This window comes from Nothoprocta perdicaria, unplaced genomic scaffold (genome assembly GCF_003342845.1).
Source record: "Nothoprocta perdicaria isolate Ctin4 unplaced genomic scaffold, notPer1 scaffold_491, whole genome shotgun sequence".
Taxonomy (NCBI): Eukaryota; Metazoa; Chordata; class Aves; order Tinamiformes; family Tinamidae; genus Nothoprocta; species Nothoprocta perdicaria.
The window spans coordinates 27,480-160,864 of record NW_020455745.1 but is presented as its reverse complement, the minus strand read 5'-3'; the positions used below and the strand labels follow the sequence as shown (position 1 = coordinate 160,864).

Genomic DNA, 133,385 nt, shown 5'->3' with positions numbered 1-133,385 from the left:
ACGGAGACGGCTCGCGCAAAGGCCAGGGTCAGTATTTCCCTCTTCATGGCAGCCGCGGGTGGAAGGCGTCAGGAAAGGAGGAGAGCCGAGGTTGCCGGTGTCTCCGGGCTCTGCCGTCTGCACCGTGTGGTAGGGCCATACCTATCTATATATGCAAGAGCAGCAGAGAGCTGTGTTACAAGGCAGTGGGTGGAGTCGAGGAATTAGCCAGTCCTCCCAAATTATCATGTGAAACTGGAAAAGTTTCCATCTGAAAATAACTTTGGAGCCTCTTGGTGAGCCAGTGACTCAGATCTTGGTGGCATTTCTGCCTCTTGGCAAACAGAGAGCCCCTATAGGGGTGGCCCCGGGGTCGTTAGATAACGCCTGTTGCACAACGTGCTGGGCTCGCTGCTCGGCCATCCCCTCTCGCAGCCGCGCACGGAGCGCCCAGGGTTTCGTTGGAAGGGCCAAGGACACCTCGGGATGGCCCTGGGCGCCCGAGCGAGCGGCTCCCTGAGGGACCCCAGCGCTTCGGGGTGATGCTCGGCGTGGGAAGGAGGGCTGAGCTGCCGCCCGCTTTGCCACTCTCCCGCTCCGCTGCTCCCCAGGAAGCCTCCGGCGAGGGGACACCCTTCCCCAGACATTTCAGGGTCTCTTTTTTCCTGCTTTTAGCTTTTTAGAGAACAGGAGTCGGTGGTTTTGCTCGTGGGAAAGGCAGCAGAATGCTGTGGGAATGCGGGCCGGGATTGCATGTCCCCCACCCAGAGGACAGCCATCTGCAAGTCTGTGGTTGAGGGGGGGGAGTTTCTTCTTAAATTATTATTATTTTTATGGTTATGATTGTTTTTAATGGCTTGGGGTGCTGCACTGTTCCCCGTGCCGGACTCCGACCTCTCCCAAGTGCTCCAACGGCTCCGGACTCTTCTGCCAAAGTGGTTGCCCCCTGTGAGTGAAGGGTGCCAGAGAACTGTAAAAATGGTTGAAATCCCTCTTTAAGCTTAAATTCATTGCTGCCTTCTGCTGGGTAGCCTCACACCTGCACCTCCCATGGGTCAGAGCTGATAAAAATGAGGAGGGAGCAAAATGGGGGGAATTTCTTGCTCCGGTGCCCCAAAACCTCCAACCTTTTCCTTCCAGCTGCACCCCACGCCCTGAGAGTTCAGGACCCAGAGCCTCTAGGACAGACGGTGTCTGCAGCTCCGATCCCAGCATTTGCAGCCTCCTGGCTGGGCTCTTTTGGGGGGGAACGCGGAGTTAAAACCTGAGCTCTGTTATCCTAGAAACACCTGGTCCGTTGGCGTGTTTTGGTGAAAGTTTTGCAATCTGGTTTTTCAAGATACTCTGGCCAGATTCCAGCTGGGATAATTACCTGCCACTTCCCTTCAGCCCTGCCTGTGGTTTCAGCTGGAGAAAAGGCTCCTTATTCCCTTGCTCCAAATGCTTCCCTAGACTTCGCTCTCTGGACCTTCCTGCCCCTTGGAGCTCCTGCGCCCGTTGGGAGCATCCGTGCGGGATGCAGGGGTGGATAACACACTCATTGCACCCTCTGGGAAAAAACTCTCCAGCTGGAGCTGGGGAAAATCCTCCAGCTGAAGCCAAAAGAGGCCTGGAGAACTGCCAGGGAGCAGCAAGTTGTTGCTCCGATGACAACCAAAGCCGTTTTCCCATGGCCGTTTCCTGGGTTTTCCTCTTGGAGGGTGTGCCCGTTTGGCCTCTCTGATGTCTAATAGGGTTGTGCTGGCCTCCGGGGAGGGCAATAGAAGGGCCCTCTGCCTCTCCCCGGCCGCGTGGCGACGGAAGGACTTGTGCGTGTGGCAAGTCCCAGGGGACGGGACGCTCATGAGGGTCTGGTGCAGCGACACGGTGGAGCCCTGTAAGGCTCATCGTGCGCCTCCCTCCTCACCCGCGACGCGCCCGGGCTTGGCCTCTTCTGTCGTAGGTGTGGGTGCTATTAAAGCACAGACGTGCGCCGGGCCCCACCGGCCCCTGCGCCGGGTTCACTGTCCCTGTCCTTGTCCTGGGGGAGCTCCGCGACACAGCTCCGTGCCGGAGAGCGCATGGGAATGGGGGTCGCTTCCTTACCCCTCCCCGGGGTCTGCAGCATCCCAGCGCACGGCGATGCCACTGCCGGTATTAATAGCCACCGGAGGCAACTCCTTGCCCTGGCATCTGGGATTAGCTGGATTAGGCGGCTGGAGAAAGTTGGAGTTGGTTTGTTTTTTAAGAGGAAGGGTGTTTTGTGCTGGCTCGGTGTTGGGAGTTTGCTGCACTGCGTTCAGGAGGGGGGAAAATCACCGTATTCCCACCAAATTCCCAGTTCCCACCAAATTCCCAATTCAAGGAATTCCCAATTAAAAGCAGAGCAGAATATGGCAAATTTGGCCACCCCGCAGGTGCACCGTTGCTCGGCATTCATACCCTGGCTCTGGCTTTTGTCGCTGCCTTTTTGGGGCTCCCTCAATAGAAAAAGCTCGAGCTGATGGCTGCAGCTGTGAGCAGCCTTGATGACAGGAGAAATGCTGAGGATTAGTGTGAAACCGCACAGCTTCTTTCCAGTGAAACTCAGCGGGCAGGTCATAGGGCTTGGCAGAGAGACTTCCAAGGATTTCATTCTTTTCAAGGCTTATTCTGCTGGTGGCATCTGCATCTTCTGCAGCCCCGGAGCAGGAGGCTCTTGTTCCCCTTCCATAACATGAGCCCTTTGGAGCAAAAAGTCCAAGAAACGATGACCACCGGCCAGGGGAGCTTTCACTGCAGGACATTTTAGCTCCCTCTCTGCCCTTTTGGTTCACAAAAAGTGTCCCCAAGCTGCAACCCAGCCCTCAGTGCCACCAATCTGGTCAAAGTGACCTCGTAACCCGCGAGCCTGTAAACAGCCGCGATGCTATTTAAATGCTGAGTAACATCCATGCTTAATAACAGCTTTGCTCTGCTCTTGGCGTGAACATCGCTTGACGACCTCGAAGGCTTAAAAGGAGATGACCACGGATGCTTTGGGGCTGGCCTGCAATGGGAATGCTGGCCTTCCTTATAAGTCATTTGCATCACAATCATCATTAAGTTGCCACACAAGGATATTAAGGCATATCAGGGAAAGCAGAAGCCCAGATGTGTGCAAGGTCACGCAGCATGAAAGCTGGACTGGAAACACAGGCGGATTTGCAGGTGATTTGCACGACTTGCTTTGCAACACGCTGGTTGCATCTGCACTCATAGAGCTAAATTGAACTTCCATGAGCCAGCAGCCGTTGACCATCAGCCCTGAGATGCAGGCAGCAAAGGTGTTTGGCTAACGCATGGTGCAACCAATATTGCAGATATTGGCTGTGGAGGGTCGTGGAGAGTCAGGACGTGTTATCAGCTCGGCTCTGGGGCAACTCTGGTTGTTGCCGGTGGCGCTCTCTCATTTGAGCTGCGTGGTGCAAACCTGGAATGACCGGCTTGGCCTCCTGACGGTGCAACTTTTGGAGCTGCCGTTGGAGTGGATGACCCATCTCCACTGAGAGGCTGCATTTGTGGACTTTGTGGGTTTTTGCAATCCCAAGGCTAGCCTAGTGAGACTATGGGGTGTCCATGCTGGTGTATAGAGGTCAGAGTCTGAAGGCTGGGTCAGAAATAAGAGGATCGAGTTGTCCTGAAGTTGTTCCCTGTTGGGAATGGGGTTTATTTTATGGTCACTGTTTGGAAAATGCAAAGAAGCCAACGAGTGCGGGGTGTGTGGAAGATGCAACCAAGCCAAGGAGCACCGGAGCAGCTGCACTCAAAGCTGGCCCATGCTGCCCATGGTGGGCATGCTGCCCATGGTGGCCCATGGTGGCCAGGGCATGCTGGCAGTCCCCAAAGTACTTTGCAAGCTACACAACGGGCTTGCAAACCTCTTACATGATGTAAATGCATTATTGGTTTTATTTGATGTGCAGCCACTGATTCGGGACATGGAAGTGATTTGAAGCACTTTATTTCAGAGCATGCAGTAAATTGGCAGACATTGAAACTCATTTTCTAGGACTTTGCTCAGTTATATTAATCTTAAACATTGTCAGGGTAAATAATAAATTAAATGCTTAGATTAGAAGGGGAAGAGACAGGTAATTTAAGTGAACCTTAAGAAAGGGAAGAATAAGATTCAGTCATACAGTGTTTTCTATAGCAGCTTCTTGACAGGACAAATTACAGGTAAATTTCTTTGGATTTTCCTGACATATATGGGTTAACCATCAATGAAAATTGCTATTCTTTGACAGCAGCCTTCAGGGGGTATTTGCATTCATTGGCTAGAAGAGCAGCATGAATCTTGAGATCAGAGAGAATAAATCCAAAGCAGGATCCTGACAGAGTTTCCCTCCTTCTTCCACAGGGAGACATTAAGGATGGTGAACGAATGACAACCGGAGGAGATCCCATGCCCTAGACCTCACCTGGCAAAGTGAAGCGAAGACCATGAAAACATCTTGTATGGGTCAGAACAAATGTTTGTTTCCTCCTGTTTTCTGTCCAAAGAGGCAGAAGAAATTATTAGTTCAGTGTAAGAGGATGGTGCAAGCAGTGTGCCATGGACAAAGGAGAGGAACAGAAGAAGCGATGGTGATTCATGCTGAAACACTGAGAAGGAAGAAAACTATCAGTAATGTTCTATATCATTTGGAATTGAGTCCAGTTTTGTGAGTATTTCCATTGACAACCTTAGCAGCAATTGGCTCGACATGGTGATGATACCTCGTGATACTAAAACACTGAGGAATATCACCAGTAGAAAGAAGAACTGGGATATTGAGCAGGAAACGCGTGACTCTTGATGGGATGAAGTGAGAATGGATGAAATTAAATGCTCAAAAGTGCAAAAGCGAGTCCCAAAGTTTCAACTTCTTTGGCTACTTTGGGAAGTGCAGCCAGGGCTTTACAAAGCAGGAGAAAGCAGTTCCAATTGGTGTGAAAGTGGCCTGGGCTGTAGGAAGCAGGAGAAGGGAAAAGAGTCTCACGTTGCTGTAGGAGCCCTTGAGAAGATCACATCTGAAACGCTTTGTGCAGAAGAGTAGAGGAAAAAAAGGAAAAAAAGCAGGGGAGGAGAAGAGACAGCGAAGCTGAGGAACAGCAAGGGTGCAAGGACCAAGGAGCCAGAAGTGGTCATGGGCTGGAAATTAGGACGAGTCTCATCCTCACAGCAGACGGGTTTTGGGAGAGCTCCCCAATGGGATCATGGGACTCAAAGACCCATGCCCAATGCCGTGTCCTCAAGGAAGCCTCCAGACATGCAAAGGATGTCCATGTCCTCTGGGAAGGGCCCTTCGGACTGTCAGCAAGGCTTGCAGTTTGTGAGATCCCTGTGGCACGGAGCAAGCTCTCCGTGTGTTTGCCAACATCCAGGCGGTGAGCAGGGATGGGAGCCAGGTAGGTGAAGTTCAAGAGCAATGAGGCATCGGGTGGCAACATCCACACCCACAGAAGGGCTGTCATAATAATTCTGCATGGGGCCTCTTGGCTCTTCTTGGAGGGCAACCAACTCAGGTGTACACAAGGGGAACCTAGACCTTCTCCGGCATCCCCCTCGGAAGGGTCTGCGGGGAGTGGAGCTCCACGGACTGCCTCCGTCGGACCTCTCGCTCCTCCCAGTCCTCCTCCGGCTCGAAGCCTTTGAAGATGGCCAGCCTCTCCGAGAAGGTTTTGGCTTGTGGGAAGAGGATGTAGTTGTAGATCACGGAGGCTGCTCCAGCTCCCACCAAGGGGCCCACCCAGAAGACCTGGAGAAAGAGAAGCATCAAGGGAGTGAGGACTGGCCTGTTTGGAGGATGGAGGGCCTCTGAACAGCATTTGGGGGGGGACTTATGTAAAGACTTTCCTGCACTGGGTGCATTTGCAGCAAAATACGGATGCTGGCCCTGCTCTCCTCGGCCATCACTGTGGACTTGACCTCCTCTCCATAGCTGTCATGCCTGAATATGTCTAACCAACATCTTTGGTCTCTTCCTCCTGCGTTTTGAGTCAGGGCTATACGATTTTCGTTAATGACAGGTGTGTCCTCCTACCCCTTTATGCATTGTCATAGTGGTGAGGAGCCCATCAGCTCAGGCCCGACACCTCTGAGAACGTTCTCCAGCTCTGATAGCTCCGACAGCTCCTACTCTGAACATGCTCCCTGCCATGGAAATGTCCAGGAGCGTCCCCAAAGAAGCTTGTGGAAAATATGAGCCCAGATCCAATAGGAAGCAGGAAAGCTTCCCAGTACTGAAGAGGAGCTCAACTCTCCATTGGTTTTCCGTCTTTTGCTAGATAATGGTCAACAAATGGCACGCCCTCTCCATTTCGCAATTCTCCCTGCCTTGATAAGCCCATTAAGAAGCCAGTGGCTCCACCTCTAACTGCTAATCTACGCTCTCCTCCATCACTGAAATGCCGGGAATCCAGCGTTCGAGGAATATAAATAACCCGGGCGGGGGCTCAGCTCCCCAAAGGGGCACCCAGACCTGCAGTTGCAGGAGGCGCAACCTGAAGTCTTACCCAGTGATCGCTGAAGTCTCCAACTATCACGGCAGGGGCGAAAGACCTGGCGGGGTTCATGGAGCAGCCAGTGTAACGGATCTGCGGAGACAGGACCCGCTTGCTGTTAGTGCGAGGCTCTTGCCTCGTTTTAAAGCGTTCCCTGCGCTGATGTTTTTCCCATGGTTTCTGCCATTCCAGGAAGATGGACGCCAGCAGCTTCCAGCACCCAAGTCAATGCACCCAAATTGATGCCCCCTCTATTGGTGCATCTTCTCCGTGGGCACATGAGCACTGGGCAAGGTGCAGCGGCCACAGGCAAAGGCCTCCCAGCACCTTGGGCTGAGCGAGGTGTCCTACATGGTGACAGGGACAGCTGGGACGACCTCCTCCAGTGCCGCTTTTGGGAGCAAACTGATGCTCCTCACCACTATGGTCAACACCCATGGACATATGGACTTGCGGATTGTTGAGGACAGAAGACGCGATGTAAAAATATACTGTTCTAAGGCATGTACTGAGAAGTTGGTGGGAACAGGAGCTGCTTTGATCCTCCTAATACATCTCTTCCCTGGGAAAAAACCTTGGGAAGGATTTTCCTGGCCATCTATCCCAGATATTGGTGCATAATGACCACCATTGCAAGTGCCTCCTTGTGTACACATCCACCCGGGGATAGAACGGAGCTGATCCCTGGGTTCCTGCCTCAGGAGCTCCCAAAGGGACTCAAGGAGGGGGCAAGCCCAAGCTGAGCTCAGGCTCATAGCTCCTTTCCGGCTTTTCACCCCATCTACACACCCCGAGGAGATGCCCCACAGCGACGGAGAGGCCGATGGAGAGGGCAGGAGAGCCCAGGTTGTCCTCCCGGCGCTCGTCGGTGGATGCGAAGATGCACAGGACCAGCTGGAGGGTGAGGAAGAGCTCGACGGTCACAGCCTGCCCCGTTGTGGTCTCGTTGTGCAGCTGGATGGGAAGGAAAGTCAAACCACGGCAAGGATGACCCAGCTGGAGATGTTAGCAGGGGACACAGCTCAGGAGGAGCCCAAAGGGATGTAGGAAATAAGGGAGATTTCGAGCAGCCAGCTAAGGATGAGGATATTTTTCCCAGGGAAAAGGGAAAGGAGGGCAACAGTTAACTTTTTATTAACGTGCCAGGAAAAGCTTTTGTGATGTTTCTCTGGATATTTCACATTTTCTCCCCAACCCTTTTTTCCCCTCTCAGAGACTATTTTTTAAAGCCTTTCAGAGAAAAAAAAAGAGAGAAAAAAGGTTTACATACTGTATGTAAAAAAATATTTTTTTACATACTGTATGTAGAAAAATGTTTACATACTGTTTTTTTCCCTCCTCTTCCTTGGTTTAAGCTGTAAAACAACCGGACTGGGCGCTTTCGAAGTCTCCCCTCCAACTCCTCCTTGTTTTTTCGTTGAGTTTCGTCAACCCCAGCTATTATCACTCTAAATAGCCTTGTTCTCCCAATTAATCCGCAATTCCTTTTCAGCCTTGCTAATCTCCTTGGCAGCAGTGCCAGGTCCTGGCCGTGGTCCATGGAGAGGGATTGTGCCACTTTCTAAACTGCTCCCTCTCTGCCTTGCTTGCCGTTGGGTCCGTCCTGACATGGACCTGGCCTGGTCTCAAACCCCCCCCCGAGTGTTGGCTTTCACCAGATACACCACCCAAGCAATAAAAGGGATCCTTGATGACCACAACACGTTTCTCCACATCCCTCAGCCTTGCCTAGCTCCCTACCCAGTCTTTCCTACTCCTCACCAGCCTGTCCTCAGGCTGAGGTCTTACCTTGTTAATGGCCAAGCCTTCTCGGGCATCCGGTGGGGTGATCTCATGCAGGATGGCAGCTCCAGCAACAGCCCCCAGGAGCTGGGCCACAATGTAGAAGACAGCGCGGAGGAAGGAGACGTGAGAGCCTATGAGACAAGCCACCGTCACCGCTGGGTTGATGTGGGCTCCGCTGACGTGCCCCAGTGCTTGGACCAGCGTGCCGATGGCCAAGCCAAAAGCCAGGGCAATCTGAAGGATGCTCGGGGAAGCCGAGGGCCAGTTCAGCGCGGAGCCCAGGCCAAAGAGGACGAAGATCAAGGTGGCCAGAAATTCTGCAAAGACAGCCCGGGTGAAGGCTACCGAACGGAGTTCCCACATCTTGGAGAAGCTGTTGGTGGCGGTTGCGAGGACTGGCTCTTCTTGTTGTGTCTTCAGGCAATTGCTACCGTGGCTGCTGTGTCCCGAGAGGATAGCATGGGATGGCATATATATGTGGATGCAGAATGCCAAAGGAGCTCCTGCTGATGGAGGTGGGATCATGGTCCCAGGAAACCTGATGCTTTCCTTCTGTTGTGTTCCAGATGAGGGAACTTCAGACCCTGCCCCCTCCATTAAACCGGGGAATGCAGCGTTTGCCACCCTTGGGGTTGTAAATCAGCCTTGAGCAACGTCACGAATCCCTGTTCCTTTTCTGCAGAGCTTTCTTAACAGGAGTCCTGCTCTCAGAGTCACTTTTTGCTCTGCTTTTCTCCAGCTCCTCTCCCCTGCTTCAAGGAGAGGAGAGGAAGCAGGTCCAGAACATAACTGTGTCTGGCCTAGGCCAGTGACTAAGTTTTGATGCTTTTGACTCAGTCTTGAACATTAATAAACCCTGAAAAAAATGAAATCTTTATTTCTTGGCTTTTTGTTGGAACGAAAGTGCAACATACTTTGTGGTCTCACTCCGTTCATTGGTGACCAGTCTCAATCATCTCACCAAGGCTGTTTTTGTGAATGAGACAAGGCCTGCAGAGAGCATGAGCAAGGCTGGCGTAAGGAGGTGTGGAAAAGGAGGGTTTGGGCCACGATCAAGTAACCAGGAAAAACTGGATGCAGAAGAGTCTCATGCAGGCACAAAGCTCCAAAGGATTTAGTAGAGCTGAACTCCTCCGAGTGCCAGAGATGCACTGCCTAGGCACACATTTCCTACCCAGAGGAACGGGAACGAGCCCCCAAAAATGACTAGCAGGAGAAAAATGTGAGTGAGAACCAAGGATGTGCGCAACTGGAGGACCGGCTGTGCCGTAACCATGGCCAACTTGGCACTCGGAAACGTCGTCTTCCTTCTTGGCATTCATCCCCAAGAGAAGAATGAGTCTTCCTTCTCTGGAGCATGGTTCTTCCACATCAAATCTTTTACCCATCACACCACAAGTTCTTTTTTTTCCCCTCTATGGCTTTACAGAGGGCATATTTCTTCCTCCACCGGTGGTGTCCGTCTTTTTCTTACGTCCCTTTTGTCCCTTCCTTTAGCAGACTCCATCGCCCTCCTAAGTGTGGAGGAACATTCCCCCAGGGGAACGCTGGAAATGAAAAGCTCCTTTGCCTTTGGAGGCTCACGGAGCATCGGAACTGGGAGTCCATTTTTTGGCTCTGACAAAGGCGTCCACTGTGTGATAAACCAAATATTTTTGCCCTCCAAAGGGACGGTGCCAGCCCCACCGGGCTGATATTAAAGATTGACCTCAGTATTGTATGTGAGGTTCCTTCCTCTGCAGAAGGTGCACGGCAAGACTTGGCCCATCTCAAAAAGCTGCTTATAGGGCCAAGCTCTTTACAAGAGAGGAATTATGGAGAGAGGAAGAAGAACACGTGGCTGAAGGCTTGGAAGACTTGGAGCCAACTTTTTTCCTCCGTATTTCGCAGCCAGCTTGGGCCCGTCATGGCATCATTCCCATCTGTCAGATCTCACAAAACAGGTCAAATATATTTGAGGTCCTGATCAGCCGCAGATATATGGACACATGGACTGTCTTCTGCCTGCTTGGTGCAGGTTTGAGCTCAGCTTTAATCGAGAGTCATTTCAGCAGCTACTAATGCGGCTGTTAATAGTGTTTAGAATGACAGATAACAAAGATAGGCAATTAACTAGAATTGATACCCTTTTTGATTAATACTCAGGACAAGCGAGTTGAGATGTCTCATTGCTTAATGCAGGCTAATTAAAGGGAAAGAGGAGCAAGCAGGATTAGCTCTAAGCTATTCAGAAATGTAACCTATGGTCCCCATGTCCACTCAGTCAGGCATAGGTTCCTGCAGCCTCCCCTGGGATCAAGGGTGTCCTCGGAAGGGTGATGCGCCGGTCCTCCTCCCAATGGCAGAAAACGGCCCGGTAATGCATTTTAGAGGAATATTTTGCAAGCAAGAGAGCTCTGCTTGCACAACAACTTACTTCTCTAGTGGCCTAGATGTCTCCGATATCTCTGCTTGCCTGGCTTTGAGGAAAGTATAAACATCTTTAAGGTATCTCCATTCCATCTAAAATACCTCCGAGCCACAGAGAATAAAAGATTTATTGCACAAATAACCACGGGAGTTTTCCTGCTTGAATTCACTCCTTCCGAAGCAGGAGGTGCGTGTGTGTTCCAGACCTCCAGCTCCGTTTTTTGCTCCTTTCTGCTGGTAGTGTGTGACTAAGAAGGAGGAACAGATGCGTGGGCTTCGCATGGTAGCAAGCACTGGCTTTATTAGACACTGGAGAATCCGCAGGAAGATCAACTCTTGTATAAGTCACATATTGGTTCTGGTGGGCACCTCTGGTGCTGGCAAAGCCTTGCAGAGCAGACTGAGACCATTTTAAGCTACAGGCTGCTGTGTTTGGTTCAGGCTATTTTCCTTCTCCGGGCTTCCCTGCAGATTTATGGGGATGTTTCTGATGGACACAAAGAGACTTCCCGGTGCTGCCTGTGACAGACAGAGCAGAGGACATTGTCCGTAGTCCCCAAGGAGAGATGACCACCAGGGAGAGGAATAGCCTCCCATTCATACTGAATCAAAAGGACATTCAGCCAGAGGAGCAAAATGGAAAAAAAAAAAAAATCAGCACCTTTTCCGGCATTTCAGGCCAAATCCTAAATCCTTATCCATGCAAAACTTGTGCTGGCTCTCGCCGTGTTTATTGTTCTTGTTTTAACTGAAGTAGGATTAATGCAGCCCTGATTTCCTTCACTGACTTCAATGAATTGAGCTTGAGCGCTGGCCAGGAGCTGGGCCCGGTATTAGGAGGAGGCTTTGGATTTATTTATCTTTTTTTATCACAACTCAAGGACCTGCAAGCTCAGTCCTGACTGTTTGCTCTGGGTCTTAGGGTGGGAGGAAAGCTCTCGCCCTGCTGGAGCTGGGATCAGTGCACATTTCTGGTGGCTTTGCAAAACACTGCCAGGCATGAAGGCCAGCTTGCTTTCCACACCAGCATGGCCCAATCTTTAACGCTTTCCTCTTGCGATTTGCAGAGGTTTTTCTTTTTTTAATATTTGCTAACATCGAGAGTGAGAAGGCCTTGAAATGGAGAGACAGAGAAACCAAGGTTTCCATCTCCGCAAGAAGACAAAATAGGACCAAACCCAACTGCCCCCAAGGTCAGAGAAAGGCTGAATGAAGGCATGACCTGCCTTTAAACATGTCTTAAGGTGTGAAGGAAGGAGAGCATTTTCCCTTGGTAGAGCTGTGAAGTTCAAGGTTAGTGCATGGCCTATTTTCTATAGACACCTATAGGAAAATATTTCATGCTTTCCACCTTGAATCTGTGAAATGGCCCCAAACGGAGACCGGGATATGTACAGAGGCAGCAGATTTTCAGGGGAGACCACTTGGCCTCGCCACATCTTGCAAGCGGTTTGTGCTCGTTCCTACTTAGCCAGGCGTGAATATTACGTTAGTTAAAATCCGTCAGGTGGCAACTTCATCCCCAGGGGACAGAAGTGCCCGGGAGACCTCAGCTTTACCCCTTCCTGGATACCCCGTTTGTGTCTGCAGAATAAATCACATCTGAGGAGCTAAGCTCCAGCAGGCCTAGGTCAGGGATGTGCCTTTGACATCAGTAACCGGCAACATCAGGAATTTGGGGTTTTTTACAATTTATCCTAGTCACCTCACTGTGAATCAGAAGTAACCGAGCTTTGGACCTGTGCAAAGAGGGAAAATGGAAAGCAAGGGGAGCCCGGGCAGAGCCTCAACTCAGCACCAGGACGTGGCTGTCCCTCTGCAGGACACAGTGCAAGCTAATACTGGGATGTCACTGCACCTAGTGGTAGATACTCTCCTTTCTAACGTAGGACTGAGGTTCTAGGACAAAACTAGAGGCACTTGGCAAGAGAGGAGCTCCAAGCCTGGCTCTTGAGGCAGTTTCAGTGCTGGAAATTTGGGGTCTGAAAACACAGTGAGGTTGTCAAAACACCCCTGCATCTCCTCTCTCTGCTGGTCGCCTGGGTCACAGGTGCTGTTGGGTCATTGCAGGGCTCTGGTTCTTCAGCACTGGTGGCTCAGAAGCATCTCAAAAATTCACGTGCTCCAGACTGCATTATATAAAGTTCCTTTGTAATAGCAGAAACCGAAGAGTGGAAGAAAGGTGTCACTGTAAGTGTCACCCAAACCTGTTGGGTTCCCCCACTCCCAGCAGGGCCACCTTCGCGTGCTTGTGCAATTGCTTTCGTTTAATAGCATCTGATGCCCACGGTGGTGGCAAGAACATGCTCTTCTGGCAGCGATGAGTGAAATGCGCTCCTGAGAGGCTGAACAATTTAATCTCAGGGAGTGCCTCATCTTTCTATTTATCTATTTGCCTGGCCGCTGTGTGCACGTGTGTTGTTGTTGCCCTCTCTGACGTGGTTTGTGGCGAACACGGATTTGGTTTCCGTTTGTTTTTTCACCTCACCACCGCGACCTGTTTCCTGCAATTCAATCAAATCACACGCTGTGGCCCCGGAGGCAATTACAGAAAATAGGGCAAAGTTTCCCAAAGCACCCCAAAATCCCCAAGCGTGCCATGGGGGCAAACACCTGCGAGCAACCAAGGGGCTGCAGCAGTCACCACTTCCCCAGGTGACTCACAGCTGCTGCCTACCCAAGGCTTGCAGCCCTCTCTAATTAAGAATGCCCCTCAGATCACTTTAATTAACCCATTTTAGTAGCTGGCAAGGTCTCTGTGGTCGGGGTGATGGCTCAGCTGGGCATCGTTTGGGAGATCTCCTTCCAGGTAATGGAGAAGGGTGATATAAAGGTGTGATGGAGGGGGTGGCTTTTCTTAGGAGCTACAGCCTGAGCTGGAGGGTGAATGTTGCTGCAGAAACATGGGTAGAACATCCGCTCCTGAGCAGCTCTGGTCGTATAAGCTTCCTAAACGGAGCGTCTCTTTGCTCTTCAGAACTAGATTGGGAAGCGAGGGGGTTCTTGTGGCTCGAGGGATCTGCGCAAGAGGATGGAGGTAGGAGGGGGCTGCCCCATGGCTTGGTCCAAGCAAGAGCAGGTCTGATCCTCTGCCTGGGGTGCTGCTGGGTGGGGTGGTCCCATCCCGGGGGGGCCTTTAAGAACGAAGCATCTGCCGTCTCTTATCCTTTCAACCCTCTTCATGCTCCCCTTGATGTTTGCAGCTCGCCTTTCGGTCGCTCATGCCATGACCAAGCTTGGCAGCGTTGACAGCCTGTAGATAATGTAGTAACCTGAGAGCTTAGGGTGAATTCCTGGGGCTTTCTTGGCTTATTTCTTGTGTTTTAAGTCCATGCTGGAACATTCCTTGATTGTCAGGGTTCCTTCTCCTGGGGGGTGCAGAGGGCTCCTGGGTGTGCCATTACCCATGTTGATGTGGCAGATCCCTTAATTATCCCATCAGGATTCCTTTACATTGTTTTTTTTTGTGTGATTGAGTGTTGGGCAAAGTTGTCTTAATCCCCGTGAAATCCTTTGTGGATTTGGCAGGGTGTGACTTGAGCAGATGTATTTTCTAATGTGTTACAGGTACGTGTGCGGGGAACCGGCTGCCTCGCGTGTCCCGGTGCTCCCTGCACCAACTCTTGGGGACAGATTCACCTGGCTTTTCCAGGGACCTAGCTGGGGGCACCCCTAGGAAAACAGGCCTCCCCTTTCTTATCAGGGTGTCATTCAATTTGTCCCCAAGGCCTGGGGCTGCTCATCCCTCTCCGAGCTGAAAGGGGGACCAGAAGCAAGGGCCCAGGTGAGCTGAGCAGAGCCCCGGCCTCTTGGCTTGAGCTTCACTTTGGACCTGCCTAGTCCTACATCTCAGCTCGAGGAGCCCGTGGTTAACAGGCATCTAAGTGATTCTGAATAATGCTGACAGGTTTTTGCAGTCCTTGTGGTAATCTGCTCCTTCCAAGTGACTAGCTCCAGCCTGGCTCGTGGGTGCCAGCTGCTTGGCCGCATTCTTTCATTTTCAGATCATGCTTTGGTCTTAACCCTTCCATGCCCCCCTCCCTTGCAGGTGTCGCAAGGGCTGATACTTTTGCAGCTCCCTCTCCTTGCAGGAAGCTCCTTCTTCGTTGCCTTCCTCCTTGCATGACAAGCAATAGGTGGAAGGGGCTGGGGAAGGAGGAGAAGGGAGACAGCAGGGGATGCTCTCAGGGCCATGAGCATCTTTGGGGTGCATAGGTGGTCAGGCTTGCACCTGCACAGTTTGCAGTGCTGACAGTTTGCAATAGTTACTCTCTGGCTGGGCTCCTTGGCTTTGCCTTGGCCTTTGGAGGTGCTGCTGATACCCGGCAGCGAGCGGGAGCAGCCCCTTGCTGCCTGTTTGCACTGAGGGCTTGCTGGGCAGGTGGTGTCCGTCTCGTGCTTGGACTTCCTGCATGTGTTCTGCTGCCAACGTAAGGTGCTGAAACGTGTCCTGGGACAAAGTTGTCCTCTCCTGCTGTCCCTGATGCCACAGGAAGCATGACTGTGGGTTTTATTCCCTTTGGGGGCAAAACCACATTCATTTGGAGTGTGTGCCGTGGGCTTGAAGCTGCTTCCCCTCCAGCTCTCCCTGGATGATGCCCAGGCTGCTGTGTTGAACTTGCCTTTGTGCGAGCCCTCCTGGTGCCCCAGGGCTGGTGGGATTAAGCCCCCAGGTCTCTGTTTCCCTCTGTGCAATGCTGGGAAGGGCTGGGGATGCTTTGGGTTAAGCTCAGCTCCCGCATCGCCCCGGGCTCTCCGTGGGGCAGCACGGACACTGCGGGAGAGCATCCCTCGCCCCGCTCCCGCTCGCAGCCCCCTGCCCGCACCCGCGACATCCCCTGTTGCAGCGCCCGGCCTCGCTGCCCGCCGGCCTCCGTTGGGGCGGCCGCCTTCCCGGCGTCCCCCCGTGCAGTGGTACGGTCCTGCCTCCAGCGCCCCGCGCGCCCTGGACCTTGCTAGAAGGGGAAGGCAGCGGCGCAGGCGGCCGCCTCCAGCCCCAGCGCCGCGGCCTCGGGGACCCGGGCTCCATCCCCGCGGCGGCGAGGCAGCATGACCCAGGGCAAGGTAGGACGGAGGCCGGGGCTGGGCCTCTCCTTACGTAAGGGCACAATTGCGGGGAAAGCAGCGGGGGTAAGGGAGGGTGGATGGGGGGCATCCCTGTGGAATGGGGCTGGGGTGCTCGTGCCCTGGTGGGTGCTTGGGGGCTGCTGTGCTGGGTTGGGGGTGGCAGGGGAAAGGGGGGGACAGCTGTGGTATTGCAGGGTTGGGGGGGGATTTATTTTGGCTGTTTTGATGTTGGAGCTGTGGCTGTTTATTGCCTCCATCCTGGGCTTGGATATGCCCTGGTCACCTTCTTTCCCCATGCAAAGAGCTCCGGATTTGGGAGATTCTCCCATTTGGGAGCCCGGAGCGGGTTTTTGCATCCTCTGCTGGCACCATGTGCTGTTGCCATAACGACAGTGCCCGGATGCAGCGGCCGTCCAGCATCCCCGCAGGTGACACCCCTCCCCGCGGCTCCTGGGGTGCACCCCGTGATACTGGACAGCCTCCCATTCTGACAGGGGGCAGAGGACCCCAGTCTCTTCTCCCCAGAGGTCAGATTGCTGGAAGGCGATTTGGATCATGCTTCCAAGGAGAAGCAAGTCCTCTGGTCTGAAAGTGGCTCCTTGCTGGAATTTTATAGGCCAAAGGCTTCAGCAAGCTTGTGCATTTGTATGTCCATCTAGGAAAACACCTCTAGCTGCAGGGATAATTTGGGGAGTGGAAGGATTTAAGTTTCCGTGTCCTACATGTTCAAATTGCAGCTGGTAAGTGTGACGCGGAGCCCTGGTGCCCTGCCAGGCTCCTGCTGCAGGGCAGTTTCTGAACCCTTTTTCCCACCTCTTTTCGCTTCCCTTCCCGCAGCTCTCCGTGAACGCGAAGCCCCCCAGCGCAGAGGGGCAGGGGGAGAAGAAGGATGCGGCGGCCGCGCCGCCCGCCCCTCCGACCTACGAGGAGGCGACGGCCGGAGAGGGGATGAAGGCGGGTGCCTACCCGCCGCCGCCGTCCGTGCCGCTCCATCCCAGCTGGGCATACGTGGACCCCAGTGAGTCCCTGCAGCGGGAACGGGGGCTGCCGCTCTGCGGGGGAGTGTGGTGTGGGCTGGCTCATGCAGGACATCAGCCTAGAGCTGTAAAACATATATATATTTGTGTGTGCGCACGCACCAACTCCTCCAACAGCTGCAGCAGCTTTTCCAGCTTCAGCTTTCCAGATATAGGACTTGATCCCCAGCGCTCTGCCCCTTTCCTGCAGCCACTTGGTTGCTTCGCAATATTGGGAAGGGGATCCCAGCCGGATCTGCCAAATCCGGCCCTGATGCAAAGCGTTTTGTGGTCACTAACATGCCTCCTCTCTCCCGCTGGCCCTGTTCTTGCAGCGAAGCTGCTGCAGCAGCAGAAATCAGTGCAGTGGCATCGGTGTCACACAAACGGCTTTTCTCCCCTGGGTGCCACGTGCAGTCCCCACCCGGGGCCGTGGCGGGTGCACAAAGGTCCTGCTGTGCCCTGGCATGGGGGCAAGCACCCTGGAGCGGCCAGCCCGGCTCCGGGATGCGGCAGCCGATGGGGACAAGCGGGCAGCAGCCGCGGCGCTGGAGCTGCTGCTCCCTCGCTCTGCAGGCAGGACGGCAGCAGCTGCGCGCAGGTTGAGGATTGAGGAAGGGGGGGAATGGAGCACGTTATCCCCTGGGATGTTCTGCATGAGCTGGTGGCTTTGCAGGCTTCTCTTGCTTGCCTTTAGGGGCCAGAAACAGAGGGGTTAAATAACCTCTCTGCTTGCCCTAATTACCACCTGGATCCCTTCCTAATCTCCCTGAATTAGGAGTGAAGCCCAGGGGGGTGCCGGGGTTTCTGGTGTCTCAGGGGCTTGTGGTGCATCATCTCCTGCCTGCTGCCCTAACGAGCCCGGCAGGATTTCGGCTGCTCGGCCGTGCTCCGAGTGTCTCTGCGTCCAGCCCTGCTGCTGCCTCCATCTGTCCCTGTCCCGTGATGCCGGGAGAAGCTGGAGGGAAGGGACATGCATTTCTGGCTGGAGATGCAGCGGCAGGACGGCCTGTGCCCTGCCCTCGCAGCAACCCGTGGGCACAGAAAGAGCCGGCTGTGGGTGGGAGGCCACAGGGATGCTTGCCTGGGGGGAGGAAAACCTGCTTGGTTCCTCGGAGGCATTTAGGGACCTAATTTGGCATTTAGGTGCCTTGATTGCTTTGACGCAGGAGGCGCTGGGCTGTCCCCGAGCTGCGGGTGCGCTTGGTGACGGGATCGCCCAGCAACGCGGTGGGGAAGCGGCGTGGGGTTTGTCCCTGTGGAAGGGGACGCAGGAGACTCCTTAGGCATGAGAAGAGCACGTGGGGTTTATCTCCTGACAGGCTTCTCAGGCAGATGAGGCTTCTGCAATAATAAAAACGGTGAAATGGAGGTGGTTTTGGAGCAGAGCCTTGAGCTTGGCCCTGGTGCCTGAGCCTGCAGCCTGAGCCTGGTGCCTGAGCTTGCAGCCTGTCCTCTGGGTCTGAGGGTCTTGCTCCATCTGCCTGATGGATGTGAGTGTCACCAGGCCTCCATCCCTGTGTTGGAACTGGTTAAAACCCCTTGGGAAAGCAGGGATGGGAGCCCCAGCAGGCAGGGACACGGCTGCATGGCTGGTGCAATTGCACAAGCCTTGTTTCTATAGGGAAACCCATCTGGGGAGGTTTGGATGCAGGAAGTGATTCCTGCAAGAGGAACAAGTCTCGTGGGGAGACTAACGTGCAGTGATAACTGGGGGTTATCATTGGGGGTTTCCTTTGACCTGGGGCTCCTGTTGGTCTCATTCCTGCAAGGCAAGTGGGGAGGCGGCAGCTCTCTAGGTGTCATTAAGGCCTTGGGAGAGAGGAGCTGCCCCCAGTGTCCCAATCAAGCAGTGTTCTGCAGGGGTGTTTCCCACCTCCATCCATCCTCGGAGATGCTCCTAATAAAGTGCAGGAGCGGGAGGGAAGCGAAGTGCATCTCTGTGCCCACGGAGGGTGCATCTCCCCAGATCTGGTGGTACAATAGGAAAGATGTTGAAATCTGGATGTCCTGACGTGGGGTTTCTCCCTGCGTGGGGGCTCGAGGGGAGCCCCCCTAACCTGCCTGTGTCCCGCTTCAGGCAGCAGCCCCAGCTACGGCAGCGGCGGCTACCCGGGCGACACGGAGATGCTCACGACCTTCAGCTGGGACGACAGGAACGTGCGCAGGGTCTTCATCAGGAAGGTACAGCGTGAAGGGCCCCTCAGCCCTGCCCTCCAAAGGTCCCGGCTCCAGGGGGGTATTTAACCCCCTAATGGAACAGATGGAGCTTGGCTGGGCCTTGGAGCAGATCCATCACACGGTCTCTCTTCCAGGTTTATGCCATCCTGATGGTCCAGCTCTTGGTCACTGTGGTTATTGTCGCTTTCTTCACCTTCTGGTAGGTTTTCCCTCCAGCAGTAATACAGATTCTTCTTTGTGTCCTGTATGTGACCTGCTCCTACGTATCTCTTAGGGGAGTTGTCTGTTACTCAGATATCTAAAAATCTTTCTCATGTGATTTAATAGAAGTAGAGGACCCTGAGGTCATTCAGCCCATCAGGTGGCCCAGGTACCATTGCTGCCTGTCCCAGCTGGTGCCTTGTCCCTTCTGGGAGCTTGGTTCTGAGCTCCTGTTTTGTAGCTGGGCACCTTCTCCAGCATGTGACAAGTCTCACATGTGAGAGGTAGCACCAGTACTTTTCCCTTGGGAGGTATCGAGGCCATCGGCTCCCTTGCTTAGGGATGAGGTTACCTCTGCTCGTGGCGATGGACACCCTGGGCTCCGGCCGCCGCTCGGGTGACCGAGCGCTTGGGCCCTGTGCAGATCAAATGGCAGCTTGAATAAATAAATGATCTGCTATCAGCTTGAGGAGCTCAGCTCCTTAATCACCTGGAGAAGGCAGCGGCTGTTCCGCTGAGCGAGGCTGACCGTGTAATCGATAACAGCAGGGCCGTCCTTCCTGCGTGGCAGGTCTCATTTCTTCCCAGGCAGTCGCTCTGCTGGGCAAACTCTGCTGTGGTGGCAGAGTGGGGTGGCCCTGACACCCTGAAAAACCCATTCCTGGTTTTAATTTCGCAGTGATTTGTGAAGTGATGGACATGTGTTCACCCAACGCTCCCCTTCTCTGTGTTGCAGTGAGCCGGTCAAGGGGTACATCCAGATGAATCCTGCCTGGTACTGGGCTTCCTAGTGAGTATCGGTGTCCTCTCCTCCAGCTCCGCACATGCCAAATGCCTCTGGATGAGTCTGGAGCGGCATGGGGCTTTTTTCCAAGCTTGTCTATGTCTTGCATGTGAGGAGTCATTCTTGCATGTATGGGTGCTGGTGAAAAAGCCATCTCCATCCAGAGATGGAAACGGGTCTGAGGGACAGGAGCTGGATATGTGAATGCTTCTGGCTGGGTGGCTTGCCACTCTGAAAAAAATATTTGCCCTGGTAAATATGTGAGTGTTGTTTACAGAATGCAGCAAAATCAGGGAAACACTTCAGAAATGCAGGGGAGGGAGCAGAGAGGATGCTTGGGATACTTTTAAGGCTTAAACTGGGGGCTGTTCCCTTGCAATCAAGGAAGCTGCCTGGGTTTGCACCTCATGCCTTGATAAACACCAGACACGTGTAGAAGGGAGCAGGCAGGGTTAAGAGGAGGAGAGGAGTTTGGAGGTATTAGGGTGTTTCTTACCCCTGTCTGGGTGCAGCTGTTTGGGCTGGCTCGTCACTGCGGAGCTGCTTTTGGTGCCCAGGACCTGGGATCCTGTCCATTAGACACGGTTGGACCAAGAGGTCAGCGAGGGGGTAGCAGAGGCTGGGCCTCTGCGTTGAGATATTTGTAGTCGTGCTGCTCCTCGGATGCCGCCTGAGTTAGTGCTGCTAATTAAGCAGGCAGAGCGCACGACGCAACCGACTGTGAACGAGGCTCTGTGAATCGGGCTTTAATTAGTTCACACCCAAAGCATGAGATGTGTCCAGGCCTGGAGATGAGACACCGGCTTATATAACTTGAAAGAAAAACAGAGCCAAGATAGCGCTGCAAACCCGGCCCCAATGTGGTTTGGGGTGACCTCAAAGGAAGGTAATGTGGTCTTCTCCTTGGCCAGCTCGCAGGTTGGAGATGGAACATTTCCTCACGGGCTCTGTGGAAGATGGGAGCAAGCTCTGCTCAGGTCTTTGCTTTCAGCTCTGGGCTCCTGTCTTGCAGCCTACCAGCTAGTTTATCATGTGCTTCTCTTCATATCTTCAATAGGAGAAAAAACATATTTCAGGATGGTTGGGAGCAGAATCTGGACTTAGTTTTTGAGCCTCTGTTCTCTCGGCTCCTGGCAGCGGTGGCTCCGTTCCCTCCGTGCTGCTCTTCCACCTATTCAGCCGTGTCCGCTCTAGCTTTCCTGGTTTCCCCGTGGGAGAGCAATGCTCGGGGTTATCTCCGGCGGGTTTATCGCGGCCCGTGGGGTTTGCCGTCACATTCGCTTGTTAGACCCGAGGTGAGCGGCTATCGCGCCGCCATCGGCGGCCTTGGAGCCGCTTTCTCCCCCAGGCGCTGGGTGAAAGCAGGGAGGCAGGTTCCTGCTGTGCTGGAACCCATGGGTGCCGTAGAGAGACGTGAGGGTTGGGGCAGAGGGAGGCGATTCCTCAAGTTGCTGCATTTTTGCTTTGCTGGAGGGTAAAGCCATGCAAGATAAATAACTTCTCCTTGACCCGTGTGGCGCAACAGCGTTAGGCTTGGGGCTGTGGCTCTCTGGAGGATCCCTGAGCTCTTCCTTGGGGACGGGAGCAGGTGGATGTGCTTCTCCTTCACCTACACGCATGGCTGGGGTTTTCCTCCCTAATCTGCCCTTTCCCTCTCTTCCTTGCAGCGCTGTTTTCTTTGTGACCTACTTGATCCTGGCGTGCTGCTCTGGACCCAGGTAAAATGTTCTGTTCCAAGCAACCTGAGGAAATGGAAGATGAATGCTGTGGGCATTGCCAACTGCGCTGCTACGCAGCTCCAAATGTTCATTGCTGGCTCCTGTGGAAGGTCTTCTCTGGTCGCCTTGCTGGGGTATCAGGGAGGTTCTTGGCCCGTTATCCCAGCAGCAGCCTGAATGCTCCCTCGTTCCCTGCGGAACGACCATCTGCTTGTACCACCCCTGCCATACAGACTATAATTATATGATCCATGTTCTGCAGGGCTGCTAGGCAGCGTCGGCCCTCGTGTCGCAGGGCTGACCGGCCTCTGTTTCTTCACTTGCAGGAGATACTTCCCATGGAATCTCATCTTGCTGAGCATCTTTGTAAGTGGCACATCTGGACAGTGTCTGCCCTGCCCCTCCGCCCAGCGGGGGTTTTGCAGTAGCCCCAGGCAGGAGAAGCTCTTGCCTGGCCCCACGTCCTGCAGAAAGCAGGAATTTCAGCCTGTAATTGCCCTGTACTTGAGCCAAAGAGCTATAATGGAGCTAGAAAGCGATAAGCAGGGGAGAAGGGGGCCTCTGTCTAAAACCAGTGCCTGTGGAGGCTGGGGAGAGGTTAGGAGGCCGGGCATGGAGAAGCAGGGACTGGGCTGGGACAGCTCTTGGGTTGTGGTCTGCTCTTGTTTTAACCTGTGCTGTGGACGTCATTCAGTTGAGTACCTGAAAATTGCCCCCCTCATGCGTTGGTTTAAGAGGTTTCACTGCCCTTATGGTTATCCCTGTTTCTCTGATGGAAATGCTTCTCTGCTGCCCTGGGACACGAATGCAGGAGTAAAGTAGTTCTTTTTCCCTCCCAGACCCTCTCCATGGCTTATCTCACTGGGATGCTCTCCAGGTAGGTTGAGCACGTGGTCCCTGGAGCTCTTCCTCTGAAAAACAATTTCCCATTTGTGAAATATTGGGGTTGCTAGATCCTTTTGGAGCTGTTCCAGCAGCCCTGTGAAGCCTGACCTTCCCTCGGTCTCCCTTTGCATGCTCTCTGCTCTCCAGGGGCTATGGTGGCACCTCCAGCAGCAGCTTTTTTTTTTTGTAGTCTCTGGTTTTTGCATCCTTTTGCCTGTGTTTTCCCTGCTGCCATCTGCTCACAAGATCAGCCCTGACTCACGTGGGGCTCTGATGATGAAGCAGATGAGCCAGTGGGTGTTGATGGACGCATGCTGGGGACAAAGAAAGTGGTGGCTTCAGCAACCGAGGGAAAATACTAGTGATATCCGTAGTGAAACCAAAGGGAAGGGACCTGAGCTTTCTTCAGTCCAAGCCTGCTGCTGTAACCCACCAAAGTCAGCAGCAAAAGCCGCTGAAAACTGTAAGCTCAGTCTACAGCCTCTGCATGTTTAAACCCCTCCATCCTTTGCAGCTTTCAAGCCCCCGTGTTATGAGCACGTTGATAGTGCAACAGCTTTCTGATTCCTCATTGTGCTGCTGTGGTAGCTGTCATTTTATTTTTATTGCCTCCTCCTCTCCATCTGCCCGTGGACGTGGATTTTGATGGTAAATTCCCATCTTAGCTGCTCGTGGCTTCCTGGGAGCCGTACACGTGCCCTGCTGCTTACCCTCTGCTATTTAAAGCAGGAGGAAAACCCTTCTAATCCTTCTATAGATTAAGTCTTCCCTTTGGACATAAGTAGGAATGCTGGTGAGGTCAGGGTGACTTCTGCCCCCTGACTCCTACCTTTCTTACATGTCTGCACGGAGCTTCTGCCCTTCTTTAATCGCTCCTGTCCCCATGGGGGTGGTTAGAAACGTGGCTTTGCTGTTAATATTGCAGCTATTACAATACCAAGTCAGTCCTCCTGTGCCTGGGCATCACGGCCCTGGTGTGTCTCTCTGTCACCATCTTCAGCTTCCAGACCAAGGTGAGTGTGTGTTGGCTATTCCCATTGGGAAAGGCACCTTCCATGGGCAGGAGATAGGCTCAGAGAGTGCTGGAACCAAGCAGGGATAGAGCAAGGCTCTGGGATGGGAGCAACGTGAGGGTGCTGTGCTATAAAGTGAAGGTTATAGGGAAGTTGAGAGGTGCTGGGTAAATAATGGGGTAAAAATGGGATCCCAAGATGCTAACATGTGGGGTGAGCCGGGTTTTGGAGGACCAGGTTGGGTACAGAAGGATCCTGAAAAATGGTAATACAAAATCTGTTGGCATGAATATGAACAGCGGGCTTTGGGATTTGAGGGCAGTGGGTGCTGGGCAATAACGTGAGTGTTGGGGTGCGTTTGCTCCACGGTGACTGCTGGGCTGCTGCCCTTGGGGTCCGGTGGGCACCAGACGGCACCGCTGGTGCCCTGCTGGCCAGTCCTGCCCCTGGGCTCTGCCCTCGTAACACGGTGCCCTTTGCCTCCACAGTTTGACTTCACCTCCTACCAGGGTGTCCTCTTTGTGATGCTCATGGTGCTCTTCTTTGGTGGCATCATCTTGGCCGTGATACTGCCCTACCAATACGTGAGTAACACCCTGCATGCCTCCTTCCTTGCCAAGTGCCACCAGTGCTGGGCCAAGGGCGGGAGCCAACCGTCAGCACCAAGCAGGCCACCTTCAAGGGCTGGCCCAACACGGGTGTCCCTGTCCCCCTGGTTGCTGCCAGGCCCATTTCCAAAGGAGCAGCCTGTGACCACAGCTGGTAGAAGGTCTGTGGCCGTGTGGAGAGGCTCTGGTCTCCATCTCAGAGCTTTCCATTAGGCAAGTCATCATCCAAGCAAGAACCTGACAGACTGTGAAAGATCTCGATCAAAGAGGAGAAGGATGGGGCTGCACAACCTCTGTTCGTCTCCCCAAAGGCCTTCTCGCACCTGGCTTTGCTCGCAGCAGCCTCCAAATACCCTCCAAACTCCCCTGCATCTCATCTGGACTGTCTGGGGACCCAAGTTGAGGGCCCCATCTGCAGGAGATGCTCCCCTGTTGCTAGCCCTGGGGTTGGGGCAGATGATTGAACACAAAGGCTCGTGTTTCCCGAACCAGGAGCTGGGCTTTTGGCTGCCTCCATTCAAGGCCAACTTTTGCGTGCACCTCGTGTGAGGGTGAACCAGCTTGTGTTGCCAAGCCGCTGCCATAAAGCGGTTGCGACAGCTTCTGATATCTTAATGCACAGCGAGATAAGCGTAGCTCGAGGCCGTGTCAATTTGGCTCGTCTACCTGGGGAGGCGGGCTGAGATTTGGGCTGGGTGATCTCCAAAGGTCCCTTCCAGCCTTGGGATTCTGGGATCCCTGGGCTGCATCTGCAGTCCGTGGGGACCCCTTCTCCTGCTCTGCTCTGCTACTGCAGTGTGGTGGGCTTTGTGGGACACCGCTGTGTCCCTGGGAGCGGGGTTGGAGCTCGGTCTCGATTCCAGCACTGTGACTGCAGTAGATCCTGGAGTTGTTTCCCTTGGAAGCATCTTCTGCTTCCTCCAGAGGCATCAATCTTGTCTGGGTGAACTAATGCCTTCCAGGATTGCTGCAAAACACGGCTGCAACAGGATAGAGCTAAGTGGTTCCCAAAGACACCCCGGCCTTGTCGGGGAAAGCTCTTTTGAAACCCATGTTTCTGACCTGGAAGCTCATGAGTTGACCAAAGACTAAAATGAGAGGGGAAAATGAGGCACGGTGCCCGATCTTTGCCATGGAAAGACCAATAATAAACCAGGATGGAGCTGGAAGCTGTGCGAGTCCAGGGCTCTTAAAGCACTTTCCCTCCTCCATACCAGCCCTGCCAAGTCCTAATTAACTGGTGTTCTCCCAGCCACTGACTGGTGTATTTGCTGCTTTAGGTCCCCTGGCTCCATGTGATCTATGCCCTGCTGGGTGCCATCATCTTCACCATGGTAAGTGATGGGGAAGGGGTGGGAGAAACGGGTGAATAAACACGGAGTAAAAGCTTTTTGCCCTGGAGGGTGCCCGGGGAGGAAGGAGTCAGGTGTGGGATTGCAGAGAGCTCCACGTCCTCCGCTGGCTCACGAAGAGCAATTAGTGCCGTGATGTCAGCGTGGTCCGAAGGAGGTGCTGGTGTACGTGACGGTGTTGGAGCAGAGCGTGGGGCGATTGGCAAACCGGGGCGCAACAGTGAGCGGGAGAAAGCGGGAACGTGGCAAAAGGCTTCTCAGGAGTCGGGGCAAAGCCGAGACCAAGGCTTGGCTCAGCCACAGGAGCAGGACTGCAGGGTTCGGGCATGACGGGAGGCTGCAGTGGAGAGCAAAGCAGAGTCAGGGCTGGGTAGGTGCAGGGTATGAGTTTCATTAGGGGTGACTTAGAGAGAGACTCTCTGGAGGCTGGGGTTTGGGGCAGAGGGTCTCCAGGGAGCTGAATCACGGGCAGGAGCCCCCTGAAGGCCCCTGGAGCCCCTAGCCAAAATGAGGAGCTGGATTCCTTCGACTGCTGCCAGCCTCTTCCCGGAGCACGTCCCGGCAGTGCCGGGCTTGCTGCCTGGGCGTGGGAGTTGTTGGGAAGATGCTTGGCGTTACCTCGAGCTGGGGGTCAGGAGGAGGGCTGCCTTGGGCAGCAAGGCGGTGCCCATTGGGCATGCTGTGAATAACAGCAGTTGAGCAATTTCATTTAATAGCTAATAAAGTCATTTCAAGAGAGCTCGGATACTTCTTCTCTGATTCACGGCTAAAGACTGCTCTGTAAAACATAAGTGGGCTAAACATCTTATAATTACCCCATAAACTTCCATCAGAACCTCAGCTGGTGCAGTTGGCAGTGCCGGGCGGTCAGCTCAGCTCGGATCTGTCTGTGCAGATCAGTGGTTATTTGTGATCGGAGGCGGCAGAGCTGCCAGCTGATCCCAGGGCATGGCAGAGAAGCTCTGCCAGCTCTTGGGGAGCTTGATGCCAAGCTTTGTGCCACGGTGCCGCTCCTGGGCTAGGTTAATGCAGGAGATGGAGCGTGCGCGGCACGGAGGTGTGGGGTTTGTGCCACCAACCTGTCTCGCCGCCCACGTCTCCTTCCGTGAGCCGTGTCCCCTTGCAGACAGGCTGGGCAGGGGGTTCCTGCCCCAGCAGCAGAGCTGTGGGGGCTTCACGGGTGAAACTGTGCTCGGATGGGATTACAGCTCAGGCAGGCGTTAGCTCTGCTCGGGTCTGCTAGCAGCTCTGCACAGCCTTGCCCGGGGCTGGGGGATGTTCTGCACCTCGCCAGGTGCCAGGTCCGTGCTTGCAGCTCGCGGGACACGCGCTAGCTTGAGGCCAGCTGCAGGTATCCTGCAAGGCCGGGCTGTCCGGATGATGAAACCGGAGTGCAGTAAGAGGAAGGAGTAATTTCTTGGCCCATTTGTTGCTCTGGTGATGCTGAAATGTCTCATTGGAGCAGGACGCTCTGTAACCTGGTGGGGTCTTTCTGAACTGGAGGAAGTACAAGGGTAATAAGTCATCAGGACTGGCTGTGGAGGAACAAGAACTGCTCCGGGGCTGAGCTGCAGGATGTGTCCGGGACGGAGGAAGCCATGGGGAGCCTTGGGAACGTGCATGAAGGAAGCGGGCATGGAGGAACAGTTAGGTTCAGGGCTGGACTATCAAGAGTGAAGGGGAAAGTCATAACTCACCATCAAAGTGGTGTTCTAAGCTTTCTAAGCAGCAGTCATGGCCCATAAAAGTGGTTGTCTTTTCATTGTGGGTTCTCTAAAGCAGCTGGGATAACTCCCGTTAAGCGCTCCCAAAGCGGTGCGTGGCTGTGTCACCGAGGCTCCCTCCTCTCTTCCTGCAGTTCCTGGCATTCGATACCCAGATGCTGATGGGGAATCGCCGGTACTCGCTGAGCCCGGAGGAGTACATCTTCGGAGCCCTCAATATCTACCTGGACATAATCTACATCTTCTCCTTCTTCCTGCAGTTCTTTGGCTCCAGCCAGGAGTGAATGCAGCAAGGCAATGTCTTCTCTTGGCTGGCAAGGCGCATGCTTAAAGGTTAAAAGGAAAAAGATGAAAAGAGGGGGAGAAAAATAAAACCCTACCCTTCCTGGCCCACTAGCAAGCTCCATTCCATCAGCTGGGCAAAGCCCCTGGGTTCCTTATGCAGCTTGTATATATGCTGTTAAATGTCTGTGACCCAGAAAGCAAAGCAGGGCTTAAGTGTTGTGTCTCCTGCTCCTTCTGCTGCTGAGATCAAGCCAGATCGGGGACTGGGAGGCATCAGGCCAAGGTCTTTCCCCAAAGGCTGCCAAAGTTTCCCGTCTGCGTCCTGCACGTTGCGGGATGCTCAAGGGCTGTGATCAGCTCTGCAAAGGGAAAATCATACTCGAAAAAATGAAAGACAGGGAGTTGTGCTAAGATTCTGGCAGGAAAATGAGTAGAATAAAAGGAAAAGGCGAGGGAAATTCTCACATCTCCCCTTTTTCTCTACCTGTGCTCCTTCCATGGGGATTATGGCTCTGTGGTATGCTCCCGATAGGGTCTGCTTTGGGAAAGGCTGAGCACAGGATCCCATAGTCTGGATGTCCTTCTAGCAAGCAGTCCTCTGGGCACAGAGGAACCTGTTGTTCAGGACATGCAGCTTCTTTGAGGACATCCATAATGCGGGAAGACTTGGTCTCTGTGACAAAAAAGGATGAGATTCTGTGACCCATTGTAAGGATCTTGATGCCTTCGTGCCAGTGTGTTGATGCCTGGACACGAATGGCCCCAAGTGGTTCCTGTGCAGAGGCTAAGGCCAAGGTGAATGCCCGTTGCTTGGAAAAGTGGGCACTTCTGCATCTCCTCTTTCGCTCTGGCTGTCTTCCAGCTCTGCTCTCTCAAACAGGGATGTCAGTGAGGGCACGGGATGCCTCGGAGTGTGCAGGTAACTTTCCATCTTCCCTTGCTCGCATTCCCCTGTTTGGGGATCATCTGGCTAATTTCTAACTGTAAAGCTCCAGGGGGAGATAAGGGGCCTTTTGCTCGTATTTAGAAAGCGATCCTTCCCGCTGATAGAAAGCCGTATCTTCCATCTCCTTGGGAATGCCAGGGTAAGTGCGTCAGTGCGCTGCCTCGAGCAGTGCCGGCGCGCTAGCGGGCGGCTCTGCCAAAAGGCTCCATGCTGCACATTCCTCCTCTGCTGCTGCCCTGGCTTTTACCCCTCACATGTCGTATCCTCCTGGCGCACGTGCCCCGAGATGGGCAGAGGAAGAGGAAAGTTACTGTGCAGGGAGGGAAAAAGCTCTTGCTAGCGAAGCTCCCACCTGGGCGTCCGCCTTTGAGTGGCTGCAGTGACAGCAGCGAAGGAACTGCTCCAAAAAAAACCCTTTCTGGGATAGAGGAGACTAGTTAGGTAATGGCAACGTGAGTCCATGACCCACTGCCTTGAATGTTGAGGAGCCAGGCCTGGGAGAGGGCAGAGCATGGGAGAAGCCTCCAAAGCTCACGAAATGGGAGTGCAGAAAGGGCAATTCCTGGCTCAGGTCCTGCTCTTGTCGCAGCCTTACGGGTGCTCCTGAAAGGGCTTAGAGGGGAGGCCCAGCCTCTGCTCCGGCAAGCTGCGGTGTTGCTCTGAGCTGAAGTCCTGTAGGTGTTCCTGCTTTCCAGCTTTGGAGAGGGGGAATGTGGCTGGAGTTAGTACAATTCTCAACCTCGCAAAGTCCAAACAATTGTCCCCTGGAAGACGCTGCAGCTCTGCAGCTGCCCCTTCTCTGCACGGGGCCTGGGCAGGAGAAGCCTGGTCTGCAGCCCTTGCTCTGTTGCCTGACGTGCAGTGGCTTTGCTGCCGCCTGAGCTCCTGTCACCCTCCCGGCTTTCCGCTCCCGTGTAGGAAATGTCTGCATGGCACCTGCAGCGCTTTCTCTGGGCCACCGACGTGGAGATGTCTTGCTGTCCTCCTGTGTCCCCTAGCAGAACCACGGGGCTCCCTTCCTGCATGTCTCCTGGGTCCTCTTCTGCACTGACTCCCTTACCCTTCGCCATCACCCACCCAAGCCAGTGAGTAGTATGGAAACAGATGGAAATCCCTGGAAAAATGCAGATTTTGGGCAAGTTCTTCCTGGGTTCTCCGACCCACTGGGCTGTTTCTCTTGCTCTGTGCAGATGTCCTTTATTGGAGGTCTGCATCACCCAGCCCCTGGCTCTGTATCCCCCTGCCTTTTGTCCGGCTGGTCCTGTGATTTCATTGTAAATAGGATTTTGTATTTTCTCTGAACATTGCTAATAAAGCGTTGCAAAACTGTTCCGCTTCGGTGCGTGCTTACCAAGGGGCGACCCCTGGAAGGTCTGGTTGCACCGCTAACATCTCGCTCCTTCTAAAATGGGAAGAACAGACAAGGCTACAGGACGACCGCCCTGTCCAGCTGTTTACAACTAAGTAGCTTATTCTCCATGAAGCAAAAAGGAAAAAAAAAAAAAAAAAGTTGGGTCCAAATATTTGAGAATGGAGGGTTAAGGGGTTCCCTGGGGTGAAACCTCCCTGTTTTCTTAGACTCAGGTTTAAAAGTAAGGGGGATGCACAACCCTTCTCAAAGGGATGTTCCCCACTGCCTGCAGAGAGGAACCTGAGGCGTGAAGCTTTCCTAATTAATTTGACCTAAATTAATGCCTACTTTGGGAGGAGGCGATTTGCCTATCTATACCCATCAGCAATGGAGGGATAATTAGTCCAGGCTGCTAGCTCTCTTAGACCGAAATCTCAGCTGCAGCATCTTGTTGCAGCAGTTGTCTGCACCTTGGATGGAGCCTGAAAAAACGGGTGCGAGTTGTGGCTATTTCCAAAGCTTTGCTTCCCGCAAGGGGATGCAGAAATAAGCTCCGTGGATGGGGGAGACTTGGGATCCTGGGGTTTGGAGCAGTTCGGCGGCGCCGGAGCCTCCTGCGCTGCTGTTTTCTCGCTGCATCTTTATCTTTGTCATCGCGGCCGCCTTTGGTGCGGTGAGGAAACGCTCTGCTGGGGCTGATTGGGCCTGCGCTGCGGGATGGCGCTTGCGCAAGGACGGCCGCGGCGGGGAGGTGCCCCTCGGCATTTGCATGAGAGCTGTAATTAGTCGCTCCCGGCGGCTGATCCTGTAATTATCCTAAGGAGAATCAATAAAAAGCCAATCGTTTGGGCAAATGTCAACACTCGGCTCTTGAGGAACTGGGCATAAACGTATGGGGCTTCAGGGGAGCTGTGATGTCCGGGGACCCCTGCGAGGGGTGCAGGGAGAGAGAATGGGGGATTTAGAAGGGATTAAGGGATGTTGGAAAGGGAAAGGCTGGGATGTTTCCCTGTCTGCTGCAAATAGGGATTTGGGGGCCCTAAATGCAGCCAACGGGATGCAGGTGAGAGCTCGGGGACCCTCCTGATTTCTGCTTTGGTAAAATCAAGACATCTGGGGCTTTTTCAGCCCAGTGCAGGTGTTGGGCCCAGGCCTCGGCCTGGCGTTCCCGGCATCCTGGCGCCCTCTGCTTTCGGCACCGGGATAAGGAGAAAAAAAACAGGGAAACGAAGCGTCACGGTGACAAACGCGACTCCCGGCTTCCCTCTAGCGACGTCCTCCCCACATCGCCCCTTCTCCCTCAGCAGGGCCCCGAAAACTAAAGGAAAAGACCCAAAGCGGCCTAGTCTGGGCCTGCACCCCCCGGGGGGGGGGTGTCACCATGGCAACGTGGGGCAAAGGTCACGCCCGGCCTGGCTGCTCTGCTCCTGCGCAGCACCGCCCCCCAGAAGGGCGATTTTTTTAAAGCGAATTCTCGAATAATTCGTGTTTTTAAGGCTTTGCCACAAGCGGGCTCGGGGTGTCGTGGTGAGGGGGCTGGTGCTGTCCCTTATCGCCATCCCGCTCCTTGTCGCTGTCCCCCTCGTGTGTCCAAGCATTAAAAATCCCCCCCCCGGAACGTTTTCCCCCCCGGAACGCGCCTGCTCGCTCCCTTTTCCCGCCCGGCGCGCGCGGCAGGAGGAGGCTAAAATGGCGGCGCCCATGCGTGACGGCGTTCCCGCCTTGGCGCCCGGCGCTGCCCCCTACGGCAACTTCCCCCATTACTCCCGGTTCCACCCGCCCGAGGGCCGCGTCCGCCTCCTGCCGCCGGGGCTCCTGCGGCGCCTCTTCCCCGCCGCCGCCCGCCCGCTCCTGGGGCTCGACGTGGGCTGCAACTCGGGGGTAAGAGGCCGCCGGGGGTTGGGGGTCTATGGGGCGGCCTGGGGTGGCTGGGGAGGCAGTGTTGGGTCTCTGGGGCAGGCTGGGGTTACTGGAGATGAAGGACCAGGGGTTTTGGGGCGTGTGGGGCAGGCTGGGGGGCAGTGCTGGCTCTGTGGGGCAGGCTGGGGTGGCTGGAAGGGGTGGGGAGGGGGATACTGGGGCTGTGGGGCAGGTTGGGGTGACTGGAGGTGAAGGGCCAGGGGCATTGGGGGCTGTGGGGCAGCCTGGGTGGGGCTGGAGAGGCAGCATTGGGTCTGGGGGGCAGGTTGGGGTGGCTGGGGGGGACAGTGCTGGATCTGTGGGGCAGGTTGGGGTGGCTGGAAGGGGTAGAGTGTGGAATACTGGGGCTGTGGGGGAGCTTGGTGACTGGGGAGACTGGACCAGGGGTGTTAGGGGCTGTGGGGCAGAGTGGGGTGAGCAGAGAGGCAGTAGAGGCTGGGGTGGCTGGGGAGGCAGGACTGGGAGTGTTGGGTGCACTGGGAGTCCTGGGGAGCGGTCACAGCTTGGAGTGCCGCTCAGGAACAGGCAGCCTGGGAAGGCTGCGGCAGCCCCGGCCTGGGACAGGGCCCTTCCCGTGCCCTTGGGCACGTTGTGGGGCGGTGGGGGCAGCACCCCTCTTTCCTGGGGAGCTCCCTGTGCCCGTGTCCCCTACGGGGGGTGGCAGGGATGCGACTGAGGTGCCCGGAGAGGCTGCCCCGTTCTGCGCCTGGCAGCTCCTCTGTGTCCCCCTCCCTGCTGAGGCCTGGGGTGTCCCGAGCAGGGAGACACGAGTGGGACAGTGCTGGAACTGGAGCCTAAGCTCTTAGGTGCTTTGTCCTGTCACCCATCAGACATGGCTTAAATCCAAACTGCTGGTCCTGTTTTTGAAAAGATGCTATTAAGGCTGGTGAATCGGATGGGATTTCCAGTTTGAAAGACTTCATTCGTTCTTTATTTTGTATTTTCCTGTGGTTTTTTTTCCCCCCGGTGTGTAGCTTTGCTGTGTTGTAATTCTGGAGCACCTGCTTGTTTGTGGTGTGTATTGGTGTCATGCAAGCATGTTTAAATGTGTTTCACATAAAGACTTCACCGATATGTTAAGCTAGAAATGCAATGAGGATGAAATTAGTTTGCATTAACATTAATTGCCCCCACCAGGGCTGGGGGTGGTGTTGCTTCTGTGGCCTCTCTCCTTCCTATCCCTTCATCCCCCCTGCCAGGTGGCTCGGAACTCTACCCAGGGTATTGTCTGAAGGACAATTCTAGGTCTTGTTTCAGCCAAACTCGTAGAACTGGTCAGGTTTAAAAAAAAAAAAAAAAAAAAAGTTTTCAGTTCATTTGAAGCGCAGGAACTTTTGCCACTAGAGGACCCTATTGTGCCACTAAATGCTTTTAAGACTATTATGGGCTCGAGAGTCACGCAGCTCACTTTCCTCAATGTCATTCAGATTTTCATCACGTCCCTTGTAGCAGAAAGTTAATAACCTTTCCGCTCCGTGGAGGCTCTACAGGAGGAAATTCAAAGCAAGCTGTATCGAAAGCAGCTGAAAAGGAAGGTTTTAAACGCCAAGAAGGTGCAGGCCCCGTGAATCCCTGTTGTTCTGCCTCTCTGCAGGAGCTAAGCGTGGCTTTGTACAGGCGCCTGCTCGGCCTGCCGGAGGACGGAGGCAGCCGGGACGAGCCTGACGCGGGGCAGGACCTGAACCTGCTGTGCTGCGACATCGACGCGGCGCTGGTCGAGCGGGCTCGGCAGTGCAGCCCCTTCCCTGCCTCCATCTCCTTTGCCCAGCTGGACATCATGGACCGCGGTGCCAGGGAGCCCTTCCTGCGCTCCCACCTGCGCCGCTTCGGCCGCGCCGCCTTCGACATCGGCTTTTGCATGTCCGTGACCATGTGGATCCACCTGAACCACGGCGACAGCGGCCTCGTGGCCTTCCTGGCCTTCCTGGCCTCTCTGTGCAAGTACCTGCTGGTGGAACCGCAGCCCTGGAAGTGCTACCGGGCGGCCGCGCGGCGCCTCCGCAAGCTGGGCAGGAACGACTTCGACCACTTCCGCTGCCTCGCCATCAACGGGGACATGGCGGCGAGGATCACGGAGATCTTGACCAGGGATTGTGCCATGGACTTGGTGTGCTGCTTCGGCAGCACCAGCTGGGACAGGAGCCTCTTGCTCTTTAAAGCAAAGGGATCCGATCCCGAGGGCAGGGAGCCCTCGGAGCAGCGCGGTGATGGACGGGAACGGCCTCTCGCGCTCGTGACTTCCTAGGAAAGAAGGTGTGTGCTGGTTACGGAGTCACGTCTGGGAGTTGCTACATGCCCGCCGGCATCCCATCGTCACCTCCCGAGGGAATTGGGGAGGGCAGAAAGTCAACTCTGCCTTCTTTTTTCGCTTGGTTTTCCTCTATCTGCAAAATGCAGTGACATCCCTGCCTTGTGGTTTTGTGTGGAGTGTCTTTTTTTATGGACGAATGTGTATTCATTTAAGTCTATTTAAAAACGATCTCCTGTAACAGTATCCTTGAAATAAAAGTAATTTATTTTTTACCTTAAATATTTTGGTTTTAATCTTCTTATTCAAGTTGCTTTCAAAACCTGGAAGTTTTTGAGTCTCAGGACTCAGTCTCAGGAAACAGTTTATCATTTCTGTTGTATTCACTAGCTCTAATGAGACTTTGGTAAGCTTAAAGCTTAAATTTTGCTCGGTTCTGGTTATTCAGTGTCTTTTCCCCTCTTTAGACTTTACTGAAAAAGTAGGCTTTACTAAAAATCTACTTTATTGAAAACTACAGACTTTACTAAAAAAAAAAAAAAAGATGGAAAATTTGGCATCAAGCAAAACCCTTAATTTCATTTTACTTGCTCTAATGGTTTTAATTCATGTATAGCTTGCGTTGCTGTTAGCTTTGAGTCATCCCTGTACGATATTATCTAAACAGATGAAAAACTTTGAGTAAATAGTGGCACCTGGAGTGGGATAACGGGCGACTCCTCTGCATTTGCAGGTCCTGCTGCTTCCTCGAGGTGGAGTGGGAGGAATTGCACCCTCGCAGGGAGGGAGGCCCTGTCCTCCAGGAGGAGCTCGTGGCCTGCAGCTCTGCTGCTCAGGTGAGTCTCTGCAGAGGCGCTTTCATTCCCGGCCTCCCTGGCTGCTCCGCGGGGATAGTTGCAATGAAAGCTCTTCATTTTCCTTCCTAACGAGTTCATCTCAAAGCCCAGGGTGCAAATGCCCGGCGGGATGCTGCTGTGTGCGGAGCTGCTGCTGTTTTGCACGTGCACACCAGGACACGCGCTCCTGTCTTTGGCAGGACTGTGTAGGGTTGCAGAAGGGCTCTGAGGCTCTCCAGCTAAATGCACCTTCCACAGGGTCTGGCTACTTCCATGGAAAAACGTTCATAACCCTTCCTTGAGTGGAAGGATTTTCCCTGGGAGCTCCTCTGCCTCCCCAACTGCAGAGAAATGTGTTTTCCCCAGTGCCGGTGGTGGATTCTGTTACTTCAATGTCTCTGCTCATCTTTATTACGTGGGAGGGAAAGGAAAGCAGGTTTGTCCCACACTTTTCTAGTGGGCTCACCCAAGTCCCTGCTCTCGTTATTTATCACTTTGCCAATTAAGCATTGAGCATCCTCTGCAATCTATGGATGAAGCCCAGTGCCTCGCGGGGCGTTGGCTCGCCCTGTGCCATGGCTCAGCCTCCCTTTGCCTTCTGCTCAGCTGTTATTTCCTCTGTTGTGCGGCTGGTGGCACTGGAGGATCGTGCAACCTGCAGCCCCGGCCCTAGGGAGAGTTTTGTTGCGCTGTGTCAATATTTGTTGCGATTTAATTTGACCTTTAAAATATGTGAAGAATGAAACTGGGCTGCGGGAGGGCTCCCTTTGAAGGGAGAATGGGCTTTCCTGCATTTCACCAGGGGGTTTACACACTTATCTGTGAGAACTTTTATGTGGAGCTCTCAGAAAGGCCGACAAGCCAAAGACTTGCACGCAGACTCTCTCTGCACCCATCCGCAGTGACTTTCCCCTTCACCAGAGCCCCTGTCTCTCAATTCTTGTGCCCTGGGTGCTTTTCTTCCCTTCTCCCTGTGTATGGTGGTCATGTGCAGACCTGCAAACCAGCTACGTATATAACAGCATGAAGTTTTCTAACTTCTGTCAAGGCTGTGCTATTAAGCTGCTCGTAGCAGTATGTCCCACCAGCCCTGCTTGGCTTTGGCACAAGGGTGTCTTTGTTCCTTTTTCTGCTTCTCTTCCCTTGCATGTAGGCACAAATGCAACTCAAAGTGATGTCGGTGCAAATCCCTGTGCTGTCGCTGGGGCATCAGGTTGCTCTGAGTGGCCTCAGACTTCAGCAGACAGACAGGACAAAAATCTCCCTCTTTCTCTTTCTTTTCAGCTTGTTGCCTCCGCTCTCCAGGAGGTTATGAGGACATGAGAGGTGGGAGGCCAGTTTCATGACGTAGCAGTAGGAAAACCCCATGGATCTGAACTGCAGTGCTTATGTAAGGCTCAGAAGCATTTATTTTTCTTTAATGCCCTTTCTCTGCTTTGCAATGTACTTTAAAATATGTTCAAGGGCTTCCTGAAGGCAGGAGGGAAGGGAAGTAAAGGTGAGAGTCAGAACAAGCGCTTCTGCTCCCTGTTGCTCAGCGCTGTTTTCAGTTCGGATGGTTCTTGTCCCCCATGCGAGTGGGGGAAAGGAGATATCGCTTGGCTGAGGTCCAGCTTCGCTTGGGCCTGTGCGTGGTGGTTAGGAGAGCACACCAGCTCTTATCTTGAAAGCTCCGGCCCCACGTTAAATTCAACCTTTGCCCAAACCCCACCTGGCTGAACTCGGCAGGCAGATGCCAAACGAGGTGTCCTGTCGTGCAGGGACTGTCCAGCTGCCTCCCCACTCCCCATGCGGGAGCCCTGTGAGGTTCCCAGGCTCTGCTTCTCGCCGGGCTCCGTCAGACCTTGTCTTGGTCTTTCCATCTGTGAAAGGAGCTCGATAGCCACCCGCCGCTGTGGTGATTTGTGATGTGGAATATTGGCTGGGTGTCTGCACAGCACTTCAGAGAGTGGAAAGTACTGACAAGCTGGGCTGTATCATCAGCTGTGAGCTCCACCATTGTTCCTAGTAATCATCTGCAGCCACTTCAGATACTAATTAGGTCCCATACCTTCAAAGTGCTCTGACTAATTAAGTTTCGTGCTGCTGCTGTGGAGCCAGTCACATTTAATTACCCCCTTTACTAAGATGGAAAAATCTGGGCAGTAGTAGTAAAACATCTCATCCTGAGTAAGCCAGCATCAAAGCTGGGGCTGGGACCTCTCAGGCTCCACTTTCTGGTGGAGTTGTTTGGTCTGCAGCTCCTCATGGCTTTTTTGGGATGTGACGCTTAGGTGAAGCAGCTTTTGTCGCGTTTTAAGCCTTGCTTGTGCTAAGGGGCAGGTTGCCTCTTAGGCTCTTGCAGCGGGTGGGCTCGAGGGACGCACTGAGAAGGGAAAGGGAGCTCCAAAGCCAGAGCAAATGGCTGTTCAAGCAGCCGTGTCTGCTGCCTGCCTCCCTTCTTACAGGTGCCCTGACCACCCTGCAGAGGTTAATCCAGCATTGCCAGCTGGGGACAGAGCCCGGTTCAGTCTTGCTTTCTCGGGAATGTGTCATTGAGCCAGCAGCGAAGGAGACCAGCTCAGAAACGGAGTTGGGAGCAACGAATGTGCTCTGAGGAGCAGCTTCCTCGAGCTTGTCACTACAGGCTTGTGTGGCAGAAGCAGCAGATCTGTGGATTTCCTTTGCTCAGCTGAGGGCAGGTTCCTTCTTGTTCTTCCTGGCGCTTTCCTGGTGAGCTGAAGGAGAAGCGAGATGTGCCAACCCATGGCTGTAGAGCCATTGTCTGCACCTAGCAGGGAGAAACGTGAGAAAAGAGCCACAAACTGAACACATACGATGCGTTCTGGCCCACTACCAGGTGGAAACTGGTTTCATTGCAAAGTTTAGAGGTCATTGGCTCGTGGGGTGAGCTGGTGGCACAAGGAAATGGCTTCTCCTTGGTGGGGTTGAAGGAGGTTGGTAGGGAGAGGAGCTGCAAAACCAAGATGTGAGGCTGAGCTTTGCTCTGGTCTTGTGCTGCAGGCTGGTTCTGTTTGGCTTTGTATACGAGGAATGCCTGGCCGGGGAGGTCGGGATGAAGAATAGGTGCTTGCTTCTGTGTGCTCTTGGTTCTGAAAATGGCTGTGACTTAGCCGTGTTCACATAGGCTAGGCTGCAAGTTCAGTGCTTAGGCTAGAGGGGACTCTGGGCATCTCCAGGGTCCAGGTGTGGTCTCTGTGGACCTGGTGGGGAGGCTTTTAGGTAGCATGTGGGAAGCTTGTCCTGCCTCTGCACTCGCCCCTGGGCGTCAGGGTTTCGTTCCAGGCACCTCGGGTTCTCCTTAGGTTCCCTTGGGTTCATGTGGGCAGGGGATTGGGTTTCCCACAGGCCTTCCCACATCTCCCTTGCACTGTTAAGGGAAGAAACCCTGACATGAATGAAGCCTTATATCAGCTCAGCCTTGACTTCCTTGGACTGAATTCAGTGAGAAGGTCCTTGTTACGTTTGAGCTAGGTCACCCACACAGTTTGGAGCCCAAAGGGGTCTGGAGATCGAAGAAGGAAAGTTGGGGTCATGCCTTGGGTCAGCGCTACGTGCAAGTATAACCCTCTAATGAGAATTAGAGGTGTTCAGGCCTTAAAGCAGGAGGAGAGGAGCGGCTGCCCTTTCCCTTTGCCTTCTGATCCAAGAGCTGGGTTCTGGGACAGGAATGCGCATCCCTTTCCTTCCCTTGCTGCCCAAGCAGCAGAACTTCTTGGGAGTCTTTCCCCTGCAGGGGCTGGCACGGAGCGCTCCCTGCTCCTGGAATGGGTCATTCCTTTCCTTGCGCTCCCCCGGGAGCGACAGGGATTTAGCTGGAGCTGAGGCTGGGGTCCCCTCTGGGCTCCCCTGCCCCCTGGGCTCAGGGCAGCGGCTCGGGAGGCTGCGGAGCTGCAGCACAGGGGCGAGCGTGCCGCAACAGGCCTGCCCTGCGAGAGGGAACAGGCTGCAGGGTGACACATCAAAGGAGACGGGCAGCGCTGCGGCGTTCCCGGCAGCATCACAAGGAAGCGTAAGCAGGGCAGCTCCTCCCGGCTGGCCCTCCGCGCCGCTCGCCTCGCTCTCTGGCTCCCTTTAATCTCGGTTCCCTCCTAGAAGAGCGTTTGGGGCATGGGAGGCGGTGGTGGGAAAGGTCCACCTGTGACACTGCTCGTTTGGGGGTGAGCAAAGGGGTTGACGTGTCCTAACACAGGCAAAACCCTTCGTTTTTCAGACCCCACCTTTGATGGGTGCTTGGAGGTGCCCGGGGAAGCTGGGCACGAGCTGCCACGTTGGGGGCCTGGTGGGGGACACCAGCGTCCCCCTGCAGCCCCGGTGAGAACCCCGCTCCGCGAGGCGGTCGCTGCCCCCGGGTGTCACCAGGGCTGATGGTCACAGCGTGCGCCGGCTGCGAAGGAGCAGGGCAGGATCTGAGAGTCTCAACTTCTCCTTACACGAGTGTTGCTTGTGGTTTCCCTCGAAACATCAACGGTCGTTATTTGGGGCAAACACCTGAGAACAGCAGTACTTGCTGCTTGTCCTAGACCCCTTCCAAGGTCTTCCCTTCTCTTCTCTTTGCAGGGCAGCCCTGGCACTCATCCTGTGGCCCCTGAGTGCTGTGCTGTTGAGGCTGGAAGCGGCGAGGCCAGCGGCTCCATCCCACCTCACCTTAAATAGCATCAGCACAGAAGGAATTTCAGGGATTCCCAGCCTGGGCTGTGTAAGACCATTTCCCTGAGCTGTGGCTTTCAAACTGGTAAGTGCTGCGGAGGCAGAAGAGGCTCCCGCCGGGCCTTTCTCCCCGCCACAAGTTTCCCAGGTGACGGGGTAGTGTCCCAAACACGGCGCCTTGCCCGCGGCGGGTGGAGAGCTGCCCTGCTGCTCCATGTTCTTTCTTGATATGCATTTCTAGCTAGTGCTGTCACCAGCAAACCCGCACTGCAGCTTGCCAAGGCGGCAGGTCCTGGCTGGTAGATGTTCTCAGCTCTCAATGTCAGTCTTTTTTTTCTTTAATTCTTTTTTTCCCTTCCCTACAGACCAGCTCCATCTGGTTTCTGTGAAGTGCTGACTCGGGGCGTTGTGTGGAGTGTGACTCAGAAGGGGAGAGGTTGGAGCTGGGGGGGAAAAGGGGAGCAGCGAAGTCTTTAAAAGAGCTGCAAGCCACGGTGGGCAGTGCTGGTGGAGGAGGCCTGGTTCCCTTCCAGGTTCAAAAGGAAATGTAGGAAGGAGTCGTTGTGAACTGCCGTAACTGCGAGGCAGAAGAAGGCTTTATAGAAGTGTTAAGTACTAATAAAGCTGCTAGTAAAGCTGTTAATGTGTTTGTGCAGGTGTGCACAGAGAGACAGGGAGAACACTTCTACTGGGAGGTATGTGCAGGGGGCCCTGTGTTCCCTCCGGGAGTAGGTTGGTGACGGTCACTGTTGTCGTCAACAGAGCAACACACTGTGCAGAACCCAGTTCTCCCCAACTTGCTCGCTGCTCTCGGGTGCAGGTGGGTCCCTTGGGGCTGTGAGCTGCTGCAGTTCACGTCATTGAAAGGCCATCTGAAAGCCTGAAGCTCTTAAAGAGCAGAGATGCTCAGCTTTGGGCCACCAAATCTCTTGGAAGTCATGGAGAGCATCCTGGCCTCATCCGCTCCCTGTAATGTGGCCCTTGCTTAACAGAAATACACTAATTTGGTTGCTACCTACCAATTACAGTACCAAATACAACTAATCCCAGCTTGGTTGCTGATAAGATGGGAGAATGGCCCCTTCTTCCTGTGGTGTAGGAGCCCCTCTGCATATGTCCCGGCCGTGGGACGGGCACCCGTGCTGAGGTGCCACGATGGCAAAGCAGGGAGCTGGCAGAAGGCAGGTCGGGCTGGCAAGGGGAAGGGGCAGCTCGTGCACACGCAGTGGTGGCCGAGCTCCGTGCTGCGCGAAAGCAGCCCTGCCTGTCCCTCGCCTCGGCGGAGAAGCCGCTTGCCGGGCGATTTGCTGACACGGAGGCGTTGGAGCCTGTGGGATTTGCCCTGCGCGTGGAATGGGGAGGTCTGCGGGTGCCACCCGCCCCGGTGCGAGCGGGTCCCTCCCTGGGACGCCCGAGACCAGAGCTCGGCAGCTGCACAAAGGGCCGCGCCAGGCGGGGCGGCCGCTGCCCCACGCGGTGCTGACGGCGGCCTCCGGCCTCCCCGCTCTCCTTTCCCACCGGGTGGAAAGAGGAGGCCCTGTCCCCTGTGTCCCCCAGCCCAAGGGGCCCGTCCAGATCCTGCAAGGGGTCTTCTACCTTTGGTGAATCCATTTGCACTCTCCTAGGTGCTCTTGGCCTTTTTGTCCTTCCTGGTCATGTCTCGTAGGATGTAATTTGGCTCTGCCACTTGCTAGTGCAGTCCTGTGAGTTCAGGAATGCTCCCATGGGTGTCGGAGCTGAAGGAAGGGCACTCCTGAGCTCTCTGATACCTTCAGCAGGTGCTGTGTCCATGCAGTGCTCGGGCTCCAGAGCTTTGGTGGGTTTGGAGCTCGTTTGGAGAGACTGGGCCAGTGCATTGCAGGAGCAAAGGCTCCTTTTGAAATGCAGATCCCCATCTAAGGCTCGATTTGAATCTCGGCCCAGACTAAACAAATGCGACTCTGCAAGGCTCCTTAGATGATAAATACTGAGAATGGGCAAGTCTTAACCCTGTGGATTAGCCCTGGCAATTCTGTTTTTGCTGTAAAAGGCAGAAAGATCTTCATTTCTTTACAGCGTAGGATCTGGCCCTGGAACCAAGCTGCGGAGGAAGCCTTGGTTGGAGGTGGTCTTGCTAAGCCATGCAGACAGGTTGTGGCTTTCAGCACTTCTTCAGCAAAGGCCTCTGTGTGCAAGAGAGTATTTGCACATCTTACCAGGTGCAGGTGTAGCCTCAGCTCCTACATTTGTGAGCCCTTAGTCCTGTGGATATATCTAGGCGGTATTTGCTCTCTGCAATGTGTTTTTTAAACTCTACAGTGCTGAAGAGACAAGACCCCTGTGGGGGCTGCATCTTCCCTTCCAGTTTTCTTTGCAATCCCTGGCTCTGTGGTGGGAACTGGTGGTTCTGCAGCAGCTCTGCGTGGCTTTCGGGAGCAGTTTGGGGCTCTCTGCATTTCCCTTGGTGCTATTGAGAAATGGGCACATGCTGTGAAGAGCGTTAAAAGGTGAGCGCAGAGGGAGCCGGGTGGGAGCTGTAAATGATCCAAGGCTCTCTGTCAAAACATCCCCACCCCATTCCTTGCGTAGTTGGGATGGTTTGCACAAAGCCCAGGCTTCTCAATAAACTGCAGGGAAATGGGTACAAAAGTAGCTCTAAAAGCGGCCCCATCCATCTCCGTGAAGCCCCCAGGGACTCTAGTCCTGCTGTCCCACTGGAGTTGAGGCGCAGTGGAGCTTTCCTGATTCCTCTTGAGCTTAAGCTAGCCAGATCACCCTGGTTTTCGGGGAAGGCACAAATGCCACTGCCTCTCGCTGCAGGGTAAATTAGGAGTAAAGTGACAATGTGGTTCTGAGAACAGGCAGCCTGGAGTTGCTCTTAATTCACTGTCGCTGCTGCTTGTAGATAGCAACAGCCCAAGTACGTGGCAGGCTGCTCCTGCTGACTGTCTTGCTCTTTGCAGTGCTGTTGTCCTGCTAGTGCTCTCAGGTGCGAACCTGGAGCTAATCTGGATCAGAGCTCGTGGGACAGCAGAGTTTTCAAGGGCTCAAAGGGGCCATGGCTCTTCCTGCGCCCCACTGCATCTCCGTGCCTCGTGCAGCTGGAAGATGTGGATGGAGAAGGACAGCTGGGCTGCCCTGGGGTGTTTTACTTGCGTGAATGAGGACTGGGGGCCTCCCAGCTGGGGTGACACTGTGGTTGGAACCGATATTTTTGGTTATTTCTGGTTGTCGGCCAGGCTCTTTCCCCAAGCAGAGGGCTGAGGCTTTGCTGAGATCGAGGACAGGTTTATATAGTCACCATAGGGCCCCGAGTTGCTTCTTGCTCTGCTTAACGCCACATCAAGAACCGAGAAGCTTGCAGGGTGCTGGACATTCCTGGGCTTCTCTATTGAGTTTCAGCCTGCAAGCCACTGAATCCCGCTCTGGTCCAGCGGGGCTCTCCCAGGGCCTTGCAAAACCAGGGGCTTTTTCCAGGATGCTCTTGGCATTGCTGCCCTACATAAGGCGCGTTGCATAATCCGCAAGGCGCGCTCCAGAAACGCGCGTGGGCGAATCCCCGGGGAGAGCAGGCTTGGGCGCTCACGTTGGGACCTGCCCTGTGGGTGTTTGTTGCTGTATGAGCCGCCTGGCCCGAAAGCTGCCAACGTTGCACAGATGTGTGGGGTCTTTCCTGACAGCGTCGGGGTGAACAGAGGTGTTGGGGTCCCTTCCAGCTTGGCGCTTTTAAACACGGCTTGGAGAAAGCGCAGGCGTGCGCAAGCTGGAGGGGAATGCGTTGGTCAAAGCAAAGAGCTTCTGTGATGCCAGCTTGTCGCTGGGTACATGTTGAGGCCCTGGGAGAGCTGGAAAAAAAAAAAGGGGGATATTTTGTGTTCTGCTGTTCGCTAAAGTCCAAACCTTTTCCTTTGTGTGTTGGCCGGGGGGCTCCAAGGGGTGCTGGGTTGCTGGCCTTGGGAGCCCTTGCTGCCGAGGGAAGGTCTTGCTCTTGCGGCAGTGTCACCAGTGTGGGGCACGTTTGTCACCAAGGGTGTTTGGGGCACCCTTGGGGGCAGCATCAGCACAACGGGGGCATGTGGGCACCAGGGAGCTGGGAAACGTGCGGCCAGGTTGGGTGGTGCTGGAGAACAGGCCCCTTTCCCTGCTGGGGCAGCCCAGACCCCCGGGCAGCAGGCGCCCCTTGCTCGAGCAAGGCTGGAGGGCGGCCAAGCCCCTGGGGCAGGGAGGGCTCTGCCCCTCGCCACCTGCCCGACCCCCTCCCCAGCCCTCCGCTCGCCTCCTGCTCCTCAGCCCCCCAGCAAGACGGGCCGGGAATCCTCCCCTTCCTTCCCACCACCATCCCGTCCCCGCTCCCCTCCTGGCACCCTACTATATATGTATTTTTATTTTTTTTTTCTTGCAAAGCCTCGCATTGAATGAAGGGTGTGTCGGAAACCTCGCCAGCAGGCGCAGGCCCCGGCAGGAGCGGCTGAGCGCGTTCCCGTTCCATGATGAATCCCTGGCGCGGTGCCGCGGGGCCGCCGCCAGCCAATCCGCGGCGCCGCGAGCTGCTGAGCTCGGGGCTTTTGCCGCTCACCCCGAGTCGCTGCTGTGCCCAGGTGGACGGTTTTAATCTGTTCTCAGCAGCTGCCATGTGTCCGCGCTCGTGTGGCGCGCCGCGCGCTCCGCGTTCCCACGGTTCGAGCGTTCCCAGCCTGCTGTGCCGGCAGGGGTGGAGAGCTGGAGCGGCCGCCTCGGCCGTGACTCAGCCCAGCCAAATCGCAAGCCCGGCTGTTTCTGCTGCCCCTGCCCTGCGGGCGCTGCCCCGGCTCGCCCAGGCCCCCCGTGCATCTCGCCCCCGTGTGCTGCATGGGGTCTGGAGGCTGCCGCTGTCCCTGGGCCTTGCAGAGGCTGCTTGTGCTGTGAAGGAGCAGGGCTGGGTGCCCTGGGCCCCGACCGGCTGCTTTTTAATGGGGGTTCCGGGTCCCTTCCATCTCCTTGGACGTGCCATGAGCTCTGAGGGTCCTCACTGAGGATGCTCTGTATTAGTGCTTAAGTAAAAGTACACGTAAAGCTAGCAGAGCAGGTGCTGGAGCTGAGCCTTCAGCTTGGGCGATGCAGCAGAGAACAAGCTTGCCCTGGCCCCAGGTAGGAGCTCTGGTTCCAGATGCTTGCTGGGGTCTAGGGGATGAGTCTCTGGTAGCCAGAGCTCAGCTCAGGCTGTGTGGCACTTGGGGCAGCTCCTGGTGGAGACGGACCCTGGTCTGGACTGTAAGTGTCTTGGTCTTGATCACTAGTGAGTTGACATGAGCATCTTTCTCCTCCTCCTCCTTTGAGGTGGGCACCCACTCTCACCCATGTCTTTGGCATCCTGGGCAGCTGGGCTCCCACCCTATGAGGAACGAAGTCCCAGCGACATTCCTGCAAGGAACAAAGCAGTCCCCATGCTGGGGCATTTCCAGCTCGGAGCTCCCGCTCCAGGCGGCCGGCGCTGGTTCCTCCCAAGTCCCCGGGCTCCATGGCACGCTGGCACTCGGCGGCAGCGCTGTCGAGGGGCTCTGCACCCCAGGGACTGCCCAAGGTGGCTCGGGGGCTCTCATTCCATCCTGGCCCTTGGCCATATCCATGGAAAGCGGGTTACCATAGACTGGGGAGGACCAAGCCACAGTCTGGCCTCATCCTTGGTTCCTCCCTGGACTGAGGCCGGGTGCTGAGCCAGGACTGAGGCCACTGGCTCTGTCTCGCCCTGGTTTTGGGGGCGTAAGGAGTCCTGTGGGGACGGCGTGATGCAGGGACACCCTTCCTGGCTCCCGGAGCCCAAGCCAGGCTGGGCTGAACCGCCAAGCCGAACCGCTGAGGAAGCTCCCTTAGCTTAACGGAGGTGGAAACGGAGCGACAGGGGCGGCTGCGGGACGAGGCCAAGGTTTATTGCATGGCCGGGATGGGGAAAGGCTGGAAAGAGCGGAAGGGAAGGCAGGGGCTGGCGAGAGGAAAGCCTGTGTGTTCGCAGCCGCCGCTGCCCAGCCTTGCGGCAGCTGCCCCGCACTTTGCTCAGCCCCGGGGGTATCCAGAGGATCGCATGGAGAAGCAGGGAGCCCCGGGGCTGCTGCCCCTTGCGCTGCTGCGGGGTCCCCCCGGTTCCCCTGGGCTCGCGCTGAGCCAGCGTCGCCTCGCTGGCGCGGAGCCGGCCGCACCTGGCCGGGGAGGCCGGGCTGGGCTCCTGCGCCCGCATTCCTGCCCGGATTGGCCCCGAGAGAGAAACCTGCCCTTATACGGGCAAAAAAAGCCGGCGCCGACGCTTCCTCCTCCCTCTGATGGATGTGTGTGAGAGGTGTGCATGGGCTGATGGGGTCGGGCGTGTTTTCCTCCACCCTTCCCTGCTTCTCCCCTCCCTTGTGCCGGTGCCCGGAGGCATTTGCAGCGTTGGCTCCAACACGGCTGAGCCCTGGGGCTTGTTTCCCCCTTGGAAAACGGGGCTGGCTTTGTGGGTGCCGAGCGCCACGGAGGTGGGCGGCGAAGGAGGCCTGTGATCCCGGCTGGAAACCTGCCGGTGCCTGGGAAAACGGTGACAGCCGCTGACGCGGAGCCTCCCTCCTCTTGCTCTGCGTGTCCTGGAGTGCTTAGATAGGAAAACTGAGTTCAAACACCCCCCGACCCAGCTTGATCTGGCCTTAGGGGATTACATGGTTAGCAGGGGAAACCGAGGCATGATTTGTGTCTGAGATCGTGTAGCAGAGGGCTTTGGCCTGCTCTGGAGAGCATGAATTCAGCTTGGCCTGTGTTTCCCTGGGCCAGACCAAGTTATTTCTGGGAGCCAAGCTCTTTGGGTGCCCTGGGCAGGACTGGGATTTAGGCTGCCTGCGTTGGGACCAGACCCTAGGCCATGTTAGGCGGGACCTTTCCTCTGCTCAGGCCACCGAGGGTCCTTGGACTGGTTGATGTTGGCCGGAACTTTTGGTGTTCAGTTAGCCACCAAAGCCTCTGCCAAATGCCAGGGAAGGGATGGTCACTGCTTCATTGTGGTGGCATCTGCCCGAGCCAGATGTTTCTGGCTGTTGGAATCCTGCTGAGATTGGATTTGCCTTCCCATGCGGGTGCCCGGCCTGATTTGAGGTGTGTTTGTGCATGAAGGAGAGCTGGGGCTGCGTGAAGAGCATCGGGGCCGGCCAGGCGGGAGCCCTTGGCCGGCGGGGAGGCTGCTTTGGGATGGGGCAAACCTCGGCAGCTCCGTTTTCCTTCCATGCTCCCTCGTGCAGCACCCCCGGAGGAGCCTTTGGCTGCACTTTGGTGGGAGTAGCTTTTCTCCTGGCCTTGCTGCGAGGAAGAGGTGGGTTCGCAGGTCTGCAGAGCACCCAGGCACCCAAGCAGCGTCTTTGGGCGCCTCTGCATGGCGTGGTGTGCCCAGGAGAGGGAGCCTGGAGCCCGCGCTTGGGTGCTGGGCACCTGGGCAGGCGGCGCCGCCAACGCTGCGGCGCTGGGATGTGGTCTGGGCCACGCTCCCTGCTCGGAAAGCAGGAGCGGAGCCCGGCCGGTCCCTCTGTGCTCCGGCACGTCTCCTGGACCGGGGCCCGGCGGCTGTTGTGCACACCTGGATATTTTCCCTGCTGATCTTCCCTCATTTTTGCCATCTGCCCCGTCTAGATCAGCTCTGCCCCTTGCTTTCAGCGCCGCGCGCTTATCTGTCCCTGGGTTTTGCCCTTGGGCCTCGTCTCGCAGCTCCCGGACATCTGATGTCTCCTTTCCCCGCGCCGGGACAGATGAATCTCCGATCTCTGGCTCCAGCTGGGATTTGAGATCGTCTTTGGGAAGTCGCTGGCAATGGTACAGCATTACCCGGAGACAGCCGTGCTTCGGGTTGCACAGCCTGCCCGATAACGTGGAGAAACCTGCCCTTCTCCCCACCAAAATCCCGTTGGTGGCAGCTCTCCTTGCTGGCCTCCTGGCTCAGCATCCCTGCCCTCCTAGGCCTGTCCCCTGTCCCCCTGAGGGGGCTGCTGACACCATGAGAGGACCTGATGTTTCTGCGATAAGGAGGAGAAATGCAGAACTTCCACAGTGAATTTTTGCAGCTGAGTTTAGGACCAGCTGTTTGATCGGCGTGAAAGGACAGGGATTAGCCCTAAGGAAGTGACTGGTGAACTCGGTGCTTGCACGGTAGGATCATGGAGCAGGGGGTGACTGGCACCCAGGCAGGGCTGCCCAAGCCAGGGACCTATCCTGGGCCATGAGCAGGAATTTCTGCTGTGCTGAATTCCCAGCTAGGCTGTGAACCCTGTCCTTGTGCTCAGCCCGACTGGGCCTTCAGGGTGCCCGAGGCCTCCCTTCCCATCCAGGTTTCAGGCTGGCAGCCGTTCGCTCTGCGTCTCCCTCCTCTTCCTCGCGGTGCCTCAGCCCTGCCCTGCCTTGCTCGAGCACCAGGAACCCCGCGGGTTCCTCCACCTCCTCATTTCGGGAGCCCGAAAGCCCACTCTGCACAGGGGTAAGGGGGAAGCTTTGCTCTGCATCAAGCCAAGCAGAGGCTCTTCTCTCTTTCTGAAAAGAAATTTTGCCTTCATTCAGCCCCTGGGGGATGGATGGAGTCCTCAGCTGAGGCCTGTTAGCAGCTGGGGAGAGAGCATCTGTTTCAGGTAGATACTGGTAAGAAATCAGAAGAAAAGCAACTGTACTCAGCTCTCTGTGCATCTCAATGCTTTATTATAGTGGCCATAACACTGGAGAGCAGGTTACGGAGACAGTACGGCAGCTGACTGTTTTACAGAAACGTGGAAACGCTGCGACGCGCTCAAGAGCCCGGCCCCGGCTCCTCATCCACGCGCACGGGAAGCCCAGCGGGTTCATGTGGCCAAGGCCGAGCTCGGAGCCCGGCCCCTCGCGCCGTTGGAGCGGCCTTGCGTCGGCCGAGCTCCTCCACGAAGGTAAGAGCTGCTCTGCAAGCTCAATAAATACACAGACGAGTCCTGCCCGTTGCGGTGAAGTGGGAGCCGGGGAATGTCCCAGGTCACGCTGGACGTAGCACCACTGCTGGCAGAGTGTGGAGTGCCCGTAAGGGAGGTGGGTGCTCTCTGCTAGAGAGAGCTGCTTTATAAAGAGGTAAGTTTAAACAGCTTCTAGCTCGGGAGGGAGTGAGGGACCACCCCGAGGGCACAGGAGAATTAGCTGAAAACTGTGGAGTCCCGACGGATTCCCCGGGAGAGCCAGAGCGTTTGCCAGCAGACATGCAAATAGAGATGTCACCAATGCGCCTGGCCCGGGTCGTTTGCCTGCATCCCTGCATCAGCTCAGCTTGGCGAGCTCTGCCTGCCTTTGAAAGCCACCTCTCGCGGGCACCCCAGCGTTGAGCCAGCACACAGCAAGGGTTTGTAATACTGCTAAAATGCCTGGGCTTCACGTTGCCATGTTAAAAGCTCATGTAGTCCCACTTTCCCCTCTTGCCAAGCTTTTTATAGGTAGATCTCAAAGGTTAGGAGTGCAAATTCTGTGTGGAAACAGACCCAGAGTGGAAGCAGGAGTTAGTGCGAGTGCCGAGCGGGAAAGGCTCTAAAACCCTGGCTTGGTTTCTGCTCGTAACAGACATTAACTGGGACGCTGCAAAGACAGACTTAAAAAGACAGAGACTCTTGTCCTTGGTCCCTCAAATGGCTTGAGTTTGGGAGAAAGGGCTTTGGCCTCGTTTGGCTGGGGATGCCACCGTGGGCTGTGCTTGCGCCGCGGGGCTCTGCCCTTCCTAGGAGCAGTCTGCGGCGGGCAGGGAGTTGCGCTTAGGCCGGGCTCCGCTGGCGAAGCCCCCAGCTTGGGGCCCCGCCGAGCTGCTGCTGGGGCTTCGGGGGGCCTGCAGCCTCGCGCCGCCTGCCCTCGTGCTCCCCTCGCTGCTGCCCCTTTCTCTTGCAAACGCCGTGGAGCTCCTCAAAGCGCCGGAGGAGGCTGGAGATGGAGGGAGAGAAGTGAGCGGCTTAGAGGCACAAGAAACGCTTCCTTTGCGTTGTGCTCCAGCGAGCTGTATGAGTAAAAGCACTTACAGTACTTGGGGCTGGAGAGGATGGCGCTGATGACGGTGGGTATCGGTGACTCCATGCTGTGGAGACAAGGACAAGATACGAAGGTGCCTGTTATTCTTTGAAGGTCGCCAAGTTGATGCAGGGCCAGAGAGGAGGACGAGCTTGGTCCTCGTGAGCTGGGTTATGCGGGTAGAGTTGCATGGCCAAGGGGTGAAGGGTAACTCAGGACCATGGGGGTAAAGCACGCTAGGGAAGTGCTGGTACCCCTCAATTTGGGAAAGCAAGGGAAATGTCAGAATAAGAGGCTGCACTGAGCTGTGTGGGAAGTGCTGGGCTTCGCTCCTCCTTTGAAGCCCTCTACACAAGGCTCCAAGCTTGGGATGTCTCCGTTTTTCCTGGTCTTTACACCTCCCTTCTTCCCCTGTCCAGGTGTGAGGAAGCCCAGCTCACCTGCTCTCCTCGCCTTCCATCAGCTTCCTATAAGTGAGGATCTCCACATCCAGGGCCAGCTTGATGTTCATCAGTTCCTGGTAGTCTTTTACCAGGTGAGCCATATTCTCCTTGCTCTTCTGTAGGGCTTCTTCTAGCCTCACCAGCTTGGCTTTGGCATCCTTGAGGGCCGTCTCGCCGTGCTCCCCTGCCTCCTTGATGTTCTCCTCCAAGTACAGGCACTGTTGTTGCAATGGGAAAAAGAAATAGCGGAGGTGTTAGGTGTGTTGTAGTTTACTGGTCCTGAGTGCTACAGACTTGTCACCCACCCCAGGGACCTACCTGGCTCTTCTGGGACACGATGCAGGACCGCAGCTTCTGGATCTGTATGTTCATGTCTGCAATTTCCCGTCGGCTGTCAAGGAGGTGGCTCCCATAGGTGGCTGCCTGGGTGTTTCCTTCATTCAGCTGCAGGAGAGAGGGACGAGTGGATTATCTGCTCCTCCTCTGCTCTGGCAAAAGAATCTGTGAGCATTTCCACCGCCCTTGGGGGGAAGAACACCTCACTGGGGAAACAAAATAGTTAGGTGTGTTGAAGGATTTAGGGCTCCCAAATCGTCTCCTGGCTGTGGCTGTGCCACGTGCAGCGCACGCAGTCAGTTTTATCACGTTCCTTCCTGCTCTGTTTGGAGGATGCACTAGTAGAAAGTCACTTATGTCTTTGGTCAGCTGTGTTGTCACTGGCAAATGTCATTGCGCTTCTCTACTGACCATGCAGAGAGCCTAGAGCAATGAAACTCCTCACTTAAGCATCTTTAATTTAAGCATCCCACTCTTTAAGGAGTTGGGCTTGGGCTGGCTCCCTGTCCCTCCCTCTATTCCCTGTCCCTCCGCATCTTGCTGCTCCTTGTAGTTTCTAGGCGAATCTTCGCATCTTCTTTCCCTGCCTCTTCCCAGTATCAGTCAGATAAGGAGGCAAATACCTTCCTCCTGGTGAGTGCTTCAGCCTCCTCCCAGCTCCGGAGAGCAAGGGCTTCATACTGGGCCCTTACTTCTTCCACAATTTTGCTGAGGTCCAGTTTGCATGTGTTGTCGATTCCCAGGACAACAGAAACATCTTTAATTTCTGTCAGCAGCTCCTCAAGTTCCTGCAGAGCAAAGAGAATAGCTTGAAGAGAGCAAATATTAAACAAAGCTACAAGCCAGGAGGGAGCCCTTGCAGATCTGCTGGGCTTAGCCAAGCCAAAGCCACTTGCTGCAGTGCAGAGAGCCCATGAGACCTGCAGGACTAAGGCTGGGGGCTTCTTCTGATTCACCCCAACATCCTGCGAGCAAAACCACCCCCCAAACTTCCCTCATTTGCCTCTCCAGTGGATCTATGTGTCTATAAGATAACGACTTGTAAATCAACAGGTTCCAGCAGGCTGGTGACTAGTGCTAGAGCAAGCTGCAGGGAGGAGAGAGCAGAGAGATGGATGGTGGTTTCTTGGCATGAAGGATGGAGGAAAAAATGCATCCTGTTCCAAAGGGGACGTGGAGCAAATCATTTCAAGCAGAACATGTTCTGGTAGGGAGGGGACCTGTCCAAAGTGAGGTGGCTTTAAAATGGATTTAAAATAGAGGGGATTCGGGGTGAGACCCTGCCTTAAACCATTAATCTAACTAGAAGTCCAGTTGCATGATCTGATCCATGCACGAGGGGAGGATTCTGATCTCATTTTGGTCTAAACTGTGAACAAACCCATCTTTTTAGTGGAACTTTACTCAAAAAAGGCCATCTCTTGTATGATAGCGTGTGTGTGTGTGTCTAGAGGCAAGTCTACCCACTACATCTGTAGTACATCTCTACCTGCTCGTAGATGGTTTTCTTCAAGTCCATCAGGTCTTGCAGCCCGTGTAGCTTTACCTCCAGCTCAGTTCTGTGCAACGAGCTCACGTCTAAATCCTGCAGGAGATGGCAAGTGTTTTAATAAACAGTTTGAATTTACAGCCAGAGGTCTTTCCCCCTCAGCAGCCTCTCCTCCTGCCTGTATATTGATGGGAGCTTGTGCAATTTTTCTCCCGTGCTGCAAGGAGGGAGGTTCCTTTGCAGACATTTCTCCTCCACTGTTTGTTTTTTTGGAGCCTGCTTCGGTGGAAGTCTCCAGCAAGCCAGGGTGGAGAAGGAAGCAAGCAGGGCTGGTCTGTCCCCACTCATCTTTTGTTCACCGCAGAGAACGGCGGTTATTGAGAACTCGGTGCGGTCCACGCAAGTCACCAGAGCTGCCCTTCCTGGTTGATGAGTGTGTCGCGGGGGGGAAACATGCAATTAGCTATAATGATCGTTTGCAGAGAACATTTCCTCTGTTTAATAATACCTTGCATTCCTACACCTCGGCTATTTTTTTGATGCAAAAGCAGTGCACAAAGCCGCCCCTTTCGGCTGCCATTCAAATGCAGCTGCATCTGGGGCGGCTGCGGTCGCTGGTTAAACAGGGTGGGGTGGCGAGGCAGGAAGCAAAGGCAAACACGGTTATCAATTTCCAGCCTTTCCCAACCTGTGAGATCATCCTGCAGGTGACAAAGGTGGTGTGCAGGAAAGGTGGGGCCGCGGAGGGTCCTGGGCGTCTCGGACCTCCTTGAGTTGAGTCTCTTTGGTGCAGTTGGGGAGTGGTTGGACACAGGCACCATCCAACCGCAGGCACTTCTCCCTAACCAGAAGTGCTCTGGACTTACTTGTGCTTCTCCTATTGAAATGGGTCCCGTTTCCAGGCCTGCACTGACCTTCTCAAGGCCTCATTACCCCACAAAACTCCTCATTACCCCACCAAACCTCAGCGGTGCGAGGGCACTTATGGTCCTTGCTAGCCCTGGACCATCTTGGTTGCTCCAACCGCTGCTTCAGCCGCTCTGTGTCTGCAGAGCTGGCAGTGGTTCTGCGGGTGTCCCTGTGCACGACTCCTGTTGTCACTAACCTTCTTGAGCTCCGTGAAGGTGTATTCCATGCCGCTGCAGAGGCGGATTTCATCCTCATATCTAGGGAGAATGGGGGAAAAACAGCAAGAGGAAGTCCCGGAGATGTTACCCATGGGGGATGCTTGGGGCTGTTTGGCCAGGGAACACTGGCACATTGGCTTTTTGCTTTTACTGCAATGTGCCACCTCCTTGGTGGCTCTGACCCTGGATTTACTCTCCCCTAGGCAGCAGAAATGTCTCTTGAATATAGGCACCTGAGCAAGCGTGAGGAGAAGTCACCGCACACCGAGTGCTTGGCAGGAGCGCCATGCACGCGCTTTCAAGAAGCCCAGCATAAGCAGGAGGTAACTTTACTATTAATTTTAATTTAATTTGAGGGCTCGGCAACCTCATTTACCCTGTGTTTGCCACCGAAAGACAAAGCAGGCCCTGAGAAGTGGGGTGTGGCCGCGGTTCTCTGTGAAACCCAGCTGCATGCCCTAAACTTTGCCAGGCTTTCAACCCAATCCCTCCTGTTTCTTTCAGGTCTCGTCAGTGTTTAATTTCCAGAGCCTGCGAGCAGTTTTGAGGGAGAAAGCTTTGGCTTGGGTGATTTGTTGAAGGGACACAAGAGAGCGAAGTGGAAATGGATCCCCCAGAGCAGAAGGTAACAGAAAACAGTGGGATGAGGTGGGATGCAGAGGGCTAAATATCCAGGAGAGGAACCACCCCTGCGAGTATTTAAAAACAGGCTTGATAAGGCAGGACCAGGTTGACAAAGGTTTTGTCCGGGGACAAACAATGTGTCTTGAAGGAGCACACATGGGAGAGGAGCTTAGGGAATACCCAGCCCTTGCTGGCTCTTGAGGCAGGTATGTGGCTAGCCCTGCTGTCCCCGAAAGCAGGAACGTGGCCTGGATGCCACCAGGTCTGGTGGCTTCTGGTGTCTGACCAGCAATGGTCCTGCAGCACCGGCTCCCACCGAGACCACAACAGCTCCCATTCCCCGTCAAGGTCCCATTTTTTACTGCTTTTCCCTAATTCCTCAGGCTTGTCTTGACCTAATGCGCTCACAGCATCTCCTCGCTGTGTGTGAAGCCTTTCCGTGCTGCTTATGAGCATCACGCTGGTGAGGGTAAGGCTGAGGGTAAGGCTGAGCCCCTTGGGAAGGAGGCAGAAGCTAAATGCCTGTCCTGGGCACTGCAGGAAGGCAATCGCAAGGTCCCCTGTGGATTCCCGGACTGTTAAAGTCTCTTCTCGCCTGCTCTCCTAAGGCCAGATGGAGCTGATGCGGTTTTCCCTGGCTCGTCTTTTTGCTCTTTAGTTGGACTATAAGCCCTGCTGCCAACCAGCCGCTGTGCAGTGCGCTTAATTACAGCCTGTCGCTCCTTCCCTTCATCCCCTTTGCGCCTCAGCCCCGTGCCGGGGTGTCCCGGCCTGCCGGGGTGTCCCGGCCTGCCGGAGCACCTCCGTGCGTCGCGAGGCGCTGACCTAACCCGGCGCGTGGAGCCACCAGCCCTGCCGCCTGCGAGGGAGCCGGCCGAGCCAGCCCGACACGCTCGCCGCACGGCTCCTGGCGCCCGGCATGACTCACTGGGCTGGAGCATTCCACAGGCACATTACGGCACTATCTGCTCCCAGATAATCCCCAGGCACTCGTGCGTTTAGGCCTCCGTCCATCCCACCTTGCTCGGGGCTCTTAAGGCGTCTGGTAGCCCTGGGCCTCTTCCAGAGAGAAGCAAACTGGTGTTCAGAGGCAAACCGAATCTCGGGCAGGCTACGTTCTGTTCTAGATGGGCCTCCAGTCTAACTTAAGGTGCAAGCGTAGAGGTGGGCTGGGTCTCAGCCTGGTGGCCCGGGCTTACGTCAGCCTTGTTCTTGTGAAGTAACCAAGTGGGGTGAGGAGGAGCTGACACCACACTGCAGAGGGTGGTGGTTAAGGGTTGTTGACTACCCAAGCTTCAGGTGAAAAGATTTGACTATTGCAATCATTGGGTCTCGTATGGCCCTCAAAAGGCTAGAGATGCTGTTTCTTTTTTGTTTGTTTTTTTCCTGCAGCATCCTATCAATCCTGTCCCAGGATACATGCAAAAGCCCCGTGCGTCCCATTCAAATGGACCTTTGCATGTGCAAATCACAGGACTGGGGAACTCAAGTGAGCACTTGTGCAGACGTGCCCTTCTGGGCATTCCTCCTGGCGCTGGCCTGGGTCAGGGCTGAGCTTTGAGCTCGGGTTCCTGAAGCAGCAGCTTGTGAGACCCTGCACCAGTCCCCACCCCAAGCCCTGTGTGCTCCATGTGTCGCATCTTGAGAGAGCGACTCCATCTCCGTTCCACCCCCCTACACCCCTCCCCAGAATTCCCTTGGGAAAAGAGGTCCTCAGAGGAACAGGAAGTGTACAAAACCTGGGCGTGGGTTTAGGCAGACCCTTGGCTTGGCCTGGGTTGCACTGCTGCCCGGAGAAGGTGCAGCAGAAGCCACGGTTCCCTGCCTGTGAATCGCTGGGAGCAGCACAGTGGCTTGTCACCAGCCCAAGCACGCGCACCCACGCTGGCTTTGGGTGTCAGCAGCAGCCCAGTGACAGGGTGGGTGTTGCTGGATTGCTGCTGAAGTCACCCCAGCAGGGTTTGTACCTCCTGGATGGGAGAAAATGCAAGGAGAAGATGCCACAAATGGAAGAAGAGAGGATGGTCTAGGGGCAGAGTACTTTGTGGCGGCTCTTTTCCTGTGGCTTTGTGTCCTGTCCGTGTCTAACGGAGCAGGAGCTCTTGTCAAGGCTGCGAATCATAAGCTGCTGCTCATTGTGGATTCTCTGCTGTCTAATAAGGTGCTAGCACATGTAGTCTTGCCCTGTATATGTGTATTTGGGTAGGGGTGTCTCACAGCTCATCCTGGAGTTCTGAGGGTTTTAGCAGCCTCAGATGTCTATCCTGTTGACCAAGTGCACAGAACTGTCCAGGAGTTTCAAGTGTTAGGGAGATGCCCAGCTGACTCGTATAAGCATCTCTGTCCTTAAGAAACCTGCTCTTTAGGGCAGGGAGGGGATGGCACCTTCCCCTCAGTGGTCTTGATCCAAGCTTAGGGTCTTTACATGTCAGCAGAGCAATATTTAAAGTATCGTTTACCATGATCCTGAGTTTTGGGCTGCAAATATCAACATCCAAATCAAGTGTAGATGGAGAGACACCCACCTCCCATCTTGAATTTGGGGACTGCTGTGTGGTTGCATACAAGTGATTCATTCCTGGGAGGAACCAAAAGTTGTGTCCTTAGTGTAAGATCAAGAAGTGATGCCTCTTGTGCCACCAGCTCACCCTGTGAGCTTGGCTGTGTCAATGAATGGCTGGGTCTCTGTTAATCCCCCATCAAGTGGAGTTATTGGTCCCTCCCCTAACTTGCAGACATGCAGAGTAGCCTCTTTAATCAATGCCTGCAAAGAGCTCTGAGATCCTAAGCTAAGCTCGCTAGAGAAGGGCACCGTTGTTGTTTGTGCATCACGTCGTACATCAGGAACAGGTTTGGGAATTGCTGCAGGGGTGTCTGCATTGCTCCCTGCGTGGGTCTTTCCTACACATCAACATGGAAGGCGCGGGAGGGAGATCTTGTGTAGGCAGATGGGTGTAACTGGAAGGGAAAGTCTCTAATTGTGGATTCATCAGTGTGGTATGCTAATGACACCAATAATAAGAGAAGCATTGTGCTATTGAATGAGCCGGGACATCTCTGAATGCGCTTATCAGAAGATCTCCAGGCTATTGGCAAAAGCAGTGATAAGCACCAGGCAGCCAATCCTGCCTTCAGGTCTCAGCTGCCTGAAAACATCCTCTCAAACTGAGAGTTTCCTCCAGAAACTTCAGTTTTCTGGATTGTAGTTTGACGTTTTTGCCAAAGCAGAAGATTTTGCATGAAACTCTGTGAGGTGGGGAGAGAAGGAAATGTTTGTTTAAAACATTTTTGGGTTTGGTAGCAAGGTCTGGTTTGTGAGAGCGGTGGGGAGAACAAGTAATCCTTTGTTTTAGTGGCTGTCATTCCTAATAATATTCCCCAGAGCTGCTCTTCTCCCCCAGGCATGTCTCAGATACTCGGTGCTCTCTGGCATTTCTCATCCCACGTGTTTCTCCTCATCTCCCCCCTTACATAGCCAGCTCTGCTAGGACTTACTTGCTTCGGAAGTTATCCATGGTATCCAGCACCTTTGTCAGCTCCAGCTCTAGGTTTTCCCGCTCGTAGCTGAGGGCCTTCATCTCCTGATTCATTTTGCTCATGTACTGGTCGTAGATGGCCTTGATGTCTGACTCAGAGTGGGAATTGTCTTGATCTTTCAGGAAGTTCCACCTTGTTGTCAGGATCTTGTTCTGCTGCTCCAAGCTCTGGACCTGCAGAGGAGGTTTTGGAGATGTTAGTACCAGTGTCAGCCAGAACCAAAGCTGACCACCCCGCACAGTGCGAGAGGCTCTCGCCTGGAGACCTTGCTGCCCGGGTAACACTCTTCATCTTCTAAGCTCTTGCCTAATTTCAATTAATTAATTGCTGTCTCTCTGCCACTGCATTGAACAAAGACAAATTCCTTCAGTCTGCAGATACAAGGGGTGAGACATCTGCAGATAAAAGTGGTGAGAGATGGCATCTTTGCCCAAGAGGAGGTCATCTGAACAGAGGGGAATGGGATACAGAGAGCAGCAGCGTGGTCAGACACTCACAGTTAGTCATTAGCAAAAGAGGTTTGCGTGATAGGATCTCATGTCTTGCTGTTAGAGACCTCATGCTGGCTTTCTTCCCAACATCTTACTGTGTGGCCATTGACCCTAAGTCAGCAACCCAGCCGGATGACTGGCTCCTGTGTCCTGGCTTGGAGACACTGCTACACTCTGCACCTGCATAAGGCTCAGAACTAGAGTGTGATGCTGCAGAAACTCCAAACTTTCCAGATCCCAAGCCCACCACTGAACTCTAATCTTACACTTTTGATTCTTGATCAGGCTCCATCTTTAGCACGAATTCCTTCTTACAAAGTCTCTTAACCTCAGCTTTGTGGCAGAGGAGCCACCCTAATCTAGCCTTGTTTCCTGGAAAACCATTCCTGAATACAAATGAAACAGCTAAAGTCTGGTCCTGAAGTTAGGCTTCAGAATGGAGGCTCCATCATTGTCCAGGTGGCAGACAGGGATGAGCCATATCTAGATCAAATGGAAAGGGAATACTAGCAGGTCTGGAAGAGCCTGCTGGAGATACATCAGCAGCAAACCATTAGGTTGATTGTGGTCAATTATCTGAGGAATTAGCTGCCTGGACTTGAGGCCTTCTGAATTCCTGATTAAAAAGACAAGTTCTCTGTGACCAAGAAGTGTCATTACTCTCCTGTGGCCTGAGGCAGATGGCTGAAGTTGGCCACTTGACCAAGGTATCACTTGGATTTGCAACCTTCACAGCTAAAGGCAGCAGCTTCCATCTTTAAACTCCAGACTAGTGAGCTGAAGTGTATCTCTGTCCGTCTGGCCCTGCAGTGCATGCTTATCAGCCGATTCCAGGGTTGGCTTTATCCGAAAACCTGTAGGGTCTGTCACTTCTTCCATCTCCATTTGCACGGAACAGAGCAGTGCTTGTGGTCTCGCTCGCGTGCAGGGCAGCAATTTATTGTGCTGCTCTGTGCTCATGTCCCCTGTCCCTGTCCTAACAGCCAAGGCACCAGGCCTGCAGCACACACCACCAAACCTACCCTTGTAGGACTTTCCAAACCAGGCCTTCTCCGACCTCATCCTGCCAAGTTCTTGCTTGGAGAAGGCCAGGCACAGAGGCTGCTGTGCTCTTCCACCCGGGATGAGCCCTTGGCACAGCCACATAGGTGCAGTTGGCACCCGACTGTTCACCCTGGCTAGATGCTATGAGTGATGGTTGCCCCCCACCCTTCTTCCCAGTGAATTCAGGTTCTCTTAAAGCTTGAATTAAACCAACAAAAACCCAAAGCCGTAGTAGCTTGGCACGGGCAGCCGGTATTGTGGATGCAGTGAAGCAATCCTGAGAGATTACCATCTGTTTACAGAGCACCAGGGCTTTGCAGCGACCTGCCTCAGCTAGATGAATTGTTTTGCTTTGAGAAAACCTCCTGCCTTCTCAGGGATCTGAAGAGATGAAAGCGACACTTTCTTGGCTGCGTTTTGCAGCCCCACAGAATAAAAAGCACCAAGGAGGGAGACACGGGTACGCGGGGTCTCCCTTGTCCCCCGCAGCTGTCACCTTCCACATCCCCCGAGCAGCTTCACTGCTCGTGGTGGTTCCACCAGCCCTGTGTCCCCTGTGGATCTACCCAAGGCCTCGTGTGCCCAGCTCCCCTGCTCAGGTGGGATGATGTCCCCATGTGGCATCACTGTCACCCACCCAAGGGACCTGCTGCGTGAAGCACTGGCTACTGTTGACCACAGATGTGGCCCATCATCACCTAATGCTGATAGTAGCCCTTGTTCAAGCAGATAGCACTGAAGGAGCAACTAATTGGTTAATTGGCCTAATACTTAGAGCCTGGCAATAATTAGCTTAGGAAGGCCTTGCAGAGGCTCCTGAGGGCCTACTTGCCATCCCCTTTCCCCCCACCACCATCCTCATTGCCCACCACGGTCCTCATCTTACCTTCCCAATGAGGGACACGAACTGGTTGTTGAGCAGCTTGATGTCCTCCTTCTCCTGCTCTCTCATGGCTTGGAAGTCAGGGTCGATATCCAGGTGCACAGGGAGCAGGAGCCTCCCATCAATGGAGAAGGAGGGGTAAGAAGAGCGTCGGTATCCGCCGGCTCCGGAGAGGCCCAGGGAGTCGTAGGCGCCGCTCAGCATCGCCGTGGGGCTGCCGCAGCCGCGGCGCTCCGGGGACGTGCCGGCTGCTCTTCCTCGGCTCATCCTCCCCGCCACCTCCCAGGAGCAGAGGGATCCGCCGCTGAACGCTCTGCAAGGGTTAGTCATGCTCAGCCAGGGGAGGAGAAGGGAGGGAAGGAGAGGAGGGCGAAGAAGAGATGAACTTCTCTTGCTGCTGCCTCCAAGGGAAGGAGAGCAGTGGCACGGCGGGGAGTTTGGTCGGCTTAATTCCCGGCTCCTCGGCTCGTGGGTTGGCTAATGAATTGCAAGCACCTGTTCTCCTATGTTCATTAAACGGAGGAGGGTGGAACCGTTGATGTAATCCAGATCAACCTGTTGGCTTTTTGTTTTTTTTTCTCCTTTCCTCCTCTCTCTGTACCCTCCTTTCTGCAGGAGCTTGTTTGTGCGGTGAGGGCACAGGCACTCGCAGCAAAAACAAATCACTCCCAGGTAATTCGCTGGGCCTCGAGCAGCTGCTTTCCGTAGCCTTAAATGGTGAAGAAAACAGCCGACGGAGCCGGCATCCTCTGACACGCTTGGGGAGGAAGGTCTGAGCGCGGCTACGGCAGGAGCACTTGGCTCATGGAGCTTGGATTCAGTCCCTAGCCCTGCCTTAGGGTTTCAGATAAAGGCTGAAGGAAGGATCTGTATTTTTCTCCTTTTCTTTTCTTTTCTTTTCTTTTCTTTTCTTTTCTTTTCTTTTCTTTTCTTTTCTTTTCTTTTCTTTTCTTTTCTTTTCGAGAGTATTTGACTGAGGAAAAAATCATAAAGCTTGACTTTGCCACAGGTAGGAGTTGGGAAAATATCTCCAGCTAATCGTAACTAGTGGATCTCCTGGCCTTCCTCAGCCCATGAAGGGCCATCATGCAGAGCTGTGTTGCACTGAATGTCTTAGGGCCTGTGGATGCGTCAGTCCAGTTTGAGAAGATCTGGTGGTGGCTGATTCCAGAGGCTCTTGGGTTGCTGAAGTTGTGAGTTGGCAGCAAGAGAGATCTTCAAAACCTCTCCACATCAGACCAGATCTCTGCAGTGTCTGTGCCTGTCCTTGACCTCTCGTTCCCAAAAACCCTTTACAACCTGGTGTTGGAGACACCAAAACCCACTGTCTTTTAATGAATTCTAGGTTGCTAGGTTGGCACACCCTTAAATACCTATTTGGACCTAGCCATAAATCAGTGTTGGGCACAGCTCCTTTGAAAGCCTTTCCCAGCTTTCACTCAGTTTCTCAGCAAGGATTTGGGACAGAAAAGCACTGATTTTTGGCCTCCTTTTGTCTGTTTGTGTTGCAAAAAGGGGTAGTATTCTGCAATCCAAATCTGGAATTTGTTTTGCAGGAAACCTGCTGTTTGGTGGTCTGGTTCAGCCCCACGTTGGAAAGCAAAATGGGTATTTTCCAGCCAGCAGACGTCAAGCAGAATGTGGTCTGGCATAGACCTGCTCCAGTATGAAGCCCTTTTGAGGGAGCTGTGTTTTCTGTCCCAAGGAGGACACAGAGCTGTTCCCTTCCAGTAGAGTCGCCCTTTCTTTGAGGTGAAGCCTCAATATTTTGTCAAGAGCAGCTTGCTTTTGTCTGACATCTGAATATCAAGTCTCTCACTCACCAGCTCCTGGTCAGGACTCCTCGGTTTAATCTGGCCTGTTTAGCTTAAGGATTAAAGCACAATTTATGGCTGGGAGATGACAAAGCTCATGGCTCTGGTGAGGTGAGATTATCTGTCTCATCGTGGGCTGCTTGTTTGTGGCTTTGTGGTTGCAGGCACATCTCCGTTCCTGATAGCATCGGGTCATGGGGTCACCTGGCAGCTTTTGTGCTTCATCTGGTACTGAGGGCACCAAGGAAAGATCCCTCCGAGGGAAGGAGATAGAGGTGAAATTAGGCCGGTTCAGTTTAATAGCAGCTTGACTGGGAGGCTGGGAGCCGTGTTCCTTATGGAGCCAGACTGGATCCAAGAGCAATTCCGTCTTGCAAGATCCTAGGATGCATCGCTGGCAGTGGGTGCATCTGCAACCACATCGGTGCGAGCATCCCTCCCTGTTCCTCTTTCCTCTGGCAAAGCGTGGATGTTTTTAAGAAGACTGTTTGCAAGTGGTGGTGTCCGCTGGCAAGTGAGGATGGGTGGGAAGAACTTGCGGAGAGAGGATGAAGCCGCTTTCTAGCGGCTCCTTTCCAGGCAGGGGACACTGCTGCTGGTGGTGCTGGCTCCTGGGGACTCTCATTTCAGTGCAACCAGGGCGTTGCTGCATGGCACCGATCACCAAGACGGGCTCTCTGCTCCTGGAGCCGCACCTGGCGATGCGGGAGCCGTGATTCCCTGCCGCTTTTCCCAGGATGGAGCAGGGAAGCCGTGGCCAGAGCCTGGCTGTGGGTTTTGCTGTTGTGTCTGCACCATGGGAGAGGCAGCGCTGAGTCAGGCTGCTGCTTCCCTTCCTGCTGCTGCTCTCCATACTCCTCCTCAGCCAGATATTTGGTTCCGTTTGGAACGGGCTGGCCTCCAAAATCTGGCTTTGAGATTTGGTGCCAGGCTTGGCTGCCCGGCCAAGCCAGATGAGTGGAAGGGAAATGCACAGAGAAGTCAAAGGTGGCAATGAGATGGGGCAGGCTTTGGGGGACACGACGGAGGGTTTCAGCCCTCTCCATCGCCTGCTGCATCCTGCTGCGCCCTGTGTCTGTGCAGCCAGGTGTGCCTCGTCTCCTGATCTGCTCGGATAAAGGAGACCCTGCCCAAAGTCCAGGGACTTTTATCCTGGCCCTCTGGAAGATGATCTTACCAGCTCAGTATGCTCTCCCAGAAGAGAACAGTTTATTTGTCCGAGTTCCCTAATTGCTGTTTATTAAACATGGGTGATGCACGAAGCCCAAACAACAAATGGGCAGCTGGCCCCGAGGAATCGGAGCGATGCAGCTTAGGCAAGCCGGAGCCAGAGCCCAGAGCCGAGGAATTGGAATGATGCAGCTTAGGCAAGCCGGAGCCGGGGCCCAGGGCTGCGGCGCTAACGAGCAGGGCTCGTTTGAGCCTCTCCGGGCACGCGAGGAGCGGCTGGAGGGCGAGTGCAGCGTGACGCATCGCAGGGGAACGGCCGATGCTGCGGCCGCATGGGCAGGAGGCCGGGCGGCTCCGGGGTCCCGCTTGCGCAGAGCCAGGCTGAGCTCGCGAGGCTCCTCTCGAGTTGGAAAAGGGAAGAGGGGCCCCGCTGGCTTGTGTTTAATGCAGCTCGTCACCCTCGTGCTGTGACAGCAGGGATGCTGCCAGGCTCCGTGATGTGCTGGGGGAGACGGGTGGGTTTTCTGGGACTGTGATGAGGGGCTCCACTTTGGAGAGGCCTTGGTCCGCGTGGAGGCTCCTCAGCTCTGCCTGGCTCTGGCTGCAGCCAGAATCATTTGTTCTGCCCCAAAACAAGCATCACTCGCAAGGAATGCACCGGAGGCTCTGGGAGGCAGGCTGGGACCTGCCCGCTTCTGCCTCGCGCTCGCGGAGGTTTCCAGCCTATCCGTGAGCTCACGTTGCTTCCAGGAAACCTCAGGTATTGAGCAAAACAGTGACGCGGTGCTGCAGCCTCGCGGGGCTGGATGCCTCCCCAGCAGCCACATCCCGTCACCTCCCCAATGCAAGGGGCTGCTTGGGTTTGAAAAGCCACTTTTGGTTGCTCGAAGGCTGTCCCGGAGCCTGCAAACTGCTCCACAGCCCATCCATCTCCCTTGTCCCCATGGCAGCCCCATTTCCCAGCCAGGCGCCCACCCCCTGCTCCATTCGGTGCCCTGCTACAGAGGAACCTTTTAGCACCTTTTTGCAGCTCTTTGGAGCCGTGCTGGGAATTTGAGGGCTCCAAATTGCCTTTGCAAGGATCCCTCAGGCTCCCAGGGGTTAAGAGGCGTCTCCTTCCTCGCTGCCAGCGAGGACGCGGGCTGCACAGGTTTGCTGCTGCACATTTCTCAATGTGGACTCGAGCCTGTGACTTCACCCCGTGCAGCGCCCGCCGCCCCGATTGCAATCTGCCCCGCGCTCTCGGGCCGCTTCTAATTGGGCTTTTTGTTTCCGTGCTGCGTCACCTGCCCGAGGTTTGTGGCGCCCGTGCCGCGGCGTCGCTTCCGCGGGCGCTGCGAGCCCGGCCTCCCGGGGAGGCCGCCTGGATATTTGGGAGGCCTCGTGGCTCTTCCACAAGGGGTAGATTCTCTTGCGGGGAGGGAAAACAACCCAAAGCACCGAGACTTGGGGCAGGTTTTTGTGTTGCTTGCACGCCAATGTGCGTTGTAAAAGATGCAGCCTGGCCCTTTGGAGGTGCCAGGCACGACACACCTGCCTGCTGGGTCACTGCATGTGCTGGGATCAGCCCTAATCCCGGGAGCAGGCAAGTCCTTAATCCACGCTTAATCTGCCGCCCGGGTTGATTCATCCAGATTTCGAGTCCCCAGGTCAAACCCGGTGCTCCTGATTCATGCCAGCTGCATGCCCAGCAAAGTGGCAAGCTGGGAATCGGGCTCTGACTCGAAGGGTCTCCGCTTCCAGTGGGCGCGGGAGCATCATCGGCATCATGGAGCCCCGCGCCAAACCCCCCAACACCCACGTTTTCCCTTCTCTTTTCCCCCCTGCAGCCCGAGCTCTTCCACGTTGTCCTTGTTCAAGAAGGAAACCTGCCCCAGGGAGGAGCCGGAGCCCTGCGAGGACTCAGTCGTGTCACAGGCAGCGTGAGTAGGAGCAAGTTCATTATAGTAATTATTATTGTCATCGCTGAATGTATTGATTGTGGCGGGGTCTGCCCCAGCCCAACCACTCCCTTAACTTCCATCAGCACCCCGGGGTTGTCTCCCCAGCAGGTCCAAGGCTGCAATCCTGCCCTTTGCCCTTGCATAAAACCTGGCGCCAGTTGTTGGGCTGGGAAAGGAGCAGAGGAAATGGGGGTTGCACCTTGCTTCCAGCTTCGGGAACGTCTGGGTTAAAAGCTGGATGCTGCATTCAAGCAGGCAGTGTTGGGGTGTGCACCCGGTAGGATAAGAGACCTGTTTGCACTGACAGCAGGCACCTGGAAATGCCAGAGCCCAAATCAAGGGAACTGCTCTCTGCTCATTCCTCTGTTCCCAGGTTTGCAAGAAAATCGTGTGTCTCTGGGAGCTGTCTTGCCCCCCCGGGAACAGAGATTGTCATCTGAGTTTGGTTATCAGAGCCATAAGGAAACAGTCGTAATAAATTAATCATCTACTTTCTGCCTCCCGCTCGTCCCCTGGCTGTGATGTGCTGGGGGGAGCTCGTAGCTCTTCCCAGTTTATCCTGTTTGAATAATCGCTGCTTCTCGGCCTTTCCCGAGTTGTTTGGATGTTCAGAGGTTGAGCTGTTTAGAGCAGACCCCTGGGACCACCAGGGCTTTTGGAACATACCCCCTTTGGATTTGTTAAATTCCTGGAATTCCACATGGGGACGGGCTTGCTGGGGATCTCTCCGTGCTTATCTGCGAGTCGCTGTCTCTGGAAACCACATCCCTCGCTGCTCCAAAGCCTGGTCCACAGGAGATAGGCACTTAATGCTGGAGATTTTGCGGACAAAAGGCCTAAAAATTCGGGCGAATATTTGCAGCACCCACTGGGCAACACGTAGCTTTGTGTTTAGGGAGTGGAGTTGGGCGATGTGGAATTTACTCCAGCCTCTCCCATCTTCTTCCTGTCGTCGAGACAGTTTTTATCTCCCCAAGGCCAGGGAAATGTGCTGCATGCAGCTCGGCCTCTGTCTCCACTGCTGTTTATCTCCCTTAGGAGCATTTATGAAGCAACAAAATGTCTTGGAGACTTTGGATTTTGCACAAACTCTTGGGATTTGCACTCAGGGCCAGAAGTTGCAGAGCAGCTTCATTCCTATGTAGGCACTGGGATGAAAATAGTTTTCTATTGTGGGAGCTATTGAGAAACCCAAAACAGTAAGCAGCCAGCACGGCAGCCACCCAAAATTACCGCTGTTTGCACAGCCCCTGGCTCAATACAATTGCAAACGGGTGGTTCTGGGTGGCTGCTGCATTGGCTGCTTGGGATTTTGGGAGCAGGAAGACCTCCAAATCCAACCTGGGCTGGTGGAGCAGCCTCTGTCGTTGCCTCTGCAAGATAAGAAGTTTTCTTAAGAGCATTTCTGGCCGATGAGCGTGTAAGATAACGTCCCTTGTCGCCCTGTGTGCTTCGCAGGAATTGCTCCTTAACGTGGGCCTGAATCAGGCCTGCAGAATCCCCCCTGTAAGTGCCCTGGCTTTAGCCCAGCTCCTAAAATCGAGCGGCAGTGAAACGCTCCCACGGCTGTCATCTGCTCCCGATGGGGTGCATTAGCTTGCAATGCAAGTAATTAAAAGAGGAATGCGGGAATATCTTCTCCCTATGGCTCTAATCTTAGAGCCTTAGTCTTAATCTTACGGCTCTAATCGTGGGCTGGAGCGAGTGAATCACCGGGAGAGGTGCGTCCAGGCACCGGGAGAGGCACAGGCTCCAGGTTTGGTTACTTGGGTTGTTCCTTTCTCATCCTGAGACTTGCAGTTTCCCTAAAAACTAAGCCCTGTATCAACAGAGCTCTAGGCTTCATCCCAGTCCCCAAATTGGAGTATTTTAATTTGTTTGTTTGTTTGTTTTTTTCTCCCAAAGACTTTAGCTGCAGGAACAACTCTCAGCTTTCATGTAAAAAAAAATTACCCATCTAATTATGATTATGCATAATTATAACTATTTATAGTTATTCCTGCCTGGTTTCTTGCAATTGTAGTCTCTTGTAATTGGGAGCAGAGGAGGGGAAGATGAAGAGAGTTTTCAGTAAGTGGGAAGCGGGCTGGTGCGAGGGGCAGGCCGGACTCATGCCGAGCGGGATCCCCGCCAGCCCGCCCGCCTGGGCTGGGTCTGCTTGTTTGCCCCGTCGCTTATGGCAACGTGCAAAGGTTCCCGAGGCCGGGGCGTAAACCGGCCCCGGGCGTCACGGCGCGGGCTGAGCCGGCGGTGGCGCCGGGAGGTGCCGCGGGCGCCGCCGCTCCTTCGCTCTCCGCTTCCTTGCAGCAGGTCGAGGAGTAACCAGGACGGCGGGACCTGTCGGCCGGCTCGGAGCCAGCAAACAGTTTTGCAGCACCCGGGGCAACGTGCGGCTGTTGCTCCCGCGAGGCTGTTGGTGCAGAGAGGCCACCGAGGTGGTTGGAGGCTCCTGGAAAAGCCGCCTCGTGATGACTGTGCGGAGTGTCGAGTGTTCAGTTCGTTCAACCTGTTGGTTCAACGTGGTCAGCCGCGGTGGCGATGAATTCAGAGGAGTTGCACCGGGTCCAAGAGACCTTTGCAAGCTCTTAGCGGGCTTAAGGGCTATCATAGCAGGGAGGATGGCCAACCCTTGGAAGAAAACGTGACAAAAAAGGAGGATTTTGTCATTTTCCAGCGTCCTTTGAGTCGCTGGCTGTTGCCTTTCTAGAAAAATCGCTTCCCTGTAAATAGTGTTACGAGGCTGGAAGGATGCGTCACCACGTTGAGTTTTATAGCCCGAGCGGCGCAGGAGGTCGGGCTGAGCGCGTCGCTAATCCCCTGCGCGAAATAACAGCGCTGCCTGGATGCAGCTCCCGTTGGGCCTGCCTAGAGCACGTCAGGGACATGTGGCCTGGCACTGGGGACAGCAGGAGCGCGTGTTCGCCCTCACTGAGGCATGGAAATACCTGTCTTCCTGTGGTCATGGGAATTATAATTTTATAATGTCACTTAGATCAGCCAGAGCCTAAAAACCGTGGAGCTGTCATCACGGCACAGGAAAAACCTTGGGAATGGCAGGGTCGTGTCTGCTGGTGCTGGGTGAAGTGCTGCACGGGGGGTTATCCCTGAGAGCACCAGCTCGACGGTGTCACCCTCGGAATCACAGAATGGTTGAGGTTGGAAGGGACCTCTCGAGATCATCTAGTCCAACCTTCCTGCTCCAGCAGGGACGCCCAGAGCACAGGGTGGCATCCAGGTGGGTTTGGGAGACCTCCAGAGAAGGAGACTCCACAACCTCCCTGAGCAGCCTGTGCCAGGGCTCACAGTGAAGAAGTTCCTCCTCACATGGAGGTGGAGCTCCAGGTGGAAGGTCCCACGGACTCCAACACACAGCACTCGTGGGCTACCTGGCTCGTGAGCCCACCGTGACGCTGCTTGTGGTCGAGACCCCGGTTTTAATGCCTCACTAACGAAGCTCTTTGGCTCGTTAATCTGCAGCCAGGGCTGTGCTGTACAAACGCAAACCCTTCAGGGCACTCCCTGGCCGAGCAAGCTTTCAAACCAAACACTGCAAACTAAACACAAGCAAGAGAGAGAGCCCAGGGGGCACGGACGGGAGGGTGAGGAAACACCGGGATGTTTTAACCAGCGTAATAACACGTTCTTAACATATAACCTTGCTTGCCTGCAGTTTTCTTCATCTTCCACGAGAATGTGGCTGTATGTGATGATTTTTAGCCCGGAGTTGAGGACCCCGCGCATCCTGGAGACGCTATGGAGTGATTTCCCTGTGGAGAGTGTTCCAGTGGGCAGCGCTGGGCTGGTTGCAGGTACGCAGGGCTGGCTGGCGTGACACCCAGCGCAGCATTCACAGGGGCAAAGCACTCTCCTCCCCGAGGTGTGGAACCGGTTCACGTTGTCGCCCCTGTTAGCCCAACCTGAAGCCCAAGGGGACATTCACAAGGGTTCGGGGGCAGTTGTTTGTCCGTCTGCTTGTGCAACAACGTGCTGTTACCATGGCAGCTCCGCAGCACAAGGAAACTCGACCTGGGGCATCTTGGAATTGCTGAATCCTGACTTAACCTGATTGGGAACTGGATTTAAACGTTATCAGCGTAGAGGCTGCAGCTTGCAGCACTGCACTGGCTGCGCAGGGTGAATTAGATTTTTCCAGGCCCTGCTGCATTGACTAAGTTGCTACTGATACTGCCCAAAAAATCCAACTCTGAATGCAAGGTGGACTCATCCTCCCCTAGAATTGGCAGCAATTAAGATTATAAAATGTGTTTTTGTGGATAGGACTCTTGATGGTGCAAACCAGGGTGAGGTTGAGTTCTCTTCCTGCTGAGCTGCTGTTCCCTGCAAGGCTGCCGAGAGCAGCGCTGCCTTTATGGTGCTTTATCTGACAGCAGGACTGTATTTTCCTTGGAGGGATCGCCTGATTCCAGGCCAGACTTTGAAATCTTGTGGCGAGATTTATGACCCGATAGTGAAGGGAACCATCCCTATGCAGCTATTCAGAAATGCAGCAAGCTCTCACAACTCTTTTCTATGCCTCTGCTGGATAGATGCCCAGAAATGTAGGCTGCAAACTGACCTGTCCCCTTTCTAGTTCAGACTGGCACCCTGGTCACAACCCACCTGAAATACCTTTGCTTCAGTGCTAGCAGCAAACAGAAAGCAAAAACTAGAGCGACGCTGGGCTCGTAGCTGCTGGTGTAGTTTGTCTGAGGATGCATCTGGTTTGGATTACAGGTTGGGCGAGAAGCTGGGGCCTCTTATCTCTTTTCTGCTATTGCAAGGGGGAGCTCAGCAGGGAAGCCCTAAAAATCGGTGCCTGTTCCCTCCTCTTTCTATATAACCTCCTTTTACTTGAGCAGCAGGGAGCGGAGAGGCCACGAGGAGGGATGAGACCCGTCCCGTTCGGATGCTCTGCCTGGGGATCCCGGCGCAGGTGAGAGCGGCAGCTCGAAGCACCCCGGACGCGGAACAAAGCCAGGTCTGAGCGCGGGGACGCCAGGTGTCCCCTTTCCGCCGCCCTTCCCAGGTTGCCGGAGGGGGAGGCTCCAAGGCACGCCCAGCCGAGGCTGTAAAACCTCTCCTTCTCCTGCCCTCCGGGCAAGCCCAGCTCTCCTAACGGATAAAAGGAGGCGGCAGACGGAGAACTCGCTCCTTCTCCGGGTCTCCGGCGCAGCTGTCTCAGGCTTTGTAAGGAGAGCGTCCTTGGAGCAGCCATGTCCCGCTCCGTGAGCTTCAGCTCCCGCTCAGCGGCCGTCCCGGGGATCAGCCAAGTGCGGGTCAGCACCGTGTCCTCGAGCCGCGGGGGAGCGGGTGCCGGCTTCGGCAGGCCGGGCTCCAGCCTCTACAACCTGGGCTCTGCCAGCAAGCGCATCTCCCTGGGAGGAGGTGGCAGCTCCTACAGCGTCCGCTCGGGATACGGCTACGGCGGCGGGCTCGGCATGGGCATCGGCTCCGGGGGCATTCAGGAGGTCTCCATCAACCAGAGCCTCCTGGCGCCCCTCAACCTGGAGATCGACCCCAACATCCAGCGGGTGCGCAAGGAGGAGAAGGAGCAGATCAAGACCCTCAACAACAAGTTCGCCTCCTTCATCGACAAGGTGAGGTGTCAGAAAAGCTGCTGGCCCGGGGGGTCCTTCTTTAAGGCAGGCCTAACCCAGAGCTTGGCAGTGGGGAGGTTCACAGTGACACAGATGGGCTCAGGATTAGGTCCACTAGGGTGTGTTTTACCTGTTCCAGTCTGAGAGCTCTTTATTAAAGCCTTGCTTGTGTTGCCTTCCACAAGGGATTTTGCCCCTTTTTGGGCCAATTTTGCCCCTGTGGTGTTCGGCATTTGTTGCTCATAAAATGGGTGCAGGCTTTAAACCTGAGCCCAGGGACAACTGCAGGATATGTGGCGGGGATTTGAGAGAGGAATTGACCCAGCAGAACAGACCTTGATACAGATCTGGTGTTTGTTTCCCCAGACCTTTATCTCTGTAGCTTTGCTCTTTGCAACCAATTCATCTTATGTCCTGTGCTGCAAATTTGAGCTCAGGCATCCTCGAAATGCCAGGAATCTGGCCCTGGAGTTCATGTAATTGGCTGGCTTTGAAGTCCTTGCATGGCTTTGCTCAAGTGTTGGGCAAGCAGGATTTGCTTATCTTTTAATTAAATACAAAGCCTCACCTGTCAGAAACCGAGCCCCTGAGTAGCTCACGATGGCCCCACATGGTCTTTATCACCCTTAGGGTATCTAGGAGCTGCTTCTGAGCAAACTGAATTCCTCAGATACCTTCCCCAGGATCCAAGCTCCTAATTCACGTTCTCCAGGGGTCTGTGCCAGTTCCCCTTCCTTGCGCTTTCACAAATGACCCCTTGCTTGGTTTTCAGGTCCGGTTCTTGGAGCAGCAAAATAAAATGCTGGAGACCAAGTGGAGCCTCCTCCAGGACCAGAAGACCGCCCGGAGTAACATTGCTCCCATGTTTGAGGCGTACATCAACAACCTGCGGCGTCAGCTGGACGGGCTGTTGAATGACAAAGGGCGTCTGGAGGGCGAACTGAAGAACATGCAGGATCTTGTGGAGGATTTCAAGAGCAAGTAATGTATAAGCTTCTCATCTAACGGTACCGTGAGCTGGCAAGTTGGTCGATAGCTTGACAAAGATGTCCCCAACTTTCCAGCTAGCGAGGGAGACCTTTGCCAGTTAGATGTACATGCCAGGGAAGCTGCCTAGGTTCTTCTAGGCATCAAAAGGCTAATTTAATCACTGTGGGGCTCACGTTTCATCATTGGGTCGCCTCACTCAAAGTGGCCCATCCAACATTTAGGTGGCCCTTCAGGAGAGGTGAACCTCACCCCAGGTGAGGGATGTGGTTATAGCCACCCTTGGCAGGGGAGGAAGCTGCAGGTGGTGCAGGAGTTGCCCGTTGTGCCTGGCACCTGCTTCCCCAGTGGTTTTCAGTGGCTCCATCCTCTTGACTTTGCACTGAAGCTTCCTCGTGGACAGCCCTGTGCTTTGGGGTGTCCGCTCAGGTCTGGAGGGACAACTTGGGAGCTCTGCAGGTTGGAGCTTGTTCAATGAGCAGGTAGCGGAGCAGGTGACTTGCAATATTTAAGGGGATTTTCTGCCCAAATCATGGCTTTTCTATCTGAATTGTGTCGGTTGGGAGGAGTCCCGTGAAGAAAGTAGCCTTTGTCCCTGCCTGTGCCCAACCCACCTGCACAGAGGAATGCCTAAAGAAAAAAGAGCTGGCAGACTGGATCGGACAGGAACTGGAAACAAATAGATCTGATAATCCCCGGGGCGTGTTGAGGGAAAGTCAATACTCAGTAATTCCCAAGTAGGTGCCTGGGAATGATGTTTCCCCCAGTCCAGCTCCGTCCTGTGCTCATCTGCAGCTGGTGTAAATGCACCTTTGTGCTCTGTAAAGCCACAGCAAGGGGCTGCTTTGCACCCAGGGAAGTCATGGCCCTATGTCAGGTGAATACGAGGAAAGATGTCCTGGGACAGATTTATTTCTCTAGCTTTGGACTATCCTAGAAAGTTAAATCCCGTATTTAGTGAGGGGAGGGAAGGCTGGTAGGATTTAGGAGCCTGAGATCCTAGTGAAGCAGCAGGAGTTCAGGAACAGGATTTTGGAACCTGCTTCTCGTCCCTAAGAGGAAAATCCAGTCTCTTGAGCTGAATGCCAAAATCATGGTGAGCAGTTCATGGGTCTGTTGCTCCTCTTGCATATCCTCATTCTACGAAGTAATTCCTTATTGACTTCCAGAGCAAGGGGGAGAATTGCTCTGTATTTGCACAAGGCTCTGAGGGATCATTCAGTCCATGGTTTTGTACCTAGGTTGGCTAAGGGTGTGGTTCAAAGTAAGCAAAGGGTGGGAATGCTCCGTGTCGGTGCCAGGCACGCCAAAGTGCGATAGTGCCCTGGGCTTCCTGGGGCACCTGCCCCGTTAATGGAGAATATCGAGCCGTTTGCCCGTGGGTTGGCCAGTTCAGCGGGGGCTCCCTCAGGAAATGAGCTTGGCAAACCATTCCAGAGCCATTCCAGCTTTTCACCGGCCTCTAGATATCCGTGCTGGGGAATAGACTCTTAATGCCATTTACGCTGTGCTGCAGACTGCAGTAGAGTCATGCAGCTTTCCAGGACATGCATTACCCTGCAGTTGCAATAATTGCTACTGTACTGCATTACTGCAATAATAGCAATAGGTGCATTGACCCCAGAGGGACAAGACCCCTTTCTGATTGCCAGGGTAGAGCAGAGGGAGAGCTTAGCTGAAGGCAGCTAAAACAGAAGTAGCTGCACAGAAAGCAAGAAATTACAGAGCTAGTCGTGCAGGGAGTGTATAAATAAACTGAGCTGGGTTGGAGCTGTGAGAACAGCAATTCCGAAACAGCCGGAGAAAGAGAGTGTTTCCTTTCTAATTCCTTTTCTTTCTGAGATCCAGAGCCTGGATCTCAGAGGTCTAGATCAGAGAGGCTCCAGTGAGTGCAGAGGGATGTGGTTTAAACCTGCTTCAGTTCCTAGCACCTAAAGGTGATCGTCCCAAGAATGGCTGTAGCCTAAATGAGACGTAAATGGGGCTTTGAAGTGAAACCACTTTGTGCAGAATGAGAGTAATTGCGCTTAGCTCTTACCAGCACGTGACCACCAGCTGCAAAATACCCTTAAATGTCTGGAATATGGGCGTGCAGTGTGACAACAACCCTAACAAATGCTTTGATCCTCATAAAGGAGTCTCTTAAATGTGTTTGCATCTCTCCTGGATTTGTATTTGCTCCCTTTAGGGGGTTGGCCAGTACAAAAGACAAAAGCTTCAGGCCATAACTACAGTTCTCCAGGTCATCACAAGGCGCTGTCTTTGTTTCTTGGCAGATATGAAGATGAGATCAACAAGCGCACAACAGCAGAGAACGAGTTTGTCGTGCTCAAGAAGGTGGGTGTTCCCCTGTGCTGCAATCCCGCGGCCTTGCAGCTGCCCCCTGGTCTTGTTATCCAAACTGGCATGGATTTACAAGCCCAGCTCGGTGTGTGAGCCTCCAGACCACGTAGAAACCTTCCTCCCAGCTTCCTACCGGCAATTTCCTCCTTCAGCAGATGTTCCTAAGTCATGGTGGTGCCTTGGGCATAGGGACAGGGGGAGTAGAACTTGATGGGCTCGTTGATTTTGAAATCATCTAAGGCAGTGTGGGCTTATCTATCCAAGCTACTGCCATTGCTGTGGATTATCACTTTTTTATCATTTTTTTTTAATTTTTATTTATTTATTTAGGATGTGGACGCTGCCTACATGAACAAAGTGGAGCTGGAGGCCAAGGTGGATGCGCTGACAGATGAGATTAACTTCCTGAGGGGTCTCTACGAAGCGGTAAGGTCCTTTCTGCACCCGTGGGTGCAGAGTGGCCAACGGTGCCATGTAAAGTCAATATGGGGGGTAAATGAACCTTGCGGCCAAGCAGCAGATGAATCTGAGAATAAGAACTAGCTCCAGCTGCTGTTTGTTCCTCTGTGCTCTGTGAGTTGAGGATGCAGTAGGTTTTCTTCTAACTAATCCTTACTTTGATGAATTCTGGTTTGCCTCCCTTTCCTTTTCTTCTGAGTCTCTCTTAATTGACCTCCAAAAGGGAGACCCTCAAAAGTCAGTGGTTAACGTTATTACTTTTGATGCAACTGGCAGGAAATTCGTGAGCTGCAGGCCCAGATCTCGGACACCTCTGTGGTCCTGTCCATGGACAACAGCCGCAACCTGGACCTGGACAGCATCATTGCGGAGGTTAAAGCGCAGTACGAGGAGATTGCAAACAGGAGCCGAGCAGAGGCCGAGTCCTGGTACCAGAGCAAGGTAAGTTCACGTGGAGAGAAGGGCAGCAACAGCTTATGGTACTAGATGCATCCTGCACGTGAGGAGCGTGGGGGATTGCAGCCAGCTCGTGGCCGCGCGCCCGGCTCTGCTCGCCACTCACACCGTTGCCTGTTGCAGTACGAGGCGCTGCAGGTCACCGCTGGCAAGCACGGGGACGACCTGCGCAACACCAAGAACGAGATCTCGGAGATAAACCGCATGATCCAGCGGCTGCAGGGGGAGATCGAGAACGCCAAAGCCCAGGTGAGGAGCCGCCCTCGCTTTGCTGCCGCCCAACAGCGAGTTGGAAAAACAGTTTGTGAGGAGTCGAGGCTTGTGAGGAGTCGAGGCTTTGAGCATGCGTCTCGTTAGAAGCAGTTGGGGATCGTTTTTCCCTGTTTCCTTGAAGGTCGGTGCTGAGAGGTAGCTGAGTTGCACAGAATGAACCCATAAGGGGCTGGGAGGGCAGAAGGGTGCTGCAAAACCATTCCCAAAGGGCAGCCCGTGCAGCATCCTACCCTGCACCCACGTTCCTTGGGCCCTCTCACTTCTCGAATCTCTGTCCGCTCCCTTTTTGCAGAAGGAAGCCCCGTGTCTGGGCACGTAACGGGATTTTTACCGCTAGGGGAGTTCTGTTTGCTTTCTCCAGGAGAGGTTACTGCTTTATCAAAGGGATGGTGAAAGCCTGGAGAGTGGTACTGATTCTGTTCAGGGGCTGGATCCTGCCTGTGACTAAGGAGTCTACGTGGAGCTGGAGATAAACCTTTGTGACTCATCCAGTTGTTTATTTGGTTGCAGGGCAGGGAGGCTTCAACACACATTGACAAGCAAATAGCAGACCCAGTGCTGCTGCCTTCAATAATGAATGAGAGCACAGAGCACATCTGCTTATGTTCGTTGTGATCCCTTCCTGCCAAGAACTAGCTCTATCTGGAGGTGTAGGGGCACTGCTGGGGGTATCTTAGTCTGCTGCCGTGATGTGGCCCCCAGGGATGTTCTGGGGTTAGGCCTGGGTTGGGTAAGTGCAGGTCTGCTCGAGTCCATGCTTGTCTTGGAGCTTACTGGAACCCAACAGTAGCAGGGAGAACCCAAGCCCATGTTAACCCCATGTGCTGTGTGCAGGTGGGCTGAGGAGCAATAAGGGGCACCTGGGGGTCTGAGCCAGGAGAGAGAAACAGGATCAGATGGATCACCTCGTGGAAGAAGATGCCTTGGGATGAGATGAGCCTCGCTTTGCGAGCTGCTTTCCCTCTGGCGTGGTGAACTGCAGTGATGTGGGCATGAACTCCTTGTGGTCTAGGTTAGGGCAGGTGACTGCAGTGCGCTGCAGAACCCTGGAGATGTTCTGTAGATGCTGGAAGTTCATAGGCAGGAGAAACCTCCCCTGCAAAGACAAGGTGCCCGCTGACATCTCCCGCTCTGTTCCCCAGCGTGCCAAGCTGGAGGCTTCCATCACCGAGGCTGAGGAGCGTGGCAAGATGGCCGTCGAGGACGCCAAGGCCAAGCTGGAGGAGCTGGAGGCGGCGCTGCAGAAGGCCAAGGCCGACATGGCCCGGCAGCTCCGCGAGTACCAGGAGCTCATGAACGTCAAGCTGGCCCTGGACATCGAGATCGCGACCTACAGGAAGCTGCTGGAGGGGGAGGAGAGCAGGTGGGTGTTCCTCTTGGATACTTCTGAAGGTGTTCAAGCAAAAACCAAAGGAGCTGTTCACCAGTGCGCTCCAGTCCGGGGACAGAAAACTCCCAAGTGGATCAGATCCCCCCGGAGTCAGGCCAGGGCTGTTCTTGCTCTGTCATCCCCCCCTTCTTCCCCTTCCGTGATAACAGAGCTGGTAAATGTAGGGCCGGAACAAAGCGCTGGATGGCACACTTATCTTGTCTGAATTATTTACAGCAGCAATAACAATAATTTGCCTCCATTGTGCTCATCCTGAGAAGCGAGGCCCTAAGGGAACACTGAGTAATATGGAACCTAACCTGTGCTCTCCCTTTTTCTGCCTCTGTTTTCCTTCTCCACCAGGCTGGCGGGCGATGGAGTTGGCAACGTCAACATCTGTGAGTTGACTTTTTCTTTTAATAATTTATAATAGTGCCTTGCGGTGCCCTCGGTTTGTGCAGAGTTAACCCTGCTCTTACATGAGAGCCCCTGGGTTGGACCTTGGTGGGCTGTTGACTCTATGGCAGACTCCAGCCCTACATTTTCTGTATGAATCCTAACTTGGAGGGGCAGGATGATCCTTTGGTTTCTTTCCTCCCATTTTTATTTGGGGGAAAAGGCGTGCTCATGGAAAAAGGCCCTTGGAATTGAGGGAAGTAGAAAAGTCTGGGGTCTAGGATAGGGTTTAGAGGGTCTGCCTGGCTTGGGAAGCACTGAGCACTTGTCTTGCCTGAACGCTGACCAGATGCTGGTGTCTCGGACACCATCTGCAGCTCCCTGGGCCCGTTGCTCTGCTTTTTATCCCTCTCGTTGACCCCCTGCCAGATATGATGGATGGAGCGGAGGGTTGGGATTTTGGGGGTGTTTCTTTGTGAGGGTGCCGTGCTAGCTTTGAAGTTCCCTGGTGCTCATGCTTGGCTTGCTTCTTTGTGTGGTCTCCTAGCTGTGGTCAGCTCCAGTGGCGGAGGTGGCTATTCCAGCTCCAGTGGATTGCTTGGAGGAGGCCTTAGCCTGGGAGCCGGCATGGGCAGCGGGGCCCTGGGCTTCTCCTCTGGAGGTGGCTCCAAGTCCTACACCGTGACCACGACCTCGTCCACCCGGAGAAGCATCAGGAAGTAAACTCCGAAGCCATCAGTACCCAAACACATGGGGGGGGAGGGAGACCATAGAAAGAAAAGTTGTGGTGCCTTTTATAGAACAAATTGGCTGCAAAATTTCTGCAGTGATGAATGAATTGGAGTAAGACATACCAGGAGACCTGGCCCTGCCACATCATGCTCAAGGCTTGATCCTGCAGTGTTGTCCTTGGTGGAAAATCATCCCACCAAGAGCAGGTTCAAGCCTGGAGGGTGAAATTGCCCCAGTGACGCAGGTGGGGTGACGCTTATATGTTACTTATGTGCCTGGTACCCCCTGCTCAGAGCTGAATTGCACCCTTTGAAGGGCAGAGCAATCATTTGAATGGCAAACTTCTCTGCATTTCTGCTGAGGTTTTGCAAAAGAGACCAGAAGAATTATCTTCCTCTGCCTGTGATCTGGAATACCTTATGCCCTTGGGGTCCTTGGAAAATGCCAGCCCTTGTTATGACTTTCAATCTGGATTTGTTTTCTTAAAATACACCAGGAAGAAAGCAGTGAAACTGTTTTGGATTTTCTTTTCCTTGTTTTCTTTGGAAATTGGCCCGGAGATGGAATTCAAGAAGTCTCCTCCGAGTGAAGCTCATTTCTATCTTTCAGACTCTTTGTAACCCCATAACTCATAAACAAGTTCTAGTTCTTCCCTCCCCTCAAAAGAAGCCTAAAGTTGAAGGGATAAAAATTTGCTGAAAACTATAAATAACACAGTAACCTGCGAGAGAACATAGCCCATTCTTGGACCTCTCTTTACCACCCTGTATTTCAAAGCATAACTAGTGATATTTGATGTCTCTACTACAGCCAGGAAAAAGCAGGTTTTGTTGATGCATCATTGCAATAACTACTCGTTCCTGCCAGAATATTTCTTCAACTTACACATGCCAGGGCAGTACTTTGCTACTGCAGTAGGAGGAAAGAAATAGGAAATAAACGACTCGAAGCTGCACGGAATTGTTGTGGTGCAAGCTCAGCCCCTTCCGCGCATCGTATCTCTGGCTGAAGTTTCCTGCCTTTTGGTCTGAGAGTTGTCACAGGGCTGCTAATAAAGATTCCTTGTTGCATCCTTCTTTGATCCCGGATGAGAGGTCCTTGTTTGTGCTGCTTTGTGACCTGGGATGCTCAGGAGCTTGGAGCATCATCAGCCGTTATCATCTTCCTCCTGCTTCCAGGTTCCTCCTGAGCCCGCAGCCTCTCCTGGAGCCAGGGGCAGAGCTGCAGATTGGGAGTTGGGAGCTCTGGGCTTTGCTTCATTGAGCCTTTCACCTTCTGGGTGAGTTCGACCTGCCTGGTTTGCTCTGAGTCCTTGTTTGTGGCCACAGGGGACCAGTTCATTCAAGCACCGAATGTGGCCATGGCAGGTGAGAAGGGCTTGTGCTTTGGGGCTGCTAGCCCAAGCAGCAGGAAGACCCATGGGGCAGACCTGGAGTGAGCCCTTGCTGGAGCCGCTGGGGCGACGGCCGCCTGGAGCCTTTGTGGTCGCCAAGAGAAGCCCTTTGTGCTGAGGATGGGTAGGAGGCTGCCAGCACCCGGGGTGGCATCGCTGGCCGTTCCTCCCCGAGAGCGGCACGGGGCTGCAAAGAAGCATTTCGGCTCAGCATTTCAGTCCTGCAGGACGAGATCCTGCAGAGTCTGGGTAATAGAGACAGAGGGGAGATAATAAGATAACAAAACAAGAATGTTTAGTGCTGACAAATATCCACAGGGCAGCCAGCGTCTACGTACAGCCTGGGCAGATGGGAAAATGAAGGAGGGTTAAACCCGAAGTCCACGTGTGCTCTGTTCCCCTATCCCTGGCTCTAACGGGGTGCTCTGGGCACGCAGAGAGCTGCTGGCCGGTCCAGGGAGGGGTTCGGACCTGCCACAGTCTCCGCTCGTGCCCGTGAGGAGGTTTTCCCGAGAGCAGCGTGGTGCCAGCGCAGGCGAGAGCTTTCCCATTGCCCTGGTAAGACCTGTGGCTGCACAAGGCATCGTCCTTGGTCCTGCCAGGTCTTCCCCTTGGGAGAAACGCCCTAGTTCAGGAGGAGCTTTTGACTGCGCAAGGGTTTGGGGCCCGTAAATCCCGCAAGTGTTTTGCAAAGCATCACCTCCTAGGACACTGGTTCTCAGTGCCCAAAGAGGGTGATGACTTCTCAGGCAGCTTGTGAAGGGCGGTGGTGGGAAATGCATTGCAAATCCAAGCGTTTTTCAGGGATGTGCAAGCTCTCCCCTGCTCTGCTCTCCCTCCAGCAGCTGCTGTAGGTTGTGATGTCCATGTCCAGGGCCAGCTTGACGTTCATGAGCTCCTGGTCCTCATGGAGCTGCCAGGCCAAGTCCTGCTTCGCTTCCTGCAGCGCCACCTCCAGCTCAGAGAGCTTTGCATCCTTGCTGACCACTTCCCCCTGCTCCTCTGCTTCAGCAATGGCTCCTTCCAGTTTGCATCTCTGGAGACTCGTTATCACTGCTTATCTGCTTGCTCTTTGAACAGCTCAGAGCTGCTGCCTGTTCACGGTCTCATCCAGCCGCTGCGTTGGACCATCCCGCTTTGCTCTGTCTGGCCTCTGTAGCTCAACCCCTGACTCGAGGATGTTCCTGCTTGGCTTTGCTCTATGTTCTAGTGGTAGCAAAGGGGTAGGAGCTACTTGTGGTTCTAAACTGTTCGTCTCTGTCCATATTCTATGCTCCAGAGTTGAGCAGCGGATGTGTTTTTCCTCAGAACTGGCTCTGTTGCTCCTTGGCTGTAATAGAGGGGTTTGGAGTCCCTAGCCTGAGAACTGGCATTGATGCCTTGTCCCTGAGTCATCCTTACCTGGGCTCTGGTGCTTTCACGTTGGCCATTGAGTCTCTGAATCATCCGATCCAGCTCCCTAATTTCGTCCTTCGTGTTGCGCAAGCTGTCGTCATGTTTGCCAGCGGTTTCTCTCAGTTCCTCATGCCGAGGAGGGAGAAAACGCAAAGAAAACAAACAATCAGACCAAGATGATGAGTCAGGAGCAAAAGCCGTCTGATCCTGGGTGCTCAATCCTGGGTCTCCATCTTTGCCACAGATCGATGGCACTAGAGGGAGAGGGATGACTCAGGCTGGAGCCGCTCTGTGTGCAGGCCGTTAGGATGTATCATACACCAGGAGGGCACAAATAGCACAAAAATGGACTTTTCAATCCAAATACAGAAATCCGAAGCAGCAGGTGCTTCACAAAAACGGTGCATGAAGGAGGAAATGTCTTTCGAAGCACTCATGGTGACTCGCCTTGCTGTAGCACCAGCGCTCTGCGTCAGCCCGGCTCCTCTTGGCCATGTCCTCGTGCTGAGCTTTGATGTCAGCAATGATGTCATCTGTGCTTAGGCCTCGGCTGTGGTCCATTTTCACAATAACAGAGGTGTCCGACATGGCTCCTTGAAGCCATTTCCTAGGAGAGGCATCCAAATGGTTAGCCCGTTCCACCAGGGCTTTTCCTGCTCGTTTCCACTGTTTGGAGACAAGAAAACATGATCTGTGGGCATTGCCACCTCGCCCCCACTGCAGGAATCCCCAAAAGGAGGTCTGGAGCCTTCCTTTACTCCCCAAATAGAATAACACTGAGGACCTGAAAAACTCAGCGCACTCTTAGAAGCATATTTGCTCTCATCCCCGTTTCTTGGCGTTCCCGATGGTCTGAGAACACGTTCTGCCCCATGAAGAGGATCAGAGAGAAGCTCCCGCGTGCAAGCCTGAAAGCTGCCCGGCTTGGTTTAGCTGGGCAGCGTTTTAAGGTAAGACTGTGTGGGAGTTGTATGTGCTAAGCACTTTTTTTTGGAGCCAGTCTCAGAGGACTTCAGAGAACTCAGCATCTTTCATGGTTGGGCCCTGGGTGCTGGGGAAGAGCTGCTACGTGTGATGGTTGGCAGCTTGCGAGGTGCAAGGGGCACGTTGGCTTCTCTGCCTTCCTCTTGCTCGGGTTTTTAATTACAGAGCTGAGCAGAGCTCAGCTTGCCTGAGCCAGCCCAGCTCCCATGTGCTGACCCGACAGCTCGGGATGCTCCCAAGCAGGCATCTCCAGCCAACTGCCTGGAGCCCTGTTGGGCCTGTGCAGAGAGGGAGGTGTTGGTGGGGAAAGGTTCATTTTACCCCAAATTACCTGTTTCGGTAATTTTGGATCTCACGTAGGTCTCGTGGATCTCTCTACTGGATCTCGTGTAGGCGTTTGGCCAGGCGAAACCTGCCGCGTTTTCTGGTCTGGCTTGGTTTGACATGGAAAACCTCCCCAAACATTTGAGTGTTCCTGTTCTGTGGCCCCTTTCTGGCAAAGGCTTTCTGCTACACTTAGTGTTTCCAAATTTTGCTTATTTAAAACCTTGTTTTGAGAAGTTTTCCCTAGAGGCGGGTTTCACCCGTTCAGGTCCCGTGGCGTTCAGGTCCCGTGCCATGCAGCTCCATTGGCTGCAGTCTATCGCAGAGGTCTGATAACACTGTCAAATCAGTTGAGCAGCAGATGAGGTTCAGCAGGCTAGTTTTGGTTTGGCACATAATTCTCCAGCCTCTTTTCCTCCTTTCCCTTTTCTTAGGAAAAAAAGCTAAGAAGGAAGGCACTCAAATGGAGATTCTTTTTTCCGGGTTACATTAGATTGATGTTACCAAAGCTGCTTTTCCTCCTTTTTCCTGGGCTGGTTCTGCTTTTGCAGATGCTGGTGTAAACCCGAGTGAATCCTGTATCTGCTCCAGATTTGCACTAGCGCACCGAAGCAAGAGGGAGCCCTGGGAACGGAGGAGCTAAGCTCTGCTGGCGGTATCTGCTCACGGATTTTGTGCCCCAGAATGAACGAGTCTTGAAGAGACGTCTCTCCAAAGCCAGGAGATAGCCAAGGGAATGTGTTTTCCCCTGTTATTTAGGATGGTTTCCAGTAACAGTTTGCCCCCAGTGATGGTGACACTCCATAATCAAATGTTTTGGGGTGTCTTACATTTAAATGAAGTCTAAATGAAGTTGAGTCTCTGACAGGAAGGACAGGGATTGAAATAAAACTGATGAGTTTGTAGGATGGAGTGTGTATTCTGTTCCTGGTGATTTTAGGGGATTCATTCTCAGCGACACGAAACAGCACAGCCCAATGAACGGATCTGAACCGACACAGAGATCCTGGCAGAGATCTGACCTAAAGGGTGATACTCATTTCTAAGAAAACAGTTAATTAGAGTTAAAGGTTTAGCCACCATCCAGGCCTCAAACCGCACGCTAATGAATGTCCAGCTACCACCTGGCTTGGGTCGAGTTTTGCTTGCAGTGCAGGGAGCTGCACCTGCTGCAGAGTAGCAGGTGAACAGGAGTATTTGGTGGATAGGAGCAGGTTTGGGCTTGCTGGGAAAGGCTAGACAAAAATTTCCTGGTGCACTGGGTTGATTTTCACATCCTCACCTTGTTCTGGCACCAGGATTCAGCCTCTGCCCAGCTCAGGCTGCTGGTGTCTTAGGTTTCTGCACCAACGTTGTCCAGGTTTTGGTAGGTTTTGTTATTCTTGAGGGCCTGTGGAGGGAGGGAATTAACAAAGAAGGGCTGAATATCACCCAGAGCATCCAGTGGGGTGACTGGTCTGGCTAACCTGGATCATACCTGGATCCAAGAGATCGGGACTTAGGTGAGCTCTGGATGAGGGACTTGGAGCAAGAGGGAGCTATTGCCCGCAAGGGAGCCGAGGCAGCGCTGGCACATCTGGGTGTTCCTCCTTCAGGAGGAATGACTACCTGTCTGCTAAGTGCTTTGCCCAGCTTGGCACTGCTGCTTGAAAAGGGTCGTTTGCATCCAAATGCATCTTGCCTTCAAAAACTCTGTTCGTTCTTTGTTATTGGCGCCTCACCTTCTCCAACGGCCCAAACTCTTTGTCTCCAGTCCTGCTCTGGTGGTTCTTCTCGTACCTGCTGGGAAGCGGAGGTGAGCATCCCGATAGAGCCCGCATCCTGCAACCAGCACGGACACGTGGGAATCGCTGCTCCGTGCATGGATAGTGCAGAGTGTGGTGGGAAGGAGACAGTGAGCGCTGCAGCACAGAGGTGAGAAGGAAGCAGGAAGAAAAGCTAAGCCCAAGCTCCATCCTTGCTCTGCATCCTTGCTCTACCGGTGTGTGTTGTAGATGTATTGCCAGCTGCCACGCAAAGGGAGCCCTGGGGGTAGGCAGGGGAAGAGGCCGCCTGGGAGAGCCGCGGGCCCTCGTTAAAGGCACCTTTTATCTCCCCAGCAGTTTTCGGTGCAGGCGGGAGCCTCGCGCCGCTTTTCTCAGGCCGGGAGGGCAAGGTGGAGCCGGGCTGAGCTCATTGCCGCCACACCTGGATTAGTCACCGGAGCCTTGGGGATGGCAGGAGAGGAGGGAGGGCCAAGGAGAGGACTCCCAGTGAGCAGCCTTGCTCCTGGGAATGGATCAAAACCGTCCCAACTATGGGCAGATGCCCAGTGTGATGGAACAAGCTAAATGGTGGAGATGAAAGACAGGAGCTCCAAGGAAGGAGTCATTGTGGCTAGTAAGGCATGTTGTGCTGGCGAGACCCTTCCACAGGGGGAAAGAGCTTCAGATTTCCTTGCATCAGGAATATCCGATCCTTAAAGTCATGCTTAAGTCCTAGCTGTGCGTAGATTCATAGCTATCTAAGCTCTTCGCCACAAGTAAGTCCAGGAGTGGGAAGTGGAGGATGATTTCTGTGCCTCGAGGCAGGCAGGTCTCTTCCAGGGCTGTTGGTGAAGGTGGCAGGAGGTGATAGACACACCATCTCCCAAGAAAGGGAGGGCCCAGGGATTTTGGCAGGATGCACGTGCCCTTGCGTTGAATTGCAACCTGCTCCTGGCTCTCATCTCTTGCTTTTCTGCTTCAAGATGGACAATTTCAGCTCCTTGTTCACATCCATTAAGCTGCATATCCCTTGTGGGTACGGTGGCAGATGCTATAGCTGGACTTTAAAAACAGCTATAGCTGTTTTTCCAGAGAGCAAGGAAGGGATGAGAGGGAGCAGCCTAAGGAGTTACTGAGTTGTGTTGAGACCCTTAGCTGAGACCTCAGTGACTTCAACGGGGTGGAAAATAAATCCCGATTTTCAGAAATGCTGAAACCACCCGACATGTCAATGCTAGGGGGCTTTGTTGTAATAAATAAGTAAATAAGGAGGGGATGGGAACACATGAGTACACTTAAAATTAACCTTTCTTTTTGCACAGCATGTCTCTCCTCACATCAGTTAGCAATGTGAGTGTTCAGAGTGCTCAAGAGTCTTGCTAAGATTCAGCTTTCAGAGGACTCATCCTGGCCCTTATTAAAATGGTTGCAGGGACCTGAAGCTGTTTGAAAAGTCTCATCAGGATACACGGAGCTGTCAAGAATCTTCTCCTGAATGGTGGAAGTTCAACCTTCTCTGTGCAACACTTGAAAATTTCCATGGAAATAAATGTCTCTGGTCTCAGCAGGTAGAGTGCTACGGTGAAAGCCTTTGGTACCAAGTCATGTTTGTTCTTCTGGAGGTCTCACCATTTTGGACTGAGCTCATTGGTTTGGTATGCGGGGCGCCTGGCTGTTCCCAACCCGTTAATCACCAGGCTCACCTAATGCAACCGGCTGGCAACCTTCAGGCTCGTAAAACGAGGCAACGTTTTCCAATCTGTACTTCTCTTAGCAGTGATTACCCAGGGAAAAAACTACGTGGAGGTTCCCTTAGGGCTTGTTTTTAGCTTGGTGTCAATGACAGTTTAGTTTGAAGCTGGTGGTACTGATGTTGCTACAAGGAGGAAGCTGGAGATGCCAAAAATGTCCCTTTGCCGTCTCTGCTGAAGCCAAGACTGATACTGCAGATATTCCAGACCCAGGCAAGTTGTTCTTAGATGTCTCAATCTGTGCTTGTCACCTTTGCAGGCAGTGCCTCAACTGCTCAGAGACACTTGTGATGATGATGATGATGATGATAACGGGCAGTCCGCTCTTCTTCCAAAAGAGGGTGAAGGTAGGGATTTAATAGGTCTCTTCCAATTATGGTGATGCCGCTGACGGGGTTTTACTAGCCTCTGCAGCTAATGCATGTATGGAACAGCCCGATCTGAATTACCTCTGTGCTTGGGCAAAGCTAGGCTTTGCCCTCCATGACTCATAACATCTGGAAAGGTTTCAGGGTTTGGGCTGTGACTGAGGCGCAATGGAGATGCTGAGATGCTATAATGGAGCAAGTAAGCTAGAAGGATGCTTTCCTTTTCTTAGCCTGGCAGGAAGAGGACTTCCCTGCACTTTCTTCCTCGATATGGGAGGTGCCTCTGGAATTGCAGTGAGTGTAGAGGAAGGAGGAAAAGGTCTCAGCTTTTGTGCTTGCCTTCGGCTCTGTTCTGCTGCATCTACCACGTTTATTTTCCCCACTGCTCTGTAACTTAGTTGGAGTTAAAAGAGGATGCGGCAGAATGAATTCCACATGGCTTTTATTAGTCAAACACCAGGAAATGAGGCCCTTGTAGTAAAATAACAAACAGGAGCACGACGTGATTTGTATAAATAGGAAGAGACAACTGCCTTCTAAAGCTTTTGCGAGTAGTAGGGTAAGAATTAGACGCAATGCAAGATGAAAGCTGGCACACGGGAGCTAACAGGGCTGAGCTCTGGCTTTAATAGCAGCTTTTGGTTGAGGAGGTGGTAGAGACGTATTTCACGCTGGAGCTGCTTCCACCTGCCGCGCAGGACCCAGCCATTCCCTGGCCACTTCCAGAGCTGAAGGCGATTCCTCCAGCACCGAGGCCACCGCTGCCTCCAAGGGCGAGACAGTTTCCACTTCCGTAGCCTGTTGTGGTCACAGCTGCAAAGGGAAAGACATCGTCTTTGTAGATGGCCACGAGCATGGACCACTGAGCGGCAGAGACACGAATGCAAGGGCCACGAATCTGTCTTTAAAAGGGACTTACAGATATTCACCTCACTGGCACCTTCTGCAGACAACCTGTTAGGAACAAAAAGATGGAATTGAAGGGGAGATCACAGACACAAACTAATTGAAAATGCAGGAGAATTCCCATGGAATATTTCCGGTAAAAGATGGAAAGTTTGCATGAAAGGCTGCTGTTTTCCAGGAAAGCTCATCTCCATAAGAGATTGCTGGCCTCTGAGCAAGCTTTAGTTCTTTCTGAAGGTGAGAAGCCCAGCGGTGTCCTTTAAGGCTGACAAGAGCCTGCAGCTCCTTTGCAGCCCTGCAAATTAGGACCTTTAATTGCACCCACCTGCTCTCCTCCCCCTCCAGCAGCTTCCTGTAGGTCGCGATCTCGATGTCCAGGGCCAGCTTGACGTTCATGAGCTCCTGGTACTCGCGGAGCTGCCGGGCCAGGTTGGCCTTGGCCTGTTGCAGGGCTGATTCCAGCTCGGCCAGTTTGGCCCTGGCGTCCTTGAGGGCCAGCTCGCCACGTTCCTCAGCATCTGCAATGGCAGCCTGCAAGCTGGCACACTGTGGGAGGAAAAACAGGGCTTGAGTCCTCCACCTGGAACACAGGCTGGTCGAGATGCAAAAATTTGGATTATTGCGTGGCCTAGACCTGATCTGTGTCCCAGGCTTGGTCACGGCCTGGATTCAGTCTAAGTTCACCACGCGAGATTTATGGCCGTCTCTGCTGCCCTTTACCTGTTTCTTCACGCTGTCGATCTCGGAGCGCAGGCGCTGGACGTGGCGGTTGAGCTCGGAGATCTCCTGCTTGGTGTTGCGGAGGTCGTCCCCATGCCGGCCTGCTGTGGCCTGCAGCTCTTCGTACTGTTGACGAGAGATGAACAACTGGTCAAGGTGAAATCCATGGGTTTTTGTGGGGGGGGGGGGTGTTTTTGTGCGGGGGGTTGTGGGGGGTGTTTTTGGATTTTTTGGGGACTTTTTGGGGATTTTTTTGGGATTTTTTGGGGGGGGATTTTGGGGGGGATTTTTTGGGGATTTGGGGATTTTTTGGGGTTTTTGGGGGAATTTTGGGGGGATTTTGGGGGATTTTTTATGGATTTTGAGTTTTTTTATGGATTTGGGGGATTTTTTTATGGCTTTTTTTAATGGATTTTTATGGCGGAGCGTGGGTTGCAGGGGGTTGCACTCATTGGATCCCTTGACCCCAAATTAGCCCTTCTGAGCTCTTCAGTTTGGAAACACCTGGCTATAAAACCGCAGTGAGACCTGCCTGCCAAATTCCAGCAGGGATTTGGGGGAGGGAGCGTGATTTGGCCCTTGCTGGGCACCTGCCTTGCACTGGTACCAGGACTCGGCCTCGGCGCGGCTCCGCCGGGCGATGTCCTCGTACTGCGCTTTGACCTCCGCGACGATGCCGTCCAGGTCCAGGCTGCGGCTGTTGTCCATGGTCAGCACCACGGAGGTGTCGGAGATCTGGCTCTGCAGCTGGGACAGTTCCTGCAAGAGCGGCGGTTTTGGAGGTGAGTTGCGGCGGTGGGGATGGCTTCTGCTCAGAGGGAGGTAAAGCTGAATACACAAAGGGATGTTTTCCAAGAAACTTTAAGGAAGCAAGTGGTATTCTGTGCCAGAATGAAACGAAGGGGAAAGATGAAGGCAAGAGCACATAAACTGTGAGGAAGATGATGCTTACTGCCTCATAGAGGGCCCGGAGGAAATCCATCTCCTCTAAGAGGGAGTCCAGCCTGGCTTGCAGCTCTGTCTTATTCATGTAGGCAGCATCTACCTCCTGGAAGAGAAAACGCATCACAGAAATCAAGTCGTTTTCTCGGGAGCTGAGGAAAAGGTAGAGGGAATGTTTCCTGCTATGGCCACGCAGGCTGCAAGCAGGGCCAGGAGAGGGAACGTCCACCCACCTTCTTCAGGATCACAAAGTCGTTCTCCACAGCTGCACGCTTGTTGAGCTCGTCTCCATACCTGGGGGTGGAAATGGAGGGGTTGTCCAGGCTTGCAAAGAAGTTGTTTTGTTCAAAAACATTCTCAAGCCTGAGCTCTGACTTCCTGCGTTTTGCCCCGTGACTTTCTGCCTGCTGCTTTTGACCATGGCAAAGTGAAGATGTTGTGTGTGTCTCATGCAAAACTAGTCCTGGGCATTACTCAGAAGATGATATCAGAGAAAGGGCATCCTTTGCTTCTTGGTTGCACAGACGCAGTGGGGAGCTGCCGGTCACAGCCCACCTTGCGCCCAATGCAGGACACAGGGGAAGGGACTTACTTGTTCTTGAAGTCTTCAGCAAGAGCTTGCACCTTGTTGAGCTCTCCTGCCAAGTTCTCCTTGTTTCCAAGCAAGCCGTCCAGCTGCCTCCTGAGGTTGTTGATATAGGTCTCAAAGAGGGGCTCGATGCTGTTCTTGACAGTTTTGTTCCCTTGTTCTTGCAGAAGGGCCCACTTGGTCTCCAAGACCTTGTTTTCTTGCTCAAGGAACCGGACCTGCAAAGTGGACATAAGAATTTCAGAAAGGCAGTAATTTCAGGGGACCATACTGTGGAGAAGCAGACTGCCATCCTGCAAGGTACAGAGCCATTGCTGGGACGTAGGAGCACTCAGGACATTTCTGAGAATTTATCTGGAAACGGATGTTGCAAATTTATTGTTAATTTTCCTCCTTACGTCCCTGTCAATATCGCTCCTCTGTTAGCTGGTCTGATAATATCAGGATTGAACTAAAACGCTCTGTGTGCAGGGCTTATCTCAGCATTAATGAAGGGGATGAATGGCCTCAAACTGGGCATCTTTCAGGTTTTACTCCCAGGCTGCGAATGTTAGAAATGGCAGGGCACGAAGAGCACAATTTCTGATAAAAGCCTACGCTGCTTTTATTTGCACTTTCCCATTGCAAAATCAGCACAAAACAGTAAAAAACAGTCTCACCTTGTCGATGAAGGAGGCAAATTTGTTGTTGAGGGTCTGGATCTGCTCCTTCTCATCCTTACGAATAATCTGGATGTTGGGGTCGATCTCCAGGTTGAGCGGCTTCAGGAGGTTCTGGTTGACGGAGACTTCATGGATGCCCCCGGTTGGGAGAGCAGGGAATCCAGGGCCTCCCATGCCACCACCAAAACCACAGGTACCACCAAAACCACCAGAGCCAGCGCTGAAGCCTGCAGGTCCATAGAAGCCACCACCAGCAGCAGCCACAGAGATTCTCCTGCACCCGCCAAGGCTGTAGAGGCTCCTGCTTCCAAAAGCTCCGCCAAATCTTCCCAACCCAGCGGCAGTGCCACAGCCTCCACCTTGGGCCACGGAACGGGAGCAGAAGCTGGCGCAGGGGCTGGGGATGAAGGCAGAGGCAGCGCTGAAGCCGGTTCTGCTCCGGTTCCGAACAGCACACTGGCGAGACATGGCAGCCGATCCGAGCAGGGCGAGAGCCGCAGAGGGAACAAAGCAGGGAGGAGGTGGCCGAGGGCAGGAACTCGGTGCTCTGCTGCCCCAGCCTGCGACCGGCCCCTTTTTATACCCCTGCGAGCTGGGGCTGGGTCTGGTGCGATGCTCCTCGTCCTGATGAGCAGGGCTCGGCGCGCCCGGCAGCGTCGCGGACGGTGAGTTCACCCCGAGCACCTCCGAAGCACTTGGGAAGTGCAAGAATTGCATTTTTCCGTGACAGTCATGGGCTGCCTGTTGAAATACCGCCGAAAACACAAAAAGCTGCCTGCTCAATGCTTGTTCACAGCATTGCTCTTCCTCTGACCGCTGCCATCAGATGGCTCCCCGTGTTAAGCAAGTGCTCGCTCGTCAGTGTTTCAGGGTGAATCAGTCCCTTTCTTGTGTAAGGGCACATTCTCACAGCCCCAGATGTGAGGTCTTTGTTAATGCGGGTCTTTGTTTTCCTGATGTTGTGTTTCTGAGTAAGCCCCAGCAGAGCAGCAGCATCTCAGGTCTCCGCTTGTTGGGAATTCTCAGCAGGTCTCAGCTTGTTGGGGATTCTGGACACTTGTTTTCAGAATCAGTCAGGAGACCTTTGAACCAGAGCAGATGCAGAAGGAAGGAAGTGATGGAGGGACCGCCAAGCTCGTGATGGGACATTAATATGGGTTTTGGACCATCAGCTCTCACAAACCAGCCGGGCAGTGGGAAAGACACCAACAGTAGTTTTAGGAATGTCATTCAGACCTTTTCTTTCTGCACTAAGTGTCTGTGTTTCATTCTGATTCAGACTGATGGATGACGAAATTCCAGAACGTGCCCCATGAAGGAACTTCCGTTGGCTGTTACAACACAAAACCTGACTTGGTCGTTTGTGCCAGCTTCACCTTCGCCAATTTTGTGCCATCTCCTTACTCATTGGGTGACTTTGTCTCCACATGGTGTGAAGCCTGTTCCCAGGCTGCCCTCCTCGCACCAGTCTAGTGTCTTCCTTCTCCGGTATCTCCTACTCACAAGGAAATCTAGGTCTGGCTCTTGCAGTGCTGTTCGGACAACACCTTGCATCCTTCCCAAGAAATGTGCAGTAGTGGTTTTTTTCCAGCCACAGATGCTATCTGGAATTGTCAGATGCACAAAGTGCAAAAACACCGTGCTCACAGGCACTGGTCTCCAAGCAGGTCAGATGCTCAAAAGTCTCTCCCAGTAGCTTGTTTGGGAGCCCATAACTTTGGTGATGGACCAAAATGGGTCCCTGCAGCCCTTTGGGCTTGCGCTGTGCCAGGTCCGAGTCTTATCGGTGTCTGTGCATAACCTGAGCACCTGCTTGTCCAAGGTGTTAGCAGTGCAGAGCGGTTGTTGGGAAGCTGTCAGTGAAGAGACACATGCTGCCTCTGGGATCTGGAGCAGGAGTTTGCAGAAGCACCTTCCAAGTTCATGTTTGTGCTTGTCGTTTCATGCTTGGAGGTTCTCAATTGACTTTGGCCAGAAGGTCCCTGAAGGGTAATTTGCAGATGTCTGAGATCTCTTTTTTTACCTCTATGATCTCTCTCTTTGCCTCTCAGACATTTTCCCCCCCCCCCTCTTTATCCTTTCTATTCTTCTAATGTTTTCCCTGCACACCCTGCAATGAAGCTGAAATCACTGTTCTGGGAGCGTTTGGGCTATTTGGAATTGCAACACGCAGCAGTTCCTGAGAGGAGAGGAGCTTTCGTGACCAAGTCTGTGTCCTGGAGAGCTCTGTGAAAATGCTGCAGGTCGCAATCAGTGAGCAGGGGGTTGGAGGAGCATTTCCCTCTGCACGCCGCAAGCCCCTGAGTGCAAGCAGCAGTCGTATTGCCGTGGCTAAGGTCTTCTCTTGAGCTCTGCTGCCATCAACGTGGGCTGTTCTCTCCTGCTGGAATGCAAGCCCCGGGACATGACCGTGGCTCTGCTGAACTGGTCGAGCAGGAGTGCCACGGGACAAGGGACGTGCTGACCAGAGCCCTGCTGCAGAGCAGGGACAGGCTGTCCCTTGTCCACATCACCAGAGATGCCAAACCACGCTTATTGCTTTTTCTGGGAAAAAGCTTTTTTTTCTGGGAAATTGCTTTTTCTTGCTTAAAATGTGATGCTCAGGACTTATTGGAGTCTTGGCCTCCCTCTTTCGTAGGCTGAATAAGGGGTTTTGTGCTCTCTGTAATCCAGATGTTGATGCAAGGGATGCCATCCCTTCACCTTGCCTGTGGCTGCGTGCAGCACGACCTGTTTGCTCAGAGCGTGTGCTTGGGCAGTGAGGAAGACCATTCCTTAGCCTTGCTCCGGGTGATGTTTGGAGGAAGGAGCGAGCTCGCTCCTCCCCACCAAGTCACTGTATCCTCAACACGGAGAATTGCCTGGAGAGACAGCGGAGCAGGAGAGGAGAGCCGCAGCGGAGCGAGAGCCCGGCCTGCAGGCTTTTGTGGAGAGGGAGAGTTCCCGAGGGATGTGGAGGGGAACGTGCAGAGTTCAGAGCACCGAGGAAATCCTTGGGAGCTGCTGGTCTCAAAGGCAATCCTGGGTACAGCTTCTCTGTCCAGTTCCCTTCCACTCACCCATCTCTTCAAGCGATTTCCTAAGAATGCTATTCAACCTGTTCCCTCCCCTCACATGGGGAGCTGCATTTTTTTGTAATTCTCTCTGGTTTTTTGACTCTTCATCCTCTGCCAGGGGCAGAGAAGCCCATCACTTTTTTGTAGCTCTCAGCCAAACGATGCTCTGCTTTTACTTCTCAATTTCTCCACGTTACTCAGAAGCACCTCTAAAATCGCTACACCTCCTGGATTTCTCCACCTTCTCTGAAAGAGATCTTGTCTCCAGTGCACTCTAGGAAAGTGAAGAAACATTTGGATGGTGAAAACTTTCTCTTCCTGATGGGCATCCAGGTCACCGAAGTCTCCTGTATTTAGTTCAGCCCATCCTTAGACTGGCATCTGTCCCAGCAACCTGCTCGGGAAGACGTTGGTGCTGCTGGTGCCTAGGTTCAGGTGAGAAAGCTCCCAGTAAACAGAGTTTCTAGGTGGACTGATAATCCTGAACAAGTCGAGTGGTTGCTTTGATGCCCCTGGAGTTAGTTCCCTCTTGGTGTGTGTCTGTGCAGGTATGTAGAATCATAGAATTATGGTTGGAAAGACCTTCAAGATCTCTGAGTCCAACCGTTAACCCGTTACTTGCTTGGCAGTGCCCTGTATGCCCCTTGGGAGCCAGGCTGTTGGCTGTAGGGTGGTTGGAAGCTACAGGATAAATGAATCTCAGCCCTCCTTTCCCCCCGTGCCTGGCTCCTGCCCTGGTGGATCACCTTGCATTTAGCTTCCAGGTGTCCTACTTGCACAACACAAGTCATAGGGTCGGAAAAGACCTTTGAGATCAAGCCCAACCTTAAGCCTTTCAGCACTATTGCTGTTAAACCATGCCCCTAAGCACCTCAAAGACCTGGTGCATGGAAATCGATGGCAAGAATCTCCTTGGTGCTGCACGCTACCTGTGCGCTTTGGCTGCCAATGGGGAGATTCAGGCAATGTGAATGGGGCGCAAAACTCCGTGCCTTTAACTGGGCAGGGCCCTGGGAAAAGCGCCTGTTATCTGCATTTGCATTTGCTGTGCCCCGTCTTTTAATTAAGAGATCCACGCAATAGAATAAATTACATATGCAATTTTATTAGACAAACAGCAGAAAGTGAAGAGAGACAAACAGTCATGGGACGTAGTTTATATACAAAATCTGGGCAAAAAAAAAAATGCTGAGCTGTAACAAGCGGGTTGCAGATGTGAAAGCTGGACTCGTGTTCAGTAGCAGGGCCCTCCATGGCACGTGCTAGACGACACCACCGAGAGTCCCCAAAATGAGGCCCTTGTGCAACAAGACACAGGGCTTAGGAGGCTAACGCTAGGCTCTCGACCCCAACTACGCTTCAATAAAGGACCGCCGTTAAGGTGTTTTCTGGCGACTGAAGGCGTCTCGGGTGCAATCTTTAGCTCCGGTAGCTTCTTCTGGACGAGGAGGTTGAGACAAACTTCACGCTGGAGCCGCTGCCCCCTGCCAGGACGTGGCTGCTGACTCCAGGAGCGCTGCCGCAGCTGAAGCCGTTGCCCATGCTGCAGACCCCGCCGGCCACGCTCAGGTTGCTCCCTCCTCCGTACCCCGCTCCGATAGTTGTTCTGGTCACCGCTGCAAGAAAGGGATGGGCAGAGCTCTCAGGCTCGTGGAGTTTGGGCCTCCCCGGGGCAGGGATGGGCTCAGAGGTGACTGGTGGGATTGGGGAAGTTCGTGTGTTTAAGAGACTTACAGATATTCACCGGCACGCCTTCTCCAGCCAGCCTGCGAGGGGACAAAATGCAGCAAGGTGAGAGAGGAGAAGCTTCGATGGGATCAGCCAGTGACACAGGCTGCTCCTTAGGGGCTTCTCAGGAGAAAACTAAAAACTGGGCATAACTCTGGGATGCTTCCTGCAATATTATTCCAATCCCATCCTTTCCCCCACCAGGATACCCTCGGCACTAAGGATGCTGCCTTTAGCCCATGCCTTTTGGAACTGCTGATGTGATCAGCGCTTGAATCACTTGCCTCCAGCATCACTGGGATTCGGAGGGATGCATTTGCCACCCACCTGCACTCCTCTCCCTCCAGCAGCTTCCTGTAGGTCGCGATCTCGATGTCCAGGGCCAGCTTGACGTTCATGAGCTCCTGGTACTCGCGGAGCTGCCGGGCCAGGTCGGCCTTGGCCTGTTGCAGAGCATCCTCCAGCTCGGCCAGTTTGGCCCTGGCGTCCTTGAGGGCCATCTCGCCACGTTCCTCAGCATCCGCGATGGCCGCTTTCAGGTTCGCGCACTGGAGAAGAGAAACCAGTGGTCAAGTTCTCCATGCAGGACCTAGATTTGTTTTCTGTTTTCTGCCTGGAATCACAGGGTCTTCTTTAAACAGAGGCAAAAATTTCCGTGTGTTTTCTGCTGCCCATTTACCTGTTTCTTCACGCTGTCGATCTCGGAGCGCAGGCGCTGGACGTGGCGGTTGAGCTCGGTGATCTCCTGCTTGGTGTTGCGGAGGTCGTCCCCGTGTCTGCCAGCCGTAGCCTGCAGCTCTTCGTACTGCCAATGGGAGAAGAAGACCCAGTCAAGGTCAAGGGAATCCCAAGGCTTGGGAGGGACCCAGTGTATGGAGTGGGGAGATCTATCCTTGAGCTCAGACCAGCAATGTTTGGGATGGGAATGTTGCTGTGTGATAAACCACCCCAACGGTTGTATTCTTTTTTTTGGAAAGAGTTATTCCTTAGCAGTTCAGGAAAAAGAGATGAAGGTAACGGAATGGAAACCCCCAGTTCCTTCACCTTGGTTTGGTACCAGGACTCGGCTTCAGCCCGACTCCTGTTGGCAATGTCTTCGTATTGCGCTTTGACTTCCAAGATGATGCTGTCCAGGTCCAGGTTTCGGTTGTTGTCCATGGTGAGAACAACAGAGGTGTCGGAGATTTGTGTCTGCATCTGAGACAGTTCCTGTGAAGTGAGCAGCAGATAGGATGAGCTAACTGCCTTTGGAGAGCTTCTCATGTCTACAGACGAGCGCACAGATCTGGGAGAGGCTACAGATTGTTATCTAAGCCGAGGCAGTTGATGTAACTCTGAAGAGGGAGAGGATTTAGCATCTCCCGAGGGGAGAAGTTGCAGAGGAAGGACGGGAGGGAAGCTCTTAACTCCTAGGGGTAAATGGCTGGGGAGATGCTTGTACTCACTGCTTCGTAGAGGGCTCTCAGGAAATTAATTTCTTCAGACAGTGCATCTGCCCTGGCTTGTAGTTCCACCTTGTTCATATAGGCAGCATCCACATCCTGGAAGATGCGATACTTAGGTAATGCAATCTAAACACTCTTATTAAGTGAGGAGCATGATTATCTTTGCTCTAATAGCCCTACAAAGGCTATTATAGTAACCCTACAAAGGTTTTTGGAATATGAATGACCACATTTGTACATGAACAGATGATTAGAGCTCTACAAGGAGCCGTTAAATTGTATTCTGCCATTTCCTCTCACCTTCTTAAGTGTCACAAATTCGTTCTCTGCCACTGTGCGCCTGTTGATTTCATCTTCATACCTAATAGAGGGAGGCAGAAGGAGCATTTGTTTAGGCAAGTAGCAGATGGAGGTGACTTGACTTTGTTGGAATGAACTTCCTTAAGAACATTTTGCTTACAATGCTCTCCTGCAAAGCTTCTGAACCAAAGTTCCTGGGCTAATTTAGTTAAACCAAGTACATCACTTTCTAAAGAATCTGTTATTCACTTTTTCCTACTCCTGGCCATTAGTCATACTCCTCCTGCCCTTCTTAAGCAAATTAAGGATGCTATACTGAAACTCAGACCTGGCATGTAATTTTTTTCTCGGTAAGTAATTTAGTTAATAAGTCTTTGATCATGCTCCAGATTACTCCCCAAACCTTTTGTGTGTTTGGAGCTCCATAGCTGTAAAACTTGAGAAAACGGCACACTGTTTGCTATTAGGATTTTGTACGTCTGGCTTCCCCGAATGGCTTCCCCGAATGGCTTAATGATGAGGCATGGAGAAGGACAGCACCCACACGGGTAGGTAGATCACTACCTCCGTAGACTTACTTCTTCTTGAAATCCTCAACCAGGTACTGTGTGTTGACCAGCTCCCCCTCCAGCCGGCCCTTGTCGCTCAGCAAGCTGTTCAGCTGCATCCTCAGGTTGTTGATGTAAGTCTCAAAGAGTGGCTCAATGTTGTTTTTAACTGTTTTCATTCCCTGCTCCTGAAGGAGGCTCCACTTTGTCTCCAGCACTTTATTCTGTTGCTCAAGGAATCGGACCTGCAAGCAGAAATGTCCTGAAGTGTTTTGAAATAGCAATGACTTTGGAGGACATTCCCTACAAATTGTGTGTGTTGGTGCTTGCTGAGGTGCAGAAGCGCCCTTTCCAGCAAGTCTTCATCTCCAAATTCTTACCTAGGAGAAGAGATTTGCTATTTGATTACAGCAACGCTGCTCAGTATTGCAAACCAACCCTGACTACATTTTTTCCTTTTGCTAAGACAGTACAAGTTGCAAATATTTTACCCGAATGCTGCATGCAGAATCAATAAGGATCAAACCAGGGTTTGCATTCTTAATCAGAAAAGAACAGTAGAGTGACAGTTCCCCTTCTCCCCACTACAGATTTCCAAAATAAGGCAGCGCGATCCTTGAAAGCAAAGAGGAGCTGGACCAGAAATAAACCTGGTGACTCTCCTACCAAGAGGAAACGAGGCAGACAGTGTCAGGTTGGATTTGCTCTTTTGAACTAACAGTCCGAACACATTGGCACTGTTCCCTGATGGCTTTGAATGTCTTTGAGGAAAATTCACTCAATGAGAAACATCTCCCCAGATCTAATTGCTTTCTCAGCCCTTTTAGGTGGGCTGCTAAAGTCTGTTTTGAAGGCTCCTACAGTGCTCAATGCAGAAAGCTCCACTTCTCTAAAAGGATGGGATTGTTTCCTAGAGCTCTCTTTCTCTGCTACTTACTAACATCAAATAGCAAATGAGCAGGACCTTGAATACGAGATGATTAATTCCTAACAACCACTAGGTAGCGGGTACCATTCCCTGGAATTTCTGGAGACTGTGGCAGGTTCTGGTTCAATTCCTCCTTTCCAAGTCCTTTCTGGTCAGCTTATGGGCTCATACAGCTCCTAAAAGAGAGTCTCACCTTGTCAATGAAGGAAGCAAATTTGTTGTTAAGGGTTTTAATTTGTTCTTTCTCCTCCTTTCGGATCCTCTGGATGCTGGGGTCAATCTCCAGGTTGAGCGGCTTCAGGAGATTCTGGTTGACTGAGACTTCCTGGATGCCCCCAGCTGGGAATCCACCCATGCCACCCCCAAACGCACCGTATCCGTAGCCAGCGCTACCTGGCATGCCAAAGCCACCACCGCAACCGTACACGCTACCAGCGCCACCACCAAAACCTGCGGCTCCATAGAAGCCACCAGCCCGTCCAGCCACGGAGATCCTCTTGCATCCGCCAACGTTGTAGAGGCTCCTGCTTCCGAAGCCGCCAGCGAGCCTGGCGAAGCCGCTGCCAGCGCCGCAGCCCCCGACGCGGGTGACGGAGCGCGAGCTGAAGCTGGTGCGGCAGCTGGTCGGGACAGCAGCGGAAGCGGCGCTGAAGCCGCTCCGTCCCCTCTGGATGCGCACGGTGGACTGGCGAGACATTGCTGCCCTTTGGCTTGGGGCGGACGCTGCAGCGAGAAGACACACGCAGCGGTGCTGGCCTGGAGCAAGGAGTAGGAGGGGGGAAAGATGAACCTGTGCTTTCCCCAGGCTCAGGAGAGCCCTTTTATGCCTTCACGAGCCTGGGATGGGTTTGATGAGGTGGATCATCCTTCTGATTAATTAGGCTTGGCATGTCCAACAGCATTCTGGAGAGCGGACTCACCCCGCACACACGCCCTTCTGAAATAATATAGCCAAGTTCCAAGCAACAAGGGGATTGTTTGGAAATAACTGTCGCCTTCTGCCATCCCTGTAGGCTCTTGGCCCTACCGAAGGGTGTGAAAGCTGCAGTGAGTGACTTTGGGCATGGGAAGGCAAACAACCTCCAAAATTCCTGCCCCTCACCAGCAGGCTTTCTCCCTCAGGATTGCTTTCACTCTTTTTTTTCATTCCCAAGTTGGGTTTAAACTGTTGCAATTCCGTGTATTTTATGCAAAGGAGTCCGTTCCAGGCAGAGCAGTGTCTTGCAGCGTGCCCTGCAGCGGGATGAATTGTTTTGTTGTGGGTTTGGGGTGAAACGGGCTGCTGGGTTCCCTCTATGCAGCATCAAGAGATCTGCAAAAACCAGCCCATCTTCCAAGGCTGCATGGGCTCAGCATCCCGAGCTCTCCGGGAAGTCCTGCCTCTGCATGCTTGTTCTTCTTAAAAAATACCAGGATTAAAATGGAAAGTTTTGAGCAAGGCCAGTGCCCACGTGCAGGTGTTGGCAGCGATGTGCAGGGCCGCCGTCCAGCACTACTGCAAATAGTGGTGCTGATGCCCGGGCTTTGGAGGCTTCAGCTTTGGTGTTTTAGGAGGATGGAAGTGAACAGAAAAAGCAGGAAAGCAGGAGGAAAGATTGTGGGGATGGGAAGTGCTGCGGATCCGATGGCTGTATGGAAAGGGAGCGCTCCGAGGCTGGTCCCAATCCACTGTTTATAAACACGACTCCCCAAGATTGAATCGACTCTTTGAGGTGAGCACCACGTGTCTGAAAACGGGACCCCGTGCACCCGAATTCACTAGGAAAGGTCTTTGGAGGATCCTCCCCGCCTGGAGCCACAGCGAGCCCATTGATCTTCCCTTTCCCATCACCAGGTACCAGTGCAGCCTTTGATTCTCCCTTTAACATTGCAGGCAGATCAAGTCAGAAATCAAGTAGAAAATGTGCACAAAGGGCTTCATTGTGTGGGGTGGCACACGTTTTCTGGTCCTCATTGTGTTTCGGGGAGTTCAGGAAGGAATGATTCATGCATGCTTTGTTTGTAGAAGCGGGATGAAATTACAAGCACTTCCCCCCAACGGGCTTCCTCCCGTGTTATCTGCAAGCCTGAGCAGGAGCTGGCTGCAATGCAGGTATAGGGTAGTATCGAGGAATTACCTGCTTGCAGGGGCGCTTGCTTTGAGCTGCCTCTGCCTTGTTTAATTAAGCTCCCCCTCCCAAAATGCTCCCTATCCCTGTTGTTTTCACGGGCGCCTTCCCTCAGATGTGTTGCATTTGCAATTTGCTTTTTAAGGAGGGAGGAGAGGAATAAGGAGCAATTATTTATTTTGGTGTCAATTAGGAGAGTGAGCTTTTGCTGTCAACAAGGGCTCGCTCCTGCAGTGTTTGCCCAGCAGGGCTGTCTTGCTACGGCCATGGGAAAATTGGGAGCGAGTGGATTGCAACCAGTGGATCTGTGCACAAAAGGAAGGATTTGGGGTCAAGGTAGGACCTGGCCTACCCATGGACACAGATGATGGCTTGCATGCATGCAGTGGATCATTCCTGCCCACCTCCCCATGACTCTTGGTTCATGGGAGCCATAGAAAGCACTGGGAAGTGGAGGCGAGCTGCCAGCCTTCTCCTTAAAGCCAACAGCTCCTTTGGGAAGTCCTCTCGTGCATAACTTCGCCCATCTAAAAGGATGTCCGCGCTTGACATAGTGGTGATCACCATCAAATGATGGATTCTCCCCAAAAAGAGGGATGGAGAGCAATGTCCAGGGCCTGCCTCCCAGCTCCAGCGCTGTGCAGGTAGACCAGGTGGCTGATTCAGGGCAAACAAGGTCAGGCCGCTTGAACCCCCCCTGGTTAGTGTGTGATGTGTCAGGACTTTCCTTTTCCCCTCGGGCTCCTTTTTGCATATGAAACTTGTCTTTTTTTGGCCCAAGAATACACCAGCTGCGTCGGAGCCCATTGTTAATAATAGTAATAAGGCAGCTCCTCCAACCAAGTGAAAAGAAATTAAGATTTTTTTTTTTTTTTTCCATTTCGCATTGGCACCAGGGTGGAGGTGATGCGGTCGTCACTCATCTGGAAGGAATCTGAGAGGAGAGGTAATTAGAGAAGGCAGGACGGCGCGCAGCGGGAGCTGCAGCTGCAGGTCTGGGGGTGACGGCACTGGGGTCCCCACCTTGCTCTGCTGGTGGAACACGCAGGTTTCCAGGAGCTGCTCGGGGAGTGTCTCCCATGGGCTCTGCAGCTCCGGGCTCATTCATGGATTTGCTCTCTGAACGCAGGTAGCTGCTCTGATACAGCCTTTTCATCCTCCCTATCATTCCTTCCAGCCTTATCCAAGGATAATATTTGCATTCCCTCAAGCAGCTTTTTTTTTTTCCTTTTTTTCTCCTAATTCATAAAAAAAAAAAAAATAAATAAATAAAATAAAAAGGAGACTGTGTTTAGGCCAGGTAAGAACTCCTTGATGTGGCCAAGGTTAAGCAGGCTCTAAAACCTCTTTCTTCTCTTCTGCTCTTTGTTTTTCCTTCCCAGGCTGAGCAGAGGGGCAGGCTCATGTCAAGGTAATAAATACTCCTTTAGGTATATTCCAGCCATACCAAGGCAACGAAGGCAACTCGGACCCCTGGAGTGAGAAATCTTGTTTGGAGTTATGGTTGCAGAAGACCTTTAAGGTCATCAAGTCCAAACATAAACCCATCACTCCCAAATGTGACTTGTTTTCTGTGTAGCTGGGGAGTGATGAGGTGGTACCTCCTCCCTGCCCTCTCTTGGCATCTCTGCTCTTTTCCCATGTCTGCCCTGGAATCGTGGGTCTGGCTGGTGGATATCCGTTCTCAGACCAGGCTGAGATGTTTCAGAGTGCCTCTGTGTGTTTTCCTTGCAAAAAATACACATATTCATAAAATAAGAGTGTGTCCTCCCTACTTGGGCTGGTTCACCTGTGCTACCTAATCTCAGTTTAATTATCAGCAAAGTCAAGGCTGTAATTTAGGTTAATTGCTTAAATTAAAGCCGTTGGGTTAAACTTGGGCTGCTACCCTAAATTCAAGCCCTGTTTATTCGGGCTCCAGTATTCAATTTCAGCTCCAGCTAACAAGGATGGTCACCCTGAGCTTTTCTGCAGGGGGGACCACAGGACTTGCAGTGTTCCTGCGCTGCAGGGACGGGAACCTCCAAGAGCTCCCGAGTGGGAGCCGAGTGCTCAGGAATCTCGTTTCCCGAAGGGATGAATTAGGATGCAGTCCTCCGAAGCTTTCCCATAGGTGTTGCCCCGTGCTGGGCGTTGCAGTCCTTTGAGCCCGTTCCCAGCAGTATCTGCAGGCCAGTGAGCTATAACCATTAGATGACTTTGAAGTGTAGGTGTGACCTGCTTTCTCCAGGTAATTATTTTCTGTGCTTGCACAGAGGCACCCATGCAGCCCAAGGTTCTGCAATAATTTCACCTGCAGTTTTGCTGTTGTTGACAGATGCTTCGTGCAGAATGGGGAGGTCCCGTTTCCCCCTGCAGCTCATACAGCATTAAAAGGGCCTCTGACCTTTGGTAGGCATCAGTTTGGCACCTTGCTCCAGTTTTCTTTCTTAGGTGGCGGTGGTACCCAAAGAAATATCTGAAATTCTGTGTTAACTCTTTGTGAACCCATCTTTAGCCCAGGAGCAGGTCCGATGGCCCGAGATCTTCAACGAGCTGCAGGGGAAAGCGAGGTCTCTCAAGGCTGAAGGATGGCACAGCCTTCTTGTCACGTCTCCTCCTTTCTCATGGCCCCGGGGCGAGGCTTTGCTCCTGATGAAGAGCACCAGATGCTTTGCTGCTGCAGAGCTGTTTCAGACCAGCTCTGCACCCGCACGTGCCGTGTCCCACTGCTGTCCTGTGTGAAGTCGAATTTCTCCATATTAAAATGAACCAGAACCACCCAACACCACTGGTGCAGCTGCTGAGGTGCTGAGAATTATCCATATGTCCCAGGGGCCACACGTTTATTTACTTTGCACTGCTACATGTCACCGAGCGCTGTGCTGCATGCACCAAGCCCCGTTGAAACAGCTTGGCCTGCAACGTGGCCTGCAGATTGTACTGGGTGTACTGGGGAATATTGCTCTGCAAGAGGTTTTGCTCTGTCTTGTGCACCTTCCCTGCAGCCGTTTTCAGCTTTTGTTTCATTTTCAGGCTACGTCAACCATCTAGAAATTAAAGCAAAAAATAACGTTAAAAAGGAAAAAATTGTGAGTGTGAGCTGCCTGATGGAAGAATCAGCATTCGAGTCCAAAGTTACGGACTCCCTTTCATGTGGAAGGGAGATATTTCCTTGGGAAATGCCACCATCAAAGTGCTTTCTTGTTTCTCTTTCTCTTGTTCCTACAGCTGCAGAGTAAAGAGGGATTTGCATTTGACTGCAGGTTCCCAGTTTCCACATGGGATCCTCACCCTTGGATTGCGGGCAAGGGACAGTGGCGTCGGACTGAAGGAGGCTGCAGAGACACCCAGGTACCACAGGATGGGTGAGGACATGGCACATCAGCTTGTAAATTCACTGTTAATTTAGAGCTGCACTCATTATGGTTCAGCAGTATGATGGATGCAAGTATGATGGATGGGCGTCATGATCGACTCGAGACCGGGTCTCCTTTCCCACGTGCTGGAGGGGGCACTCATGGGTTGGAGCCCCAGTCCCACAGCAGAACCTCTTGGGGTTCGGAGCTCTCCTACGGCGCTTTTCCCTTGCTCTGGGTCCCCACCTGCTGGAGACCTGGCTCTGGGTTCTCCGACCTCTGTGCTCGGATGCACTGGGTCCGATGGGTACCCGAGTTTCCCTGTGCTGAGGTGTACAGCGTCTTCTCCGCTGCGTGAAGTGCATTTGTCCAACATCCCCTCTCCTCTCCCCCAGGGATATCCCTGGGTACATCCGATGTTGGAATTGGAAGGGGCTGAGAATTTGCCGTGCGGATTGACCAGCGTGGGAGAGGGGCCGCTCTCCCACCGCTGCGGATCCCATCCTCATCTCCTCCCCTGCAGCACCAGCCCCTTCCCAGCCTCGCTGCCAGCTCCAGCTGCTGCCTCTGCCTCCGGGTTCCTGCTTTGGGCCTTGGTCCCCGTGGCTGCTGGCAGGATTCGTGCGTGGTCTGGAAGGGCTGCAGGGGTGGGAGCCACAGAAGGGAGCCTGGGAACGTGAGGAGCTGCTTGAACTCCTCCGTGAAGGTCTATAGAACCGCCCTGGGAGCCGGCTGGGTGTTGGGAGCCGGGGCAGCTTGGAAGAGCTCTGGAGCAATAGGAGGTATCTAGTGAGACCTGTGTGTGTCAAGGCTGCTTGGGTGCCCAAATGCACCCAAGGGTGAGGTGCATTTGGAGCTTGGAGGTATCTGGAGCTTCAGCCTCTCTTTCGAGCGCTGCCTTCCCTCTTGATGGCTCCTTTTAGTCATGGCAGTGTTCAGCTCTCTGATACGGAGACCTCCAGCCCCTGGCTGATGCCTTTGGGAATTGCCTTCCCGCTCCCCTGTGCCTTCTCTCTCCATTACCTGCAGTGATTCGGCTCTTGGCTCACACCTGGGGCAGCTTATACTCCCTGTGCCACAGTTCTCCATCCATTTAACCTCCTTTCCACCCACCCCAGCCTGTCTTAGGGCCACCCCAAAGCCTGAGTCCTAAAGCTGAGCTTGATTTCCCCGAGGCAACAGTCCTTTCTCATGAGCAATTTGCAGAGTCTTCCCTAGCCAGGGACAGCAGCCACCAGTGACCGGGTCTATGGGGGAGTAAATGCAGTCAGAAAGCAGGAGGTTGAAAAATGACAAATGCTCTTTATTGGACATACAGCATGGCAAGTGAAGAGGTTAGAGCCACGAGGACGAGGAGTTAGAGATCGGTGTGGTGAGTCACGTATGCAAAAGCAACAACCTTTCCCGCAGATATCTCAGAAAAACAGAAGGGGGTAGAAATATCTTTAGCTGCAAATGAAACGTTTGGAGGTTGTAACAGGTGGAGAGGGGCTTGGAGCTGTTTTCCCTGCTGAGGACGTGGCAGTGATTTCCCAAGGCTGCCGCCAGGATGTTCTCTGCAGAGCTGTGCCTGGGCAGCAGGTAGCAGTGAAAAGCCACTGCAGGAATTCCCAAAATCTGAAGGAGTCGGCTGTCCCCGTTCAGCAAAGTGCTTCTGCTTCCCTTTCCATGAGTGGCTCCAGAGAGGAGGTGAATGGGGAACAGCAGAGCAAGGACTGTGCTGAAAGAGGGCTGCCGCAGGGGCCCGTCCCGCTCTCCAAAGCCCTGCCGGTGGCAGAGGTTACAACCTGTGCTTTACCAAAAGGTGCTCCAGATTCTTGGATCCTTGCCTCTCCCCATGCCCCTAGGGACAAGGGCAAAGGTTTCGCGAAGGAGAGGGTCTAGCAGAGCTATTTACACCATCGATTCGCAGGGCAGCGCTCGCTTTCGGGAGGCAGGCGACGCGCTGTCGCTCGCGGCCCGGCCTCGCCGCCCTTATCTGATGGTCTTTTTGCTGGTGGTGGTCTTGGACACGATCCTCACGCTGCCTCCCGTGCTGGAGCTGACGCCTCGTCCGCTGCTGGAGCTGAAGCTGCTGCCTCCGCCGTAGCCGAGCGCTCCACTGCCCGCGCCGAAGCCGCTGCTGCTGCTCATGCTGTAGCTGCTGCCACCTCCGCCCATGCCGAGACCTCCGCCCATGCCGAGACCTCCGCCCATGCCGAGACCTCCGCCCATGCCCATGGAGCTGCTGCCGTAGCCCGTTCCGCTGGAGGTGCTCACCACGGCTGCAAGGAAACACAGCACGGCCCATGAGGAACCCTTCTGGCTCCCCAGAGCACCCATGTGGTCCCCCGTGCTCTGGGGAGATAGACAACCATGGGTGGAAGGTAGGGTTACTTACAGACGCTCACTGCTCCGACTCCTTCTCCTGCGAGCCTGTTGGGAAAGGAGGAAGGGAAACAGTGAGAACGCCCAAGCACAGATAAGGTACAACTTAGCTGCTAGGACCACCTCAAAGGACTTCTGTGGCCTTTAGGAGGGACTATCTTCTCTTGGGACATGTCTACATCCCAAATGAAGGGGGATGGTGCTGATGCTGGGGTTCCTTAGCAAAAGAGATGCCGAGCTCAGTCTTCTAGAAAGCTCACAGGTTCAAAACACCTTGATTTCTGTTGTTGCGTTACATCGCCGGGTGCTCCAGTCCGCTGTGAGGAGCAGTGGTGACTCGGGGAGATGGGACCCTATCAAAAGGGCAGTGCCCACCAGGAGCAAACACTCGCACCCACCTGCTCTCCTCTCCCTCCAGCAGCTTCCTGTAGGTCGCGATCTCGATGTCCAGGGCCAGCTTGACGTTCATGAGCTCCTGGTACTCGCGGAGCTGCCGGGCCAGGTCGGCCTTGGCCTTCTGCAGCGCATCTTCCAACTCGGTGAGTTTGGCCTTGGCGTCCTTGAGGGCCATCTCGCCACGTTCCTCTGCCTCGGCGATGGCTGCTTGAAGGCTGGCACACTGCAGGGAAGGGAAATCTCAGAATCACAGAATATTCAAGGTTGGAAGGGACCTCTAGAGATCATGGATTTAGGGTTTTAACCCTTCACCTCCAGCAGCTGCTCTGCTGTAGGCTGGAGCTTCCCCATCCTACCTGCTTCTTCACGCTCTCGATCTCGTTCCGCAGCCTCTGGATCATCCGGTTGATCTCTGAAATTTCCATCTTGGTGTTGCGCAGATCATCACCGTGCCGCCCGGCAGAGACCTGGAGCTCCTCGTACTGATGTGCAGGAAGAGGAAGAGTGTGGGGGGGAAGAGGAAGAGCACCGGTTAGATACTGCAGGGCTCTGAGGCCAGGGAGGGTGAGCAGCCCATTGCAAGGGTGAGCAAGATAAATTCATCTCTGGAGTGGCACTGGGTTCCTCTCCCTGTTTGTCCTGCCCCCCGACAGCTGATGTGGTGCCAATGAACCCCAGAAATCACCTTATTGCCAGCCCCGTTTGGCGTGGTGGGTTACCCACCTTGTTTTGGTACCAGGCTTCAGCTTCTGCCCGGCTCCTGTTGGCAATGTCCTCATACTGTGCCTTGACCTCCGCGATGATGCTGTTGAGGTCCAGGTTGCGGTTGTTATCCATGGACAGGACCACAGAGGTGTCAGATACTTGCTGCTGCATCTGGGACAGTTCCTGCAGAAGGTGCAAAAAACGAAGTCAGATTTTTGGTATGTGGAGTGTAGCCAAGAGAAGTCCTCGGAGTTCTCTTGGCCAATCTTTCCTGAGGTTTTCTCATGTTTGCCCCTATTCAGACATCTGTATGTCCAATTCTGTCTTACAGCTGTAGGACAACTCCAAAAAGCCTCCTCAGGCACCTAGTCTGGTGGCCAGAGCTCTGCGTTGCCATATAAGAAGTGGCCGGACACGGAGAGCTGGGTGTTGGGGAGCTGCAGGCTGCTTACCGCCTCGAAGAGAGCTCTCAGGAAGTTGATTTCGTCTGCCAGTGAGTCTGCCTTGGCCTGCAGCTCAACCTTGTTCATGAAAGCACCATCCACATCCTAAAGAAGAGAAAGTCAGAAACTTGCAGTGATCCAACAAAGCATGGGGGACCTCAGGACATCAGGGGACCATCTTTCTGCTTCCAGGTCTGTTATTTTTATGCTACTATGGTCAAGGCGTAACATTGGGTATGTTGCTTGTGAGCCAGAACTAGGTATTTGGTTAAAGGGCAAAGCTCTGACCCTTGCAGATGTGACCAGGAGTCAGAAGTGGACTGAGCCACAAGTCAGATGTTTTGTAACTACAGGCAGAGGACCAACACGTCATGGAGAAGGTCACATCCATTCAGTGACCTGAATGGGAGCCGGTCCCTTCCTTGCCACCCCAGTGTCACATCTTCACACAAGCCCCAACCATGAGCTTGGTGGACCCCAGCTCCCATTTGCTTTGGTTGGACTCTGTGTGCTGAAGTCCTTTCAGGGTCCATCCCATAGCTTCCAGTTTCACTCACCTTCTTGAGCACCACAAACTCGTTCTCTGCACCAGTGCGCCGATTTATCTCATCTTCGTATCTGTTAGGGAAAAAAACAAATGAGAGGGTTTTGTTGGAAATGAAGTGCAAAGAGAACATGGAAGGCATGGAACCACTTCGGTCCCATATTATTAATTGTGGCTCGTGGATTTATTCCTAAGACATCCAGTTGTTTACAATCCGGAGTAGGTGCAGAGCAAATGATTAGTGACTCTGACCCTATAAGGACTCCATGGTGTGAGTAGTCCCAGTAAAATTAATAGATAGTAATCACTGCTCTTAAAATGTAGTTTATGCATAAATGCATGCAGAATTAGAGCCCATTTCAGAAGCAAAGCAGGAGGTGGTATTCTGGGTGACCTTTGCCCAAAGCGAAGTTATGCAAAGCCTTTCAATGAAGCTGCATTGCAATAGCTGCAAATATATAATAATGCAACAATTTGGTATTTGATATTATAATGATGGTAATGGCTCTGAATAACCTGCTGAACCATTTAATTAAGAAAAAAAGTCTGTGATTCTTGAGCCATGGTTGTGCAAGAGCAGGTCCTGGTGCTCAGACTGCTTCTGTAAAACTTTTCATGGCTCTAAGCAATATCTTCTCATCAGATAATCTGGGCAGGGCTTAGCTAGAAAGCAGACAAAACATGTAGGCTGTAGAGGCAGAGACCCAGATTTTAAAGGCAAGTTTATGCCAGTTCTCTAAACAAAATTTGCATAATTATCCCACAAATGGATCTCTAATGGACATAGAAGAGAAAAAAAAATGCCATTTGACTCGGGATTAACTGCAGGCTTCAAATAAAATACAGTCACTTCCCATGTTGTAGCTCCAAAATCCAGACAATCTCCTTGGTCTTTTTTGACCTGATCGTATTTATAAAAGACCTGGTTGAATTAAGGGAGAGATTTTTTCTTGCAAGAATTCGACCACTTAAAACTCAGTTGCCTTACTGTAAAACAGAGAAAAACCACCCAAAAAATACCTAAAAGCCCTCTGTGAGTGGAAGGTGAGGTGGAAGCAGCTTATATGTCCTTAAAAGACTGCATCCCGCTAGAATTTCCTCCGCAAACAGAGAAAAACAGGGTCTTTTGGGAGATTTGGGCAACCGGCGCTTTATGGCTGTTTCCATCCCTTCTGCACGCCCCTCATGCCGTGCAATTTGCCTTCTCCAGGTGTTTAGTCCCAGGAAAGCCAAGGGATCAGACGGCAACCCCGTCGCGCTGGAGCAGCCCCCCGTGGGCAAATGAATTCTGTGTTAAGTGCCGACCCAGCACGTACGAAATCCGGCCTGGCAAGGGCTGCCTCTGAGAGCGGGTTTCGCTTCTGAATATTCATTTTGCAAACAGGGTGGGGAATCTGGTGCAGATCTCAGGCATGTTCCTGGGCGCGTGAATTGCCAGCCCCCTGTTTCACTGCTCTTAATAATCTCGACGACAGAGCCCAGTTCCTTACTTGTTCTTAAAATCCTCCACCATGTCCTGCATGTTTCGCAGCTCCGAGTCCAGCCTGCCCCTCTCTCCCATGAGGCTGTCCAGCTGCCGCCGCAGGTTGTTGATGTAGGCTTCGAAAAGGGGCTCGAGGGACTTTCTGGTGACCGTGTGACCCTGCTCTTGCAGGAGGGACCACTTGGTTTCTAGCACTTTGTTCTGCTGCTCCAGAAACCTCACCTGTCGAGACAAAAACAGACAAATGCTTGAAAACCACGTGAGCAAGGTACACGACCCGTGGCCAGGAAAAGGAGGACACGGAGAGGAGAGAGGTAGAAAGACCTTGAGGATGCTGGGCAGAAATGGCTGGGCTCTTCCTGCAGGACTTTAGGGCAGCGGATATGCCAGAGCACCTGAGATGTTCAATGAGATCTTTCAGAGGCTGCTAAACAGGCCCAGCCTCTGCACTTGCAGCTTTAGGTGGTCCCCTTGCCCGCCTTAATGGTTTAAACTGGTGGGATTGGCAATTTTGCAGCAGCAGAAGATCAGTGCATCCCCGGGGCTGATTGAAGGGGGGTACATCAGCGCAATAAGCAAGACGCTAGAAAAGCTCCTCCTTGAGACAATTCTTAGCTTTTGGCCAACAGGAATTTCTAAGGCCAAGACATGCGGGGATTAGCTCAAACAAGTCCCCAAATCCAAAGCAAGTTTCTTCCTTTTGTTCTTTCCTGTGGCACCTGCAAACATGCACAGATGGATAAGGCCAAACTCTCACCTTGTCGATGAAGGAAGCAAATTTGTTGTTGAGGGTCTTGATCTGCTCTCGCTCCTGCGTTCGCACCTTCTGGATCTCGGGGTCGATATCCAGTTTGAGCGGTGCCAAGAGGCTCTGGTTGACAGTCACTTCGTGGATGCCTCCCGGCGGGCAAACGGGGAACCCAGCACCACCTCGACCCCCGAATCCAGGACCTCCCAGCCCAAATCCACTGCCCAGCCCGTAGGCGCCACCACCACCAGCTCCTCCTAAGCCAAAGCCAGCGCCTGGTCCACCACCATAGCCAACACCAAATCCTGATCCTCCACCAAAGCCGTATCCGCCACCGGCTCCACTCCGTAGACCTCCACCGACTGAGCTGTAGGAAATTCTTCTGCTTCCACCAAGGTTATAGAGACTTCTGCTGCCGAAGCCACCGCCAGCTCCGAAGCCTCCTCCACCTCCGGCTCTTCCTCCTCCAACTCTAGAGACAGAAACAGAGCTAAAGCTGCTCCTGGCACCACCGCTACCTCCTACGATAGCAGAACCTGAGCTAAAGCCCCTCATGCCCCCGCCAGTAGATGATCTGAAAGAGATCCGGCTCATGGTAGCTCCTTTAGCTGGAAATGCAAAGAGCAGGAATAAAAAAAAAAAAAAAAGTGACGAATAAAAGCGGAGCTGCAGGAGAAGAACAGAGGGCAACAGAGAGAGAAACCCCTGTGATGGGAGCGCTTGGGAGCCTCCTCTTTTATCTGCTTGGAAAACTTGGCACGGGAATTCAGAACTTGACGTGCCTTGCAGCAACTTGCCTTGTCAAACACACCTAGGCTATGGTGAGGCGTTGAAAAATGCATTGTTTGCAGGCAGGGAAGTAGCGGAGCGCCGGAGCTCCCCCCTGCTGCTCTGAGTCACCGAATGAGAATGGGATGGGACGGGATGGGACGGGACGGGACAACCCGCCGGGCTGCGCGCTCGCTCCAGCGCGGGATGCAGCACGAGTCCCCCAAGAGCTGCTCTCCCTTGCATGAGGAAGAAGCTCTTTTGTGGGCTCCTTCAGTTGTGTTAACATCCCAACACCAAAATCACGGCGAAATTCTGTCTAGAGTTTAGGATATCTGCAGAAATAGGGGCTGGGGCTGGCGGGTTGGGCACGAGCTTTAACCAGCTGTGAAAGCCTTGAAGCCAAAGGCGATGAGTTCCCAGAGCACATCTCTGGATTCCTTTTTGGGAAAAGGACCCTAAGTGATCACAGCGTGGGCTGACAGCCCTCAGCTGAGTGGCGGCGCGCTTGGGGCCGCGTTTTCTGAGATGTCACCCCAAAATGATCCCCCCTTGTTGGGGGAGAAACAGGACCCGAGAAATTACTTGGTGTGTCTTTCAGCGACAGCACGGGAATCGCCTTTCCAAAATCACTCTAAATTACCTTAAGTAGTATTATGGGACTTATAAAATATTGAAGTGTTGATTGAAAGGATGTCATTGCATCAGGTGCTCCATGAGAAATCCCGTTTCTGTCGCTCTTTCCCCCACAGCTTTCGCATTGTCTCTGGCTCTTTGAGGGGTTTTGTGCAGAGGAATTCGGCAACGTTTACATTCGGATCATCCCACCCCTCCTGAGATTGCAGTGGCAAGGTTTTGGTGAGTCACTTTGGCCCCTTGGGCTTGAGCTTTTGGGTGAGCCATCTCTTAGGCTCTTCGATTGACGCAATGTTTTAGGACAGCCTAAAGGGCGAAGAGCTGCAACCCGCTTCTCTCGTGTCCTCGAAGAGCTGGACACCGGTTATAAGAGGTGGGGTCACCTCCCAAGCACCACAGAACCTCTGCAAACTCTTTGCCGGACTCTGCCCAGTTGCATCCTTGGGTGACGAGGGCCCCTGACTTCAGCAGGCCACTTGTCAGGTACGGCAGCACGGTGAGGCAGTGAGATGAAAGCCCAAGCAAGAAATCAAACAGATTCCTGCACATTTGGATACGTGAGCAATCACTGCAGGGACTTAATCCAAAATTAGCGGCTTAAGGGTATCTGTAGCATCTCGCAGCTTGTTTCTCTTGATGTTTTTCCAACCGTTGAGTTTTTTTGGTTTGGGTTTTTCCTTTTTTTTTTTTTGAGTCTGGGAACTTGAATGAACGTGAGCAGAAGCTGTTCCTTCCCTCCCCGCCGTTGCAAAGGGCAAATATCCTTCGCTTCCAGCATTCCCGTCGCTGCTTGGTGCCAGTAACGTGAGTCACGGGCGCCCGAAGCGCGTTGGGGCCGAGCTGCCGGGAAGCGCACGGCGGGAGCCGTGTTGCGGCGCGCTCGCCTCGCTGCGGCTGTAGCAAGGGGGTGCTCTCGCCTCGCCGGTGCCACCCTGGGAAGGTGCTGGCTCCTTTGCAAGGCGCTGGAAACGCCGAGTTTCACAGGAAAATTGCACCCGCGCTTGCCTGACCGGTCCGGGAGCTGCTGAGGCCGCCAGCAAGCCCTGATTTCACGTCTGATATGCAGTGGCATCAATAAGAGCGTCACATCAGAACAATGCCATAAATATTACTGACTTCGTGCCAATACGAGAAATAAGTAAATTGTGTCACAAGCACTGCACCCGGGCAGAGATTTGGGGGGGTTTTGGCCTCTCCGTCCTTGGCACATGCGGATGGGCACCTGTGTGCCCGGCCCGGGGGAACGGGGCCGAGCGGTTTGATTCCGGCCACGAGAAGGGGCTCGTGTCCAGGCGCTCCTCGGCTCCTCCAGGAACGGCGCTCGCTGCAGACAGGGGTGATTAAGTGGAAGGGTACAAAGGGTTTTTGAAGAGCGAAGCCGACAACGGCACCAAAGCAAGGGAGGCTCTTGCAGGAGCTCCCGGCTGCTGCGAGCGCCTCCGCTCCCCTTTTGGGCCCTGTCATTTGCCTTTCCTCACCCGAGTCTGGCAGAAGGACACTCAAAACTGCACGGCTGGTTAGCATTGGGCTGGAATATTAATTCCTCCCACCCATTTAAATCGGCACTAGTGAGGGCGAGCGTGAGAGCTTGAGATGACTCGGTTTTAACTAGCGCTTATTTTTGGCTCTAGCAGGGGCTATGGGGGCATTTCTGCCCCTTTGCTCTCTGCTCCTGCTGCTCCTTTCTTTGACAGATCCATGACTCCTGCTTGTCTTTGCAGCTGGGTTTCAGACGGGCTTTGCAAAGCTGCTCGCTCGGCGTGTGCTCGCGTGCTGCTCCCAGTTACGTAAAGCTGGGATGCTGTGAGGTCAGGGAAGAGGGAAGCGTCTGGCTCTTTGCAATGCGATGGGCTGTGAGTGTCTGGCTGAGGGCTTGGGAGGAGGTTTTGGGGCTCTGGGGGCTGCCCCAAGTAGCTGCCGCGTTTGGGAGATGCTCTGGCTCACTGAAACCCAGCCTAACTTTAGGTGGGGCAGATAAAATCCTCCCCCCTGAGCCCTGCTAAGGCTTGGTTGGGCTTTGCCTGTTTAAGAAAAACTGTTTTTTGTCCTAGCTAACAAAGCTGGCCAAAACCTTCCCTGCCATGAAAGAAAGGCTTTTTGGACCAGCCCACAAAATATGCAAAGACTTGAGCCGGGCTTAATTTTGTTGCTGCTTAAGCAGACAAGCTGCGTCTCCCCTCACCCTCCCCACCTCCTCCTCCTCCTCCTCTTTCTCCTCCCTTTTCAATTTCCCCTGGGATGACACACAGCAGATCTTGAGCTTTTCGTTATTTCCTTTCAAAATTTGAAAACCTTTCCTCCAAAGTCTCCTCAGGTTTGCCTCCCCCTCCTCTGCTGAGGAATATTTCCTGCTACCGACTCTCCCTTACAGAAAAAAAAAGAGGCAGGCTCCAATAAATTAAAATCCGGTTTTACTGGAACAGGCTCCAAAAAGAGAAAGGAAGGACAACACAGCGTCATTTCAGTATCAACTGAAGTACCAAAAGCCACAATTCTGGGTTTTAATGATGCTTTCACAAAACCAAACGGGCTCGTTGGGTGCTAGAGGGGCAGGTGCAGCATTTAGAAAGGGGAGCGTCGGCTTTGGGTGCCTTTCTGGGCCCCTGGGCTCCTGCTCCCGCTTGCCGTCAGTCCCAGGTGTGGGATCGAAACGCGACTCCGCTTTTCTTTTGGCAGGAAATCCCTCTGGTGGTGGAGAAGCTGGAATCCTCCCTGCATCCTGGTGGACAGGGCCCTTCACTCCCTTTTTTTGGAGTGATTTCCACCAGGGTGGCCTTTTGCCTTGATCGCTCCTACCAGCGTAAAGGGGATTCAATGAGACTGAGCCTGTTGGCCAATATTTGCGCTTTTTAAGTTGTTTGCACCAAAACTAAGCATGAGACAACAGCAACCCCATCTAACACCAAACACGGATGAGGGTGCTGAATCCTGATGGGCTTCAAGGATAGCTGCTATTGCTCAGCACGGTTGAGGGGTGTTTTTAGAAGCTTGACTATATCTGGGAGAGAGGGATTTTCCATGAGCCCTGGGGCACTTTGAGGTGATCCCAAAGGATATATCCAATGAGGGATGCTTTAAAGGGGGCCCTGGGCTTGCCAAGTGCTGCCTTGGTTCTTTCAGCAACCTCCCAAGTTGTTTCTACACAGCAGAAACGTGTGATGAAGATGGGCTGCCTCGCTCGAAGGAATGAGCTTGGGCCATCCCAGCAGTGAGGACCAAGCACGTTGGATTGAAGCCACGTTCCCAGCCCATCTCTGGGCTTCTGTGGGCCAGAACTGCAAGCGCTAACCGAAGCTAAACCCTTCGCTACGGCATCTTCTGGTCTGATCTGCATTACCTGGTGGTGGACAGCTGGCTGCAACTACAGGCAAGCCGCTCAGCATCACTGAAAAGGGACAAAGCAGCCCCAAAAGCCTCCCGCTCCCCATTGGGAAACTCGCCCGGGCTTGTGTTTGCCTTTTTCTGGGTCCTTTGAGAAATCTGCTTAATGCGTGCCCCGCTGCGTTGCCTGACTCGGGGCCCAAATGCGTAACGACTACGGTGCGAGGAGCAGGAACGGGGTGGCGAGGCGGGTGGTGCGCGGGAGCGGTGCAGGGTTTGGCTGGTTTAGGCTGGGTTTGTGGAGGGTCTCCCGTCAGGACTATTCAGGCTGCACGGCGTTCTTCAGGCTTTGGCTTTTGATGCTCTTTTTGCTGGAGGAAGTTTTGGAGACGATTTTCACGCCGGGGTTGGTGCCCTTTGCGCTGCCAGAGCTGAAGTTGCCTCCGCTGGTGCTCAAGCCGCTGCCGCCGCCGCCGAAGCTGTGAGCGCTGCCGGTGCCCAGGCTGCTGCCTCCTCCCAGGGCGAGACCGCTGCCGCCTCCGTATCCACCCCCGAGGCCACCGCCTCCGAGACTGAGTCCTCCTCCGCTTCCAAAGCTGTAGCCTCCACCGCCGCCTCCTCCGAGGCCAAATCCGCTCCCGCCGCCTCCTCCGAGGCCAAATCCGCTCCCGCCGCCTCCTCCGAGGCCAAATCCGCTCCCGCCGCCTCCTCCGCTTAGACTCAGTCCACCAAATCCTCCTCCTCCGCCAGCCAGGCCTGAGCTGGAGCTGATCACGGCTGCAAGAGGAACAACCACGGAGTTAGGCATCTGCTGCGGCCATCACCTGCTTCTAGAAAGCATCACATAGTCCTGCATCCATAGGGATTTAACCTGACTTCTGTTCTCTGTGCAAACCACTAAAGGCTCTGAGTATCTTCTGTGGAGCAATTTCCAGCCTTTTATAGAGTGAAAGGGCCCAAATTGCCCTTTTCCGTGGGCTGCTGACGTACTCTGCTCCAACGAACCCAGGACAAGACAAGGTGTGTGATACTTACAGTAGCTGATGGGGTTCAGACCTTCTCCGCTGAGCCTGTCGGAGGGCAGAGAAGGGCAGGTCAGTGCAAATGCAAGAGCCACTTGGCGTGTCCAACCTGCTTGCAGGGAGAACACAACTCTCTCTCCTTATTGCTCCGGGGTTTCTTTCCCACCTGCTCTCCTCCCCCTCCAGCAGCTTCCTGTAGGTCGCGATCTCGATGTCCAGGGCCAGCTTGACGTTCATGAGCTCCTGGTACTCGCGGAGCTGCCGGGCCATGTCGGCCTTGGCCTTCTGCAGCGCATCCTCCAACTCGGTCATCTTGGCCTTGGCGTCCTTGAGGGCCAGCTCGCCGCGCTCCTCGGAGTCGCCGATGGCCGTCTGCAGGGTGGCACACTGCAAGGGGAGGAAAGGGGGCACCTTCTCGTCGCTGCTTTTCTATGTGGGCGAGAGTCACCCCAGGAATAAAACCATCCTGGCCCTGGTATTAATGAACAGTAGTGATTAATGAGAGCATTGATCCCTGGCCTGGAAAGAGCGATGTGAGACATGGGCTGAGGACAGAGAGTAGAAACCCTTTCTGGGAGGAATTCGGCATGCTCCAGTGAAGCTGTCGTGGTCTAGAGCAGCTCAAGTCTATGAATGCCAAGGCAGTAGCAGGTAGCAGAGCTGTGGACCAGAAGAGACCACAGCGTTTGGCTCTGCAGGCCGTTTTGCCAGCCCTACCTGGTTCCTTGTGTTCTCTATCTCCGCCCGAATCCGCTGGATCAGCCGGCTGAGCTCAGAAATCTCCCCCTTCGTGTTGCGCAGGTCATCTCCATGCTTCCCAGCAGTGGCCTGCAGCTCTTCAAACTGCAGTTCGGAAAGAAGCGTAAACCAGCCAGGATGTCTACATACAGCGGATGGTAGCTAGATTGCTTCACAGAGGGACAGAAGCAGGGTTTCGTTTTTGCAGAAACGCATCTGTTCAAGCTATGGGTCTGCTCACCTTGGTTTGATACCAAGCCTCAGCCTCTGCCCGGCTCCTGTTAGCAATATCTTCATACTGAGCTTTGACTTCGGCTATGATGCTGCTGAGGTCCAGGTCACGGTTGTTGTCCATCGACAGAATGACTGCAGTGTCGGACACCTGAGCACTGAGCTGCGCCAGCTCCTGAAAGGAAGCACACGATCATGGTACTGCATGTACCTTTTGAAATGCCACCAGCGATGGCAAGCTCTGCGCGGGGACAGCAGGACCAGGGGAGCAGATCTGTACCGCATCGTAGAGAGCCCGTAGGAAGTTGAGTTCATCAGTCAGGGCATCCACCTTGGCCTCAAGCTCCACCTTATTCATGTAGGCAGCGTCCACGTCCTGGAAAAGAGCAACTCCAATGACATCTGCAGCACCGGCATCTCTTGTTGGCCTCGACCAAGACCTGGCAAAGCTCAGGAATGGGCTGCCCCTTCCCAGCTGTGCTGCCTGACTGGAGGAGCTGTACTTGGCACATGCACCTGAAAGACCACCACGAGTGCCACACTTGGCCAAAAGAAGTGGTGTCAGTAACCTCGTAAGGGGATGAGGATTGGGTGCAGGCAACTTGGCGTGGGGTTCCTGGCCCTGATGACCATCTCTGCATCTTGCCCAGACAAGTGTTTATGTAAGTTATGGGTCAAGATTTGGAAAACCATTTTCTTCCAGCCTTCTTGAAGCCCTTCACCTTAAGACTCCTGCTGGCTGTGAAGTCCTTAGGGTTAGCTCTGCATCAGTACCACCTTCCATCTTACCCACCTTTTTAAGGACCACAAATTCATTCTCTGCTGCTGTGCGACGGTTGATTTCCTCTTCATATCTACAGGGATGAAAGGAAAGACGGGAAAAATAGTACAGGTAGGACTGTGAGGTTGGGCTGGGGATAGGATTTGCAAATCAGCCTCCTGGAGACTGCCCTGCTCAAAGTTGAGAGCATCTCTTCTCAAGGGGTTGGAACAAGCGGTTCTAGCATAATGCAGATGGAATAAGGAAGGTAAAGCAGTCTGCGTAAATGGTTTTCCTTTGCAAATGCCCTCTCAGAATTGTTTTGTTCTGGATCAAACTGCCTTGGCTGATTGGAAAAATGTTGACAGGGCCTCTTATGGTGCTTCCTTAAGGTATCTGAGATGGTGGTTAATGAGATGCCTTGTGATGGGCTAGGGATACGTATCTCCTTCCACTGTCTACCTTAGAAGGTTGATGAATATGTCAGACTAGATATTTGACATTGGTAAAGCCAAATTTAAGTGAGATTAACCCCGCTGCATAGTGCTAAGCTAAAATATTTGCGTCTCATTTCACCCTAGGGCGCCCAAACGTGCCCTTGGAAAGGCACTCACTTGTTCTTGAAATCCTCCACGAGGTCCTGCATGTTTTTCAGCTCCCCGTCCATGCGCCCCCGCTCGCTGAGCAGGCTGGCCAGCTGCCGTCTCAGGTTGTTGATGTAAGCCTCAAAGAGGGGGTCCATGCTGCTTTTGCCCGTGTTGTTTTTTTGCCCCTGCTCCTGCAGGAGGGTCCATTTGGTCTCAAGCACCTTGTTCTGCTGCTCCAGGAAGCGAACCTGAGCGTCGGGAAGCAGAAGGTGTTTAGTGGAAGATGCCTATGAGCGTGTGGACAGATTCGGCACACGAGCCTGATGATGGTACAAGCCAAGGGGATCCCCACCCGAGATCAGTAAGTCTAGCTCCATATGTCCCCCCCATTATCTAGGTCTATGCTATCCCATCCCTAGCTAAGCAAACCTGACATTAGTGGGCAGTTCTATTCAGAGGCGATTTAATCCAGCAAGTTCACAAGCAATTACTAGGAAATGAGTTCAGCTATACCATCCTTTGATTTCTTCGGTAGCTTGCAGTATTCCCTTATTTTTAAGTGATGGTTTTTCCTCCTCCTTTAAGCTAAGATTTGAGTACTACAGGTTAAAAGCCAAGCAAGGATCTAACATGACTCAATGGGCAAAAGACTGTAACTTACAGACAATAAAACAGTTTAGTCCTGTAGCTGTTTAGAAGTAGGTTCTCTATCGATTTCTTGAGATATGAGGGTAGAATATGTACAACAGCCTGACGATTTATGAAGCTGTATTTTTGTAGATGACATGCTCTCTTTCTGTATCACATTTAGGCAGAAATCTCACCTTGTCAATGAAAGAAGCAAACTTGTTGTTGAGGGTCTTGATTTGCTCCTTCTCATCTTTCCGCACCTGCTGGATGTTTGGGTCAATCTCCAGGTTCAGAGGTGCCAGGAGGCTCTGGTTGATGGTCACTTCTTGGATTGTACCGACCCCAGCTGGGCCAACACCAAATCCCGATGGGCTTCTGCCACCACCCAACCCTCCGCCAAAGCCTCCCAGGCCACCTACTCCACCAAAGCCGTATCCTCCACCACCTCCATGCCCGCCACCAAAACCAAGCCCACCAGCACTCCCACCAAAGCCGTATCCTCCACCGCCACCACCAGCACCACCTCCACCACCAAGAGCAAGTCCAAGCCCGCTTCCCAGGCCAGAGCTGCCACCAGCTCCACCTCCAAAAGCAGCCCGGTAGCTGCTTCCAACACCAATGGAAATCCTCTTGGTGCCACCAAGGTTGTAGAGACTCCTGCTGCCAAAACCAGTGCCGCCGCTGCCGCCACCACCTCCTCCAACGAGCCTTCCAAAACCACCGCCACCTCCTCCGGATCGTGCCATAGACATGGAACTAAAGCTCGCCCGGCTGCTGCTTGGAATAATAGCAGAGGCCGCGCTGAAACTTTTGCCTCCTCCTCCGGCTCTCATGCTGTACGTTTGACGGTTCATCGCGGCAGGAGATGACAGCCCAGCACAGAGAAGAACCCACAAGCTAGGAGAGGACCTCTCTGTGACAGTGCCGAGCATGGCATGGGCTTTTTATCCTCCTGGGGATCTGGGCTTGGTTGCATGGAAGTCAAGAGATCAATTTAGTGCCTTCATGGTTTTGACGTGCCGGGCGGCCAGCTGTCTCATTGAGCTCGTTAAACACTGGCTGCACTCAACATGCCTGTTGGTGTTTGCCTGCTCAGCCAGAAGAGTTATCTAACCGCCTGGGTTCTGGGAGGAGAGCCCAGCTGCAGTGCTCTGTCCTTGTGTCCCTGCGGACACGCAAGACCCCCCCACCAGACTTTGCAGCGTTGCAACGTTTGCAAAGTTTTGCCCTTCGCATTTAAGGTCTCAGTTCAGTGTCAGCGTTCATGCATCCTGGTGGCATTGCCTGCTCTGTGCACACGACTGGAGCTCGATATATGCCCACATATTTTCAGGGCAGGAATCTACATGCTCCTTGAAATATAGTCATGTGCTCAAGTGGTGGAAAAACATAAAGTATGAGCTGAAGTCTCGCTGGCATCTCTGGAAGAAAAAATAATGAGGTGCTCCATGTTCTGCTGAATATGGAAGCCCAAATATATGGTTAGCCCTGCAGAAGTGCTGTCAGTCGGATTCAAACGAGGAGCGTTGGCCACTTGGACTGAATTCCCCACTGCGGTGCCAGATTCCCAGGTGGCACCCAGTGGCTTGCTGCTCTTTGGGAAATGTGGAGCTAAATCTGCAATCCGTGAGCGTACGTGGCCTTGGGTATTTGCCTAAAATGCAAAGCCGGGCGCGATGGGAAAATGAGATTGTCTTTATGCTTTTGTGACCCCAAGAAAAGGCAGGTTGTCCCAAAGCTGACAGACGGGTTCGGATCAGATATTCGAGCTGAGTGAAGCTGATGGGATTAAGGGTGCGGTTGCCAACAGGACAGAGGGAATTGCCGTTTTCGGCTCCCACACTCTTCTTCCTTCAGCCTGCTGCCCACAAGGTATGTGAGCGATGCAAAGGCTGGGGTGAAAACTCACATTTTCTGAACCTGTCTGGCTTATTGCCTGTGAGTGGCTGGTAGGGTGGGCTGGGGTTTGCAGGGTTGTGCTCGGACGTGGCTTTTCCACACCTCTGGCCACTCAGATCAGCTCTGCAAGACTCAGAACTCACCCAAGTGCCCATTCAGAGTGAGGCCCCCCAGGGTTTTCCCTCAGGGGCTGCTTGGGCTCCAACTACGCCAAAAGCTCCTCAGCCTAGAGCTTGTTCCTGGCCTTTCTTTCCAAAGTAGCTCGATCTACCTGGTCCTCTTCAGACAGACACACACACAAAAAGAAGAAAAGAGTTTTGGAGTTTTGCAATAGTTGGGAGTTGAGAAGGGCAGGGAGGATGAAAGGTATTTTCCCAGAAAGAGCGACGCATGAGAGCCGCTCGGCTGCTTTGGTCCCCCGGGGAGCCGGCGCTTACCAGCGTGCGGTTATTGCTCTATAGCTGGGTGATGTTCAACATAAATAATGAGCTGTTGTGGCACCAGGAGCTTTTTTATGTCTGTCTCTTTCTGCTCGTTATTTACATACAAATGAGACAGTCGAAATCGTACGCGTTGGGACAGAAAAGCTGGAGAGAGCCATGGCCTCTCTGGAGAATGGGGAAGCCTAAGCTTGGCTTTCTCCACCAGGGCTGATCTACGGGGGGTTTCATTGTCCCTCAGCCTGGATAGTGGTGCTAAAACTTGTGGCTTATTAAAAATAATTATCATATGCACTAAATCATCTTGTTTTCTGTCAGAAAAGCCCTGCAGACCTGAGGAGCCCAATGGGCACACGAGGGCAACCAGCAGCAGATCCATCCCCATCCCACCAGCATGGACAGACCGAGCCCAATGGGGTTGTCTAACTTCTTCTCCAGGTGGTAAAGCCAGATTGTGGTTTAAAACAGAGTTTTAAAGAAGGAAGAGCCCAGTGTTATGCTTTGGAAAAGTTACTTATTTTCTTTTAAAATGAGCCTGCTTTTGTTAGGACGTCTCAGGGGCGGAGGTGAGGATATTTTCCTACTACTTGAGCTGCTTCCCACTGTTTTCTTTAAACAAAAGCTGCTTTTTTTTTTTTTGTTCTGCCTCCAGAGATCCCAGACACCAAGCGAGATCTCAAGTGAACTGCGGATCCCACGATCAGCTGCATTTCCTGGTTAACTCGGCAATTCCAGACTTCCCTGTGGCTGGGCTCATTTCTGGATGGAATAAAGGTATGCAAAAGCACATCAGTAAGGAGACGAAATCTTCAAAACCTCTGCCTAAACCCTGGTTCTTGCTAGGTGCAGACCACGCCCGTTTGGGGTTTTGGGCTTGAGAAAATGTCTAATACCGTGGAAGGAAATAAAACTGGAGAGACAAAGCATGAATTATGCATGTAGTTTATTGAAAGTACAGCTGAAAGTTTGGAGTTGTGGATAATAAGCGGAGGATAATCAACTCTGTTCGCTTATACATTAAAAGCATCAAATCTGTTTAACTAGTACACACTCAGGAAAAACAACGCATGCATTTAACTACAGAAATATAAGGTGCTCATCGGTTTGTAATTAAAATGTGCTCTAACAAACTTGATGTAGCAACTTGGAACAATTTGCATAACCCTTACCAACCCTGTCATTAACAGGAAAAATTGCATTTTGTACTGTCATTAAAGAAGCTAAAAAAAATAGCTCCAGCTCCATCTTGGAGAATTAAGATGCGTCTTTTCTTTCTGAAATTAGGCAATTTTTTGGGGCCAATTTTTTCTTTTTGTCCTTTTGCAATAGCTGCGCTAGGAACAACGTGCAAGAACATCCCTGGTGAAAAGAGATCCAGCAGAGGAGACCGATTAAGAGCCTCTATCATGTGCAAATGCATCAATAGGGCTCTCTGAAATGAAAATCTCACCGGTCTGAGACCTTGGGGGAATTTTTTTCCCCCAGAGCAACTAGGCAGGAGAAGGTGATTTGGGTCATGCAAATAGTTCTTGGCAGAGCTGCTAGTCTAGTTCTTGTGTTGGCATGGGCACTACATGGTTGTGTGATTCCTATAGCTGTCAGAAGGTAGGGAAATACTGTTTTTAATGCGGAAATGCTGATTCTGTTAAAAAGTGGCGTGCTACCGCTCTCCAGCCTCTACCGGGTCGTTCTGACGACGCGCACGGCTGTATTGTACCTGCTGCCCGCGGCACACACCCCCGGGCCGGGAATGAGGACGCTGCCCGGGTTGCACGGCTCCACGCCGGCGCACACGACGCTCCCCAGGGTGGCCACGCCGGGGGAGCACTGCACCGCGTCAGCCCCGGACAACACGTCCCGCCCCACGCAGCTCACGGCGCTCCTCGCCCCAAAGCCGGCGCCTACTCGGGGCAGGCAGTCGACGCTGCGGGCGCTGAATCCCGCGCCGCCGAAGGAGGAGACTAGTCCCAAGCCCGAGCTGGCCCCTCCGGTCTTCACCGTGCATTTGCCCCCGATTCCAGACAGGCTTCGGCATTCCCCGACCGTGCCGCCGCCGCTCACCACAGCTGCAGGAGAGAAACAGGCTCGCTCGCTGCTCAACAGGCTCGCGGATCGCTGCAAGGCTCAGCTTATGGGGGAACTTGACAGGTTTTGAGCCTTATCGGGAAGCATGGGGAAGGTTTTGCTGACTTACCTACGCTCACGGGGTTGCCGGTGCATATCCTGCAAGGAAAAGAGATGTCGTGTCACGGCCAGGTATTTAAGGGGATGTTCCCAAGTCTGCCTGCAAACAAAGCTGGTGCCCAGGCACTGCCTCCTTAGAAACCCTGCAGGTGCCTCGGCTCTACGGAACACCCACATTTCTGAGGTGCTGGTCCAAGTATTCCCCTGAACCACTGATGACCGGGTCGTTAAACTCCATAACTGTCTTAATATCCCATCCTTTACCTGTTCTGCAGGTGGTTAGGGGAGAAGGGAGGCAGTGCCTCTGTGCCATGGGGAGCTGCATCCTACCTGCTCTCTTCTCCCTCCAGCAGTGTCCTGTACGTGGCTATCTCGATGTCCAGAGCCAGCTTGACGTTGAGCAGCTCCTGGTAGTCCCTCAGCAAACATGCCATTTTGTCCTTGGCCTGCTGCAGGGCGGTCTGCAGGTCGATCAGCTTCTGCCGGGCATCCTTGAGGGCGCAGTCGCCCCGCTGCTCTGCGTCGCAGATGGCCGTCTGCAGAGCTGCAATCTGGGGACAGCAAGGAGCAGTGAGCCTCGCGTTGGAGAGGCATCTCTGCAAGGTTGCTCATGCTCCCCCGTATTTCTCATGTGTTTTTTTCTCCTAGAACTGCCACAGTTTTTTACTGGAAGTCTGCACTTGCAGTGGCCAGATGTTTAGGGTGCAAGGCAGCGTGTCAGCTGTAGGAAGCACACAGCAAACCCCTGTTGTAGCCCAGCCAAGCGGCTCTTGCTTATTTGGTAAGTGAGAAGTAAGTCTACCTCCTTGGGCTTGTGTCTCATTGCACCTTCAAATGAGAAGGTGCAAAGAGGAGCTTTGTCTGGAGGGGGTTTGCAGCTGAGACTCAGCGAGGTGAAACATGGTGTGGATAGAGCCCTTTGGAGAAGCTGGGGGGAGCTGCCCGGGCAGCTTTGAGCTGTTCATCCTACCTGTTTCTTCACGTTGTCCGACTCGCACTGCAGCTTCTGGATCATCCGGTTCAGCTCGGCTATCTCGCTCTGGTTGTTCCTCAGGTCGTCGCAGAATTTGCCTCTGCTGCTGTGGAGCTCCTCCAGCTAATGACCGGGAACAGGAGGAGGTTACAAAGCTGTAGGGCCCCTTCCAGGAGAGATGGCCATTCTGGCATTTGCACTGATGTCTGTGCTCTCAGGGAAACACCCAGACACGACCTCGCTCTGGACAAGACCCATTCCAGGTAAGCCCCAAACGTTTGTCCTTAGGGACAGGGACAGCGTTCTGCATGGATCTGCACCACTGTGGTCTGTCACACTCTAATATTCTGGAAACCTTTGCAAGATTTTGGTGTGTCTTCCTCTCTAGCAAGCTGCAGCAAACGCACGCTTTGGCGTGGCGTCTCAGCTGAATCATGAGAGATGGAAATGGCCCTCAAATGGCTTATGGACCAGGGCCTTATGCTGCCATGGGTGCTGGTGGTGTGATTACTCACTCTGGTTTGATAGAAAGCCTCGACTTCGGCCTTGCTCTTCTGGGCAATTTCCTCATAGCAGCACTCCACGCTTTTGATGATGCCTTCCATGTCCAGGTCCCGGCTGTTGTCCATTTGCACAATGACAGAGGTGTCGCACAGTTGGCAGTCCAGCTGAGCTCTCTCCTGCAAGATCCACCATATTTCAGTCTCCTTCAGCCCATACCAAGATCTTCCTGATCATGCACAGCTAGAGTGTAGGGCTCTCCAGTTGGGGACTGGTTTCCAGCAAGACCTGGCAGCTGGGACCTGTTGTTATGGCACACGGTGGCTTTGCAGTGTGCAGTTCCCTAATGAGGGGTGGGGAGTCCTGGTGTAGCAACTCCCTGCATTGCTGCTTGGCAATTCCAGTTGCTCCAGCAGTTTTCCGGGCTGTGAATCCCTCAACACTGAATGCTTTGGGCCTGACTGCCTAAGGATTTAGTTAAACTAGGTGGAAAAACAAATGCGAAGCGTTGCCTCCGTGTTTTGGTGAGAAGGTGTCACATTGTAGCCCAGAGTACTGTTTTCATCAGAATTTTGGAGGCTTTTTCTTGCAAAAATACCCCGCACTTTGCAGCTACATGCAAGAAAATGCCCTTTGCCTTCCGAAAGCATGTGCAATAATGTTGTTTGCAAGTACACATGGAGAGCTAGGGATGTTTGGGACGTGATCACAGGACAAGATGCTTTAGGAAACCTTGCGCTAGGTTTTGCTGCGACCTACCTCAGCATAAATGCACTTGAGGAACTCGAGCTGCTGCCGCAGCAGGCCCACCCTCACCTCCAGCTCCTCCTTCGTCAGGTACAGACAGTCCACGTCCTGGAGAGACACCACAGGGTCAGAGAGAAGACGTGGGGAAGCAGCAACTGCAGCAGAGCCTGTTTTCCTGGCCAGGTTTGGAAGCAACCTCACAGGTTCCAGCCCTCAAGACTAGCAATATTTGCATGCCATGTTCTGAAAACACATTTAATGTGTTTCTCCAAATTTCTCGGGTACCGTCTGTTTGGAGGCTGACAGCTCAGGACAATGAGCAGTCAGGCAGTGTCACCGAGTCGTGACTCTCTGTTTCTGTTCCTGGCCCGTCACCTGGATTTCGTGTCCATGCTGGCCACTCTTTAACCCTCGTTAGCCCCACCGGGGGTGCGACTCACCTTCTTGAGCACCACAAACTCGTTCTCTGCAGCTGTGCGCTTGTTGATCTCATCTTCATACCTGTGGGAGCAGAGGAGGGGGGTGGGCTGCTGAGACCTCTCCCTGTGAGCCACGTGCTCCTTTTCCCTTTTGCTCTTTTGATTTTTCCCTCGCTGTTGGTCTTTGTTCAGCGCTCTGGTCCCCGCTAGCAGTAGTGCTGTCTCGCTGGTGCAAAGCTGGGGTGGCACTAATTACGGCTAAACCACTGAAAGTGCAAAACCATGGGGTTTTCTGCTGAAGGGTGATGTCCTGCTCCTGTGGGAGCTTGTTGTGGAAGGGTTCTTTGCTCTGCGAGTGTGTGGGGAGGTTGCGTGCAAAGTGCCCTGAGGAAGGTCAGGAGCTTGAGCAACCCTCAAACCTCCCGGGTGCAGCATCCAGGGAAGCGGGCAGATAATTGGGACCTAAGAGAACTTTCCCAAGAGGAATCTGACCTCCTTGCTGGTGGTTCAGTGGAAAAAATGTATATCTGAGGTATTTGGCTGTTAGATCTTTGGAGCAGAGATTGCTCTTACATCCTCTGCTATCAGGAGGAATCAGGAACCAGGAATCAAGCCCTGGTTTTATCGCTTAGCCTAACAACACAGGAAGCTTTTCAGGAATATTTGCATCTTAGATTAAAAACTGAATGCCCACATTCCCTCTGGGAAGATGGGTTGAGGCAACTCCCAAGGAAACGATGGGGATAACGTGTCAGGTGGAGACAAATAGACCGGGGCTTTTGCAGGAAGGGATCGCGCTGGGGCAGGAGATTAGAGGGAGACACACAATATACTGTGTGGGTGATTCAACAGGACCAGTCTCAGCCAAGTGCAGGCGGGACGGAGGGAGGACAAGTCCTTCCGCACTCCTCTCCCTATGGACACGATGTGCCCAAAGTCCATCACGCTGTGTTCTTCCTATGGACACGCTGTGCTCTTCCCGTCCATCACCAGCATCTGAGAGGACCCCAGTACAACAAACCAGCCCCGTACTGCTGTCCTTGGACCCCAGGAGGCTCCTGCATGGGCTTCACACTCCAAAACCCCCCTCCAAGCCCCAGCGTGCGGCTGCTGCCCGTGCGTCTGACTTACTTGCACTTGTACTCCTGGACCAGGTCCCTCAGGCACCGCTCCTCGTTTTCCAGCCTCTCGCGCTCGCCCAGGACACACTCCAGCTGCTTCCTCAGGTTGCAGATGAAATTCTCGAAAACCGGCTCCAGGTTTCTCCGGGAAGCCGGGAGGACGTATTGCTGCAGCAGCTCCCACTTGGTGGTCAGCACCTTGTTCTGCTGCTCCAACAGTCTGACCTGGGAAGCAGGAGATGTAAAGGTCTTTGCATAGTCCCATTGGGTTCCCCCTCAAAGGACAGGTGCTTCTCTGCTCCAGAAAGGAAAGAAAAGGGAGGAAAAAACTAAAAATGAAGAGAAGAGAAGAGAAGAGAAGAGAAGAGAAGAGAAGAGAAGAGAAGAGAAGAGAAGAGAAGAGAAGAGAAGAGAAGAGAAGAGAAGAGAAGAGAAGAGAAGAGAAGAGAAGAGAAGAGAAGAGAAGAGAAGAGAAGAGAAGAGAAGAGCCGTGGTTTCTCAGCATCTTCTCTCCATTAAACCTGATGTCACCCAGAACCAAGACGGATCGTGTATATCAGCCTGAAGGAGCCTGGTGGGTTTCCGTTGTACCAGGCACAATCTGTCCACATAAAGCGCAGATCAGCCCAAATCTTCCCCTGGGACCAGTCGTGCCTGGGGGATCCCCTGCCTGCTCTGTGTTAATCTGTCTGATTACGGTAACGAGCCTTTTGCTGCGCTAGAAGATCCGTCCAGATTGCGTCTTCCGCTCGCTAAAAGACGCATCCATCTCATTTGGGTGTATCTGATGCAAACACTAACCACGGATACTTATCCTGCCTTTCATTTCTAGATTAAAGAGCCTTCTACTACTTGAGAACCTTTAGATACATCATGAATAAGTCATTTTTCAATGGGGGGGAGCAGAGTGGCTCTGATTACCTACATTTGCTTTTCCTCAGTGGAACAAGGCTAATTAGACAGAGAGAAAGTTCTGAAAAGTCATTTTCTAGAATACATCTCTAAATAGCAACAATCCCCCTTAGTTTTAGCTAAAATACCTATGACAAATTATTTTAGGCAATTGACAAATTATTTTAAGTGATCCCCACATAATTTTGCTGATAGAGTGAGGGGACAAATAAGTAATTTTAACTTGCTGTGGATGCAACCATATGAGGAAGAACACACACTGTTCAGAAACACTAATGCTTTTGGGTGTTTGTAAAGTAAAAAGTGTCTTAAAAATGAACTTAAAGCACATTTCTAGTGAGAGTTTCTGTTTTGCCCGGTCACACTTGAGTGGCTCAGTCCCTTCTCTTGCAGTTATTGGTATATCCAATATATAATATATAATAATATATAATATGTAATATATAATATATAACTATAATATAATAATATGTAATCCAATATTGGTATATTGGTTACTGGAGATGTTCCCATTTAGAGGACTGGTCAAAAGCTAAACTAGTTGTGCTGGAGCCTTGGCCGGAGTCTGAAATCCAGAGGGTCTCTAGGTTGGGAGACCCGGTCTACGGGCGCTCGGGCACCGTTGCAAGAAGGGGGATCCCAAGAGCCTTGGCTTTGGCCTCCCCAGAGGGGCCTCCGGTGCGAAGGGGAGGCCCGCGGCGGCTCACCTTGTCGATGAAGCAGGCGAACTGGTTGTTGAGGTTCTTGATCTGCTCCTTCTCGTGGGTGCGCACCTGGCACTCCTCCGGGTCGACCCCGACGCAGAGCGGCTTGAGGAGCTCCGGGTGGATGCTCACGCCGCGGATGCCCTCGGAGCGGCCGCCGCCGAGGCCGATGCCGATGCCGCCGCCGTAGCCCCCGAGGGCCACGCCGTCCCCGAGGCCCCTGTAGCCTCCGTAGCCTCCGCAGCTGCCGAAGCCCACGACGGTGCCCACGCCGAAGCGGCCGCCGCCGTACGCCACGCCGCAGCGCCCCGCGCCGCCGCCGCCGTAGGCGCCGCTCCGGCAGCTGCCGCCGAAGGAGATGCGCTGCCCGCGGCCCAGGTCGCACACGCTGCGGCTGCTGAAGCCGCCGAGGCCGCAGCGCCGCCCCGCCGGCGCGCACACGGAGGCCGAGCTGCCGTTGCCCCTGCCGAGGCCGCAGACGGCGGAGGCCGACGAGAAGCCCCGTCGCCCCAGGAGGGAGCTGGACGTGTAGCACTGCCGGCTCATGGCGGCTCCGAGCGGCGAGGGCGAGCGGGAGCGGAGCGGAGAGCGGGAGGAGATCTCCTGTAGTCTCTCCAAGGCAGAGCCCTTCTCCTTATATACATTTCAGGAGGTGCCTGAGATGCAAAAAAATTTAATTTATCCACTGGGTTTGGCCTGCCTGGCAGCAAGGAATGGCTTCCAACATTTTAAACCCACAGCAAACACTTGTATCTCATATGAAATAATGTGGAAATTAAAATAAACTGCTTTGCTTGCAAGCTTCAGTTTCAGGACTTATATTTTACTTAATTAATCTGCTTCCTTATTGTGTAATTATAGTTTAGCAAAATAATTCAAGGGGTTTTTATTCATGGCTTGTTTACGGTTTGGTTTCACCACAGCGTTTAATTATATTGCAGGACCTCCTGCAAGGTGCCGCGGCGATGCCGCCCCTCGCGGGGTCTCCGAGGCGGCTCTTGGGCAACGTCCCGTGACGATAGCGGAGGAGAAGCAGGAATCCTTCCAAGCACGCCCTTGCTGGGAGCATCCTCGTAAGCAGGCGACTCGTGCGTGGCGCTCGCGGGCGCCTCGGGGGCACCCGATGGGCTTGGCGATCGCGGTATTGATCAGCGCTCAGTATTGATCCCAAACTCTCCGGATTTGGGAGCGCTGCTGGTGCTCGCCGGGCTGGGCGCGTGCACGCACTGGGCACCTGAAGAACGCGCTCGCTGCTGCAGCTTCCACCCCACGCTCAAAGGGGTGCGCAATGCAGCGTTTCTGGGGGGCTCTCCGTTGCAGAGAGTGAATTTTGCTATTGATTTCTGTGCGTAAGGCAGGGCTGCTTGGTTTTAGGACGCGGGTGTGATGTGACGGGTGTGCACGGAGGACTCATGCGAGCAGGAATGCAACCGAGAAGTGCGCGAGTGTGTTGTGAGCACGTTGAGAAATGTTAGCCGGAGCAAACTTTTTTTCCTCTTATTCCCGCGACATGCCTATTTGACATGGAATTATTCTAGTAATATCTGCTAATGAGAAGGTAGGGACCTTCGTAATTTAAATTCTCACAGAGATTTTATTGAATTTGCTTGAAAACAAATAAAGGACTTTTTTTTTTGCATTAACAAAGGAGGCAAATCACAGAATCACAAGTGATTGTGCAGCCTAAGAAGCTTTCGCATCTTTGCTAGAGCCAAATTAACTGGTTCTGGGAAGATGTATTGTAAACTTGAAGCTGATTACCTTCAATTAAAAATAATACAATGATTTAGGACATTTGTGCAGTCTCTCCAGGTAGAGATTTTCCCTTTTTTTAATGGATCTCATAGCTAAGTGAAATAAAATATTTCATGAAATTATAGCTATGCAGTAGTGCTGCTGTAGCTGCATTGGTCTAAGGATATTAGGACACGAGTCTTGCAGCGAGAGGTAATTTTATTTATGAGACCAAGGTAGGTGGAGGAAGTAAAGGAGCTTTGGGGCATTCCCGCCCTTTTTGTCATTCTGCCCATGGAAATCCAAGCACCTGAACCTCTTGCTAGCTAGTGAAAAGAGGTTTTCTTTTCAGAAACTCAATTCATTTGGGCAGGTTTGGGTGCAAGTGCTGTAGAGAACGACTAGATATGAAAGGCCAGGCACTCAGGGGTGATCTGAGGCAGGGTCTCGCCTTTGGACAGGTCTGTGCAACTTGAGTTTGGGACCTCTTTTTTGCCCGCACAACCATAGGGCACCTCCTGGGCTGGTTGTCGGTGGTAGTGGTGGTAAAGAGGCAGGAGCTGAGGCCACCAGGCTGGTGGCACAAGTGGCCCTGGTCCTACTGGTTCTTTTGAGCCCTGCTCACCAGGTTGGTGCGATGCGGTGGGGAAGAGACGGAGCGTTCGGGGCGGTGACCATAGATGCTGAGGTGCTGCACGGGGGCTTTCCCATCCAGCAGGAGCATAGGAAAGTCTCCACTTCATGGCAAGGAAGAAGCCACCCTTCACCTCAAGGGCAGCAACTTGGCAGGTTTTGCAGCCCTGAGAAACCTGGATGCGGCTGTGATGAAGTCCCAACTTGCCTCCCTGTCTCTGCTTGATCACTCCTTTGGGTCCGCCTGGTGCTATTTGAAGACCATAGGCCTAGATGATGCCTAGATCTCATTAGAAAGGAGGGAAAATGCAGCTCCTGTGACAGTACACCCCCCTTCCTCTGCCAACCAAGAGCTGGGGGGGGGCTCTGAGGTCCATTTGCACACCCAAAATGTTTCCAGGCTCTCCCCACTCAAGATAAGAGCAACAAACCTGTGCTTCAACCTTGGGCTCCTCCTTCCAGCCCTACAAAGTGCCACCTTGCAGAGACCCGGCCTTGCACGTCAGAGGCGGACGGTGCAGGACAGTGCTCGTGACTTCAGTTGCTGAGCTTTCAGAAAGCCCTTCCACGGTCACACCATGGAAACCCTGAGCCCTGCTTGAATGAACTTCAAAAGAGGTGACGTTCTGATAGGATTTGGTCCTCCTAGGAGCCACATTGCCAGTGCTTTCTTTTTGCCCACCCTGTGGATCACCAGTTCAGATCAGAAGCAAATGTTCTCCCTTTCTTCCCTTGCTTCCGTGCTTGGTCCTTGCTGATCACAGGTCTGATAGCGTTTGAAGTGCTGCAGGAGGAGATAAAACCACAGCTTTCAGGCTGGTGGAACTCAGCAAGGCTTGAAAGCAGCAGCTGACGCCCAGGTTGACTGGGGAAACCCCTGAGGCCCTTGGCCCAAACATTCCTTGAACCGTGGTGGCTTCCATGAGTCGGAGGCCTCGGAGATTTGCATGCATCCAGATGTGCTGGGGTGAATTAATTCAGCTCAAGCGCCTGGGGAAATTGGGGCTTGTTAAGTCACCTGCAACCCTAGAGAGATCCTAGGCACTCTGCAGCCTCTTGCTGTGGTTTGAGTGACCACCAAAGCATTTGCCCACTGCGAAAGCCACTTGTTTAAGAGCCTTTCCCAAGCCAACACTGTCAGAGGACTCTGCCTCATGCTCTTAGCCCTTGGCCAGGCAGTTTTGGTGGCTCCCTGTGAAATGTCGTGGCTAATGAGGCCCCGGGGACGATGTTGAGGCCCCGGGGATGATGTTGAGGCCCTGGGGATGATGTTTCATGGAGCCAGCCCTCCAAAGGCCATTTTTCCCAGATCCCTTAACTGCAGCTTGATTCTGCTCCCACATCAAAGCCAACTTGTGGGGACAGGGCCCAGGTGGAGGCGATGGTCCAGGCTCCTTCTGTGGCCACTGGGCACCTCGTTGGCCATTCCTGTGACCCACTGAGCATCTCCCCACAGCCTCTTCCACGCTTCCCCCTCAGCCTGTCTCTGCTCCAGCCATCAGATAGTGTTCGTGATGCTTTGGGGCAAGAAGATGGGCAAGATCAGTCCTAGGGGCCTTCCTGGCTGTTCCTAGAGCATCAGTGGCCACCACCGAGTCATGCCCACAGTGAAGCATCTGCCAGGGAGGACCTTGCCAAGACTTTGATCCTCCTTCCACACTTTCTTCTCCAAAGAGGATGCAAAATCCTACCACAAATGTAGGTGACCATGCCCATACCATAGGGGTATGAGGGCAGGATGGAGATGTTGAGCGATGCAGAGCAGAGAGTGGCTCTCAAAGGGGATGTTGCACCCAGGGCACGTGGAGAGCTACCGACCTGTGTCCACTGTGGTGCATTGGCCTTTGTGCCCTGGAAAAAGTCCAAGGGTTTTGTTCAGGGTGGCCTTGTCGTAGTCTGGAGATGTCCTTATTTGTGAGGTGTGATATGTAGGTTTGGGAAACAGAGCTGCCCATCTCTTTGGGGAAAAACTGTCACGCTTGTGCTGGAAATGCAGCTGCAACAAGAGTCAGACTACTCAGCTTTCCAAAAATACCCGTTTCGTACCGAATAACCTCTGGAGAGACACTCTCCTTGGTGGTTCTTATTTACCATCTTGTTTTGCAAGAGACAAATGGGTTTCGTACCGAGCGTTGCGGGCGCTTGCCCTCTCCCTTTGTAACCTTCCTCCTTTGCATAGGAATTTGCAAGAGCTTTTGCGTCACCTGGCCTGGGTTTGCGCCGGCACTCGAGGCCTGGTGCAGTTCTGGGGCTCTGAGTAATGGGGTGGGATTGGTATGGCAGTGGCCTGATGAAAGCAGGAGGAAAATTGGGAATTGCTGCTGCGGAGCGTGATTAACCACCTGTCAAATGAGGAGTTTTGCACCGCAAGTGGTTCTTTGGTTTTCCTGGAGAAAAGGTGGGCTTTCCTTGCAAAAAGAGCTGTCAGGGAATCCTATTGGGTTTATGCTTGGAAGTGCTACGTTGTTGCACGGGACAGTTGTCTTTCTCCCTGTTTTCTCCTACAATAGGAACTTTTGAAGCAGGCAGCGTGTTCCTTCATGCAGCAAGGCTGCCGGGGCCTCCACAGGCGCCCTGCAGCCGCTGGGAGAGTGGGGAGCGTGTGGGAGAAGGGAAATTTGGCCTCTGAATCTCAACCAGTTCCCATCGATAGGTGTTTCAATCCCTGCGTCTGTGCGTGCCCATACATACAGTGTATGTAATAAGGGCCACAAAAAGCAGCTCTTCGGTGAGTACGGTTAGTAGAGATAATTTTGCAAGCCTACAAACAGGATTAGAATTAAAAAAAAAAGGTAGAGACACAAACACTGCATGTGGTTTATGGGCAGCAGGGCAAGAAATGCAGAGGGTTTGTCGGGAATGTGATTTGGGTTTGCTGTGTGGGTCTAAAGCACACGGCTCTGCACAGGGAGATGTGCAGTGGGAAGCAAAAGTTACTTCTGCCCGTGTGAGAATGGGTTAGTATTGCTAGAAGGTTAGCAATAGGTCTACCAGAGTCTTCTCTTACCTGAATTTAACTACCTCAGAACAAGTTTTTAACTACCTAAAAACAAGTTAGAGGTATGGGCTTCGTTAAAGTTCAATGGGAAAAAGATTGCAAAAAGCAAAACTGAAGCAAAACTTGTTTTGTAAAAAAAACAAGAGCAAGAAAACTGGGAGGCAGCGAGTCACAGTTTGCAGGGCCACTGGTCCAGGCTGGGGAGTAAGGATGGTAGCCACACAGAGCTACGAAACTCAGCAAAATAAAAGGACAAATATGAACCGGGAGAAGCAAGCACGCTGGCCTTATGAACACCTGGCTATTCATAAAGCTTTCCAGAGATGGCCATTCAGATTAAGGAGCTTACAGAAGGTAAAACTTCTCGAGGACGTACCTATTACCTTAATGAATGGTTAGAGTCACTTTTGTGACTCATTTTGCCACCAGCACCCAGGAAGACTCACAATGCATCACCCAAGAAGTGGTGACTTGCTGCATGAGCTCTGTATTAGGGTTCTTCTCACTGTGCTAACGAGAGGTACAAAGCAGTATCTGTCCTAGAGGAACCTGCAACGAGCTGGTGCTTGTCTCAGCTCTGATATGGACCTT

At 53.4% G+C, this 133,385-nt stretch overlaps 12 protein-coding genes and 1 long non-coding RNA gene across 15 annotated transcripts in view; 4 read left to right on the top strand and 9 right to left on the bottom strand.

The window, feature by feature from the left end:
• Positions 1–62, bottom strand: part of AQP5 (aquaporin 5) — a 2,441-nt gene extending 2,379 nt beyond the window's left edge. The window contains exon 1 of the mRNA XM_026047339.1: positions 1–62. This exon is cut by the window's left edge and continues 316 nt beyond it. Within this exon, the coding sequence (XP_025903124.1) occupies positions 1–47 (47 nt within the window). The 5' untranslated portion in view covers positions 48–62.
• Positions 63–5,504: 5,442 nt separating this feature from the next.
• AQP2 (aquaporin 2) lies at positions 5,505–8,654 on the bottom strand. The gene is made up of 4 exons (XM_026047333.1): positions 8,254–8,654; positions 7,255–7,419; positions 6,478–6,558; positions 5,505–5,720 (listed from the first exon to the last, which is right to left on the bottom strand). Exons 1-4 carry the CDS (start codon positions 8,611–8,613, stop codon positions 5,505–5,507), a joined length of 822 nt encoding a protein of 273 aa, XP_025903118.1. The 5' UTR covers positions 8,614–8,654.
• A 4,961-nt stretch (positions 8,655–13,615) lies between these two features.
• Positions 13,616–29,733, top strand: FAIM2 (Fas apoptotic inhibitory molecule 2). Of its 2 annotated transcripts, none has more exons than XM_026047327.1 (12): positions 13,616–13,696; positions 16,564–16,744; positions 18,823–18,926; positions 19,058–19,122; positions 19,861–19,914; positions 21,576–21,626; positions 21,953–21,992; positions 22,466–22,503; positions 23,437–23,524; positions 24,013–24,108; positions 25,413–25,466; positions 27,343–29,733. In XM_026047327.1, exons 1-12 carry the CDS (start codon positions 13,691–13,693, stop codon positions 27,490–27,492), a joined length of 927 nt encoding a protein of 308 aa, XP_025903112.1. In that variant the 5' UTR covers positions 13,616–13,690; the 3' UTR covers positions 27,493–29,733. The 2 variants fall into 2 exon arrangements, with proteins under 2 accessions (XP_025903112.1, XP_025903111.1); XM_026047326.1 differs by lacking the exon at positions 13,616–13,696 and adding an exon at positions 15,668–15,723.
• A 1,746-nt stretch (positions 29,734–31,479) lies between these two features.
• On the top strand, positions 31,480–34,126 carry BCDIN3D (BCDIN3 domain containing RNA methyltransferase). The gene is made up of 2 exons (XM_026047334.1): positions 31,480–31,671; positions 33,305–34,126. The coding sequence occupies exons 1-2, from the start codon at positions 31,480–31,482 to the stop codon at positions 33,953–33,955; spliced, it is 843 nt and encodes a 280-aa protein (XP_025903119.1). The 3' UTR covers positions 33,956–34,126.
• Positions 34,127–36,135: 2,009 nt separating this feature from the next.
• LOC112954197 lies at positions 36,136–39,433 on the top strand. The gene is made up of 2 exons (XR_003250669.1): positions 36,136–36,184; positions 39,355–39,433. It is a non-coding gene; the product is annotated as an uncharacterized LOC112954197 (long non-coding RNA).
• Positions 39,434–49,126: 9,693 nt separating this feature from the next.
• KRT80 (keratin 80) lies at positions 49,127–59,711 on the bottom strand. The gene is made up of 9 exons (XM_026047329.1): positions 59,385–59,711; positions 56,922–57,136; positions 52,781–52,841; positions 51,676–51,771; positions 50,810–50,974; positions 50,169–50,294; positions 49,848–50,068; positions 49,421–49,474; positions 49,127–49,328 (listed from the first exon to the last, which is right to left on the bottom strand). The coding sequence occupies exons 1-9, from the start codon at positions 59,709–59,711 to the stop codon at positions 49,127–49,129; spliced, it is 1,467 nt and encodes a 488-aa protein (XP_025903114.1).
• Positions 59,712–69,359: 9,648 nt separating this feature from the next.
• Positions 69,360–77,082, top strand: LOC112954187 (keratin, type II cytoskeletal cochleal). Its single transcript, XM_026047328.1, has 9 exons — positions 69,360–69,905; positions 70,678–70,886; positions 73,169–73,229; positions 73,566–73,661; positions 73,971–74,135; positions 74,274–74,399; positions 75,566–75,786; positions 76,156–76,190; positions 76,736–77,082. Exons 1-9 carry the CDS (start codon positions 69,522–69,524, stop codon positions 76,909–76,911), a joined length of 1,473 nt encoding a protein of 490 aa, XP_025903113.1. The 5' UTR covers positions 69,360–69,521; the 3' UTR covers positions 76,912–77,082.
• Positions 77,083–79,058: 1,976 nt separating this feature from the next.
• LOC112954184 (keratin, type II cytoskeletal cochleal-like) lies at positions 79,059–80,296 on the bottom strand. Its single transcript, XM_026047325.1, has 3 exons — positions 80,161–80,296; positions 79,715–79,845; positions 79,059–79,349 (listed from the first exon to the last, which is right to left on the bottom strand). The coding sequence occupies exons 1-3, from the start codon at positions 80,294–80,296 to the stop codon at positions 79,059–79,061; spliced, it is 558 nt and encodes a 185-aa protein (XP_025903110.1).
• Positions 80,297–85,505: 5,209 nt separating this feature from the next.
• On the bottom strand, positions 85,506–89,170 carry LOC112954193 (keratin, type II cytoskeletal 5-like). The gene is made up of 9 exons (XM_026047337.1): positions 88,697–89,170; positions 88,041–88,255; positions 87,682–87,742; positions 87,459–87,554; positions 87,101–87,265; positions 86,507–86,632; positions 86,112–86,332; positions 85,800–85,834; positions 85,506–85,693 (listed from the first exon to the last, which is right to left on the bottom strand). The coding sequence occupies exons 1-9, from the start codon at positions 89,165–89,167 to the stop codon at positions 85,506–85,508; spliced, it is 1,578 nt and encodes a 525-aa protein (XP_025903122.1). The 5' UTR covers positions 89,168–89,170.
• Positions 89,171–93,174: 4,004 nt separating this feature from the next.
• LOC112954192 (keratin, type II cytoskeletal 5-like) lies at positions 93,175–97,416 on the bottom strand. 2 transcript variants are annotated; one of them, XM_026047336.1, is made up of 10 exons: positions 97,130–97,416; positions 96,898–97,093; positions 95,807–96,021; positions 95,229–95,289; positions 94,929–95,024; positions 94,528–94,692; positions 94,163–94,288; positions 93,811–94,031; positions 93,490–93,521; positions 93,175–93,371 (listed from the first exon to the last, which is right to left on the bottom strand). In XM_026047336.1, the coding sequence occupies exons 1-10, from the start codon at positions 97,399–97,401 to the stop codon at positions 93,175–93,177; spliced, it is 1,581 nt and encodes a 526-aa protein (XP_025903121.1). In that variant the 5' UTR covers positions 97,402–97,416. The 2 variants fall into 2 exon arrangements, with proteins under 2 accessions (XP_025903121.1, XP_025903120.1); XM_026047335.1 differs by having other exon boundaries at positions 96,898–97,401.
• A 6,708-nt stretch (positions 97,417–104,124) lies between these two features.
• On the bottom strand, positions 104,125–109,430 carry LOC112954189 (keratin, type II cytoskeletal 6C-like). Its single transcript, XM_026047332.1, has 9 exons — positions 108,846–109,430; positions 108,096–108,310; positions 106,619–106,679; positions 106,071–106,166; positions 105,637–105,801; positions 105,270–105,395; positions 104,916–105,136; positions 104,531–104,565; positions 104,125–104,414 (listed from the first exon to the last, which is right to left on the bottom strand). The coding sequence occupies exons 1-9, from the start codon at positions 109,428–109,430 to the stop codon at positions 104,125–104,127; spliced, it is 1,794 nt and encodes a 597-aa protein (XP_025903117.1).
• A 4,450-nt stretch (positions 109,431–113,880) lies between these two features.
• LOC112954183 (keratin, type II cytoskeletal 5-like) lies at positions 113,881–118,383 on the bottom strand. The gene is made up of 10 exons (XM_026047324.1): positions 118,113–118,383; positions 117,724–118,052; positions 116,927–117,147; positions 116,346–116,406; positions 115,833–115,928; positions 115,563–115,727; positions 115,301–115,426; positions 114,750–114,970; positions 114,597–114,631; positions 113,881–114,338 (listed from the first exon to the last, which is right to left on the bottom strand). Exons 1-10 carry the CDS (start codon positions 118,381–118,383, stop codon positions 113,881–113,883), a joined length of 1,983 nt encoding a protein of 660 aa, XP_025903109.1.
• A 3,995-nt stretch (positions 118,384–122,378) lies between these two features.
• Positions 122,379–127,975, bottom strand: LOC112954194 (keratin, type II cytoskeletal 6B-like). The gene is made up of 7 exons (XM_026047338.1): positions 127,433–127,975; positions 125,824–126,038; positions 124,714–124,774; positions 124,286–124,381; positions 123,541–123,705; positions 123,023–123,148; positions 122,379–122,603 (listed from the first exon to the last, which is right to left on the bottom strand). Exons 1-7 carry the CDS (start codon positions 127,973–127,975, stop codon positions 122,379–122,381), a joined length of 1,431 nt encoding a protein of 476 aa, XP_025903123.1.
• Positions 127,976–133,385: the final 5,410 nt, after the last annotated feature.

Coding starts and splice junctions, on each gene's coding strand:
- AQP2 (XM_026047333.1), bottom strand. CDS start 8,613: ATGTGGGAACTCCGTTCGGTAGCCTTCACCCGGGCTGTCTTTGCAGAA. Junction 7,420..8,253: donor AAGGCTTGGCCATTAACAAG/GTAAGACCTCAG, acceptor CTTCCCATCCAG/CTGCACAACGAGACCACAAC. Junction 6,559..7,254: donor CTGTGGGGCATCTCCTCGGG/GTGTGTAGATGG, acceptor CTGTCTCCGCAG/ATCCGTTACACTGGCTGCTC.
- FAIM2 (XM_026047326.1), top strand. Junction 16,745..18,822: donor CTGGGCATACGTGGACCCCA/GTGAGTCCCTGC, acceptor GTCCCGCTTCAG/GCAGCAGCCCCAGCTACGGC. Junction 25,467..27,342: donor GTGCCATCATCTTCACCATG/GTAAGTGATGGG, acceptor CTCTTCCTGCAG/TTCCTGGCATTCGATACCCA.
- BCDIN3D (XM_026047334.1), top strand. CDS start 31,480: ATGGCGGCGCCCATGCGTGACGGCGTTCCCGCCTTGGCGCCCGGCGCT. Junction 31,672..33,304: donor ACGTGGGCTGCAACTCGGGG/GTAAGAGGCCGC, acceptor GCCTCTCTGCAG/GAGCTAAGCGTGGCTTTGTA.
- KRT80 (XM_026047329.1), bottom strand. CDS start 59,711: ATGACTAACCCTTGCAGAGCGTTCAGCGGCGGATCCCTCTGCTCCTGG. Junction 51,772..52,780: donor CCTTCACGGAGCTCAAGAAG/GTTAGTGACAAC, acceptor CATCTCCTGCAG/GATTTAGACGTGAGCTCGTT. Junction 49,475..49,847: donor ATGGAAGGCGAGGAGAGCAG/GTGAGCTGGGCT, acceptor TTGTCTCCACAG/CATGGAGTCACCGATACCCA.
- LOC112954187 (XM_026047328.1), top strand. CDS start 69,522: ATGTCCCGCTCCGTGAGCTTCAGCTCCCGCTCAGCGGCCGTCCCGGGG. Junction 70,887..73,168: donor GTGGAGGATTTCAAGAGCAA/GTAATGTATAAG, acceptor GTTTCTTGGCAG/ATATGAAGATGAGATCAACA. Junction 73,230..73,565: donor AGTTTGTCGTGCTCAAGAAG/GTGGGTGTTCCC, acceptor TTATTTATTTAG/GATGTGGACGCTGCCTACAT.
- LOC112954184 (XM_026047325.1), bottom strand. CDS start 80,296: ATGTCGGACACCTCTGTTATTGTGAAAATGGACCACAGCCGAGGCCTA. Junction 79,846..80,160: donor CGCAGAGCGCTGGTGCTACA/GCAAGGCGAGTC, acceptor GTTTTCTCCCTC/CTCGGCATGAGGAACTGAGA. Junction 79,350..79,714: donor GTGAAAGCACCAGAGCCCAG/GTAAGGATGACT, acceptor ACGAGTCTCCAG/AGATGCAAACTGGAAGGAGC.
- LOC112954193 (XM_026047337.1), bottom strand. CDS start 89,167: ATGTCTCGCCAGTGTGCTGTTCGGAACCGGAGCAGAACCGGCTTCAGC. Junction 85,835..86,111: donor CTGGAGGGGGAGGAGAGCAG/GTGGGTGCAATT, acceptor TGTTCCTAACAG/GTTGTCTGCAGAAGGTGCCA. Junction 85,694..85,799: donor TGCCAGTGAGGTGAATATCT/GTAAGTCCCTTT, acceptor TTCCCTTTGCAG/CTGTGACCACAACAGGCTAC.
- LOC112954192 (XM_026047335.1), bottom strand. CDS start 97,401: ATGTCTCGCCAGTCCACCGTGCGCATCCAGAGGGGACGGAGCGGCTTC. Junction 95,290..95,806: donor GTTGAGGATTTCAAGAAGAA/GTAAGTCTACGG, acceptor TCCCTCTATTAG/GTATGAAGATGAAATCAACA. Junction 94,289..94,527: donor AGTCCTGGTACCAAACCAAG/GTGAAGGAACTG, acceptor TCCCATTGGCAG/TACGAAGAGCTGCAGGCTAC.
- LOC112954189 (XM_026047332.1), bottom strand. CDS start 109,430: ATGAGCCGGATCTCTTTCAGATCATCTACTGGCGGGGGCATGAGGGGC. Junction 106,167..106,618: donor AGTTTGTGGTGCTCAAGAAG/GTGAGTGAAACT, acceptor TCTCTTCTTTAG/GATGTGGATGGTGCTTTCAT. Junction 105,137..105,269: donor TCGAGAGCGTGAAGAAGCAG/GTAGGATGGGGA, acceptor CCTTCCCTGCAG/TGTGCCAGCCTTCAAGCAGC.
- LOC112954183 (XM_026047324.1), bottom strand. CDS start 118,383: ATGAACCGTCAAACGTACAGCATGAGAGCCGGAGGAGGAGGCAAAAGT. Junction 118,053..118,112: donor CTACCGGGCTGCTTTTGGAG/GTGGAGCTGGTG, acceptor TTGGTGGTGGAG/GTGGTGCTGGTGGTGGCGGT. Junction 114,632..114,749: donor CTGGAGGGGGAGGAGAGCAG/GTGGGAAAGAAA, acceptor GCCCTCCGACAG/GCTCAGCGGAGAAGGTCTGA.
- LOC112954194 (XM_026047338.1), bottom strand. CDS start 127,975: ATGAGCCGGCAGTGCTACACGTCCAGCTCCCTCCTGGGGCGACGGGGC. Junction 123,706..124,285: donor TCAAGTGCATTTATGCTGAG/GTAGGTCGCAGC, acceptor TGGATCTTGCAG/GAGAGAGCTCAGCTGGACTG. Junction 122,604..123,022: donor CGGACAACGTGAAGAAACAG/GTAGGATGAACA, acceptor TGCTGTCCCCAG/ATTGCAGCTCTGCAGACGGC.